Source organism: Oncorhynchus mykiss, chromosome 15 (assembly GCF_057628025.1).
Source record: "Oncorhynchus mykiss isolate SJ-2025 chromosome 15, ASM5762802v1, whole genome shotgun sequence".
In the NCBI taxonomy this organism is placed as follows: domain Eukaryota; kingdom Metazoa; phylum Chordata; class Actinopteri; order Salmoniformes; family Salmonidae; genus Oncorhynchus; species Oncorhynchus mykiss.
In genome coordinates, this window is record NC_143036.1 from 1,352,898 (window position 1) to 1,494,628 (window position 141,731).

At 47.8% G+C, this 141,731-nt stretch overlaps 2 protein-coding genes across 4 annotated transcripts; both read left to right on the forward strand.

Annotated features, from left to right (window-relative positions):
* The first annotated feature begins 1,814 nt into the window (after positions 1-1,814).
* map3k22 (mitogen-activated protein kinase kinase kinase 22) lies at positions 1,815-108,644 on the forward strand. 2 transcript variants are annotated; one of them, XM_036945633.2, is made up of 18 exons: positions 1,815-1,994; positions 2,101-2,216; positions 24,720-24,847; positions 25,656-25,774; positions 42,438-42,475; positions 43,703-43,802; positions 46,460-46,564; positions 51,937-52,051; positions 52,220-52,353; positions 60,163-60,236; positions 67,536-67,600; positions 70,349-70,420; positions 78,937-79,104; positions 94,725-94,873; positions 94,975-95,106; positions 100,045-100,174; positions 106,590-106,767; positions 106,975-108,644. In XM_036945633.2, exons 3-18 carry the CDS (start codon positions 24,829-24,831, stop codon positions 107,201-107,203), a joined length of 1,827 nt encoding a protein of 608 aa, XP_036801528.1. In that variant the 5' UTR covers positions 1,815-1,994; positions 2,101-2,216; positions 24,720-24,828; the 3' UTR covers positions 107,204-108,644. The 2 variants fall into 2 exon arrangements, with proteins under 2 accessions (XP_036801528.1, XP_036801529.1); XM_036945634.2 differs by having other exon boundaries at positions 94,975-95,088.
* Positions 108,645-121,510: 12,866 nt separating this feature from the next.
* On the forward strand, positions 121,511-134,472 carry myd88 (MYD88 innate immune signal transduction adaptor). 2 transcript variants are annotated; one of them, NM_001124421.1, is given in 9 exon segments: positions 122,727-123,110; positions 123,112-123,128; positions 123,130-123,139; positions 123,141-123,220; positions 123,529-123,651; positions 128,987-129,167; positions 130,852-130,943; positions 133,432-133,720; positions 134,138-134,444. In NM_001124421.1, coding segments are annotated over 8 exon segments (849 nt in total). In that variant the 5' UTR covers positions 122,727-122,919; the 3' UTR covers positions 133,587-133,720; positions 134,138-134,444.
* The last annotated feature ends 7,259 nt before the right edge of the window (positions 134,473-141,731 follow it).

The window sequence follows — 141,731 nt, forward strand, 5'->3', positions numbered from 1 at the left end:
AGGTCTACTACACCTGTTGTATTCAGCATTTCACTGTGAGGTCTACTACACCTGTTGTATTCAACATTTCACTGTGAGGTCTACTACACCTGTTGTATTCAGCATTTCACTGTGAGGTCTACTACACCTGGTGTATTCAGCATTTCACTGTGAGGTCTACTACACCTGTTGTATTCAGCATTTCACTGTGAGGTCTACTACACCTGTTGTATTCAGCATTTCACTGTGAGGTCTACTACACCTGTTGTATTCAGCATTTCACTGTGAGGTCTACTACACCTGTTGTTTTCATAATTTCACTGTGAGGTCTGCTACACCTGTTGTATTCATCATTTCACTGTGAGGTCTACTACACCTGTAGTATTCAGCATTTCACTGTAAGGTCTACTACACCTGTTGTATTCAGCATTTCACTGTAAGGTCTACTACACCTGTTGTATTCAGCATTTCACTGTAAGGTCTACTACACCTGTTGTATTCAGCATTTCACTGTGAGGTCTACTACACCTGTTGTATTCAGCATTTCACTGTAAGGTCTACCTACACCTGTTGTATTCAGCATTTCACTGTGAGGTCTACTACACCTGTTGTAGTCAGCATTTCACTGTAAGGTCTACCTACACCTGTTGTAGTCAGCATTTCACTGTAAGGTCTACTAGACCTGTTGTATTCAGCATTTCACTGTGAGGTCTACTACACCTGTTGTAGTCAGCATTTCACTGTAAGGTCTACCTACACCTGTTGTAGTCAGCATTTCACTGTAAGGTCTACCTACACCTGTTGTATTCAGCATTTCACTGTGAGGTCTACTACACCTGTTGTAGTCAGCATTTCACTGTAAGGTCTACTACACCTGTTGTATTCAGCATTTCACTGTGAGGTCTACTACACCTGTTGTATTCAGCATTTCACTGTGAGGTCTACTACACCTGTTGTATTCAGCATTTCACTGTGAGGTCTACTACACCTGTTGTTTTCATAATTTCACTGTGAGGTCTGCTACACCTGTTGTATTCATCATTTCACTGTGAGGTCTACTACACCTGTAGTATTCAGCATTTCACTGTAAGGTCTACTACACCTGTTGTATTCAGCATTTCACTGTAAGGTCTACTACACCTGTTGTATTCAGCATTTCACTGTAAGGTCTACTACACCTGTTGTATTCAGCATTTCACTGTGAGGTCTACTACACCTGTTGTATTCAGCATTTCACTGTAAGGTCTACTACACCTGTTGTATTCAGCATTTCACTGTAAGGTCTACTACACCTGTTGTATTCAGCATTTCACTGTAAGGTCTACTACACCTGTTGTATTCAGCATTTCACTGTAAGGTCTACCTACACCTGTTGTATTCCGCTCATGTGACAAATATAATTAGATTTGATCAGTCCCAAATGTAAATGGGCCAATAATTTATAGCATTTCAAATTAATAATAGAAAGTGATCAAATGACTTGTTAGTCTAAACTTAAACTTGAATTAAAATGTTTGTCTGTCTTTACTCTGTCTGGGGCCCCATGCCATGCATTCAATGGAGGGCAGCAGATACCACAGTTTGTGGATTTTGTCCTCAAAGGGGATCCATCCACGTCGTCATTACCCATTCATGTTCTTGCGGACATCAGGGGTGTATTCATTACGGAAAGCGTTTAACGAATCAGCAAGTCGGAATTTTCCTAATGTCCTAGTTCCAACTAGCATGTGAAAGCGGCACGACTTGCTGCTCTGTGTTGTGAGAAAGGGAAGAGAACACAAGAGTTCTGTTTTTACCCCATCCAGTAGGTGGCGGCAATACACCGTTTCGGATGTAGTCCGCCAAATAAAAGCTTTAAAAAAGTAGAAGAAGAAGAGAAGACAAGCGGGGAGATATAGAAACTTTCTTCTCAAAGAGAGCTGATCTTTTGAAGCTTTCGATGGACGTTCAGAGGTCACCAGTGGATTATTTATTTACCTGGGAGAGAGCACATTATATTTAAACGTTTTACCAGGGTGAATAGAAGCTTTTTGTTTTGCAGTTTTATTCGCTAACTGTACATGAACTGAGCGCAGCTTCCGGATGTAACTGTTTAGGGTTTGGGTCTTCTTCTCTCTGCAGATTTTCGCCATTCTTCCTGTCTGTCCATGGTGGTTTGTAACAGCAATGGTTTATTCGATACGATCGATAATCCTCATGAAGTGTTTTCAGAAGAATGAAGACACCCGGGTAACAAGGTGAGCATTCATGCTGAATAAAAACTGTAGCCTTTGGCAGTCTGCAATATCCATCTTTCATGTCGCCTATTTGTTTAGTAAGTCTGGATGGAAATCAACCCTCCTACTTTTTAGGGTCAGATTGCCCTCACCTCTTCTCCCTCACCTCACCTCTCCTCCACAAGCCACGGACCAGTTGACTGTTGCCATTGGCTGTGGTTCTGTTCAATTTTGTTGTCATTGGCTGCTGTGTTCCCCAACCAACACCTGCCCTGTGGGGTTATATATATTTATATATATATATTTATTTATTTTAAATGTTCCAACTCTTCTCTTCTGTCTAACCCTTTTCCTACTGACTCCTCACTGAGAACTGTCTAACCCTTTTCCTACTGACTCCTCACTGAGAACTGTCTAACCCTTTTCCTACTGACTCCTCACTGAGAACTGTCTAACCCTTTTCCTACTGACTCCTCACTGAGAACTGTCTAACCCTTTTCCTACTGACTCCTCTCCTCACTGAGAACTGTCTAACCCTTTTCCTACTGACTCCTCTCCTCACTGAGAACAGTCTAACCCTTTTCCTACTGTCTCCTCTCCTCACTGAGAACTGTCTAACCCTTTTCCTACTGACTCCTCACTGAGAACTGTCTAACCCTTTTCCTACTGACTCCTCTCCTCACTGAGAACTGTCTAACCCTTTTCCTACTGACTCCTCTCCTCACTGAGAACTGTCTAACCCTTTTCCTACTGACTCCTCTCCTCACTGAGAACTGTCTAACCCTTTTCCTACTGACTCCTCTCCTCACTGAGAACTGTCTAACCCTTTTCCTACTGACTCCTCACTGAGAACTGTCTAACCCTTTTCCTACTGACTCCTCTCTGAGAACTGTCTAACCCTTTTCCTACTGACTCCTCACTGAGAACTGTCTAACCCTTTTCCTACTGACTCCTCTCCTCACTGAGAACTGTCTAACCCTTTTCCTACTGACTCCTCTCCTCACTGAGAACTGTCTAACCCTTTTCCTACTGACTCCTCTCCTCACTGAGAACTGTCTAACCCTTTTCCTACTGACTCCTCTCCTCACTGAGAACTGTCTAACCCTTTTCCTACTGACTCCTCTCCTCACTGAGAACTGTCTAACCCTTTTCCTACTGACTCCTCTCCTCACTGAGAACTGTCTAACCCTTTTCCTACTGTCTCCTCTCCTCACTGAGAACTGTCTAACCCTTTTCCTACTGTCTCCTCACTGAGAACTGTCTAACCCTTTTCCTACTGTCTCCTCACTGAGAACAGTCTAACCCTTTTCCTACTGTCTCCTCTCCTCACTGAGAACTGTCTAACCCTCTTCCTACTGACTCCTCTCCTCACTGAGAACTGTCTAACCCTTTTCCTACTGACTCCTCTCCTCACTGAGAACTGTCTAACCCTTTTCCTACTGACTCCTCACAGAACTGTCTAACCCTTTTCCTACTGACTCCTCACTGAGAACTGTCTAACCCTTTTCCTACTGTCTCCTCTCCTCACTGAGAACTGTCTAACCCTTTTCCTACTGACTCCTCTCCTCACTGAGAACTGTCTAACCCTTTTCCTACTGACTCCTCTCCTCACTGAGAACTGTCTAACCCTTTTCCTACTGACTCCTCTCCTTACTGAGAACTGTCTAACCCTTTTCCTACTGACTCCTCTCCTTACTGAGAACTGTCTAACCCTTTTCCTACTGACTCCTCTCCTCACTGAGAACTGTCTAACCCTTTTCCTACTGACTCCTCACTGAGAACTGTCTAACCCTTTTCCTACTGACTCCTCTCCTCACTGAGAACTGTCTAACCCTTTTCCTACTGACTCCTCTCCTCACTGAGAACTGTCTAACCCTTTTCCTACTGACTCCTCTCCTCACTGAGAACTGTCTAACCCTTTTCCTACTGACTCCTCTCCTTACTGAGAACTGTCTAACCCTCTTCCTACTGTCTCCTCTCCTTACTGAGAACTGTCTAACCCTTTTCCTACTGTCTCCTCTCCTCACTGAGAACTGTCTAACCCTTTTCCTACTGACTCCTCTCCTCACTGAGAACTGTCTAACCCTTTTCCTACTGTCTCCTCTCCTCACTGAGAACTGTCTAACCCTTTTCCTACTGACTCCTCACTGAGAACTGTCTAACCCTTTTCCTACTGACTCCTCACTGAGAACTGTCTAACCCTTTTCCTACTGACTCCTCTCCTCACTGAGAACTGTCTAACCCTTTTCCTACTGTCTCCTCTCCTCACTGAGAACTGTCTAACCCTTTTCCTACTGACTCCTCTCCTTACTGAGAACTGTCTAACCCTTTTCCTACTGACTCCTCTCCTCACTGAGAACTGTCTAACCCTTTTCCTACTGACTCCTCTCCTCACTGAGAACTGTCTAACCCTTTTCCTACTGACTCCTCTCCTCACTGAGAACTGTCTAACCCTTTTCCTACTGACTCCTCTCCTCACTGAGAACTGTCTAACCCTTTTCCTACTGACTCCTCTCCTCACTGAGAACTGTCTAACCCTTTTCCTACTGTCTCCTCTCCTCACTGAGAACTGTCTAACCCTTTTCCTACTGACTCCTCTCCTCACTGAGAACTGTCTAACCCTCTTCCTACTGACTCCTCTCCTCACTGAGAACTGTCTAACCCTTTTCCTACTGACTCCTCTCCTCACTGAGAACTGTCTAACCCTTTTCCTACTGACTCCTCTCCTCACTGAGAACTGTCTAACCCTTTTCCTACTGACTCCTCTCCTCACTGAGAACTGTCTAACCCTTTTCCTACTGACTCCTCTCCTCACTGAGAACTGTCTAACCCTTTTCCTACTGTCTCCTCTCCTCACTGAGAACTGTCTAACCCTTTTCCTACTGACTCCTCACTGAGAACTGTCTAACCCTTTTCCTACTGACTCCTCTCCTCACTGAGAACTGTCTAACCCTTTTCCTACTGACTCCTCTCCTCACTGAGAACTGTCTAACCCTTTTCCTACTGACTCCTCTCCTCACTGAGAACTGTCTAACCCTTTTCCTACTGACTCCTCTCCTCACTGAGAACTGTCTAACCCTTTTCCTACTGACTCCTCTCCTCACTGAGAACTGTCTAACCCTTTTCCTACTGACTCCTCACTGAGAACTGTCTAACCCTTTTCCTACTGTCTCCTCTCCTCACTGAGAACAGTCTAACCCTTTTCCTACTGACTCCTCTCCTTACTGAGAACTGTCTAACCCTTTTCCTACTGACTCCTCTCCTCACTGAGAACTGTCTAACCCTTTTCCTACTGTGTCTCTGTATGGACTGTGAGCCTGGCCTATAGATGATTATACAGGACCAGTCCAAAGTTTGGACACATCTACTCATTCAAGGGTTTTTCTTTATTTTTACTATTTTCTACATTGTAGAATAATAGTGAAGACATCATAACTATGACATAACACATATGGAATCATGTATTTAATTTTGGATTGGAGATGCTTAATGTGAGTCTGGAAGGAGAGTTTACAGTCTAACCAGATACCTAGGTATTTGTTGTTGGCCACATATAAGTCAGAACCGTCCAGAGTATTGATGTTAGTCGGGCGGGAGGGTGCGGACAGCGATCTGTTGAAGACTGACTTGTCTAGTTAAATAAAAAACAAGAGCCAGAGTAGTGATGCTGGTTAACTGTCCAGGATGGAGAGTTGAACTGTCAAACCGCCTCAGTCAAGTGACATGTCAACCAAAACAGTTCATTTAGCTGATAACAGTGGTAGGTCTGCAATTACACACTAGGACAGAGATGTAAACAGAGGTTTCTAGTGCTGTTTTGATGGATGAGGACAGTCCCCTACCCTCTGACCTCTACAGAGTCTCCGAGCAGGCCACACCTCGACCAAGTCCAGCTTTATACTGTTAATGAAAGATTCTGAGGTGGGGTTTCTCCAGACTCCCTGGTCTCAGTGAGGTGGGGTTCTCCAGACTCCCTGGTCTCAGTGAGGTGGGGTTCTCCAGACTCCCTGGTCTCAGTGAGGAGGGCAGACTAGCATTATGAGGTGGGGTTCTCCAGACTCCCTGGTCTCAGTGAGGTGGGGTTCTCCAGACTCCCTGGTCTCAGTGAGGTGGGGTTCTCCAGACTCCCTGGTCTCAGTGAGGTGGGGTTCTCCAGACTCCCTGGTCTCAGTGAGGTGGGGTTCTCCAGACTCCCTGGTCTCAGTGAGGTGGGGTTCTCCAGACTCCCTGGTCTCGGTGAGGTGGGGTTCTCCAGACTCCCTGGTCTCGGTGAGGTGGGCAGACTAGCATTCTGAGGTGGGGTTCTCCAGACTCCCTGGTCTCGGTGGGGTTCTCCAGACTCCCTGGTCTCGGTGGGGTGGGGTTCTCCACACTCCCTGGTCTCGGTGGGGTTCTCCACACTCCCTGGTCTCGGTGGGGTTCTCCACACTCCCTGGTCTCGGTGGGGTTCTCCACACTCCCTGGTCTCGGTGGGGTTCTCCACACTCCCTGGTCTCGGTGGGGTTCTCCACACTCCCTGGTCTCGGTGGGGTTCTCCACACTCCCTGGTCTCGGTGAGGTGGGCAGACTAGCATTCTGAGGTGGGGTTCTCCAGACTCCCTGGTCTCGGTGAGGTGGGGTTCTCCACACTCCCTGGTCTCGGTGGGGTTCTCCACACTCCCTGGTCTCGGTGAGGTGGGGTTCTCCACACTCCCTGGTCTCGGTGGGGTTCTCCACACTCCCTGGTCTCGGTGGGGTTCTCCACACTCCCTGGTCTCGGTGGGGTTCTCCACACTCCCTGGTCTCGGTGGGGTTCTCCACACTCCCTGGTCTCGGTGGGGTTCTCCACACTCCCTGGTCTCGGTGGGGTTCTCCACACTCCCTGGTCTCGGTGGGGTTCTCCACACTCCCTGGTCTCGGTGGGGTTCTCCACACTCCCTGGTCTCGGTGGGGTTCTCCACACTCCCTGGTCTCGGTGGGGTTCTCCACACTCCCTGGTCTCGGTGGGGTTCTCCACACTCCCTGGTCTCGGTGGGGTTCTCCACACTCCCTGGTCTCGGTGGGGTGGGGTTCTCCACACTCCCTGGTCTCGGTGGGGTGGGGTTTCTCCAGACTCCCTGGTCTCGGTGAGGTGGGGTTCTCCAGACTCCCTGGTCTCAGTGAGGAGGTGTTCTCCAGACTCCCTGGTCTCAGTGAGGAGGTGTTCTCCACACTCCCTCGTCTCAGTGAGATGGTGTTCTCCAGACTCCCTGGTCTCAATGAGGAGGGGTTCTCCAGACTCCCTGGTCTCAGTAAGGTGGGGTTCTCCAGACTCCCTCGTCTCAGTGAGGAGGGCAGACTAGCTCTAGGCTAGTTAATAGTTAGGACCTTGTCATCTTTTCTTGTTTAAATGAATGGCTGGATGTGACTCCGTTGTCCCTTCCCTCATGTATACTGAACAAAAATATAAACGCAACATGTGAAGTGTTCGTCCCATGTTTCATGAGCTGAAATAAAAGATCCCAGAAATGTTTCAAATGCTCAAAAAGCTTATTTGTCTAACATTTCGTGAACAAATTTGTTTACATCCTCTGTTAGTGAGCATTTTTCCTTTACCAAAATAATCCATCCGCCTGACAGGTGTGGTATATCAAGAAGCTGGTTAAAGAGCATGCTCTTTACACAGGTTCACCTTGTGTTGGGGACTATAAAAGGCCATTCTCAAATGTGCAGTTTTGTCACAGATGTCTTAAGTTTTGATGAAGTGTGCAATTGGCATGCTGACTGCAGGAATGTCCACCAGAGCTGTTGCCAGATAATTGAATGCTCATTTCTCTACCATTAGCCGGCTCCAATGTCGTTTTAGAGAATTTGGCAGAACGTCCATCTGGCTTCACAACCACAGACCATGTGTATGGCGTTGTGTGGGCGTGTGGTTTGCTGATGTCAACGTTGTGAACAGAGTACCCCATATGGTATGGTCAGGCATAAGCTACAGACAACACAATCGCATTTTATCGATGACAATTTGAATGCTCAGGGATACCATGACGAGATCTTGAGGTCCATTGGCACAACAATCTTTCGCTGCCATCACCTAATTTTTAAGCATAATAATCCAAGGCCCCATGTCACAAGGATCTGGGCACAATTCCTAGAAGCTGAAAATGTCCCAGTTCTGGCCTGCATACTCAGACAGGTCACCCATTGAGCATGTTTGGGATGCTCTGGATTGACGTGTACGTCAGCGTGTTCCAGTTCCCTCCAATATCCAGCAACTTCTCACAACCATTGAAGAGGAGTGGGACATCAGGCCACAATCAACAGCCTGATCAACTCTATGAGAAGGAGATGTGTCACGCTGCACGAGGCAAATGGTGATCACACCAGATACTGACTGGTTTTCTGATCACACCAGATACTGACTGGTTTTCTGATCACACCAGATACTGACTGGTTTTCACGAGGCAAATGGTGATCACACCAGATACTGACTGGTTTTCACGAGGCAAATGGTGGTCACACCAGATACTGACTGGTTTTCTGATCACACCAGATACTGACTGGTTTTCACGAGGCAAATGGTGATCACACCAGATACTGACTGGTTTTCACGAGGCAAATGGTGGTCACACCAGATACTGACTGGTTTTCACGAGGTAAATGGTGGTCACATCAGATACTGACTGGTTTTCACGAGGTAAATGGTGATCACACCAGATACTGACTGGTTTTCACGAGGCAAATGGTGGTCACACCAGATACTGACTGGTTTTCACGAGGTAAATGGTGATCACACCAGATACTGACTGGTTTTCACGAGGTAAATGGTGATCACACCAGATACTGACTGGTTTTCACGAGGCAAATGGTGGTCACACCAGATACTGACTGGTTTTCACGAGGTAAATGGTGATCACACCAGATACTGACTGGTTTTCACGAGGTAAATGGTGATCACACCAGATACTGACTGGTTTTCACGAGGTAAATGGTGGTCACACCAGATACTGACTGGTTTTCACGAGGCAAATGGTGATCACACCAGATACTGACTGGTTTTCTGATCACACCAGATACTGACTGGTTTTCACGAGGTAAATGGTGGTCACACCAGATACTGACTGGTTTTCTGATCACACCAGATACTGACTGGTTTTCTGATCCATGCCAATGCCATTTTTTAAAGGTGCATACCTGTATCGCCAGTCATGTAAAATCCATAGATTAGGGCCTAATCAATGCATTTAAATGAACAGATTTTCTTAAGAACTGTAACTCAGTGACATCTTAAATGTTGCATTGCTATTTTTTTCAGTATATTTCCAGGGTCTTTGAATAGATTTAGTCTTTCTAGAGACGCTGACACTTAACTTTCTAGGGGGAGAACAGCAGTGTTTTCTTTAGCCTTGCTATGAACTCTCGCCACAATCTCCCCGTGGCTTCTGCGTGAGTAACCATCTGATTCAGAGGAAGAGAAAGAGAGCGTTCTCCTCTGAGGAGTTAGGATAGTCATGAGCTGGAGTGTTTAGGCTTCTGTCTCCGTGGTAACAGTGTTTAGTTCTACTGCGTGTCCCCGGTACTGTAGCCTCTCCTCTGGTGACATCACCGGAGTCTGCTCGTCCCTAGTGACCAGACACCACCCCCACGGTAATTGCATTGCGCTGAGACACCAAACCAAAAGGCATTGATTTAAAAGTTTAACAAACTATACAACTCCATGCACAAGGACGACTTTTAACAATTTAAACATTTTACTAAAATACATTTTACTGGAATGCATTTACTTGAAGAACTGTGCAAATTCAAAGTTTGATAACAGAATTTCAGTCTATGTTTTCTAAAAACCCAGTTTAAATATTTGCTGCAAATTAAGATTAATTTAAAGATGTCTGAACTACAGTAAGAGAAGTGGATTTACACCCGTTAACGGAATTATGGTAACGGAATGTCATCATGGGTCCCTGATCTGTAGTTCACAGCAACACATAATGATGGATATGAATGTCATCGTGGGTCCCTGATCTGTAGTTCACAGCAACACATAATGATGGATATGAATGTCATCGTGGGTCCCTGATCTGTAGTTCACAGCAACACATAATGATGGATATGAATGTCATCATGGGTCCCTGATCTGTAGTTCACAGCAACACATAATGATGGATATGAATGTCATCATGGGTCCCTGATCTGTAGTTCACAGCAACACATAATGATGGATATGAATGTCATCGTGGGTCCCTGATCTGTAGTTCACAGCAACACATAATGATGGATATGAATGTCCTCATGGGTCCCTGATCTGTAGTTCACAGCAACACATAATGATGGATATGAGTGTCATCGTGGGTCCCTGATCTGTAGTTCACAGCAACACATAATGATGGATATGAATGTCATCGTGGGTCCCTGATCTGTAGTTCACAGCAACACATAATGATGGATATGAATGTCATCGTGGGTCCCTGATCTGTAGTTCACAGCAACACATAATGATGGATATGAATGTCATCATGGGTCCCTGATCTGTAGTTCACAGCAACACATAATGATGGATATGAATGTCATCATGGGTCCCTGATCTGTAGTTCACAGCAACACATAATGATGGATATGAATGTCATCATGGGTCCCTGATCTGTAGTTCACAGCAACACATAATGATGGATATGAGTGTCATCGTGGGTCCCTGATCTGTAGTTCACAGCAACACATAATGATGGATATGAATGTCATCATGGGTCCCTGATCTGTAGTTCACAGCAACACATAATGATGGATATGAATGTCATCGTGGGTCCCTGATCTGTAGTTCACAGCAACACATAATGATGGATATGAATGTCCTCATGGGTCCCTGATCTGTAGTTCACAGCAACACATAATGATGGATATGAATGTCATCGTGGGTCCCTGATCTGTAGTTCACAGCAACACATAATGATGGATATGAATGTCATCATGGGTCCCTGATCTGTAGTTCACAGCAACACATAATGATGGATATGAATGTCATCGTGGGTCCCTGATCTGTAGTTCACAGCAACACATAATGATGGATATGAATGTCATCATGGGTCCCTGATCTGTAGTTCACAGCAACACATAATGATGGATATGAGTGTCATCGTGGGTCCCTGATCTGTAGTTCACAGCAACACATAATGATGGATATGAATGTCATCGTGGGTCCCTGATCTGTAGTTCACAGCAACACATAATGATGGATATGAATGTCATCATGGGTCCCTGATCTGTAGTTCACAGCAACACATAATGATGGATATGAATGTCATCATGGGTCCCTGATCTGTAGTTCACAGCAACACATAATGATGGATATGAATGTCATCATGGGTCCCTGATCTGTAGTTCACAGCAACACATAATGATGGATATGAATGTCATCGTGGGTCCCTGATCTGTAGTTCACAGCAACACATAATGATGGATATGAATGTCATCATGGGTCCCTGATCTGTAGTTCACAGCAACACATAATGATGGATATGAATGTCATCGTGGGTCCCTGATCTGTAGTTCACAGCAACACATAATGATGGATATGAATGTCATCGTGGGTCCCTGATCTGTAGTTCACAGCAACACATAATGATGGATATGAATGTCATCGTGGGTCCCTGATCTGTAGTTCACAGCAACACATAATGATGGATATGAATGTCATCATGGGTCCCTGATCTGTAGTTCACAGCAACACATAATGATGGATATGAATGTCATCGTGGGTCCCTGATCTGTAGTTCACAGCAACACATAATGATGGATATGAATGTCATCGTGGGTCCCTGATCTGTAGTTCACAGCAACACATAATGATGGATATGAATGTCATCGTGGGTCCCTGATCTGTAGTTCACAGCAACACATAATGATGGATATGAATGTCATCATGGGTCCCTGATCTGTAGTTCACAGCAACACATAATGATGGATATGAATGTCCTCATGGGTCCCTGATCTGTAGTTCACAGCAACACATAATGATGGATATGAATGTCATCATGGGTCCCTGATCTGTAGTTCACAGCAACACATAATGATGGATATGAATGTCATCGTGGGTCCCTGATCTGTAGTTCACAGCAACACATAATGATGGATATGAATGTCCTCATGGGTCCCTGATCTGTAGTTCACAGCAACACATAATGATGGATATGAATGTCATCATGGGTCCCTGATCTGTAGTTCACAGCAACACATAATGATGGATATGAATGTCATCGTGGGTCCCTGATCTGTAGTTCACAGCAACACATAATGATGGATATGAATGTCCTCATGGGTCCCTGATCTGTAGTTCACAGCAACACATAATGATGGATATGAATGTCATCGTGGGTCCCTGATCTGTAGTTCACAGCAACACATAATGATGGATATGAATGTCATCGTGGGTCCCTGATCTGTAGTTCACAGCAACACATAATGATGGATATGAATGTCATCGTGGGTCCCTGATCTGTAGTTCACAGCAACACATAATGATGGATATGAGTGTCATCGTGGGTCCCTGATCTGTAGTTCACAGCAACACATAATGATGGATATGAATGTCATCGTGGGTCCCTGATCTGTAGTTCACAGCAACACATAATGATGGATATGAATGTCATTCTCCTCGTGGTGATGCTTCCTAAATAGGTACAAAGGTAGAAAAATACAATATCCTCCTTTTGCATATTTCGGTGTTATTCTACACACGGGCTTGTTTTAATGAGCTCCGCCCCTAAACATGACCACATTTGTTAGGTCCGGACCAGACCAAATCTGATCCAATCATAGATGTCTAAGTTATACAAGTTTGGACATCAAAGTTCAGCACAGCAGAGTTCAGCACAGCATAGTTCAGCACAGCACAGCATAGTTCAGCACAGCACAGCATAGTTCAGCACAGCACAGCATAGTTCAGCACAGCACAGCAGAGTTCAGCACAGCACAGCACAGCAGAGTTCAGCACAGCACAGCACAGCAGAGTTCAGCACAGCACAGCACAGCAGAGTTCAGCACAGCACAGCACAGCAGAGTTCAGCACAGCACAGCAGAGTTCAGCACAGCAGAGTTCAGTCACTGTTGCCAACTATGTTTCAAGGAAAGCAGCTGGTAGCTCCATTTGTCTCTAGATGACAGCATGACGTAATAGTGGTGTCACAGCGTTCATTTGCGCTTGAAAACCCCAAACATCATTTCTGATTTTGCATTCCCTCAGTCCAAAGCCAAACCTAATAGAATGTTGGAGGGAAAAGGAACAGATTTTAAATAATTAAACGCTACAGAAAACAACAGGAAGGTAGATAACGTTCTTTAGAAAAGGCTGTTTTACTTTTTAAAAAAGGTTTGTCTTTTGGAGAGCTGTGGAGTCATTTAACCACAAGGAACCCATTGTTCTATAAATGAATTTCACTGCAGCAGCAGAGACTAGAGCCACAGACTATCCGTTATGTTGGCCAGATACTCCATTGGCCGCTCTAACGATGAAAATAAAAAGCTTGTAAGGCAGTCAGGAGTAGGCAAGATCAGGTGGGAGTAGGCAAGATCAGGTGGGAGTAGGCAAGATCAGGTGGGAGTAGGCAAGATCAGGTGGGAGTAGGCAAGATCAGGTGGGAGTAGGCAAGATCAGGTGGGAGTAGGCAAGATCAGGTGGGAGGAGGCAAGATCAGGTGGGAGGAGGCAAGATCAGGTGGGAGGAGGCAAGATCAGGTGGGAGGAGGCACCTGGTGGGAGGGGGGGGGGGGGTGTTTTCATGGCACACGTGTTGAGCCCCTTGATAAAAGTGGAGCAACCTGGCCTCCCGAGTAGTGCAGCGGTCTAAGGCACTGCATCTCAGCGCTTGAGGCGTCACTACAGACCCACGGTCGATCTCAGGCTGTGTCACAACCGGTGGTGACCGGAGGTCCGATAGGGCGGTACCACAATTGGCCCAGCGTCGTCTGGGTTTGGAGAGGGTTTTGCCGTAGGGGGGGGTTTCCTTGGCTCATCGCGCTCTAGCGACTCCTTGTGGCGGGTCGTGCGCCTGCAGGTTGAACCCCGGTTGTCAGTTGAACAGTGTTTCCTCCGACACATTGGTGCGGCTGGCTTCCGGGTTAAGCTGGCGGGTGTTAAGAAGCGCGGTTAGGAGGGACATGTTTAGGAGGACGCATCACTCGACCTTCGCCTCTCCCGAGCCCGTTGGGGAGTAGCAGCGATGAGACCGTATAAGCCGCTGCAGTAGGGTCAATTCAAGAAGTGATTCGAATTTAAACTTCAGAAATGGACTTTTCAGTTTATTGAAAAGTCATTGAAAAAAATGGCGCTTTTTTTCAAATATTTATTTTTTGAATTTCTGTTAACCTTCCTGAAATGACTCTAGGATGAAGATAACTTGTCCTAAGATGGGTGTTTTTCCATGAGGAAGCTTTCAAAAATAAACCGAATCATGAGACTGTGCCGTTCCTAACTAGCATCTCTTGTCACCTGGAATTTACCCAAGTCCTGCTCTGCATAGCTTAATATGGGAGGAATAACACAATGAATGTGTTTGTGATAACATGTCACCAACATCCTAGTGTAATGGAAAGAACAGCTCTAATCTATAGATGGCCTGGTAGCTTCATCTCAGGGGGAGATGTTTCTACTCAGCCAGAGAGATGGTAGACAGCAGGGTTCTATCAGGGGGGAAAGATGTTTCTACTCAGCCAGAGAGATGGTAGACAGCAGGGTTCTATCAGGGGGGAAAGATGTTTCTACTCAGCCAGAGAGATGGTAGACAGCAGGGTTCTATCAGGGGAGAAAGATGTTTCTACTCAGCCAGAGAGATGGTAGACAGCAGGGTTCTATCAGGGGGGAAAGATGTTTCTACTCAGCCAGAGAGATGGTAGACAGCAGGGTTCTATCAGGGGGGAAAGATGTTTCTACTCAGCCAGAGAGACGGTAGACAGCAGGGTTCTATCAGGGGAGAAAGATGTTTCTACTCAGCCAGAGAGATGGTAGACAGCAGGGTTCTATCAGGGGGGAAAGATGTTTCTACTCAGCCAGAGAGATGGTAGACAGCAGGGTTCTATCGGGGGGAAAGATGTTTCTACTCAGCCAGAGATGGTAGACAGCAGGGTTCTATCGGGGGGAAAGATGTTTCTACTCAGCCAGAGAGATGGTAGACAGCAGGGTTCTATCAGGGGGGAAAGATGTTTCTACTCAGCCAGAGATGGTAGACAGCAGGGTTCTATCGGGGGGAAAGATGTTTCTACTCAGCCAGAGAGATGGTAGACAGCAGGGTTCTATCAGGGGGGAAAGATGTTTCTACTCAGCCAGAGATGGTAGACAGCAGGGTTCTATCGGGGGGAAAGATGTTTCTACTCAGCCAGAGAGATGGTAGACAGCAGGGTTCTATCAGGGGGGAAAGATGTTTCTACTCAGCCAGAGAGATGGTAGACAGCAGGGTTCTATCAGGGTTCTCAGATCAATCTTCTACTGTATCTGACTGGAGAACGTCGGTGTGATTATTGTGAATGTGTCTGTTACTATGATGATCTGCTAGCCTACTAGGTTCCTTTGTTAGTCTGTCTGCGTCTTGACAGATGGGTTTTACTCCAGTCTGAGTTTTATGTTTTCGTATGAACGCTGCGAGATGAACTATTGTGCCGTACAACTGAATTGGTCATCTAATATTTATACTTGTAATATAGTATTAAACACTGCGTACAAAACATTAGGAACATCATCACATGTTCAGTCTGGATTCACCTGGTCAGTCTATGTAATGGAAAGAGCAGGTGTTCCTAATGTTTTGGACACTTAGTTTAGTATTTAGATTTCAATCTCTAATAAACTATTTAGATTTCAATCTCTAATAAACTATTTAGTCTCCAGTCTGTAATACACTAGTTGGTCACCGGTTTGTAATACACTAGTTGGTCACCGGTCTGTAATACACTAGTTGGTCGCCAGTCTCTAATACGGTAGTGGGTCGCCAGTCTGTAATACACTGGTAGTGGGTCTCCAGTCTGTAATACACTGGTAGTGGGTCTCCAGTCTGTAATACACTGGTAGTGGGTCTCCAGTCTGTAATACACTAGTTGGTCACCGGTCTGTAATACACTGGTAGTGGGTCGCCAGTCTGTAATACACTGGTAGTGGGTCTCCAGTCTGTAATACACTGGTAGTGGGTCTCCAGTCTGTAATACACTGGTAGTGGGTCTCCAGTCTGTAATACACTGGTAGTGGGTCGCCAGTCTGTAATACACTGGTAGTGGGTCGCCAGTCTGTAATACACTGGTAGTGGGTCTCCAGTCTGTAATACACTGGTAGTGGGTCGCCAGTCTGTAATACACTGGTAGTGGGTCTCCAGTCTGTAATACACTGGTAGTGGGTCTCCAGTCTGTAATACACTGGTAGTGGGTCTCCAGTCTCTAATACGGTAGTGGGTCGCCAGTCTGTAATACACTAGTTGGTCACCGGTCTGTAATACACTAGTTGGTCACCGGTCTGTAATACGGTAGTGGGTCGCCAGTCTGTAATACACTGGTAGTGGGTCTCCAGTCTCTAATACGGTAGTGGGTCGCCAGTCTGTAATACACTAGTTGGTCACCGGTCTGTAATACACTAGTTGGTCACCGGTCTGTAATACGGTAGTGGGTCGCCGGTCTCTAATACGGTAGTGGGTCTCCAGTCTGTAATATACTGGTAGTGGGTCTCCAGTCTGTAATACGGTAGTGGGTCGCCAGTCTCTAATACGGTAGTGGGTCTCCAGTCTGTAATATACTGGTAGTGGGTCTCCAGTCTGTAATATACTGGTAGTGGGTCTCCAGTCTGTAATACACTGGTAGTGGGTCTCCAGTCTGTAATATACTGGTAGTGGGTCTCCAGTCTGTAATACACTGGTAGTGGGTCTCCAGTCTGTAATACACTGGTAGTGGGTCTCCAGTCTGTAATACACTGGTAGTGGGTCTCCAGTCTGTAATACACTGGTAGTGGGTCTCCAGTCTGTAATACACTGGTAGTGGGTCTCCAGTCTGTAATACACTGGTAGTGGGTCTCCAGTCTGTAATACACTGGTAGTGGGTCTCCAGTCTGTAATACACTGGTAGTGGGTCTCCAGTCTGTAATACACTGGTAGTGGGTCTCCAGTCTGTAATACACTGGTAGTGGGTCTCCAGTCTGTAATACACTGGTAGTGGGTCTCCAGTCTGTAATACACTGGTAGTGGGTCTCCAGTCTGTAATACACTGGTAGTGGGTCTCCAGTCTGTAATACACTGGTAGTGGGTCGCCAGTCTGTAATACACTGGTAGTGGGTCGCCAGTCTGTAATACACTGGTAGTGGGTCGCCAGTCTGTAATACACTGGTAGTGGGTCGCCAGTCTGTAATACACTGGTAGTGGGTCTCCAGTCTGTAATACACTGGTAGTGGGTCTCCAGTCTGTAATACACTGGTAGTGGGTCTCCAGTCTGTAATACACTGGTAGTGGGTCTCCAGTCTGTAATACACTGGTAGTGGGTCTCCAGTCTGTAATACACTGGTAGTGGGTCTCCAGTCTGTAATACACTGGTAGTGGGTCTCCAGTCTGTAATACACTGGTAGTGGGTCGCCAGTCTGTAATACACTGGTAGTGGGTCTCCAGTCTGTAATACACTGGTAGTGGGTCTCCAGTCTGTAATACACTGGTAGTGGGTCTCCAGTCTGTAATACACTGGTAGTGGGTCTCCAGTCTGTAATACACTGGTAGTGGGTCTCCAGTTTTTTCAATTATGTCATCTGTATGTAATCTTCATCGCAAAACTCTCTGGCACTCCCAACAGAGGCCTGGTTTTATTGGTTAGCGTCAACTCTCTCTCTGTCTCTCTCTCTGTCTCTCTCTCTGTCTCTCTCTCTGTCTCTCTCTCTCTGTCTCTCTCTGGTCTGTTTGTTGACGTGTGTTTTGTGTGTTGCAGGCTGCCTTATTGGAGAATGGAAACAGAGTGTTCTGGAATTGTGACAAACATGTTAACTTTTATAATCAGAATAGATTTGTCTTGGCTCTGGGGGAGAGGAGGGTAGAGAGGGGAGGATATATGTTTTCTTGGTTCTGGAGGAGGGGAGGGAGGGTAGAGATGTTTTCTTGGTTCTGGAGGAGGGGAGGGAGGGTAGAGATGTTTTCTTGGTTCTGGAGGAGGGGAGGGAGGGTAGAGATGTTTTCTTGGTTCTGGAGGAGGGGAGGGAGGGTAGAGATGTTTTCTTGGTTCTGGAGGAGGGCAGGGAGGGCAGAGATGTTTTCTTGGTTCTGGAGGAGGGGAGGGAGGGTAGAGATGTTTTCTTGGTTCTGGAGGAGGGGAAGGAGGGGAGAGGTGTGTTGTCTTGGCTCTGGGGGAGGAGAGGATAGATTTTCTTGGTTCTGGAGGAGGGGAGGGTAGAGATGTTGTCTTGGTTCTGGAGGAGAGGAGAGAGGGGAGGAGAGATGTGTTGTCTTGGCTCTGGGGCAGGGAGAGGATAGATGTTGTCTTGGTTCTGAAGGAGAGGAGAGTAGATGTTTTCTTGGTTCTGAAGGAGAGTAGAGAGGGAAGGAGAGATGTTTTCTTGGTTCTGGAGGAGGGCAGGGAGGGTAGAGATGTTTTCTTGGTTCTGGAGGAGGGCAGGGAGGGGAGAGGTGTGTTGTCTTGGCTCTGGAGGAGGGGAGAGATGTGTGTTGTCTTGGCTCTGGGGGAGGGAGAGGAGAGATGTTGTCTTGGCTCTGGGGGAGGGAGAGGAGAGATGTTGTCTTGGCTCTGGTGTAGGAGAGATGTTTTCTTGGTTCCTGAGGAGGGGAGGAGAGATGTTTTCTTGTGGCTCCTTCTGAGAATAATTATGTAAACATGATGTCATGGTGTTCAGAGCTGGTGGGGGATGCAGTTAAAGAGAGAACTAACTTGTTCTTTCTATGTCGCTCTCTCAATCTATCTCATCTCTCTCTGCCTTTTTGTCTTGCTTTCTCTCTCTCTCTCTCTCTCTCTCTCTCTCTCTCTCTCTCTCTCTCTGCCTCTCTCTCTCTCTCTCTGCCTCTCTCTCTCTCTCTCTGCCTCTCTCTCTCTGCCTCTCTCTCTCTGCCTCTCTCTCTCTCTCTGCCTCTCTCTCTCTCTCTGCCTCTCTCTCTCTCTCTGCCTCTCTCTCTCTCTCTCTCTCTCTCTCTCTCTCTCTGTGTGTGTCTGCCTCTCTCTTTGTCTCTGCCTCTCTCTCTCTCTGTGCCTCTCTCTCTCTCTGTGCCTCTCTCTCTGCCTCTCTCTCTCTGTGTGTGTGTGTCTGCCTCTCTGTCTGCCTCTCCACTGTTCTGCTCTGATGAGAGGAGTGGGGAAATACCCTGAGAGACAGATAAAGAAATGTTTATTTAATGAGTGATGTAAGAGAGCTGAAAGAACGTGTGTGTGTGTTGGTCACCGTGCGCATGCGTGCGCCCATGCATTTGTGTATGTGAGGGACGTGTGTGTGAAACCTTTTTATTCCCCCTCGATCAATCCCATGTGAATCTATTCACTTTTTACTTTGTCAGTCCTGTTAGAGGCTCTCATGTCCCGTAACAAAACCACTTTCTTCAAATGACAACTCATTCCAAGTGGTGATGTCATCCCTGGCTGTCGGAGTGCAGCGCGGAAGGAAGCGGCATACGTCAGTGTGTGAGGTAGTGGTGGTCGTGAGTAGCCAGAGTTCTAACCACACCCCTTACTAATGATTCCATTACGTTCTCCAGCTCTCCTTCCAGGAAGTGAAGCCCACGCTGATACAGATTAGCGTCACATCTGGGCGATTCCACGCCAGCTGGAGATGGAAATATTTTCGGTATCTCAGATTGTTCTGGCAGTTCTCTCACAAACTTAATTGGGAGTAAAGGATGTTTGAAATGCCTTTTACACTTGTATCACAAACCATTTAAATCCTGATGAAAGTGGCCATTTTAGACCCTTCTAGACCTACATATGCTTCCTGTCAGACCCTATAATCTGTTAACTATATATATGTATAATACAGATTACACCAGTGTCATTATACCTCATGATCTGTTAACTATATACAGTGGGGCAAAAAAGTATTTAGTCAGCCACCAATTGTGCAAGTTCTCCCACTTAAAAAGATGAGAGAGACCTGTAAAAAAAATCCAGAAAATCACATTGTAGGATTTTTAATGAATTTATTTGCAAATTATGGTGGAAAATAAGTATTTGGTCAATATAGTATAGTATGGACTGTACTATATATATATGGACTGTACTATATATCTGTACTACATTGCTCAAAAAAAATAAAGGGAACACTAAAATAACACATCCTAGATCTGAATGAATGAAATATTCTTATTAAATATTTTTTCTTTACATAGTTGAATGTGCTGACAACAAAATCACACAAAAATGATCCATGGAAATCAAATTTATCAACCCATAGAGGTCTGGATTTGGAGTCGCACTCAAAATTAAAGTGGAACACCACACTACAGGCTGATCCAACTTTGATGTAATGTCCTTAAAACAAGTCAAAATGAGGCTCAGTAGTGTGTGTGGCCTCCACGTGCCTGTATGACCTCCCTACAACGCCTGGGCATGCTCCTGATAAGGTGGCGGATGATCTCCTGAGGGATCTCCTCCCAGACCTGGACTAAAGCATCCGCCAACTCCTGGACAGTCTGTGGTGCAACATGGCGTTGGTGGATGGAGCGAGACATGATGTACCAGATGTGCTCAATTGGATTCAGGTCTGGGGAACGGGCGGGCCAGTCCATAGCATCAATTCCTTCCTCTTGCAGGAACTGCTGACACACTCCAGCCACATGAGATCTAGCATTGTCTTGCATTAGGAGGAACCCAGGGCCAACCGCACCAGCATATGGTCTCACAAGGGGTCTGAGGATCTCATCTCGGTACATAATGGCAGTCAGGCTACATCTGGCGAGCACATGGAGGGCTGTGCGGCCCCCCCAAAGAAATACCACCCCACACCATGACTGACCCACCGCCAAACCGGTCATGCTGGAGGATGTTGCAGGCAGCAGAACGTTCTCCACGGCGTCTCCAGACTCTGTCACGTCTGTCACATGTGCTCAGTGTGAACCTGCTTTCATCTGTGAAGAGCACAGGGCGCCAGTGGCGAATTTGCCAATCTTGGTGTTCTCTGGCAAATGCCAAATGTCCTGCACGGTGTTGGGCTGTAAGCACAACCCCCACCTGTGGACGTCGGGCCCTCATTCCACCCTCATGGAGTCTGTTTCTGACCGTTTGAGCAGACACATTCACATTTGTGGCCTGCTGGAGGTCATTTTGCAGGGCTCTGGCAGTGCTCCTCCTGCTCCTTGCACAAAGGCGGAGGTAGCGGTCCTGCTGCTGGGTTGTTGCCCTCCTACGGCCTCCTCCACGTCTCCTGATGTACTGGCCTGTCTCCTGGTAGTGCCTCCATGCTCTGGACACTACATGTTGTAGACTCCGTCTCATGCTTCCTCTAGAATGAAAGCACCGCCAGCATTCAAAAGTGACCAAAACATCAGCCAGGAAGCATAGGAACTGAGAAGTGGTCTGTGGTCTCCACCTGCAGAACCACTCCTTTATTGGGGGTGTCTTGCTAATTGCCTATAATTTCCACCTGTTGTCTATTCCATTTGCACAACAGCATGTGAAATGTATTGTCAATCAGTGTTGCTTCCTAAGTGGACAGTTTGATTTCACAGAAGTGTGATTGACTTGGAGCTACATTGTGTTGTTTAAGTGTTCCCTTTAGGGGGGGGGGGGGGCATGTCTGGTAAGGAGGAGGAGGGGGGTCATGTCTGGTAAGGAGGAAGGGGGGTTCAATGTCTGGTAAGGGGGGGGGAAATTTCTGGTGAGGAGGGGGGGGGTCGATGTCTGGTAAGGAGCAGGAGGGGGGGCATGTCTGGTAAGGAGGAGGAGGGGGGAGGGCATGTCTGGTAAGGAGGGGGGGGGGCATGTCTGGTAAGGAGGGGGGGGCATGTCTGGTAATGAGGAGGATGGGGGTCATGTCTGGTAAGGAGGGGGGGGCATGTCTGGTAAGGGGGGGGGGGGGCATGTCTGGTAAGGAGGTGGGGGGAGGCATGTCTGGTAAGGAGGGAGGGGGCATGTCTGGTAATGAGGAGGAGGGGGGGGTCATGTCTGGTCCAGAGGAGGGGGAGTCATGTCTGGTAATGAGGAGGAGGGGGGTCATCTCTGGTAAGGAGGAGGGGCATGTCTGGTAAGGAGGAGGGGGGGGGGGGGGGTCATGTCTGGTCCAGAGGAGGGGGAGTCATGTCTGGTAATGAGCAGGAGGGGGGGCATGTCTGGTAAGGAGGAGGAGGGGGGAGGGCATGTCTGGTAAGGTGTTTGGCATGTCTGGTAAGGAGGGAGGGAGGGGGGGGGTCATGTCTGGTAAGGAGGGGGGGGGGGCATGTCTGGTAAGGAGGGGGGGCATGTCTGGTAATGAGGAGGATGGGGGTCATGTCTGGTAAGGAGGGGGGTGGGCATGTCTGGTAAGGGGGGGGGGGGGGGGCATGTCTGGTAAGGAGGAGAGGCATGTCTGGTAAGGAGGAGGGGGGAGGCATGTCTGGTAATGAGGAGGAGGGGGGGGTCATGTCTGGTCCAGAGGAGGGGGAGTCATGTCTGGTAATGAGGAGGAGGGGGGTCATCTCTGGTAAGGAGGAGGGGCATGTCTGGTAAGGAGGAGGGGGGGGGGGGGGTCATGTCTGGTCCAGAGGAGGGGGAGTCATGTCTGGTAATGAGGAGGAGCATGTCTGGTAATGAGGAGGAGGGGGGTCATCTCTGGTAAGGAGGAGGGGCATGTCTGGTAAGGAGGAGGGGCATGTCTGGTAAGGAGGAGGGGCATGTCTGGTAAGGAGGAGGGGCATGTCTGGTAAGGAGGAGGGGCATGTCTGGTAAAGGAGGAGGGGCATGTCTGGTAAAGGAGGAGGGGCATGTCTGGTAAGGAGGAGGGGGGAGGCATGTCTGGTAAGGAGGAGGGGGGGCATGTCTGGTAAGGAGGAGGGGCATGTCTGGTAATGAGGAGGAGGGGGGTCATGTCTGGTAAGGAGGAGGGGGGGGGTCATGTCTGGTAAGGAGGAGGGGCATGTCTGGTAAGGAGGAGGAGCATGTCTGGTAAGGAGGAGGAGCATGTCTGGTAAGGAGGAGGAGCATGTCTGGTAAGGAGGAGGGGCATGTCTGGTAAGGAGGAGGGGCATGTCTGGTAAGGAGGAGGGGCATGTCTGGTAAGGAGGAGGGGCATGTCTGGTAAGGAGGAGGGGCATGTCTGGTAAGGAGGAGGGGCATGTCTGGTAAAGGAGGAGGGGCATGTCTGGTAAAGGAGGAGGGGCATGTCTGGTAAGGAGGAGGGGGGAGGCATGTCTGGTAAGGAGGAGGGGGGGCATGTCTGGTAAGGAGGAGGGGCATGTCTGGTAATGAGGAGGAGGGGGGTCATGTCTGGTAAGGAGGAGGGGGGGGGTCATGTCTGGTAAGGAGGAGGGGCATGTCTGGTAAGGAGGAGGAGCATGTCTGGTAAGGAGGAGGAGCATGTCTGGTAAGGAGGAGGAGCATGTCTGGTAAGGAGGAGGGGCATGTCTGGTAAGGAGGAGGGGCATGTCTGGTAAGGAGGGAGGAGAGGGGGGCATGTCTGGTAAGGAGGGAGGAGAGGGGGGCATGTCTGGTAAGGAGGGAGGAGAGGGGGGCATGTCTGGTAAGGAGGGAGGAGAGGGGGGCATGTCTGGTAAGGAGGGAGGAGAGGGGGGCATGTCTGGTAAGGAGGGAGGAGAGGGGGGCATGTCTGGTAAGGAGGGAGGAGAGGGGGGCATGTCTGGTAAGGAGGGAGGAGAGGGGGGCATGTCTGGTAAGGAGGGAGGAGAGGGGGGCATGTCTGGTAAGGAGGGAGGAGAGGGGGGCATGTCTGGTAAGGAGGAGGGGAGGGGGGGGGGGTCATGTCTGGTAAGGAGGAGGGGAGGGGGGGGGGGGGTCATGTCTGGTAAGGAGGAGGGGAGGGGGGGGGGGGGGGTCATGTCTGGTAAGGAGGAGGGGAGGGGGGGGGGGGTCATGTCTGGTAAGGAGGAGGGGAGGGGGGGGGGGTCATGTCTGGTAAGGAGGAGGGGAGGGGGGGGGGGGTCATGTCTGGTAAGGAGGAGGGGGGGGGGGGGGGGGTCATGTCTGGTCCAGAGGAGGAGGGGGGGGGGGGGGGGGGGGTCATGTCTAGTAAGGAGGAGGGGGGGGGGTCATGTCAACGCCCCCACATCACCTCGACGATTTCGGGATGAAATCGCCACACCCCTGGCAGAGGGTTCCCTCGCGACAGTAAATCCGCATCTCGGTTCAGTCTGCCTGGCAGGTGTACCTCTGTGAGACCTCTGATCGCTGCTCCGTAGCAAGTGAAGTTGACAGGAGTGTATTCCTCCTTGGTGGTCGATGTCTGCCACCGTAGACGTATTGTCCAGCTCGACCACGACGTGTTATCCCTGTAGGGATGGAAGTGCCTGACGACTAGTAACACAGTGTAGGGCTGAAGAACATCGATAGAGGACATGAGATGAGCATCCTATTGATAAAGACCCTTGTATTGTAATGTGGTCCATGTACTTTACACCTGTGGGTTTGTCCTTTCTCTCAGGGTGAAGACTTTACCCGACCGGAGGAGTTGAGCTCGGAGCCGACCGGAGGAGTTGAGCTCGGAGCCGACCGGAGGAGTTGAGCACGAAATTCAACAAGATCACTTCCTGATGATGACAGTAAACATGGGTGAGTAGCATGACAACAACATGTCCTACAGCACACACACACTCAGCCTGTTTCCCATGTTATCCCATGCAGCAGCACACGCACTCAACACAAACACGTCCGTGCTTCATGGTTGGGATGGTGTTCTTCAGCTTGCAAGCCTCCCCCTTTTTCCTCTAAACATAATGATGGTCATTATGGCCAAACGGTTTCATCAGACCAGAGGACATTTCTCCAAAAAGTACAGTCTTTGTCCCCATGTGCAGTTGCAAACCGTAGTCTGGCTTTTTTTATGGCGGTTTTGGAGCAGTGGCTTCTTCCTTGCTGAGCGGCCTTTCAGGTTATGTCGATATAGGACTCGTTTTACTGTGGAAATAGATACTTTTGTACCTGAGTTTGAAGGTAGGCCTTGAAATACATCCACAGGTGCACCTCCAATTGACTCAAATGATGTCAATTAGCCTATCAGAAGCTTCTAAAGCCATGACATCATTTTCTGGAATTTTCCAAGCTGTTTAAAGGCACAGTCAACTTAGTGTATGTAAACTTCTGACCCACTGGAATTGTGATACAGTGAATTATAAGTGAAATAGTCTGTCTGTAAACAATTGTTGTAAAAATTACTTGTGTCATGCACAAAGTAGATGTCCTAACCGACTTGCCAAAACCATAGTACGTTAACAAGACAAAGTGTATGTAAACTTCTGACTTCAACTGTATGTATGTATGTAGGACATCTCTATAACATGTCTGTCTGTCTATTTGTTCCCTAAGTGACTCTGTAGTAGAGCGTTGTTTGTAACGTTTCTGTCTCTCTGTGTTCCTCTAGATGACGAGGAGGCGCTGAACTCCATCATGAAGGACCTGGCAGCTCTGGGTCGCTGCTACGCGCAGCAACACGACAGCAGTAGCCACAAACCCAAGCCCAGGACCTTGCTGTACAAACAGGTACATATCTTACGCCCCTACCTTAGGCCCTACCCTATACCCTACCTTAGGCCCTACCCTAGACCCTGCCTTAGGCCCTACCCTAGACCCTGCCTTAGGCCCTACCCTAGACCCTGCCTTAGGCCCTACCCTAGACCCTGCCTTAGGCCCTACCCTAGACCCTGCCTTAGGCCCTACCCTAGACCCTGCCTTAGGCCCTACCCTAGACCCTGCCCCTACCTTAGGCCCCACCCTAGACCCTGCCCCTACCTTAGGCCCTACCCTAGACCCTGCCTTAGGCCCTACCCTAGACCCTGCATTAGGCCCTACCCTAGACCCTGCCCCTACCTTAGGCCCTACCCTAGACTCTGCCTTAGGCCCTACCCTAGACTCTGCCTTAGGCCCTACCCTAGACCCTGCCTTAGGCCCTACCCTAGACCCTGCCTTAGGCCCTACCCTAGACCCTGCCTTAGGCCCTACCCTAGACCCTGCCTTAGGCCCTACCCTAGACCCTGCCTTAGGCCCTACCCTAGACCCTGCCTTAGGCCCTACCCTAGACCCTGCCTTAGGCCCTACCCTAGACCCTGCCTTAGGCCCTACCCTAGACCCTGCCTTAGGCCCTACCCTAGACCCTGCCTTAGGCCCTACCCTAGACCCTGCCTTAGGCCCTACCCTAGACCCTGCCTTAGGCCCTACCCTAGACCCTGCCTTAGGCCCTACCCTAGACCCTGCCTTAGGCCCTACCCTAGACCCTGCCTTAGGCCCTACCCTAGACCCTGCCTTAGGCCCTACCCTAGACCCTGCCTTAGGCCCTACCCTAGACCCTGCCTTAAGGCCCTACCCTAGACTCTGCCTTATGCCCTACCCTAGACCCTGCCTTAGGCCCTACCCTAGACCCTGCCTTAGGCCCTACCCTAGACCCTGCCCCTACCTTAGGCCCCACCCTAGACCCTGCCCCTACCTTAGGCCCTACCCTAGACCCTGCCTTAGGCCCTACCCTAGACCCTGCATTAGGCCCTACCCTAGACCCTGCCCCTACCTTAGGCCCTACCCTAGACTCTGCCTTAGGCCCTACCCTAGACCCTGCCTTAGGCCCTACCCTAGACCCTGCCTTAGGCCCTACCCTAGACCCTGCCTTAGGCCCTACCCTAGACCCTGCCTTAGGCCCTACCCTAGACCCTGCCTTAGGCCCTAACCTAGACCCTGCCTTAGGCCCTACCCTAGACCCTGCCTTAGGCCCTACCCTAGACCCTGCCTTAGGCCCTACCCTAGACCCTGCCTTAGGCCCTACCCTAGACCCTGCCTTAGGCCCTACCCTAGACCCTGCCTTAGGCCCTACCCTAGAACCTGCCTTAGGCCCTACCCTAGACCCTGCCTTAGGCCCTACCCTAGACCCTGCCTTAGGCCCTACCCTAGACCCTGCCTTAGGCCCTACCCTAGACCCTGCCTTAGGCCCTACCCTAGACCCTGCCTTAGGCCCTACCCTAGACCCTGCCTTAGGCCCTACCCTAGACCCTGCCTTAGGCCCTACCCTAGACCCTGCCTTAGGCCCTACCCTAGACCCTGCCTTAGGCCCTACCCTAGACCCTGCCTTAAGGCCCTACCCTAGACTCTGCCTTATGCCCTACCCTAGACCCTGCCTTAGGCCCTACCCTAGACCCTGCCTTAGGCCCTACCCTAGACCCTGCCCCTACCTTAGGCCCCACCCTAGACCCTGCCCCTACCTTAGGCCCTACCCTAGACCCTGCCTTAGGCCCTACCCTAGACCCTGCATTAGGCCCTACCCTAGACCCTGCCCCTACCTTAGGCCCTACCCTAGACTCTGCCTTAGGCCCTACCCTAGACCCTGCCTTAGGCCCTACCCTAGACCCTGCCTTAGGCCCTACCCTAGACCCTGCCTTAGGCCCTACCCTAGACCCTATCTTAGGCCCTACCCTAGCCCCTATCTTAGGCCCTACCCTAGCCCCTATCTTAGGCCCTACCCTAGACCCTGCCTTAGGCCCTACCCTAGACCCTGCCCCTACCTTAGGCCCTACCCTAGACCCTGCCTTAGGCCCTACCCTAGACTCTGCCTTAGGCCCTACCCTAGACCCTGCCTTAGGCCCTAACCTAGACCCTGCCTTAGGCCCTACCCTAGACCCTGCCTTAGGCCCTACCCTAGACCCTGTCTTAGGCCCTACCCTAGACCCTGTCTTAGGCCCTACCCTAGACCCTGTCTTAGGCCCTACCCTAGACCCTGCCTTAGGCCCTACCCTAGACCCTGCCTTAGGCCCTACCCTAGACCCTGCCTTAGGCCCTACCCTTCCCCTGCCCCTACCTTAGGCCCTACCCTATACCCTGCCTTAGGCCCTACCCTAGACCCTGCCTTAGTCCCTACCCTAGACCCTGCCCCTCCCTTAGGCCCTACCCTAGACCCTGCCCCTCCCTTAGGCCCTATCCTAGATCCTGTCCCTACCCTAGACCCTCCCTTAGGCCCCACCCTGGACCCTGCCCCTCCCTTAGGCCCTACCCTAGACCCTGCCCCTACCTTAGGCCCTACCCTAAACCCTGCCTTAGGCCCCTACCCTAGACCCTGCCCCTACCTTAGGCCCTACCCTAGACCCTGCCCCTACCTTAGGTCCTACCCTAGACCCTGCCTTAGGCCCTACCCTAGACCCTGCCTTAGGCCCTACCCTTCCCCTGCCCCTACCTTAGGCCCCACACTATCCCTTACCTTAGGCCCTACCCTAGACCCTGCCTTAGGCCCTACCCTAGACCCTGTCCCTGCCTTAGGCCCTACCCTAGACCCTGCCTTAGGCACTAGCCTAGACCCTGCCTTAGGCCCTAGCCTAGACCCTGCCTTAGGCCCTAGCCTAGACCCTGCCTTAGGCCCTAGCCTAGACCCTGCCCCTACCTTAAGCCCTACCCTAGACCCTGGCTTAGGCCCTACCCTAGACCCTGCCACTACCTTAGGCCCTACCCTAGACCCTGCCTTAGGCCCTACCCTAGACCCTGCCCCTACCTTAAGCCCTACCCTAGACCCTGCCTTAGTCCCTACCCAAAACCCTGCCTTAGGCCCTACCCTAGACTCTGCCTTAGGCCCTACCCTAGACCCTGCCTTAGGCCCTAGCCTAGACCCTGCCTTAGGCCCTAGCCTAGACCCTGCCCCTACCTTAGGCCCTACCCTAGACCCTGCCTTAGTCCCTACCCTAGACCCTGCCTTAGTCCCTACCCTAGACCCTGCCTTAAGGCCCTACCCTAGACCCTGCCTTAGGCCCTACCCTAGCCCCTATCTTAGGCCCTAACCTAGACCCTGCCCCTGCCTTAGGCCCTACCCTAGACCCTGCCTTAGGCCCTACCCTAGACCCTGCCTTAGGCCCTACCCTAGACCCTGCCCCTACCTTAGGCCCCACCCTAGACCCTGCCTTAGGCCCTACCCTAGACCCTGCCTTAGGCCCTACCCTAAACCCTGCCTTAGGCCCCTACCCTAGACCCTGCCCCTACCTTAGGCCCTACCCTAGACCCTGCCCCTACCTTAGGTCCTACCCTAGACCCTGCCTTAGGCCCTACCCTAGACCCTGCCTTAGGCCCTACCCTTCCCCTGCCCCTACCTTAGGCCCCACACTATCCCTTACCTTAGGCCCTACCCTAGACCCTGCCTTAGGCCCTACCCTAGACCCTGTCCCTGCCTTAGGCCCTACCCTAGACCCTGCCTTAGGCACTAGCCTAGACCCTGCCTTAGGCCCTAGCCTAGACCCTGCCTTAGGCCCTAGCCTAGACCCTGCCTTAGGCCCTAGCCTAGACCCTGCCCCTACCTTAAGCCCTACCCTAGACCCTGGCTTAGGCCCTACCCTAGACCCTGCCACTACCTTAGGCCCTACCCTAGACCCTGCCTTAGGCCCTACCCTAGACCCTGCCCCTACCTTAAGCCCTACCCTAGACCCTGCCTTAGTCCCTACCCTAAACCCTGCCTTAGGCCCTACCCTAGACTCTGCCTTAGGCCCTACCCTAGACCCTGCCTTAGGCCCTAGCCTAGACCCTGCCTTAGGCCCTAGCCTAGACCCTGCCCCTACCTTAGGCCCTACCCTAGACCCTGCCTTAGTCCCTACCCTAGACCCTGCCTTAGTCCCTACCCTAGACCCTGCCTTAAGGCCCTACCCTAGACCCTGCCTTAGGCCCTACCCTAGCCCCTATCTTAGGCCCTAACCTAGACCCTGCCCCTGCCTTAGGCCCTACCCTAGACCCTGCCTTAGGCCCTACCCTAGACCCTGCCTTAGGCCCTACCCTAGACCCTGTCCCTGCCTTAGGCCCTACCCTAGACCCTGCCTTAGGCACTAGCCTAGACCCTGCCTTAGGCCCTAGCCTAGACCCTGCCTTAGGCCCTAGCCTAGACCCTGCCTTAGGCCCTAGCCTAGACCCTGCCCCTACCTTAAGCCCTACCCTAGACCCTGGCTTAGGCCCTACCCTAGACCCTGCCACTACCTTAGGCCCTACCCTAGACCCTGCCTTAGGCCCTACCCTAGACCCTGCCCCTACCTTAAGCCCTACCCTAGACCCTGCCTTAGTCCCTACCCTAAACCCTGCCTTAGGCCCTACCCTAGACTCTGCCTTAGGCCCTACCCTAGACCCTGCCTTAGGCCCTAGCCTAGACCCTGCCTTAGGCCCTAGCCTAGACCCTGCCCCTACCTTAGGCCCTACCCTAGACCCTGCCTTAGTCCCTACCCTAGACCCTGCCTTAGTCCCTACCCTAGACCCTGCCTTAAGGCCCTACCCTAGACCCTGCCTTAGGCCCTACCCTAGCCCCTATCTTAGGCCCTAACCTAGACCCTGCCCCTGCCTTAGGCCCTACCCTAGACCCTGCCTTAGGCCCTACCCTAGACCCTGCCTTAGGCCCTACCCTAGACCCTGTCCCTGCCTTAGGCCCTACCCTAGACCCTGCCTTAGGCACTAGCCTAGACCCTGCCTTAGGCCCTAGCCTAGACCCTGCCTTAGGCCCTAGCCTAGACCCTGCCTTAGGCCCTAGCCTAGACCCTGCCCCTACCTTAAGCCCTACCCTAGACCCTGGCTTAGGCCCTACCCTAGACCCTGCCACTACCTTAGGCCCTACCCTAGACCCTGCCTTAGGCCCTACCCTAGACCCTGCCCCTACCTTAAGCCCTACCCTAGACCCTGCCTTAGTCCCTACCCTAAACCCTGCCTTAGGCCCTACCCTAGACTCTGCCTTAGGCCCTACCCTAGACCCTGCCTTAGGCCCTAGCCTAGACCCTGCCTTAGGCCCTAGCCTAGACCCTGCCCCTACCTTAGGCCCTACCCTAGACCCTGCCTTAGTCCCTACCCTAGACCCTGCCTTAGTCCCTACCCTAGACCCTGCCTTAAGGCCCTACCCTAGACCCTGCCTTAGGCCCTACCCTAGCCCCTATCTTAGGCCCTAACCTAGACCCTGCCCCTGCCTTAGGCCCTACCCTAGACCCTGCCTTAGGCCCTACCCTAGACCCTGCCTTAGGCCCTACCCTAGACCCTGCCCCTACCTTAGGCCCCACCCTAGACCCTGCCTTAGGCCCTACCCTAGACCCTGCCTTAGGCCCTACCCTAAACCCTGCCTTAGGCCCCTACCCTAGACCCTGCCCCTACCTTAGGCCCTACCCTAGACCCTGCCCCTACCTTAGGTCCTACCCTAGACCCTGCCTTAGGCCCTACCCTAGACCCTGCCTTAGGCCCTACCCTTCCCCTGCCCCTACCTTAGGCCCCACACTATCCCTTACCTTAGGCCCTACCCTAGACCCTGCCTTAGGCCCTACCCTAGACCCTGTCCCTGCCTTAGGCCCTACCCTAGACCCTGCCTTAGGCACTAGCCTAGACCCTGCCTTAGGCCCTAGCCTAGACCCTGCCTTAGGCCCTAGCCTAGACCCTGCCTTAGGCCCTAGCCTAGACCCTGCCCCTACCTTAAGCCCTACCCTAGACCCTGGCTTAGGCCCTACCCTAGACCCTGCCACTACCTTAGGCCCTACCCTAGACCCTGCCTTAGGCCCTACCCTAGACCCTGCCCCTACCTTAAGCCCTACCCTAGACCCTGCCTTAGTCCCTACCCTAGACCCTGCCTTAGGCCCTACCCTAGACTCTGCCTTAGGCCCTACCCTAGACCCTGCCTTAGGCCCTAGCCTAGACCCTGCCTTAGGCCCTAGCCTAGACCCTGCCCCTACCTTAGGCCCTACCCTAGACCCTGCCTTAGTCCCTACCCTAGACCCTGCCTTAGTCCCTACCCTAGACCCTGCCTTAAGGCCCTACCCTAGACCCTGCCTTAGGCCCTACCCTAGCCCCTATCTTAGGCCCTAACCTAGACCCTGCCCCTGCCTTAGGCCCTACCCTAGACCCTGCCTTAGGCCCTACCCTAGACCCTGCCTTAGGCCCTACCCTAGACCCTGCCCCTACCTTAGGCCCCACCCTAGACCCTGCCTTAGGCCCTACCCTAGACCCTGCCTTAGGCCCTACCCTAGACCCTGCCTTAGACCCTAGCCTAGACCCTGCCTTAGGCCCTACCCTAGACCCTTCCCCTGCCTTAGGCCCTACCCTAGACCCTGCCTTAGGCCCCACCCTAGACCCTGCCCCTACCTTAGGCCCCACCCTAGACCCTGCCTTAGGCCCTAACCTAGACCCTGCCTTAGGCCCTACCCTAGACCCTGCCTTAGACCCTAGACCCTGCCCCTGCCTTAGGCCCTACCCTAGACCCTGCCCCTGCCTTAGGCCCTACCCTAGACCCTGCCTTAGGCCCTACCCTAGACCCTGCCTTAGGCCCTACCCTAGACCCTGCCTTAGGCCCTACCCTAGACCCTGCCTTAGGCCCTACCCTAGACCCTGTCTTAGGCCCTACCCTAGACCCTGCCTTAGGCCCTACCCTTCCCCTGCCCCTAGGCCCCACACTATCCCCTACCTTAGGCCCTACCCTAGACCCTGCCTTAGGCACTACCCTAGACCCTGCCTTAGTCCCTACCCTAGACCCTGCCCCTCCCTTAGGCCCTACCCTAGACCCTGCCCCTACCCTAGACCCTGCCCTAGGCCCCACCCTAGACCCTGCCCCTCCCTTAGGCCCTACCCTAGAACCTGCCCCTACCTTAGGCCCTACCCTAAACCCTGCCTTAGGCCCCTACCCTAGACCCTGCCCCTACCTTAGGCCCTACCCTAGACCCTGCCTTAGGCCCTACCTTAGACCCTGCCCCTACCTTAGGCCCTAACCTAGACCCTAGCCCCTACCTTAGGCCATACCCTCGACCCTGCCTTAGGCCCTACCCTAGACCCTTCCCCTACCTTAGGCCCTACCCTAGACCATGCCCCTACCTTAAGCCCTACCCTAGACCCTGCCTTAGGCCCTACACTAGACCCTGCCTTAGGCCCTACCCTAGACCCTGTCCCTACCCTAGACCCTGCCTTTGGCCCTACCCTAGACCCTGCCTTAGGCCCTACCCTAGACCCTGCCTTAGGCCCCACCCTAGACCCTGCCTTAGGCCCCACCCTAGACCCTGCCTTAGGCCCTACCCTAGACCCTGCCTTAGGCCCTACCCTAGCCCCTATCTTAGGCCCTACCCTAGACCCTGCCTTAGGCCCTACCCTAGACCCTGCCCCTACCTTAGGCCCTACCCTAGACCCTGCCTTAGGCCCTACCCTAGACCCTGCCTTAGGCCCTACCCTAGACCCTGCCTTAGGCCCCACCCTAGACCCTGCCCCTACCTTAGGCCCCACCCTAGACCCTGCCTTAGGCCCCACCCTAGACCCTGCCTTAGGCCCTACCCTAGACCCTGCCTTAGGCCCTACCCTAAATCCTGCCCCTATCTTAGGCCCTACCCTAAATCCTGCCTTAGGCCCTACCCTAGACCCTGCCTTAGGCCCTACCCTAGACCCTGTCTTAGGCACTACCCTAGACCCTGCCTTAGGCCCTACCCTAGACCCTGCCTTAGGCCCTACCCTTCCCCTGCCCCTACCTTAGGCCCCACACTATCCCCTACCTTAGGCCCTACCCTAGACCCTGCCTTAGTCCCTACCCTAGACCCTGCCCCTCCCTTAGGCCCTACCCTAGACCCTGCCCCTCCCTTAGGCCCTATCCTAGACCCTGCCCCTACCCTAGACCCTGCCCCTCCCTTAGGCCCTACCCTAGACCCTGCCCCTACCTTAGGTCCTACCCTAAACCCTGCCTTAGGCCCCTACCCTAGACCCTGCCCCTACCTTAGGCCCTACCCTAGACCCTGCCCCTACCTTAGGTCCTACCCTAGACCCTGCCTTAGGCCCTACCCTAGACCCTGCCTTAGGCCCTACCCTTCCCCTGCCCCTACCTTAGGCCCCACACTATCCCCTACCTTAGGCCCTACCCTAGACCCTGCCCCTAACTTAGGCCATACCCTCGACCCTGCCTTAGGCCCTACCTTAGACCCTGCCCCTACCTTAGGCCCTACCCTAGACCCTAGCCCCTACCTTAGGCCATACCCTCGACCCTGCCTTAGGCCCTACCCTAGACCATGCCCCTACCTTAATCCCTACCCTAGACCCTGCCTTAGGCCCTACACTAGACCCTGGCCCTACCCTAGACCCTGCCTTAGGCCCTACCCTAGACCCTGCCTTAGGCCCTACCCTAGACCCTGCCTTAGGCCCTACCCTAGACCCTGTCCCTGCCTTAGGCCCTACCCTAGACCCTGTCCCTGCCTTAGGCCCTACCCTAGACCCTGCCTTTGGCCCTACCCTAGACCCTGCCTTAGGCCCTAGCCTAGACCCTGCCTTAGGCCCTAGCCTAGACCCTGCCTTAGGCCCTAGCCTAGACCCTGCCTTAGGCCCTAGCCTAGACCCTGCCTTAGGCCCTAGCCTAGACCCTGCCTTAGGCGCTAGCCTAGAACCTGCCCCTACCTTAAGCCCTACCCTAGACCCTGGCTTAGGCCCTACCCTAGACCCTGCCACTACCTTAGGCCCTACCCTAGACCCTGCCTTAGGCCCTACCCCTACCTTAAGCCCTACCCTAGACCCTGCCTTAGTCTCTACCCTAGACCCTGCCTTAGTCCCTACCCTAGACCCTGCCTTAGGCCCTACCCTAGACTCTGCCTTAGGCCCTACCCTATACCCTGCCTTAGGCCCTACCCTAGACCCTGCCTTAGGCCCTACCCTAGACCCTGCCCCTGCCTTAGACCCTACCCTAGACCCTGCCTTAGGCCCTACCCTAGACCCTGCCTTAGGTCCTACCCTAGACCCTGCCTTAGGCCCTACTCTAGACCCTGCCTTAGGCCCCACCCTAGACCCTGCCCCTAACTTAGGCCCCACCCTAGACCCTGCCTTAGGCCCTACCCTAGACCCTGCCTTAGGCCCTACCCTAGACCCTGCCTTAGGCCCTACCCTAGACCCTGCCTTAGACCCTAGCCTAGACCCTGCCTTAGGCCCTACCCTAGACCCTGCCCCTGCCTTAGGCCCTACCCTAGACCCTGTCTTAGGCCCTACCCTAGACCCTGTCTTAGGCCCTACCCTAGACCCTGTCTTAGGCCCTACCCTAGACCCTGCCTTAGGCCCTGCCCTTCCCCTGCCCCTACCTTAGGCCCCACACTATCCCCTACCTTAGGCCCTACCCTAGACCCTGCCTTAGGCCCTACCCTAGACCCTGCCTTAGTCCCTACCCTAGACCCTGCCCCTCCCTTAGGCCCTACCCTAGACCCTGCTCCTCCCTTAGGCCCTATCCTAGACCCTGCCCCTACCCTAGACCCTGCCCTAGGCCCCACCCTAGACCCTGCCCCTCCCTTGGCCCTACCCTAAACCCTGCCCCTACCTTAGGCCCTACCCTAAACCCTGCCTTAGGCCCCTACCCTAGACCCTGCCCCTACCTTAGGCCCTACCCTAGACCCTGCCTTAGGCCCTACCTTAGACCCTGCCCCTACCTTAGGCCCTACCCTAGACCCTAGCCCATACCTTAGGCCATACCCTCGACCCTGCCTTAGGCCCTACCCTAGACCCTTCCCCTACCTTAGGCCCTACCCTAGACCATGCCCCTACCTTAAGCCCTACCCTAGACCCTGCCTTAGGCCCTACACTAGAACCTGGCCCTACCCTAGACCCTGCCTTAGGCCCTACCCTAGACCCTGCCTTTGGCCCTACCCTAGACCCTGCCTTTGGCCCTGCCCTAGACCCTGCCTTTGGCCCTACCCTAGACCCTGCCTTAGGCACTAGCCTAGACCCTGCCTTAGGCACTAGCCTAGACCCTGCCTTAGGCCCTAGCCTAGACCCTGCCTTAGGCCCTAGCCTAGACCCTGCCTTAGGCCCTAGCCTAGACCCTGCCTTAGGCCCTAGCCTAGACCCTGCCTTAGGCCCTAGCCTAGACCCTGCCTTAGGCCCTAGCCTAGACCCTGCCTTAGGCCCTAGCCTAGACCCTGCCTTAGGCCCTAGCCTAGACCCTGCCTTAGGCCCTAGCCTAGACCTTGCCTTAGGCCCTACCCTAGACCCTGCCTTAGGCCCTACCCTAGACCCTGCCCCTACCTTAAGCCCTACCCTAGACCCTGCCTCTACCTTAAGCCCTACCCTAGACCCTGCCTTAGGCCCTACCCTAGACCCTGCCTTAGGCCCTACCCTAGACCCTGCCTTAGGCCCTACCCTAGACCCTGCCTTAGGCCCTACCCTAGACCCTGCCTTAGGCCCTACCCTAGACCCTGCCTTAAGGCCCTACCCTAGACTCTGCCTTATGCCCTACCCTAGACTCTGCCTTAGGCCCTACCCTAGACCCTGCCTTAGGCCCTACCCTAGACCCTGCCCCTACCTTAAGCCCTACCCTAGACCCTGCCTCTACCTTAAGCCCTACCCTAGACCCTGCCTTAGGCCCTACCCTAGACCCTGCCTTAGGCCCTACCCTAGACCCTGCCTTAGGCCCTACCCTAGACCCTGCCTTAGGCCCTACCCTAGACCCTGCCTTAGGCCCTACCCTAGACCCTGCCTTAGGCCCTACCCTAGACCCTGCCTTAAGGCCCTACCCTAGACTCTGCCTTAGGCCCTACCCTAGACCCTGCCTTAAGGCCCTACCCTAGACTCTGCCTTAGGCCCTACCCTAGACTCTGCCTTAGGCCCTACCCTCGACCCTGCCTTAGGCCCTACCCTAGACCCTGCCTTAGGCCCTAACCTAGACCCTTCCTTAGGCCCCACCCTAGACCCTGCCCCTACCTTAGGCCCCACCCTAGACCCTGCCTTAGGCCCTACCCTAGACCCTGCCTTAGGCCCTACCCTAGACCCTGCCTTAGGCCCTACCCTAGACCCTGCCTTAGGCCCTACCCTAGACACTGCCTTAGGCCCTACCCTAGACACTGCCTTAGGCCCTACCCTAGACCCTGCCTTAGGCCCTACCCTAGACCCTGCCTTAGGCCCCACCCTAGACCCTGCCTTAGGCCCTACCCTAGACCCTGCCTTAGGCCCTACCCTTCCCCTGCCCCTACCTTAGGCCCCACACTATCCCCTACCTTAGGCCCTACCCTAGACCCTGCCTTAGGCCATACCCTAGACCCTGCCTTAGTCCCTACCCTAGACCCTGCCCCTCCCTTAGGCCCTACCCTAGACCCTGCCCCTCCCTTAGGCCCTATCCTAGACCCTGCCCCTACCCTAGACCCTGCCTTAGGCCCCACCCTAGACCCTGCCCCTCCCTTAGGCCCTACCCTAGACCCTGCCCCTACCTTAGGCCCTACCCTAAACCCTGCCTTAGGCCCCTACCCTAGACCCTGCCCCTACCTTAGGCCCTACCCTAGACCCTGCCCCTACCTTAGGCCCTACCCTAGACCCTGCCTTAGGCCCTACCCTAGACCCTGCCTTAGGCCCTACCCTTCCCCTGCCCCTACCTTAGGCCCCACACTATCCCCTACCTTAGGCCCTACCCTAGACCCTGCCCCTACCTTAGGCCATACCCTCGACCCTGCCTTAGGCCCTACCTTAGACCCTGCCCCTACCTTAGGCCCTACCCTAGACCCTAGCCCCTACCTTAGGCCATACCCTCGACCCTGCCTTAGGCCCTACCCTAGACCCTTCCCCTACCTTAGGCCCTACCCTAGACCATGCCCCTACCTTAAGCCCTACCCTAGACCCTGCCTTATGCCCTACACTAGACCCTGGCCCTACCCTAGACCCTGCCTTAGGCCCTACCCTAGACCCTGTCCCTGCCTTTGGCCCTACCCTAGACCCTGCCTTTGGCCCTACCCTAGACCCTGCCTTTGGCCCTACCCTAGACCCTGCCTTAGGCACTAGCCTAGACCCTGCCTTAGGCCCTAGCCTAGACCCTGCCTTAGGCCCTAGCCTAGTTCCTGCCTTAGGCCCTAGCCTAGACCCTGCCCCTACCTTAAGCCCTACCCTAGACCCTGGCTTAGGCCCTACCCTAGACCCTGCCACTACCTTAGGCCCTACCCTAGACCCTGCCTTAGGCCCTACCCTAGACCCTGCCCCTACCTTAAGCCCTACCCTAGACCCTGGCTTAGGACCTACCCTAGACCCTGCCACTACCTTAGGCCCTACCCTAGACCCTGCCTTAGGCCCTACCCTAGACCCTGCCCCTACCTTAAGCCCTACCCTAGACCCTGCCTTAGTCCCTACCCTAGACCTTGCCTTAGTCCCTACCCTAGACCCTGCCTTAAGGCCCTACCCTAGACCCTGCCTTAGGCCCTACCCTAGACTCTGCCTTATGCCCTACCCTAGACCCTGCCTTAGGCCCTACGCTAGACCCTGCCTTAGGCCCTACCCTAGACCCTGCCTTAGGCCCTACCCTAGCCCCTATCTTAGGCCCTACCCTAGACCCTGCCCCTGCCTTAGGCCCTACCCTAGACCCTGCCTTAGGCCCTACCCTAGACCCTGCCTTAGGCCCTACCCTAGACCCTGCCTTAGGCCCCACCCTAGACCCTGCCCCTACCTTAGGCCCCACCCTAGACCCTGCCTTAGGCCCTACCCTAGACCCTGCCTTAGGCCCTACCCTAGACCCTGCCTTAGACCCTAGCCTAGACCATGCCTTAGGCCCTACCCTAGACCCTGCCTTAGGCCCTACCCTAGACCCTGCCCCTATCTTAGGCCCTACCCTAGACCCTGCCTTAGGCCCTACCCTAGACCCTGCATTAGGCCCTGTCTTAGGCCCTACCCTAGACCCTGTCTTCGGCCCTACCCTAGACCCTGCCCCTCCCTTAGGCCCTACCCTAGACCCTGCCCCTACCTTAGGCCCTACCCTAAACCCTGCCTTAGGCCCCTACCCTAGACCCTGCCCCTACCTTAGGCCCTACCCTAGACCCTGCCCCTACCGTAAGCCCCACCCTAGACCCTGCCCCTACCTTAGGCCATACGCTAGACCCTGCCTTAGGCCCTACCCTAGGCCCTGCCTTGGGCCCTACCCTAGACCATGCATTAGGCCCTACCCTAGACCCTGCCCCTACCTTAGGGCCTACCCTAGACCCTGCCTTAGTCCCCACCCTAGACCCTGCCCCTACCTTAGGCCCTACCCTAGACCCTGCCTTAGGCCCCACCCTAGACCCTGCCCCTACCTTAGGGCCTACCCTAGACCCTGCCTTAGTCCCCACCCTAGACCCTGCCCCTGCCTTAGGCCCTACCCTAGACCCTGCCTTAGGCCCTACCCTAGACCCTACCTTAGGCCCCACCCTAGACCCTGCCCCTACCTTAGGCCCCACCCTATACCCTGCCTTAGGCCCTACCCTAGACCCTGCCTTAGGCCCCACCCTAGACCCTGCCCCTATCTTAGGCCCTACCCTAGACCCTGCCTTAGGCCCTACCCTAGACCCTGCCTTAGGCCCTACCCTAGACCCTGCCTTAGGCCCTACCCTAGACCCTGCCTTAGGCCCTACCCTAGACCCTGCCTTAGGCCCTACCCTAGACCCTGTCTTAGGCCCTACCCTAGACCCTGCCTTAGGCCCTACCCTAGACCCTGCCTTAGGCCCTACCCTTCCCCTGCCCCTACCTTAGGCCCCACACTATCCTCTACCTTAGGCCCTACCCTAGACCCTGCCTTAGGCCCTACCCTAGACCCTGCCTTAGTCCCTACCCTAGACCCTGCCCCTCCCTTAGGCCCTACCCTAGACCCTGCCCCTCCCTTAGGCCCTATCCTAGACCCTGCCCCTACACTAGACCCTGCCTTAGGCCCCACCCTAGACCCTGCACCTCCCTTAGGCCCTACCCTAGACCCTGCCCCTACCTTAGGCCCTACCCTAAACCCTGCCTTAGGTCCCTACCCTAGACCCTTCCCCTACCTTAGGCCCTACCCTAGACCCTGCCCCTACCTTAGGTCCTACCCTAGACCCTGCCTTAGGCCCTACCCTAGACCCTACCTTAGGCCCCACACTATCCCCTACCTTAGGCCCTACCCTAGACCCTGCCCCTACCTTAGGCCATACCCTCGACCCTGCCTTAGGCCCTACCTTAGACCCTGCCCCTACCTTAGGCCCTACCCTAGACCCTAGCCCCTACCTTAGGCCATACCCTCGACCCTGCCTTAGGGGGTGGTGGTAGTAGTATTAATGGGGGTGGCGGTAGTAGTATTAATGGGGGTGGCGGTAGTAGTATTAATGGGGGTGGCGGTAGTAGTATTAATGGGGGTGGTGGTGGTAGTAGTATTAATGAGGGGTGTAGTAGTAGTATTAATGGGGGTGGTGGTAGTAGTATTAATGAGGGGTGTAGTAGTAGTATTAATGGGGGTGGTGGTAGTAGTATTAATGAGGGTGGTGGTAGTAGTATTAATGAGGGCAGCGGTAGTACTTTAACTAGAGTCGAGGTCCCTCCCTCGTGAAAATCTAATTAGCATAATAAAACAATCTCCATAAAATCTGTCAGTTGAAGCTAGAGGTGTTTTTGTACACTGGATTCTTTCAATCCGCCGATGTGGCGCTTCTGCAACCGCAGTGAGAAGTGACATATCTGGAGCGGGATTTATCAGACCATGAGACATATCTAGAGCGGGATTTATCAGACCATGAAACATATCTGGAGCGGGATTTATCAGACCATGAGACATATCTGGAGCGGGATTTATCAGACCATGAGAAATATCTGGAGCGGGATTTATCAGACTATGAGATATATCTGGAGCGGGATTTATCAGACCATGAGATATATCTGGAGCGGGATTTATCAGACCATGAGACATATCTGGAGCGGGATTTATCAGACCATGAGACATATCTAGAGCGGGATTTATCAGACTATGAGACATATCTGGAGCGGGATTTATCAGACCATGAGACATATCTGGAGCGGGATTTATCAGACCATGAGAAATATCTAGAGCGGGATTTATCAGACTATGAGACATATCTAGAGCGGGATTTATCAGACCATGAGACATATCTAGAGCGGGATTTATCAGACCATGAGACATATCTGGAGCGGGATTTGTCAGACCATGAGACATATCTAGAGCGGGATTTATCAGACCATGAGACATATCTAGAGCGGGATTTATCAGACCATGAGACATATCTAGAGTGGGATTTATCAGACCATGAGACATATCTAGAGCGGGATTTATCAGACCATGAGACATATCTAGAGTGGGATTTATCAGACCATGAGACATATCTAGAGCGGGATTTATCAGACCATGAGACATATCTAGAGCGGGATTTATCAGACCATGAGACAAATCCCGCTCCAGAAATATCAGACTATGAGACATATCTAGAGCGGGATTTATCAGACCATGAGACATATCTAGAGCGGGATTTATCAGACCATGAGACATATCTAGAGTGGGATTTATCAGACCATGAGACATATCTAGAGCGGGATTTATCAGACCATGAGACATATCTAGAGCGGGATTTATCAGACCATGAGACAAATCCCGCTCCAGAAATATCAGACTATGAGACATATCTAGAGCGGGATCCCGAAAATCAAAATTGTCTGGAGCAGCCGATCACTTTGGCCTTCGCCTTAATATGAATGAACCCTCTGTGGAAAGGTGAGCCTCTCACGAACACGGACATATTGATCTCCTTGCAATCCCCCTGTAGCAGTTTAAAAAATGTATGGAAGTATACAGTATATGAAGACTGTTTAGTGCCAAAATACATCAGATGGAAATAACAACTGTTTCCTGGTCTTTCTGATATCTTTCAGATATTGGACAGGCACTTCAGAACAAACTTCCTTTTTAAAGGGTCTTAAAATTCAAGTTCAAATAGGAAAATGATCCTTGGTATGACCTTAAAACAATTCCATATACCCCCCCCCCCCCCCCCCCTCCCTGGCTTAGACTGTTTAGTGCCAAAAATAAGGGGTTAAATATACATCGTTTTTTATATAACAAATGTTTCCTGATATTTCCTATATATCCCCGGCTGAGACTGTTATTGGGTAATAGGCTTTCTTTGTAAAGTAGTAATCAACTGTGAACAACAGAAGGTCAGTAATAATATCATCATAGTTAATAACATCCATTTGGTTCAATAACTCACCTCGGTGTGCCCTTGAGCAAGGCACTAACCCCTCAGTATTTCAGGGCTGCTGGGCAGCTCTGTTCCCAGCCTGGTGGCTGTCCGGTTGGGTATTGTGACAGGGAAAACAATGAACAGTATCCGTGCAAACGGACAAATAAATTAAGTATTATATTACTCCCACTTTATGTCTCTGTCCCGGGATAATCAACACAGACACCATCACATCTCTTTCACTTGATCTTTCCAACCTTTATAATCCTCTCTGTTGCCATTTTTCCTTTCAACAGGATTTAAGAGTCAAGCTGGAGCATGAGAGAGAGAAACGGTGAGTTGCAACTTCCACTGTTTTTCTACTTCTCTTTCCAGGGAGGTGTTGTGTTATATCATGACTGAGTTCTCATGTCCAGGGAGGGGGAGAAGGGGGGTGTTGTGTTATATCATGACTGAGTTCTCATGTCCAGGGAGGGGGAGAAGGGGGGTGTTGTGTTATCTCATGACTGAGTTCTCATGTCCAGGGAGGGGGAGAAGGGGGGGTGTTGTGTTATATCATGACTGAGTTCTCATGTCCAGGGGAAAGTAGAGAAACACGACAGTGTTGTTTCCTACCCCATAGAGCCTCACGACAGTGTTGTTTCCTGCCCCATAGAGCCTCACGACAGCGTCCTGCCCCATAGAGCCTCACGACAGTGTTGTTTCCTGCCCCATAGAGCCTCACGACAGTGTTGTTTCCTGCCCCATAGAGCCTCACGACAGTGTTGTTTCCTGCCCCATAGAGCCTCACGACAGTGTTGTTTCCTGCCCCATAGAGCCTCACGACAGCGTCCTGCCCCATAGAGCCTCACGACAGTGTCCTACTCCATAGAGCCTCACGACAGTGTTGTTTCCTGCCCCATAGAGCCTCACAACAGCGTCCTGCCCCATAGAGCCTCACGACAGCGTCCTGCCCCATAGAGCCTCACGACAGTGTTGTTTCCTGCCCCATAGAGCCTCACGACAGCGTCCTGCCCCATAGAGCCTCATTATTATACAGTAATTGTGGCTGTCCTAATGGTAGGACATTGTTATACAGTAATTGTGGCTGTCCTAATGGTAGGACATTGTTATACAGTAATTGTGGCAGTCCTAATGGTAGGACATTATTATACAGTAATTGTGGCTGTCCTAATGGTAGGACATTGTTATACAGTAATTGTGGCAGTCCTAATGGTAGGACATTGTTATACGGTAATTGTGGCAGTCCTAATGGTAGGACATTGTTATACGGTAATTGTGGCGGAACAAGTGACGTGAAGCAGTAGACAAACAGACACTGCCTCTCACCTGTAGCAGTATGTTACCATCACAACATCAGAGATGACTGACTAAAGAGTGTGGAGTTGGAAACAGAACGTTAACCCTCTGACAGATCCTCTCTGTGCCGGGGTCTCTGTGCCGGGGACTCTGTGCCGGGGACTCTGTGCCGGGGACTCTGTGCCGGGGTCTCTGTGCCGTGGTCTCTGTGCCAGGGTCTCTGTCTGAACCTTCAGGATGACCTCTATCCTCTGTTCCGCAGCATCATCCCGTTCCAGCGACCTCTGAAAATCAAGGAGCTGCTCCAGAAGGTCACAGAGGCCTTTGGACAACAGATGGACCTCTTCTACACAGACAAAGAGGTAGACAAGATAACACAACACAATAACACAACAGAACACCATCACATCACACCACATGACGTAATGGTGTTACACCACAGCATGACATAATGGTGTCACACCACAACATAACATAATGGTGTCACACCACAACATGACATAATGGTGTTACACCAAAGCATGACGTAATGGTGTCACGTCACAACATGACATAATGGTGTCACGTCACACCACAACATAACATAATGGTGTCACACCACAACATGACATAATGGTGTCACATCACACCACATGACGTAATGGTGTTACACCACAGCATGACATAATGGTGTCACGTCACACCACAACATGACATAATGGTGTCACACCACAACATGACATAATGGTGTCACATCACACCACATGACGTAATGGTGTTACACCACAGCATGACATAATGGTGTCACGTCACACCACAACATGACATAATGGTGCCACACCACAACATGACATAAGGGTGTCACGTCACACCACAACATGGCATAATGGTGTCACACCACAACATGACATAATGGTGTCACATCACACCACATGAAGTAATGGTGTCACACCACAGCATGACATAATGGTGTCACACCACAGCATGACATAATGGTGTCACACCACAGCATGACATAATGGTGTCACACCACAGCATGACATAATGGTGTCACCCCACAGCATGACATAATGGTGTCACCCCACAGCATGACATAAGGGTGTCACACCACAGCATGACATAATGGTGTCACGTCACACCACAGCATGACATAATGGTGTCACGTCACACCACAGCATGACATAATGGTGTCACGTCACAGCATGACATAATGGTGTCACGCCACAGCATGACATAATGGTGTCACGCCACAGCATGACATAATGGTGTCACGCCACAACATGACATAATGGTGTTACGTCACAACATGACATAATGGTGTCACAACATGACATAATGGTGTCACACCACAGAATGACATAATGGTGTCACACCACAGCACAGCATGACATAATGGTGTCACACCACAGCATGACTTAATGGTGTCACGCCACAGCATGACATAATGGTGTCACGCCACAACATGACATAATGGTGTTACGTCACAACATGACATAATGGTGTCACAACATGACATAATGGTGTCACAACATGACATAATGGTGTCACACCACAGCATGACATAATGGTGTCATGTCACACCACAGCATGACATAATGGTGTCACACCACAGCATGACATAATGGTGTCACACCACAGCATGACATAATGGTGTCATGTCACAGCACAGCATGACATAATGGTGTCATGTCACAGCACAGCATGACATAATGGTGTCATGTCACACCACAGCATGACATAATGGTGTCACACCACAGCATGACATAATGGTGTCATGTCACAGCACAGCATGACATAATGGTGTCATGTCACAGCACAGCATGACATAATGGTGTCACGTCACACCACAGCATGACATAATGGTGTCATGTCACACCACAGCATGACATAATGGTGTCACGCCACAACATGACATAATGGTGTTACGTCACAACATTACATAATGGTGTCACAACATGACATAATGGTGTCACAACATGACATAATGGTGTCACACCACAGCATGACATAATGGTGTCACACCACAACATGACATAATGGTGTCACACCACAGCATGACATAATGGTGTCACACCACATCATGACATAATGGTGTCATGTCACAGCACAGCATGACATAATGGTGTCACAGCACAGCATGACCATAATGGTGTCATGTCACACCACAGCATGACATAATGGTGTCATGTCACAGCACAGCATGACATAATGGTGTCACACCACAGCATGACATAATGGTGTCACACCACAGCATGACATAATGGTGTCATGTCACAGCACAGCATGACATAATGGTGTCACAGCACAGCATGACCATAATGGTGTCATGTCACACCACAGCATGACATAATGGTGTCACAGCACAGCATGACCATAATGGTGTCATGTCACACCACAGCACAAGATGACAAGATGATGAAAGTATCTTGTCTCAGAATAACTAAGAACTTTGTCTCTGACTTAACTGTTGGTGTCTTGTCTCTGACTTAACTGTTGGTGTCTTGTCTCTGACTTAACTGTTGGTGTCTTGTCTCTGACTTAACTGTTGGTGTCTTGTCTCTGACTTAACTGTTGGTGTCTTGTCTCTGACTTAACTGTTGGTGTCTTGTCTCTGACTTAACTGTTGGTGTCTTGTCTCTGACTTAACTGTTGGTGTCTTGTCTGTGACTTAATAACGGTTGGTGTCTTGTCTCTGACTTAATTACGGTTGGTGTCTTGTCTGTGACTTAATAACGGTTGGTGTCTTGTCTCTGACTTAATAACGGTTGGTGTCTTGTCTCTGACTTAATAACGGTTGGTGTCTTGTCTCTGACTTAACGGTTGGTGTCTTGTCTGTGACTTAATAACGGTTGGTGTCTTGTCTCTGACTTAACGGTTGGTGTCTTGTCTCTGACTTAATAACGGTTGGTGTCTTGTCTCTGACTTAATAACGGTTGGTGTCTTGTCTCTGACTTAATAACGGTTGGTGTCTTGTCTGTGACTTAATAACGGTTGGTGGATCTGGATAAGACTATAATGTTATATAAATGTCTCCCTGCAGCGTCTGGTTCCTCTAAAGAGCCAGGAGGATCTAGACAGAGCGGTGCTCAACGTGGGCTCTAGCAGCCTGCTCAGACTACTGCTGAAAACTCCCAAGAACAACCACGTGAGTCTACACATTCACACACACACACACGCCTTAGAATACATTGTTCAAGCATATAGTTTACATGCAACAAATACGAAGCCTCTACAAACGTTATGTTTCCTCCGACACATTGGTGCGGCTGGCTTCCGGGTTGGATGGCGCTGTGTTAAGAAGCAGTGCGGCTTGGTTGGGTTGTGTATCGGAGGACGCATGACTTTCAACCTTCGTCTCTTTCGAGCCCGTACGGGAGTTGTAGCGATGAGACAAGATAGTAGCTACTAAACAATTGGATACCACGAAATTGGGGAGAAAAAGGGGTAAAATTTAATAAAAATAATAATAAATAACACCCCTCTTCTCTCCACTGTTTTACCTCCATGATTTGTGTGTTATAATTTGGTGTGAGAAATGCTGTAATGCGTATTATTGTGATTACATGGACAGAGCAGTGGTCACCGACCTGAGTCAAGGTCACTCAGTCAAAATGCAAGACGAGATCTACCGCTCAGATTGTTTTTTAACATGACTTAAAAACGTATGCCTTTGCAACATTAACCAATTAAAAAAAGTTCTGTAGCAATGAGGTTTGTGCAGTAAACTATAGGCCCAATACATTATCACTGCATACAGTGCCTTGCGAAAGTATTCGGCCCCCTTGAACTTTGCGACCTTTTGCCACATTTCAGGCTCAAACATAAAGATATAAAACTGTATTTTTTTGTGAAGAATCAACAACAAGTGGGACACAATCATGAAGTGGAACGACATTTATTGGATATTTCAAACTTTTTTAACAAATCAAAAACTGAAAAATTGGGCGTGCAAAATTATTCAGCCCCTTTACTTTCAGTGCAGCAAACTCTCTCCAGAAGTTCAGTGAGGATCTCTGAATGATCCAATGTTGACCTAAATGACTAATGATGATAAATACAATCCACCTGTGTGTAATCAAGTCTCTGTATAAAGGCACCTGCACTGTGATAGTCTCAGAGGTCCGTTAAAAGCGCAGAGAGCATCATGAAGAACTACCACACCAGGTAGGTCCGAGATACTGTTGTGAATAAGTTTAAAGCCGGATTTGGATACAAAAAGATTTCCCAAGCTTTAAACATCCCAAGGAGCACTGTGCAAGCGATAATATTGAAATGGAAGGAGTATCAGACCACTGCAAATCTACCAAGACCTGGCCGTCCCTCTAAACTTTCAGCTCATACAAGGAGAAGACTGATCAGAGATGCAGCCAAGAGGCCCATGATCACTCTGGATGAACTGCAGAGATCTACAGCTGAGGTGGGAGACTCTGTCCATAGGACAACAATCATTCGTATATTGCACAAATCTGGCCTTTATGGAAGAGTGGCAAGAAGAAAGCCATTTCTTAAAGATATCCATAAAAAGTGTTGTTTAAAGTTTGCCACAAGACACCTGGGAGACACACCAAACATGTGGAAGAAGGTGCTCTGGTCAGATGAAACCAAAATTGAACTTTTTGGCAACAATGCAAAACGTTATGTTTGGCGTAAAAGCAACACAGCTGAACACACCATCCCCACTGTCAAACATGGTGGTGGCAGCATCATGGGTTGGGCCTGCTTTTCTTCAGCAGGGACAGGGAAGATGGTTAAAATTGATGGGAAGATGGATGGAGCCAAATACAGGACCATTCTGGAAGAAAACCTGATGGAGTCTGCAAAAGACCTGAGACTGGGACGGAGATTTGTCTTCCAACAAGACAATGATCCAAAACATAAAGCAAAATCTACAATGGAATGGTTCAAAAATAAACATATCCAGGTGTTAGAATGGCCAAGTCAAAGTCCAGACCTGAATCCAATCGAGAATCTGTGGAAAGAACTGAAAACTGCTGTTCACAAATGCTCTCCATCCAACCTCACTGAGCTCGAGCTGTTTTGCAAGGAGGAATGGGAAAAAAATTCAGTCTCTCGATGTGCAAAACTGATAGAGACATACCCCAAGCGACTTACAGCTGTAATCGCAGCAAAAGGTGGCGCTACAAAGTATTAACTTAAGGGGGCTGAATAATTTTGCACGCCCCATTTTTCAGTTTTTGATTTGTTAAAAAAGTTCGAAATATCCAATAAATGTCGTTCCACTTCATGATTGTGTCCCACTTGTTGTTGATTCTTCACAAAAAAATACAGTTTTATATCTTTGTTTGAAGCCTGAAATGTGGCAAAAGGTCGCAAAGTTGAAGGGGGCCGAATACTTTCGGCACTGTATTGGCTTTGCTTGAATTGCCCTGCCAAACATTGTTGTTCATACCATTTAAAAATTGGAGGTGGACTATATGATCACACCGGTAATAGATAAGTTGTTGTATTACTTGTGAGGCACAGCTGAGTGAGCAGACATTTACACAATTTACTTTTTACTGGGCTGCATCTGATGGTCAGTCTCAGCAGAGGGAGAAAGCAGCAGACTGAGGGTCAGTCTCAGCAGAGGGAGAGAGCAGCAGACTGAGGGTCAGTCTCAGCAGAGGGAGAGAGCAGCAGACTGAGGGTCAGTCTCAGCAGAGGGAGAGAGCAGCAGACTGAGGGTCAGTCTCAGCAGAGGGAGAGAGCAGCAGACTGAGGGTCAGTCTCAGCAGAGGGAGAGAGCAGCAGACTGAGGGTCAGTCTCAGCAGAGGGAGAGAGCAGCAGACTGAGGGTCCGTCTCAGCAGAGGGAGAGAGCAGCAGACTGAGGGTCCGTCTCAGCAGAGGGAGAGAGCAGCAGACTGAGGGTCAGTCTCAGCAGAGGGAGAGAGCAGCAGACTGAGGGTCAGTCTCAGCAGAGGGAGAGAGCAGCAGACTGAGGGTCAGTCTCAGCAAACTGCGGGTCAGTCTCAGCAGAGGGAGAGAGCAGCAGACTGAGGGTCAGTCTCAGCGGAGAGAAAGAGCAGCAGACTGAGGGTCTGTCTCAGCAGACTGAGGGTCTGTCTCAGCAGACTGAGGGTCTGTCTCAGCAGACTGAGGGTCTGTCTCAGCAGACTGAGGGTCTGTCTCAGCAGACTGAGGGTCTGTCTCAGCAGACTGAGGGTCTGTCTCAGCAGACTGAGGGTCTGTCTCAGCAGACTGCGGGTCAGTCTCAGCAGACTGCGGGTCAGTCTCAGCGGAGAGAGAGAGCAGCAGACTGACATACAAAGCTCAGATTTCTCACTTCCTGTTTTGATTTCTCCTCAGGTTTTTGCCTGCCAATACGAGTTCTCACAGACATCATTCAAACAGTTTTAGAAACTTCAGAGTGTTTTCTATCCAATACTAATAATAATATGCATATATTAGCAACTGAGACTGAGGAGCAGGCCGTTTACTTTGGGCACCTTATTCATCCAAGCTACTCAATACTGCCCCCCAGCCATGAGAAGTTTTAAACATGAAGTCACTCATAAAAACAGCATCTCTTGGCTGTGTTTAAATGTTGTGAAATCTCACAGTATTAACTAGGCTGTGTTCTTTGACAGTCTCTCTCTAGTCATGGTTTTAAACGTTGTGAAATCTCACAGTATTAACTAGGCTGTGTTCTTTGACAGTCTCTCTCTAGTCATGGTTTTAAACGTTGTGAAATCTCACAGTATTAACTAGGCTGTGTTCTTTGACAGTCTCTCTCTAGTCATGGTTTTAAACGTTGTATTAACTAGGCTGTGTTCTTTGACAGTCTCTCTCTAGTCATGGTTTTAAACGTTGTATTAACTAGGCTGTGTTCTTTGACAGTCTCTCTCTAGTCATGGTTTTAAACGTTGTGAAATCTCACAGTATTAACTAGGCTGTGTTCTTTGACAGTCTCTCTCTAGTCATGGTTTTAAACGTTGTATTAACTAGGCTGTGTTCTTTGACAGTCTCTCTCTAGTCATGGTTTTAAACGTTGTATTAACTAGGCTGTGTTCTTTGACAGTCTCTCTCTAGTCATGGTTTTAAACTTTGTGAAATCTCACAGTATTAACTAGGCTGTGTTCTTTGACAGTCTCTCTCTAGTCATGGTTTTAAACGTTGTATTAACTAGGCTGTGTTCTTTGACAGTCTCTCTCTAGTCATGGTTTTAAACGTTGTGAAATCTCACAGTATTAACTAGGCTGTGTTCTTTGACAGTCTCTCTCTAGTCATGGTTTTAAACGTTGTATTAACTAGGCTGTGTTCTTTGACAGTCTCTCTCTAGTCATGGTTTTAAACGTTGTGAAATCTCACAGTATTAACTAGGCTGTGTTCTTTGACAGTCTCTCTCTAGTCATGGTTTTAAACGTTGTGAAATATCACAGTATTAACTAGGCTGTGTTCTTTGACAGTCTCTCTCTAGTCATGGTTTTAAACGTTGTATTAACTAGGCTGTGTTCTTTGACAGTCTCTCTCTAGTCATGGTTTTAAACGTTGCGAAATCTCACAGTATTAACTAGGCTGTGTTCTTTGACAGTCTCTCTCTAGTCATGGTTTTAAACGTTGTGAAATCTCACAGTATTAACTAGGCTGTGTTCTTTGACAGTCTCTCTCTAGTCATGGTTTTAAACGTTGTATTAACTAGGCTGTGTTCTTTGACAGTCTCTCTCTAGTCATGGTTTTATACGTTGTGAAATCTCACAGTATTAACTAGGCTGTGTTCTTTGACAGTCTCTCTCTAGTCATGGTTTTAAACGTTGTATTAACTAGGCTGTGTTCTTTGACAGTCTCTCTCTCTAGTCATGGTTGTAGATTTCTTTTACACCTGCTACGTTTCTGCAGACACGGTCGTCTCAGCCATCCGATTAGCCTGCGGTAGACCTAATAGTGCCCTTGCTTTGCTGTCCGGTCCGGCCGGGAAGGCAGAGTTTGTAATATAGTGCAGCCCACTACATTCCCACTGTAGAATGAGAATAATCAGCAGATTTCCTTGATTCCAACAGTTCAGTTAACTAGGCCTCGATGTGTTTGCCCATATAGTTAAATAAAGGTCCAATAAATAAATATATATTATGCTGCTTGGCACAACGTGGAAATAATAAAAGTGGAGAAAATACAGAAAATAATTTTAGTGTGGAGTTGATTGAACAGTAGACATGGAGAAAGTCTCATTGAAATCACTTATAATGTTTGTGTTGCCACCCTAAGATCATGAACTACTCAGAAAGCAGATTTACTACTTGTATTATTCATTTATATTAACCCCATCACCACCCCCCCCCCCCCTCTTCAGAGGATAAATATCTTGTTTATTTTTTTTTTTTTTACCTATATATTTTAAACATAAATTGCCATCACATATACCGTCAAATGTGAAAAATATTGTGATATGAAGTTTTGGCCTTATTGCCCAGCCCAACGTTATCTGTTGTGATGTGCACAGAGATGAACTAACTGACAACAGTTACTTCCTTAGCTGTCCTTCTTCACTTCCTCTCCCGTCCACTTCCTGTGTGTCTAGTTCCTACAGGTGGGCAGTAGGGACAAACAGAGCGAGCTTAGGTCGTCCCGTTCTCTAGGGGATCTGAAGGGTTGTATACTCAAGAGCTCAGAGAGGGTCCGAAAACACTCCACAGGTTAGTCAATACACACACACACACACACACACACCTCGCACTACCCTGCTCTGTACACTTTCGGTGCCAAGCAAGGCAGCGTTACACTCAATTTCTGTGACTTCCTGTACTCACATCCACCTCCTATAGGAATGACTTCCTGTGCTGACATCCACCTCCCCCCTCCAGGTTCTCTCCATGCAGGTCGTAGGTCCCCCCCTCCAGGCTCGGTCCCAGAGGAGCAGCAGCAGATTGCCAGGCAGGGCTCCTTCACCTCTATTCACACAGAGGGAGAGTTTATACCTGAGGGCCTGGATCAGAAGGTAAGAGACAATATACTATTCTGTCTCTGTAACTAAGGGACAGTTTATACCTGAGGGTCTGCATCAGAAGGTAAGAGACAATATACTATTCTCTGTAACTAAGGGACAGTTTATACCTGAGGGTCTGGATCAGAAGGTAAGAGACAATATACTATTCTCTGTCACTAAGGGACAGTTTATACCTGAGGGCCTGGATCAGAAGGTAAGAGACAATATACTATTCTCTGTCACTAAGGGACAGTTTATACCTGAGGGTCTGCATCAGAAGGTAAGAGACAATATACTATTCTGTCTCTGTAACTAAGGGACAGTTTATACCTGAGGGTCTGCATCAGAAGGTAAGAGACAACATACTATTCTCTGTCACTAAGGGACAGTTTATACCTGAGGGTCTGCATCAGAAGGTAAGAGACAATATACTATTCTGTCTCTGTAACTAAGGGACAGTTTATACCTGAGGGTCTGCATCAGAAGGTAAGAGACAATATACTATTCTGTCTCTGTAACTAAGGGACAGTTTATACCTGAGGGTCTGCATCAGAAGGTAAGAGACAATATACTATTCTGTCTCTGTCACTAAGGGACAGTTTATACCTGAGGGTCTGCATCAGAAGGTAAGAGACAATATACTATTCTCTGTCACTAAGGGACAGTTTATACCTGAGGGTCTGCATCAGAAGGTAAGAGACAACATACTATTCTCTGTCACTAAGGGAGAGTTTATACCTGAGGGTCTGCATCAGAAGGTAAGAGACAATATACTATTCTGTCTCTGTCACTAAGGGACAGTTTATACCTGAGGGCCTGGATCAGAAGGATCAGAGACAACATACTATTCTGTCTCTGTCACTAAGGGACAGTTTATACCTGAGGGTCTGCATCAGAAGGATCAGAGACAATATACTATTCTGTCTCTGTCACTAAGGGACAGTTTATACCTGAGGGCCTGGATCAGAAGGTAAGAGACAATATACTATTCTGTCTCTGTAACTAAGGGACAGTTTATACCTGAGGGTCTGCATCAGAAGGTAAGAGACAATATACTATTCTGTCTCTGTCACTAAGGGACAGTTTATACCTGAGGGCCTGGATCAGAAGGTAAGAGACAATATACTATTCTGTCTCTGTAACTAAGGGACAGTTTATACCTGAGGGCCTGGATCAGAAGGATCAGAGACAATATACTATTCTGTCTCTGTCACTAAGGGACAGTTTATACCTGAGGGTCTGCATCAGAAGGTAAGAGACAACGTAGTACTCTCTCATTCGTGAGCTGCTCAGTGACGTGAGCCTACCAGACAAGCTAAATGCCTTCTATGCTCACTTTGAGGCAAACAACACTTAACCATGCATGAGAGCACCAGCTGTTCCAGACGACGGTGTGATCACACTCTCCGTTGCCGATATGAGTAGGACTTTTAAACAGTTCAACATTCACAAGGCCTCAGGGCCAGACGGATTACCTGGACTCATACTCAGAGTATACGCTGACCAGCTGGCAATGTCTTCTCTGACATTTTCAACCTCTCCCTGACCCAGTCTGTAATACCAACATGTTTCAAGCAGAGCACCATCCCTGTGCCAAAAGGATGCCAAGGTAACCTGCCTGAATTATAGTTCAGTAGCACTCTGTAGTCATGAAGGGCTTTGAAAGGCTGGTCATGGCTCACATCAACACCATCATCCTAGCCACCCTGGGTCCACAACGCTGATGCTCATCACAAGGGGCCCCCCAGGGGTGCGTTCTTAGTCCCTTCTTGTACTCCCTGTTCACCCATGACTGTGTGGCCATGCACGACTCCAACACCATCATTAAGATTGCCGCCGACACTGGTGATAGGCTTGATCACCGACAGCCTACAGGGAGGAGGTTAGAGACCTGGTGATAGGCCTGATCACCGACAACAATGATACAGCCTATAAGGAGAGGTCAGAGACCTGGTGATAGGCCTGATCACCGACAACAATGATACAGCCTATAAGGAGAGGTCAGAGACCTGGTGATAGGCCTGATCACCGACAACAATGACACAGCCTACAGGGAGGAGGTCAGAGACCTGGTGGTAGGCCTGATCACCGACAACAATGATACAGCCTATAAGGAGAGGTCAGAGACCTGGTGGTAGGCCTGATCACCAACAACAATGACACAGCCTATAAGGAGAGGTCAGAGACCTGGCAGTGTGATGCCAGGAGAACAACCTTTCCCTTCAACATGATCAAGACAAAGGAGATGATTGTGAACTACAGGAAACGGAGGGCCATCCACATCGATGGGTGCTGTAGTGGATGGGTAGGGAGCTTCAAGTTCCTCGGTGTCCACATCATTAAAGATCTATCATTGTCCACTCCCACCAACACAGTTGTGAAGAAGGACAGGACAACGCTGCTGCTACTGTTTATTATCGGTCACATCGGTTATACGTACACATCTACCTCAACGACCTCATACCCCTGCACCTCCACTCAGTACTGGTACCCTGTGTATATAACCTAGTTATCATTACTCAGTACTGGTACCCTGTGTATATAACCTAGTTATCATTACTCAGTACTGGTACCCTGTGTATATAACCTAGTTATCATTACTCAGTACTGGTACTAGTTATCATTACTCATTACTCAGTACTGGTACCCTGTGTATATAACCTAGTTATCATTACTCATTACTCAGTACTGGTACCCTGTGTATATAGTCTAGTTATCATTACTCATTACTCAGTACTGGTACCCTGTGTATATAACCTAGTTATCATTACTCAGTACTGGTACCCTGTGTATATAACCTAGTTATCATTACTCGGTACTGGTACCCTGTGTATATAACCCAGTTATCATTACTCGGTACTGGTACCCTGTGTATATAACCTAGTTATCATTACTCGGTACTGGTACCCTGTGTATATAACCTAGTTATCATTACTCAGTACTGGTACCCTGTGTATATAGTCTAGTTATCATTACTCAGTACTGGTACCCTGTGTATATAACCTAGTTATCATTACTCAGTACTGGTACCCTGTGTATATAACCTAGTTATCATTACTCAGTACTGGTATCCTGTGTATATAACCTAGTTATCATTACTCATTACTGGTACCCTGTGTATATAACCTAGTTATCATTACTCAGTACTGGTACCCTGTGTATTTAACCTTGTTATCATTACTCATTACTCAGTACTGGTACCCTGTGTATATAGTCTAGTTATCATTACTCAGTACTGGTACCCTGTGTATATAACCTAGTTATCATTACTCAGTACTGGTACCCTGTGTATTTAACCTTGTTATCATTACTCATTACTCAGTACTGGTACCCTGTGTATATAGTCTAGTTATCATTACTCAGTACTGGTACCCTGTGTATATAGTCTAGTTATCATTACTCAGTACTGGTACCCTGTGTATATAGTCTAGTTATCATTACTCATTACTCAGTACTGGTACCCTGTGTATATAGTCTAGTTATCATTACTCAGTACTGGTACCCTGTGTATATAGCCTAGTTATCATTACTCAGTACTGGTACCCTGTGTATATAACCTAGTTATCATTACTCAGTACTGGTACCCTGTGTATTTAACCTTGTTATCATTACTCATTACTCAGTACTGGTACCCTGTGTATATAGTCTAGTTATCATTACTCAGTACTGGTACCCTGTGTATATAACCTAGTTATCATTACTCATTACTCAGTACTGGTACCCTGTGTATATGTTATCTTCTCTCTCTGTCCCTGACCTTCTCTCATCCTCAGTCAAATGTGTCTGTTTCCTCGTACATCTCTGTGTCTGTTCCCTCGTACATCTCTGTCTCAGTCAAATGTGTCTGTTTCCTCGTACATCTCTGTGTCTGTTCCCTTGTACATCTCTGTCTCAGTCAAATGTGTCTGTTCCCTCGTACATCTCTGTGTCTGTTCCCTTGTACATCTCTGTCTCAGTCAAATGTGTCTGTTTCCTCGTACATCTCTGTGTCTGTTCCCTTGTACATCTCTGTCTCAGTCAAATGTGTCTGTTTCCTCGTACATCTCTGTGTCTGTTCCCTCGTACATCTCTGTGTCTGTTCCCTTGTACATCTCTGTCTCAGTCAAATGTGTCTGTTCCCTCGTACATCTCTGTGTCTGTTCCCTTGTACATCTCTGTCTCAGTCAAATGTGTCTGTTTCCTCGTACATCTCTGTGTCTGTTCCCTTGTACATCTCTGTCTCAGTCAAATGTGTCTGTTTCCTCGTACATCTCTGTGTCTGTTCCCTCTTACATCTCTGTGTCTGTTCCCTTGTACATCTCTGTCTCAGTCAAATGTGTCTGTTCCCTCGTACATCTCTGTGTCTGTTCCCTCGTACATCTCTGTGTCTGTTCCCTTGTACATCTCTGTCTCAGTCAAATGTGTCTGTTCCCTCGTACATCTCTGTGTCTGTTCCCTTGTACATCTCTGTCTCAGTCAAATGTGTCTGTTCCCTCGTACATCTCTGTGTCTGTTCCCTCGTACATCTCTGTCTCAGTCAAATGTGTCTGTTCCCTCGTACATCTCTGTGTCTGTTCCCTCGTACATCTCTGTGTCTGTTCCCTTGTACATCTCTGTGTCTGTTCCCTCGTACATCTCTGTCTCAGTCAAATGTGTCTGTTTCCTCGTACATCTCTGTCTCAGTCAAATGTGTCTGTTTCCTCGTACATCTCTGTCTCAGTCAAATGTGTCTGTTTCCTCGTACATCTCTGTGTCTGTTCCCTTGTACATCTCTGTCTCAGTCAAATGTGTCTGTTTCCTCGTACATCTCTGTGTCTGTTCCCTCTTACATCTCTGTGTCTGTTCCCTTGTACATCTCTGTCTCAGTCAAATGTGTCTGTTCCCTCGTACATCTCTGTGTCTGTTCCCTCGTACATCTCTGTGTCTGTTCCCTTGTACATCTCTGTCTCAGTCAAATGTGTCTGTTCCCTCGTACATCTCTGTGTCTGTTCCCTTGTACATCTCTGTCTCAGTCAAATGTGTCTGTTCCCTCGTACATCTCTGTGTCTGTTCCCTCGTACATCTCTGTGTCTGTTCCCTTGTACATCTCTGTCTCAGTCAAATGTGTCTGTTCCCTCGTACATCTCTGTCTCAGTCAAATGTCTGTTCCCTCGTACATCTCTGTGTCTGTTCCCTCGTACATCTCTGTCTCAGTCAAATGTGTCTGTTCCCTCGTACATCTCTGTGTCTGTTCCCTCGTACATCTCTGTCTCAGTCAAATGTGTCTGTTCCCTCGTACATCTCTGTCTCAGTCAAATGTGTCTGTTCCCTCGTACATCTCTGTGTCTGTTCCCTCGTACATCTCTGTCTCAGTCAAATGTGTCTGTTCCCTCGTACATCTCTGTGTCTGTTCCCTCTTACATCTCTGTCTCAGTCAAATGTGCCTGTTCCCTCGTACATCTCTGTCTCAGTCAAATGTGTGTCTTCCCTCGTACATCTCTGTCTCAGTCAAATGTGTCTGTTCCCTCGTACATCTCTGTCTCAGTCAAATGTGTCTGTTCCCTCGTACATCTCTGTCTCAGTCAAATGTGTCTGTTCCCTCGTACATCTCTGTGTCTGTTCCCTCTTACATCTCTGTGTCTGTTCCCTTGTACATCTCTGTCTCAGTCAAATGTGTCTGTTTCCTCGTACATCTCTGTGTCTGTTCCCTCTTACATCTCTGTGTCTGTTCCCTTGTACATCTCTGTCTCAGTCAAATGTGTCTGTTCCCTCGTACATCTCTGTGTCTGTTCCCTTGTACATCTCTGTGTCTGTTCCCTTGTACATCTCTGTGTCTGTTCCCTTGTACATCTCTGTGTCTGTTCCCTTGTACATCTCTGTGTCTGTTCCCTCGTACATCTCTGTCTCAGTCAAATGTGTCTGTTTCCTCGTACATCTCTGTGTCTGTTCCCTTGTACATCTCTGTCTCAGTCAAATGTGTCTGTTTCCTCGTACATCTCTGTGTCTGTTCCCTTGTACATCTCTGTCTCAGTCAAATGTGTCTGTTTCCTCGTACATCTCTGTGTCTGTTCCCTTGTACATCTCTGTCTCAGTCAAATGTGTCTGTTCCCTCGTACATCTCTGTGTCTGTTCCCTCGTACATCTCTGTGTCTGTTCCCTTGTACATCTCTGTCTCAGTCAAATGTGTCTGTTTCCTCGTACATCTCTGTGTCTGTTCCCTCTTACATCTCTGTCTCAGTCAAATGTGTCTGTTCCCTCGTACATCTCTGTCTCAGTCAAATGTGTGTCTTCCCTCGTACATCTCTGTCTCAGTCAAATGTGTCTGTTCCCTCGTACATCTCTGTGTCTGTTCCCTTGTACATCTCTGTCTCAGTCAAATGTGTCTGTTTCCTCGTACATCTCTGTGTCTGTTCCCTCTTACATCTCTGTCTCAGTCAAATGTGTCTGTTCCCTCGTACATCTCTGTCTCAGTCAAATGTGTCTGTTCCCTCGTACATCTCTGTGTCTGTTCCCTTGTACATCTCTGTCTCAGTCAAATGTGTCTGTTTCCTCGTACATCTCTGTGTCTGTTCCCTCGTACATCTCTGTCTCAGTCAAATGTGTCTGTTCCCTCGTACATCTCTGTGTCTGTTCCCTTGTACATCTCTGTCTCAGTCAAATGTGTCTGTTTCCTCGTACATCTCTGTGTCTGTTCCCTTGTACATCTCTGTCTCAGTCAAATGTGTCTGTTTCCTCGTACATCTCTGTGTCTGTTCCCTTGTACATCTCTGTCTCAGTCAAATGTGTCTGTTCCCTCGTACATCTCTGTGTCTGTTCCCTTGTACATCTCTGTCTCAGTCAAATGTGTCTGTTCCCTCGTACATCTCTGTCTCAGTCAAATGTGTGTCTTCCCTCGTACATCTCTGTCTCAGTCAAATGTGTCTGTTCCCTCGTACATCTCTGTCTCAGTCAAATGTATCTGTTCCCTCGTACATCTCTGTCTCAGTCAAATGTGTCTGTTTCCTCGTACATCTCTGTGTCTGTTCCCTTGTACATCTCTGTCTCAGTCAAATGTGTCTGTTTCCTCGTACATCTCTGTCTCAGTCAAATGTGTCTGTTCCCTCGTACATCTCTGTCTCAGTCAAATGTGTCTGTTCCCTCGTACATCTCTGTCTCAGTCAAATGTGTCTGTTCCCTCGTACATCTCTGTCTCAGTCAAATGTGTCTGTTCCCTCGTACATCTCTGTCTCAGTCATAGTAAGGCTAACAATGTGATTATTCTGTTCCCTCGTACATCTCTGTCTCAGTCAAATGTGTCTGTTCCCTCGTACATCTCTGTCTCAGTCATAGTAAGGCTAACAATGTGATTATTCTGTTCCCTCGTACATCTCTGTCTCAGTCAAATGTGTCTGTTCCCTCGTACATCTCTGTCTCAGTCATAGTAAGGCTAACAATGTGATTATTCTGTTCCCTCGTACATCTCTGTCTCAGTCATAGTAAGGCTAACAATGTGATTATTCTGTTCCCTCGTACATCTCTGTCTCAGTCATAGTAAGGCTAACAATGTGATTATTCTGTTCCCTCCTACATCTCTGTCTCAGTCAAATGTGTCTGTTCCCTCGTACATCTCTGTCTCAGGCATAGTAAGGCTAACAATGTGATTATTCTGTTCCCTCCTACATCTCTGTCTCAGTCATAGTAAGGCTAACAATGTGATTATTCTGTTCCCTCCTACATCTCTGTCTCAGTCAAATGTGTCGGTTCCCTCGTACATCTCTGTCTCAGGCATAGTAAGGCTAACAATGTGATTATTCTGTTCCCTCGTACATCTCTGTCTCAGTCATAGTAAGGCTAACAATGTGATTATTCTGTTGTGTTCTTCAGTTGCTGGAGCCCTTTGGGAGTGCAGGCAACTCTCTGTCCAGCAGCTGTCAATCAATAGACCAAGCATTGGACAGGTGAGACCCTTACTTCTCTGCGATATGAAACATCTATGTATGTAAATTAGTTATGTTTGTTGTCAATAATGTGGAGTGTGTAGTGATTATACTGTTCAGAAACACATGAGGGGGGAGAGGAGGATGAGGGGGGAGAGGAGGATGAGGGGGGAGAGGAGGATGAGAGGAGGAGGAGGAGCGGGGGTAGGGAGGAGGAGTGGGCGAGGGAGTGGGAGGGAGGGGAGGAGAGAGAGGGGGAGAGGAGGATGAGAGAAGGAGGGGGTAGGGAGGAGGAGTGGGAGAGGGGAGGAGGTGGGAGGGGGGATGAGGAGGAGGGGGGAGGTGGGAGGGAGAGGAGGGGGAGGTGGGAGCGAGGGGGGGGGGGTGGGAGGGAGGGGAGGAGAGAGGGGGATGAGGAGAGAGGGGGGATGAGGAGAGAGGGGGAGGGAGGGGAGGAGAGGGGGGGGATGAGAGGAGGAGGAGCGGGGGTAGGGAGGAGGAGGTGGGAGGGGAGGAGGGGGGGGAGAGGAGGAGGAGGAGGAGGGGGGGGGAGAAGGAGAGGAAGAGCTCTAAAGGGCAGAGTGAGAGAGCAGGACCAGTCTATTAACTAGAGTCTGTTGACTGACTGGTTAGTAGACTGACCTGTTGACTAACTGTTTTGAACTGAAGTTGGTTCTGACCGGAGGGCGACCAGGTGCGGTCGTGTCCAGTCTGTGGGTGATGTTCAGCTGTTGCTTTGGCTTTAGAGGTCACCTTCAAGGTGAGAGACTGCTGACAATATGAATATTGACTTTGACCATTATATAGTGTCCAGACCGCTCGTCCGCGTGCACCATCGTACGCATGTTGATTTTGTCAACCGACACCAGAAGCGATCAGGACATGCAGGTTAAAATATCAAAACGAACTCTGAACCAATTATATTCATTAGGGGCAGGTCGAAAAGCATTAAACATTTGTCAATTTATCCATCTAGTTGCTGTTGCTAGCTAATTTGTCCTGGGATATAAACATTGGGTTGTTATTTTACCTGAAATGCACAAGGTCCTCTACTCCTACAATTAATCAACAGATAAAACAGTAAACAGAGTTCGTTTCTAGTAATCTCTCCTCCTTCAGGCTTCTTCTTCTTCTTCTTCTGACTTTATTTGGCAGTTGGCAACCAACTTTAAGGTGCATTACCACCACCAACTGGACTGGAGTGTGGACCTCAGTTCATCTTTCAATCACCCCCGTGGGTCTATGCTCCTAAAAGTAAATGAGGAGGTGGGAGAGGCAGGACTGGTAGTGTGTCAAGCGTCACAAATAGAACCAAGTTTGGGACACGAGCGGTGTGGTCAGCATGTTACTGAGAGAGAGAGGTGTGGGCAGCATGTTACTGAGAGAGAGAGAGAGAGAGAGGTGTGGTCAGCATGTTACTGAGAGAGAGAGGTGTGGTCAGCATGTTACTGAGAGAGAGAGGTGTGGTCAGCATGTTACTGAGAGAGAGAGGTGTGGTCAGCATGTTACTGAGAGAGAGAGGTGTGGTCAGCATGTTACTGAGAGAGAGAGGTGTGGTCAGCATGTTACTGAGAGAGAGAGAGAGAGAGGTGTGGTCAGCATGTTACTGAGAGAGAGGTGTGGTCAGCATGTTACTGAGAGAGAGAGAGAGAGGTGTGGTCAGCATGTTACTGAGAGAGAGGTGTGGTCAGCATGTTACTGAGAGAGAGAGAGAGGTGTGGTCAGCATGTTACTGAGAGAGAGAGAGGGAAACGGCTCTACCTACACAAGTGTTATCTAGACAGTGGACAGGGGAACAATGACAGGATATGTTGCTGGAACTTTCCCCTCCAGTGGGCGCCGTGCCCTCTCATCCTGGGTCTCCCCTGCCGTCTGCCTCACTACACACTGGTTCAGACACACACACACAGCGTTAGATGCTTGTTTACGGACATATTCAATCAATCCTTATCCCAGTCCGCTGTCCCGACTTGCTTCAAGATGTCCACCATTGTTCCTGTACCCAAGAAAGCTAAGGTAACTGAGCTAAACGACTACCGCCCCGTAGCACTCACTTCCATCATCATGAAGTGCTTTGAGAGACTAGTCAAGGACCATATCACCTCCACCCTACCCGACACCCTAGACCCACTTCAATTTGCTTACCGCCCAAATAGGTCCACAGACGACGCAACCACACTGCACACTGACCTAACCCATCTGGACAAGAGGAATACCTATGTGAGAATGCTGTTCATCGACTACAGCTCAGCATTTAACACCATAGTACCCTTCAAGCTCATCATCAAGCTCGAGACCCTGGGTCTCAACCCCGCCCTGTACAACTGGGTACTGAACCTCCTGACTGGCCTTCCTCAAGTGGTGAAGGTAGGAAACAACATCTCTACTCCGCTGATCCTCAACACTGGGGCCCCACAAGGGTGCGTTCTCAGCCTTCTCCTGTACTCCCTGTTCACTCATGGCTGCATGGCCATGCACGCCTCCAACTCAATCAAGTTTGCGGACGACACTACAGTGGTAGGCCTGATTACCAACAACGAGGAGACGGCCCACAGGGAGGAGGTGAGTGGCATGGCGGAGTGGTGCCTGGAAAATAACCTCTTCCTTGATGTCAACAGAATAAAGGAACTGATCGTGGACTTCAGGAGACAGCAGAGGGAGCATGACCCCATCCACATCAGCAGGGCCGTACTGGACAAGGTGGTAACCTGCACTGGCAGTCTGAAACGGTCCATCCACACAGACATGGTGAAGATGGCACAACAGCGCCTCTTCAACCTCAGGAGGCTTTAAGAAATTCAGCTTGGCCCCTAAGATCCTCACAAACTTCTACAGATAAACCAATGAGAGCATCCTGTCGGGCTGTATCACCGCCTGGTACGGCAATTAAACCGTCCGCAACTGCAGGGCTCTCCAGGGGCTGGTGCTGTCTACAGTATAGCACCTAGTGTCAAGATTAGAGAATATTGGTAAATAAGGTATTTCTGTTTTTTATTTTTAATACATTTGCAAAAATGTTAACCTGTTTTCTCTTTGTTATTATGGGGTATTTTTATTTTTTTATTTTTTATTTAACCTTTATTTAACCAGGCAAGTCAGTTAAGAACCATTTCTTATTTTCAATGACGGCCTAGGAACAGTGGGTTAACTGCCTGTTCAGGGGCAGAACGACAGATTTGTACCTTGTCAGCTCGGAGAACTTGTCAGCTTTAGAACCTTCCGGTTACTAGTCCAACACTCTAACCACTAGGCTACCCTGCCGCCCCAATTGTGATGTCATTATGGGTTATTGTGATGTCATTATAGGGTATTGTGATGTCATTATGGGGTATTGTGATGTCATTATGGGGTATTGTGATGTCATTATGGGGTATTGTTTGTAGATCGATGAGGATTTTATTTTATTTAACCCATTTCAGAATAAGTCCGTAACGTAATAAAATGTGAAAAAGGGGAAGAGGTCTGAATCCTTTCTAAATGCACTGTTCCTTTAAAGTATTCACACCTCTTGATTTATTCCACATTGTGTTACAGCCTGAATTTAAAATTGATTACGTTGTTTTTCTTCTCACCTATCTACACACAATACCCCATAATGACGTTTCTCTCTCTCTCGTTTTTCTTCACTCTCGTTTCTCTCGCTCTCAAGTTTTTCGTTTCTCTAAAAAAAAAATGCAAATTGATTGAAAATAAAATACAGAAATAATCTAGTTTACATAAGTATTTATACCCCTGAATCAATACTTTATAGAATCCCCTTGGGCAGCGATTTGAGCTGTGAGTTTTCTGGGTAAGTCTCTAAGAGTTTTCCACTCTGGGACTGTACAATATTTGCCCCTGGTTCTTTTCTAAATTCTTCATTCTGTCAAGTTGCCTGTGCTTCATGTCTCAGTATCTGGTAGAAAGCAGACTGAACCAGGTTTTCCTCTGCCTGTGCTTAGCTCTATTTTGTTTATTTGTTTTATCTTGAAACTCTCCAGTCATTGCCGATTACAAGCATACCCATAACACACTCCCTCCATACCCATAACACACTCCCTCCATACCCATAACACACTCCCTCCATACCCATAACACACTCCCTCCATACCCATAACACACTCCCAGCATACCCATAACACACTCCCTCCATACCCATAACACACTCCCTCCATACCCATAACACACTCCCTCCATACCCATAACACACTCCCTCCATACCCATAACACACTTCCTCCATACCCATAACACACTTCCTCCATACCCATAACACACTTCCTCCATACCCATAACACACTTCCTCCATACCCATAACACACTTCCTCCATACCCATAACACACTTCCTCCATACCCATAACACACTTCCTCCATACCCATAACACACTTCCTCCATACCCATAACACACTCCCTCCATACCCATAACACACTCCCTCCATACCCATAACACACTCCCAGCATACCCATAACACACTCCCTCCATACCCATAACACACTCCCTCCATACCCATAACACACTCCCTCCATACCCATAACACACTCCCTCCATACCCATAACACACTTCCTCCATACCATAACACACTTCCTCCATACCCATAACACACTTCCTCCATACCCATAACACACTTCCTCCATACCCATAACACACTTCCTCCATACCCATAACACACTTCCTCCATACCCATAACACACTCCCAGCATACCCATAACACACTCCCCCCATACCCATAACACACTCCCCCCATACCCATAACACACTCCCCCCATACCCATAACACACTCCCTCCATACCCATAACACACTCCCTCCATACCATAACACACTCCCTCCATACCCATAACACACTCCCTCCATACCCATAACACACTTCCCCCATACCATAACACACTTCCCCCATACCATAACACACTTCCTCCATACCATAACACACTTCCTCCATACCCATAACACACTTCCTCCATACCCATAACACACTCCCTCCATACCCATAACACACTCCCTCCATACCCATTACACACTCCCAGCATACCCATAACACACTCCCAGCATACCCATAACACACTCCCTCCATACCCATTACACACTCCCAGCATACCCATTACACACTCCCAGCATACCCATAACACACTCCCTCCATACCCATAACACACTCCCTCCATACCCATAACACACTCCCCCCATACCCATAACACACTCCCTCCATACCCATAACACACTCCCTCCATACCCATAACACACTCCCTCCATACCCATAACACACTCCCCCCATACCATAACACACTTCATCCATACCATAACACACTTCCTCCATACCCATAACACACTTCCTCCATACCCATAACACACTTCCTCCATACCCATAACACACTTCCTCCATACCCATAACACACTTCCTCCATACCCATAACACACTTCCTCCATACCCATAACACACTCCCTCCATACCCATAACACAGTCCCTCCATACCCATAACACACTCCCTCCATACCCATAACACACTCCCTCCATACCCATTACACACTCCCAGCATACCCATAACACACTCCCTCCATACCCATAACACACTCCCTCCATACCATAACACACTCCCTCCATACCCATAACACACTCCCAGCATACCCATAACACACTCCCTCCATACCCATTACACACTCCCAGCATACCCATAACACACTCCCTCCATACCCATAACACACTCCCAGCATACCCATAACACTCCCAGCATACCCATAACACACTCCCAGCATACCCATAACACACTCCCAGCATACCCATAACACACTCCCTCCATACCCATAACACACTCCCAGCATACCCATAACACACTCCCTCCATACCCATAACACACTCCCTCCATACCCATAACACACTCCCAGCATACCCATAACACACTCCCAGCATACCCATAAAACACTCCCTCCATACCCATAACACACTCCCTCCATACCCATAACACACTCCCTCCATACCCATAACACACTCCCAGCATACCCATAACACACTTCCTCCATACCCATGACACACTCCCAGCATACCCATAACAAACTCCCAGCATACCCATAACACACTCCCAGCATACCCATAAAACACTCCCTCCATACCCATAACACACTCCCCCCATAGCACACTCCCAGCATACCCATAACACACTCCCAGCATACCCATAACACACTCCCTCCATACCCATAACACACTCCCTCCATACCCATAACACACTCCCTCCATACCCATAACACACTCCCCCCATACCCATAACACACTCCCCCCATAGCACACTCCCCCCATAGCACACTCCCAGCATACCCATAACACACTCCCTCCATACCCATAACACACTTCCTCCATACCCATAACACACTCCCTCCATACCCATAACACACTCCCTCCATACCCATAACACACTCCCTCCATACCCATAACACACTCCCTCCATACCCATAACACACTCCCTCCATACCCATAACACACTCCCTCCATACCCATAACACACTCCCTCCATACCCATGACACACTCCCAGCATACCCATAACACACGTTATGAAACGTTCTGGGAACCTTTTAAAGAGCAGATTACAAGTGTTATGAAACGTTCTGGGAACCTTTTAAAGAGCAGATTACAAGTGTTATGAAACGTTCTGGGAACCTTTTAAAGAGCAGATTACAAGTGTTATGAAACGTTCTGGGAACCTTTTAAAGAGCAGATTACAAGTGTTATGAAACGTTCTGGGAACCTTTTAAAGAGCAGATTACAAGTGTTATGAAACGTTCTGGGAACCTTTTAAAGAGCAGATTACAAGTGTTATGAAACATTCTGGGAACCTTTTAAAGAGCAGATTACAAGTGTTATGAAACGTTCTGGGAACCTTTTAAAGAGCAGATTACAAGTGTTATGAAACGTTCTGGGAACCTTTTAAAGAGCAGATTACAAGTGTTATGAAACGTTCTGGGAACCTTTTAAAGAGCAGATTACAAGTGTTATGAAACGTTCTGGGAACCTTTTAAAGAGCAGATTACAAGTGTTATGAAACGTTCTGGGAACCTTTTAAAGAACAGATTACAAGTGTTATGAAACGTTTTTGCAACATCAAGCGAATGTGTTATACAAACATTCTCTAGTCATCAGCGCAACAGTTTTTTTTGTCATGAGAACATTTGCTGCGACCTAATGAATGTTCTGGGAAATTTCACATAACCAATTTCGTTTCTCTCTCATTTCTCTGTCTCTCATTTCTCTCTCTCTCATTTCTGTCTCTTGTTTCTCTCTCTCTTGTTTCTCTCTCTCTCATTTCTGTCTCTTGTTTCTCTCTCTTGTTTCTCTCTACTCTCTTTTTTTTCTCAGCCCTCCTTTTTCCCAGAACAACCGAGACAACAACTATCTGAGCCTCAACTATGAAGGACACCGAGGTATGGGTTCATTCTGACCTTCCTGCTCAATGTGTAAATGGAGGCTATTGGATTCTGGTCCTTTGTGTTATATGTTGTAATGATGTCTGACACTTTGTTTGCTGCTATTTTGGCCAAGTCTCTCTTGGAAAATAGGTTTTTAATCTCAATGAGACTACTTCCTCCCCTCTACCTCTCCTTGTCTCCCCGTGTCTCCCCATCTACCTCCCCTTGTCTCCCCATCTACCTTCCCCGTGTCTCCCCCTCTACCTTCCCCGTGTCTCCCCATCTACCTCTCCTTGTCTCCCCATCTACCTCTCCTTGTCTCCCCCTCTACCTTCCCCGTGTCTCCCCATCTACCTCACCTTGTCTCCCCATCTACCTCACCTTGTCTCCCCATCTACCTCTCCTTGTCTCCCCCTCTACCTTCCCCGTGTCTCCCCATCTACCTTCCCCGTGTCTCCCCATCTACCTTCCCCGTGTCTCCCCATCTACCTTCCCTGTGTCTCCCCCTCTACCTTCCCCGTGTCTCCCCCTCTACCTTCCCTGTGTCTCCCCATCTACCTCCCCTTGTCTCCCCCTCTACCCTCTCCTTGTCTCCCCCTCTACCCTCTCCTTGTCTCCCACCCTACCCTCTCCTTGTCTCCCCATCTACCTCTCCTTGTCTCCCCATCTACCTCTCCTTGTCTCCCCATCTACCTCCCCTTGTCTCCCCATCTACCTCCCCTTGTCTCCCCATCTACCTCCCCTTGTCTCCCCATCTACCTCCCCTTGTCTCCCCATCTACCTCCCCTTGTCTCCCCATCTACCTCCCCTTGTCTCCCCATCTACCTCCCCTTGTCTCCCCATCTACCTTCCCCGTGTCTCCCCATCTACCTTCCCTGTGTCTCCCCCTCTACCTTCCCCGTGTCTCCCCATCTACCTCCCCTTGTCTCCCCATCTACCTCTCCCGTGTCTCCCCCTCTACCTTCCCCGTGTCTCCCCCTCTACCTTCCCTGTGTCTCCCCATCTACCTCCCCGTGTCTCCCCCTCTACCTCCCCTTGTCTCCCCCTCTACCCTCTCCTTGTCTCCCCCTCTACCCTCTCCTTGTCTCCCCATCTACCTCTCCTTGTCTCCCCATCTACCTCTCCTTGTCTCCCCATCTACCTCCCCTTGTCTCCCCATCTACCTCTCCTTGTCTCCCCATCTACCTCTCCTTGTCTCCCCATCTACCTCTCCTTGTCTCCCCATCTACCTCTCCTTGTCTCCCCATCTACCTCTCCTTGTCTCCCCATCTACCTCTCCTTGTCTCCCCATCTACCTCTCCTTGTCTCCCCATCTACCTCTCCTTGTCTCCCCATCTACATCCCCTTGTCTCCCCATCTACTTCCCCTTGTCTCCCCCTCTACCTCTATTCAGCATTTCACTGTAAGGTCTTCTACACCTGTTGTATTCAGCATTTCACTGTAAGGTCTACTATACCTGTTGTATTCAGCATTTCACTGTAAGGTCTACTACACCTGTTGTATTCAGCATTTCACTGTAAGGTCTACTACACCTGTTGTATTCAGCATTTCACTGTAAGGTCTACTACACCTGTTGTATTCAGCATTTCACTGTAAGGTCTACTACACCTGTTGTATTCAGCATTTCACTGTAAGGTCTACTACACCTGTTGTATTCAGCATTTCACTGTAAGGTCTACTACACCTGTTGTATTCAGCATTTCACTGTGAGGTCTACTACACCTGTTGTATTCAGCATTTCACTGTGAGGTCTACTACACCTGTTGTATTCAGCATTTCACTGTGAGGTCTACTACACCTGTTGTATTCAGCATTTCACTGTAAGGTCTACTACACCTGTTGTATTCAGCATTTCACTGTAAGGTCTACTACACCTGTTGTATTCAGCATTTCACTGTGAGGTCTACTACACCTGTTGTATTCAGCATTTCACTGTAAGGTCTACTACACCTGTTGTATTCAGCATTTCACTGTGAGGTCTACTACACCTGTTGTATTCAGCATTTCACTGTAAGGTCTACTACACCTGTTGTATTCAGCATTTCACTGTGAGGTCTACTACACCTGTTGTATTCAGCATTTCACTGTAAGGTCTACTACACCTGTTGTATTCAGCATTTCACTGTGAGGTCTACTACACCTGTTGTATTCAGCATTTCACTGTGAGGTCTACTACACCTGTTGTATTCAGCATTTCACTGTAAGGTCTACTACACCTGTTGTATTCAGCATTTCACTGTAAGGTCTACTACACCTGTTGTATTCAGCATTTCACTGTAAGGTCTACTACACCTGTTGTATTCAGCATTTCACTGTAAGGTCTACTACACCTGTTGTATTCAGCATTTCACTGTAAGGTCTACTACACCTGTTGTATTCAGCATTTCACTGTAAGGTCTACTACACCTGTTGTATTCAGCATTTCACTGTAAGGTCTACTACACCTGTTGTATTCAGCATTTCACTGTAAGGTCTACTACACCTGTTGTATTCAGCATTTCACTGTGAGGTCTACTACACCTGTTGTATTCAGCATTTCACTGTGAGGTCTACTACACCTGTTGTATTCAGCACATGTGACTAATAAAACTTGATTTGATTTGTCATCTCAGCTCTCCAGGATGTGGGGATGTTAGGCTTCATAACATTATTTCAGCAATACGTTCTCCCTCCTTCCTCCTGCCTTCAACTAATCATTAGTAGGACATGACTGGTTGGCTGACCGGCTGGCTGACTGACTCTCTGTCTCTGCTCCCCCTGCAGGGCGCCACAGTAAAGGAGGAACTTTCCCTCGTCAATTCCACTTGTCCAATGGCAGCAAAGACTACAGCGATGGTAAGAGGGCTTTCTCCTGAACGATGCTGCTCTATCGTTACACAGTAAGAGGGCTTTCTCCTGAACGATGCTGTTCTTTCGTTACACAGTAAGAGGGCTTTCTCCTGAACTATGCTGTTCTTTCGTTACACAGTAATAGGGCTTTCTCCTGAACAATGCTGTTCTTTCGTTACACAGTAAGAGGGCTTTCTCCTGAACGATGCTGTTCTTTCGTTACACAGTAAGAGGGCTTTCTCCTGAACAATGCTGTTCTTTCGTTACACAGTAAGAGGGCTTTCTCCTGAACAATGCTGTTCTTTCGTTACACAGTAAGAGGGCTTTCTCCTGAACGATGCTGTTCTTTTGTTACACAGTAAGAGGGCTTTCTTCTGAACGATGCTGTTCTTTCGTTACACAGTAAGAGGGCTTTCTCCTGAACTATGCTGTTCTTTTGTTACACAGTAAGAGGGCTTTCTCCTGAACGATGCTGCTCTATCGTTACACAGTAAGAGGGCTTTCTCCTGAACTATGCTGTTCCATCACTCCCAGATAGAAGATATGTTTCAGTTCAACCTCTAACACAGGCACAATAATAGTTATGATGACATCTAGTGCTAGTATCCATATAGGCTTACTACTTCAAATAACTCTTAGGACTTTGGATGATTTTTACACTGATAAACAACAGGACACGTCAGCCATACTTTAGGTATACACCACCAGAACAGTACAATTAGTTATACAGCTTTCTGTCTCCCCTCCCCTAGCAACCCTCCCCTGATTGGACTAACAGGCTAATAGTTATACTGCTTTCTGTCTCCCCTCCCCTAGCAACCCTCCCCTGATTGGACTAACAGGCTAATAGTTATACTGCTTCTTGTCTAGCCTTCCCCTGATTGGACTAACAGACTAACAGTTATACTGCTTCCTGTCTCCCCTCCCCTAGCAACCCTCCCCTGATTGGACTAACAGGCTAATAGTTATACTGCTTTCTGTCTCCCCTCCCCTAGCAACCCTCCCCTGATTGGACTAACAGGCTAATAGTTATACTGCTTCTTGTCTAGCCTTCCCCTGATTGGACTAACAGGCTAATAGTTATACTGCTTCCTGTCTCCCCTCCCCTAGCAACCCTCCCCTGATTGGACTAACAGGCTAATAGTTATACTGCTTCCTGTCTCCCCTCCCCTAGCAACCCTCCCCTGATTGGACTAACAGACTAATAGTTATACTACTTTCGGTCTCCCCTCCACTAGCAACCCTCCCCTGATTGGACTAACAGGCTAATAGTTATACTGCTTCTTGTCTAGCCTTCCCCTGATTGGACTAACAGACTAATAGTTATACTGCTTCCTGTCTCCCCTCCACTAGCAACCCTCCCCTGATTGGACTAACAGGCTAATAGTTATACTGCTTTCTGTCTCCCCTCCACTAGCAACCCTCCCCTGATTGGACTAACAGACTAATAGTTATACTGCTTTCTGTCTCCCCTCCCCTAGCAACCCTCCCCTGATTGGACTAACAGGCTAATAGTTATACTGCTTCTTGTCTAGCCTTCCCCTGATTGGACTAACAGACTAATAGTTATACTGCTTTCTGTCTCCCCTCCCCTAGCAACCCTCCCCTGATTGGACTAACAGACTAATAGTTATACTGCTTTCTGTCTCCCCTCCACTAGCAACCCTCCCCTGATTGGACTAACAGGCTAATAGTTATACTGCTTCCTGTCTCCCCTCCCCTAGCAACCCTCCCCTGATTGGACTAACAGGCTAATAGTTATACTGCTTTCTGTCTCCCCTCCCCTAGCAACCCTCCCCTGATTGGACTAACAGACTAACAGTTATACTGCTTCTTGTCTAGCCTTCCCCTGATTGGACTAACAGGCTAATAGTTATACTGCTTTCGGTCTCCCCTCCACTAGCAACCCTCCCCTGATTGGACTAACAGGCTAATAGTTATACTGCTTCTTGTCTAGCCTTCCCCTGATTGGACTAACAGGCTAATAGTTATACTGCTTCTTGTCTAGCCTTTCCCTATATTGGACTAACAGACTAACAGTTATACTGCTTCCTGTCTCCCCTCCCCTAGCAACCCTCCCCTGATTGGACTAACAGGCTAATAGTTATACTGCTTCTTGTTTAGCCTTCCCCTGATTGGACTAACAGACTAATAGTTATACTGCTTTCTGTCTCCCCTCCACTAGCAACCCTCCCCTGATTGGACTAACAGGCTAATAGTTATACTGCTTCCTGTCTCCCCTCCCCTGATTGGACTAACAGTTATACTGCTTATTTTTCAAAATCGTAAAATGTATCAGTTTCACAGCGATACTGTATAATATCCTAGTCAGTTGGGGACAGGTCTTTGATGTCCCAATACCTTGGCCACAGGTCTATGAACTGACATGTAAAAGACACGTCAATCCATCCGTTTTAAATGGAAGCTGTTATATAAGATACTTGCTACAAAAAGAATGCTCAATATATGAGGCATTGAACAGTCAGCATTGTGCAGACTCTGCCGAGAGGAAGCAGAATTTATAGAACGGATTTTCGTTTTTCGTTCTCGTTTACAAATATTATACCCTTCTTGTACATTTTTTCCTGCCTTTTGTTTTGTCTCTATCAGTATATTGGATTTCAGCCATATTATTTGCTGTGTGTCTGTCATTATATTAGATTTCAGCCATATTATTTGCTGTGTGTCTGTCAGTATATTGGATTTCAGCCATATTATTTGCTGTGTGTCTATCAGTATATTGGATTTCAGCCATATTATTTGCTGTGTGTCTGTCAGTATATTAGATTTCAGCCATATTATTTGCAATATTAGATCTGGAGGATGAAATTGAAATTGTAGCCATCTCTGACTTCATTTAAAAAGGAGGATACTTTACACAGGTGATTCTTTGCCAATCCACCAAAAAGGTAAACTTTTAATCTGCCTAAGGGCAAATAGCCTACTCTTAAACATAGGATGGGATTCTCTTAATAGCTTGCTAGAAAACCATTTGGATTTAGATAAAACCTCCATTGTAAGAGTGTGCTTTAATGCCTTAAAACTATTAAATATTAATCTGCCAAACGTATGTTTGTTATCTAAATACAGTGCCTTGCGAAAGTATTCGGCCCCCTTGAACTTTGCGACCTTTTGCCACATTTCAGGCTTCAAACATAAAGACATAAAACTGTATTTTTTTTGTGAAGAATCAACAACAAGTGGGACACAATCATGAAGTGGAACGACATTTATTGGATATTTCAAACTTTTTTTAACAAATCAAGAACTGAAAAATTGGGCGTGCAAAATTATTCAGCCCCTTTACTTTCAGTGCAGCAAACTCTCTCCAGAAGTTCAGTGAGGATCTCTAAATGATCCAATGTTGACCTAAATGACTAATGATGATAAATACAATCCACCTGTGTGTAATCAAGTCTCCGTATAAATGCACCTGCACTGTGATAGTCTCAGAGGTCCACTAAAAGCGCAGAGAGCATCATGAAGAACAAGGAACACACCAGGCAGGTCCGAGATACTGTTGTGAAGAAGTTTAAAGCCGGATTTGGATACAAAAAGATTTCCCAAGCTTTAAACATCCCAAGGAGCACTGTGCAAGTGATAATATTGAAATGGAAGGAGTATCAGACCACTGCAAATCTACCAAGACCTGGCCATCCCTCTAAACTTTCAGCTCATACAAGGAGAAGACTGATCAGAGATGCAGCCAAGAGGCCCATGATCACTCTGGATGAACTGCAGAGATCTACAGCTGTGGTGGGAGACTCTGTCCATAGGACAACAATCAGTCGTATATTGCACAAATCTGGCCTTTATGGAAGAGTGGCAAGAAGAAAGCCATTTCTTAAAGATATCCATAAAAAGTGTTGTTTAAAGTTTGCCACAAGCCACCTGGGAGACACACCAAACATGTGGAAGAAGGTGCTCTGGTCAGATGAAACCAAAATTGAACTTTTTGGCAATAATGCAAAACGTCATGTTTGGCGTAAAAGCAACACAGCTGAACACACCATCCCCACTGTCAAACATGGTGGTGGCAGCATCATGGTTTGGGCCTGCTTTTCTTCAGCAGGGACAGGGAAGATGGTTAAAATTGATGGGAAGATGGATGGAGCCAAATACAGGACCATTCTGGAAGAAAACCTGATGGAGTCTGCAAAAGACCTGAAACTGGGACAGAGATTTGTCTTCCAACAAGACAATGATCCAAAACATAAAGCAAAATCTACAATGGAATGGTTCAAAAATAAACATATCCAGGTGTTAGAATGGCCAAGTCAAAGTCCAGACCTGAATCCAATCGAGAATCTGTGGAAAGAACTGAAAACTGCTGTTCACAAATGCTCTCCATCCAACCTCACTGAGCTCGAGCTGTTTTGCAAGGAGGAATGGGAAAAAATGTCAGTCTCTCGATGTGCAAAACTGATAGAGACATACCCCAAGCGACTTACAGCTGTAATCGCAGCAAAAGGTGGCGCTACAAAGTATTAACTTAAGGGGGCTGAATAATTTTGCACGCCCAATTTTTCAGTTTTTGATTTGTTAAAAAAGTTAGAAATATCCAATAAATGTCGTTCCACTTCATGATTGTGTCCCACTTGTTGTTGATTCTTCACAAAAAAATACAGTTTTATATCTTTATGTTTGAAGCCTGAAATGTGGCAAAAGGTCGCAAAGTTCAAGGGGGCCGAATACTTTCGCAAGGCACTGTATGCTTGGAACCTTTTCTGGTTTGCCATTCCAAATAAAGTGCCATTTTTTTCTTGCATGATTTTAAAAAGGATTCTCCTGGAGTTGGTAGAGCCATGAATAAATATGTAACCTGAGAGAACTAGAGAATTAATCAGGGTAGAGCCATGAATAAATATGTAACCTGAGAGAACTAGAGAATTAATCAGGGTAGAGCCATGAATAAATATGTAACCTGAGAGAACTAGAGAATTAATCAGGGTAGAGCCATGAATAAATATGTAACCTGAGAGAACTAGAGAATTAATCAGGGTAGAGCCATGAATAAATATGTAGCCTGAGAGAACTAGAGAATTAATCAGGGTAGAGCTATGAATAAATATGTAACCTGAGAGAACTCGAGAATTAATCAGGGTAGAGCCATGAATAAATATGTAACCTGAGAGAACTAGAGAATTAATCAGGGTAGAGCCATGAATAAATATGTAACCTGAGAGAACTAGAGAATTAATCAGGGTAGAGCCATGAATAAATATGTAACCTGAGAGAACTAGAGAATTAATCAGGGTAGAGCCATGAATAAATATGTAACCTGAGAGAACTAGAGAATTAATCAGGGTAGAGCCATGAATAAATATGTAACCTACGAATTAATCAGGGTAGAGCCACGAATTAATCAGGGTAGAGCCATGAATAAATATGTAACCTGAGAGAACTAGAGAATTAATCAGGGTAGAGCCATGAATAAATATGTAGCCTGAGAGAACTAGAGAATTAATCAGGGTAGAGCCATGAATAAATATGTAACCTGAGAGAACTAGAGAATTAATCAGGGTAGAGCCATGAATAAATATGTAACCTACGAATTAATCAGGGTAGAGCCACGAATTAATCAGGGTAGAGCCATGAATAAATATGTAACCTGAGAGAACTAGAGAATTAATCAGGGTAGAGCCATGAATAAATATGTAACCTGAGAGAACTCGAGAATTTATCAGGGTAGATCCATGAATAAATATGTAACCTGAGAGAACTCGAGAATTAATCAGGGTAGAGCCATGAATAAATATGTAACCTGAGAGAACTAGAGAATTAATCAGGGTAGAGCCATGAATAAATATGTAAGCTGAGTGAACTAGAGAATTAATCAGGGTAGAGCCATGAATAAATATGTAACCTGAGATATAACTAGAGAATTGATCAGGGTAGAGCTATGAATAAATATGTAACCTGAGATATAACTAGAGAATTGATCAGGGTAGAGCTATGAATAAATATGTAACCTGCGAATTAATCAGGGTAGAGCCACGAATAAATATGTAACCTGTGAATTAATCAGTTTAGAGCCATGAATAAATATGTGACCTGTGAATTAATCAGGGTAGAGCCATGAATAAATATGTGACCTGTGAATTAATCAGGGTAGAGCCATGAATAAATATGTGACCTGTGAATTAATCAGGGTAATATTCCCAGAAATGTGTTTACCTGTTCACGGTTAAAAAATGATATCTATTTTGCTGAGTTTTCTATCAACGTTTTCCGGCATGATGTACACCAGGCACATCGACTTCACCATCCGCCCATTTAATCGGGAAACCAATTTAAAGTTTATCTTTTAGAGACCCAAACCATACTGGCTTGTCCGTAGTTGGGTTTTAGTCCAGAGAAACTATCCAAGTCTCCTCCGCTTTGTGTCTGGGGAGATATACATGTATATTATTAATGTTAGCTCTCCGTGTACATTTAAGTGCCAGCTGTGCTGCCCTGTTCTGAGGCAATTGTAATTTCCCGACATCCACCTGACAACACGACAAAACTATGGCCTGTAGGACCTGCCTTGTTGATAGTGTTGTTAAGAAGGCAGAGCAGCGCTTTATTATGGACAGACTTCTCCACATCTTAGCTACTGTTGCGTCAATATGTTTACAATCCAGGGTTACTCCAAGCAGTTTAGTCACCTCAACTTGCTCAATTTCTACATTATTTATTCCAAGATTTAGTTGAGGTTTAGGGTTTAGTGAATGAATTGTCCCAAATTCAATACTTTTAGTTTTAGAAATATTTAGGGCTAACTTATTCCTTGCCACCCGTTCTGAAACTGACAGCAGCTCTTTGTTAAGTGTTGCAGTCATTTCACTCACTGTAGTAGCTGACGTGTATAGTGTTGAGTCATCCGCATACATAAACACAATGGCTTTAGTTAAGGCCAGTGGCATGTCATTAGTAAAGATTGAAAAAGGTAGTGGGCCTAGACAGCTGCCTTGGGGAATTCCTGATTCTACGTGGATTATGCTTCTATTAAATAACACCCTCTGTGTTCTGTTAAACATGTAACTCTTTATCCACAATATAGCTATATAAAGCCAGAACACACACACTACCGTTCAAACGTTTGGGGTCACTTAGAAATTCCTTGTTTTTGAAAGCAAAGAACTTTCTTCTGAAACTCGACAGTCTATTCTTGTTCTGAGAAATGAAGGCTATTGATGGTTGGAATGATGGTTGCTGATAATGGGCCTCTGTACGCCTAAGTAAATATTCCATTTAAAAAAATCTGACGTTTCCAGCTATCACTAGTCGGGGCGGCAGGGTAGCCTAGTGGTTAGAGCGTTGGACTAGTAACCGGAAGGTTGCGAGTTCAAACCCCCGAGCTGACAAGGTACAAATCTGTCGTTCTGCCCCCTGAACAGGCCGTCATTGAAAATAATAATTTGTTCTTAACTGACTTGCCTGGTTAAATAAAGGTAAAATAAAAAATAAAATAAAACATTTACAACATGAACAATATCTACACTGTATTTCTGATCAATTTGATGTATTTTAATGCACAAAAAAATGTGTTGTGACCCCAAACTGTTGAACAGTAATATTTTTCCAGCAGCAGACTAGGATCAATAATGTCTAACAGCCCCCACAATCATTTTATCATCAATTTCTCTCAGCCAATCATCCTTCATTTGTGTAAGTAGTCTGCTTGTTGAATGTCCTTCCCTATAAGTGTGCTGACACTCTGTTGTCAATTTGTTTACAGTAAAATAGCATTGTATCTGGTCAAACATAATTTTCCCAAAAAGTTTAAGGGTTGGTAACAGGCTGATTGGTCAGGTATTTGAGCCAGTACAAGGGGCTTTACTATTCTTAGGTAGCATAATGACTTTAGCTTTACTCCAGGCCTGAGGGCACACACTCTCTAGTTGGTTTAGATTGAAGATGTGGTAAGTTTGTTTCATAGTATAGTTTCTTCCTCGTTTTATTACGTTTAGTCACATGATTTCTCAATTTGCAGTACATTGGCCAATTGAGTCTTTGAATGAAGAGATTGAGATAAAACTGTCCAGTCTGAGTGTTTGTTGCAGCTCGTTCCAGTCGCGAACTGAAAAGAGGAGCGACCCAGGGATGTGTGTGCTTTGGGGACCTTTAACAGAATGTGACTGTCAGAATAGGTGTTGTACGTGGAGGATGAGGGCTGCAGTAGATATCTCAGATAGGCCTTACTTCCCCTAACAGGCTGACTACACTGCTAGCTTTGTGGGCATTGCAAAATACATTTAGAAATCTATATTATTAAATTATTGCGCGCACCAACGAGCGTCTGTGTTGCTAAAGGCTAAAATAGAAGTCAGTTCTATTTGTGACGCAGATCGCACTGCAAGCCTCTCCCATCTCCCATCTCCTAATTAAGCCGCCTCCAAGGTTTTTAAGCCTCCAAATATCCATCAGTTCCAACATGTCCAAAATATGCGTAATCTCTTTCATCATCAGAGGGAGATAGTTGGTAGTGTGCTTGCTTTTACATCCATTGACGTACTTAGAACTGTGTGTTTGTCCAGGTCGGAGGACGTTCCCTCGGAGCTTCATGCCTCAGGAGAACCTGTTTCAGCTGGTTCCATCCAGTCAGACCCGGAGTTACAACGGAGACAGCACTCTACAGTACAGCGACCTCCGTACGCTGGGCCGAGTCCCAGAGAAGAGCTGCCCCCGCAGGGAAGTACCCAGATGTGAGTTACACCCCAATATAGACCCCTGGTTACATTCAGACATACCAGGTCCTCTAACCACCTCCTGGTGACATTCAGACATACCAGGTCCTCTAACCACCTCCTGGTTACATTCAGACATACCAGGTCCTCTAACTACCTCCTGGTTACATTCAGACATACCAGGTCCTCTAACCACCTCCTGGTGACATTCAGACATACCAGGTCCTCTAACCACCTCCTGGTTACATTCAGACATACCAGGTCCTCTAACCACCTGGTTACATTCAGACATACCAGGTCCTCTAACCACCTCCTGGTTACATTCAGACATACCAGACATACCAGGTCCTCTAACCACCTCCTGGTTACATTCAGACATACCAGACATACCAGGTCCTCTAACCACCTGGTTACATTCAGACATACCAGGTCCTCTAACCTCCTGGTTACATTCAGACATACCAGGTCCTCTAACCTCCTGGTTACATTCAGACATACCAGGCCTTCTAACCACCTGGTTACATTCAGACATACCAGGTCCTCTAACCACCTCCTGGTTACATTCAGACATACCAGGTCCTCTAACCACCTCCTGGTTACATTCAGACATACCAGGTCCTCTAACCACCTCCTGGTTACATTCAAACATATCAGGTCCTCTAACTACCTCCTGGTTACATTCAGACATACCAGGCCCTCTAACCACCTCCTGGTTACATTCAGACATACCAGGCCCTCTAACCACCTCCTGGTTACATTCAGACATACCAGGTCCTCTAACCACCTCCTGGTTACATTCAGACATACCAGGTCCTCTAACCACCTCCTGGTTACATTCAGACATACCAGGTCCTCTAACTACCTCCTGGTTACATTCAGACATACCAGGTCCTCTAATCACCTCCTGGTTACATTCAGACATACCAGGTCCTCTAACCACCTCCTGGTTACATTCAGACATACCTTGTCCTCTAACCACCTCCTGGTGACATTCAGACATACCAGGTCCTCTAACCACCTGGTTACATTCAGACATACCAGACATACCAGGTCCTCTAACCACCTCCTGGTTACATTCAGACATACCAGGTCCTCTAACCACCTGGTTACATTCAGACATACCTTGTCCTCTAACCACCTCCTGGTGACATTCAGATATACCAGGTCTTCTAACCACCTGGTTACATTCAGACATACCAGGTCCTCTAACCACCTCCTGGTTACATTCAGACATACCAGGTCCTCTAACCACCTCCTGGTGACATTCAGACATACCAGGTCCTCTAACCACCTCCTGGTTACATTCAGACATACCAGGTCCTCTAACCACCTCCTGGTGACATTCAGACATACCAGGTCCTCTAACCACCTCCTGGTGACATTCAGACATACCAGGTCCTCTAACCACCTCCTGGTTACATTCAGACATACCAGGTCCTCTAACCACCTCCTGGTTACATTCAGACATACCAGGTCCTCTAACCACCTCCTGGTTACATTCAGACATACCAGGTCTTCTAACCACCTGGTTACATTCAGACATACCAGGTCCTCTAACCACCTCCTGGTGACATTCAGACATACCAGGTCCTCTAACCACCTCCTGGTTACATACCAGACATACCAGGTCCTCTAACCACCTCCTGGTTACATTCAGACATACCAGGTCCTCTAACCACCTCCTGGTTACATTCAGACATACCAGACATACCAGGTTATCTAACCACCTCCTGGTGACATTCAAACATATCAGGTCCTCTAACCACCTCCTGGTTACATTCAGACATACCAGGTCCTCTAACCACCTTCTGGTTACATTCAGACATACCAGGTCTTCTAACCACCTGGTGACATTCAGACATACCAAACATACCAGGTCCTCTAACCACCTCCTGGTTACATTCAGACATACCTTGTCCTCTAACCACCTCCTGGTGACATTCAGACATACCAGGTCCTCTAACCACCTCCTGGTTACATTCAGACATACCAGGTCCTCTAACCACCTCCTGGTGACATTCAGACATACCAGGTCCTCTAACCACCTCCTGGTTACATTCAGACATACCAGGTCCTCTAACCACCTCCTGGTTACATTCAGACATACCAGGTCCTCTAACCACCTCCTGGTTACATTCAGACATACCAGACATACCAGGTCCTCTAACCACCACCTGGTTACATTCAGACATACCAGGTCTTCTAACCACCTGGTTACATTCAGACATACCAGGCCCTCTAACCACCTCCTGGTTACATTCAGACATACCAGGTCCTCTAACCACCTCCTGGTTACATTCAGACATACCAGGTCCTCTAACCACGTCCTGGTGACATTCAGACATACCAGGTCCTCTAACCACCTCCTGGTTACATTCAGACATACCAGGTCTTCTAACCACCTGGTTACATTCAGACATACCAGGTCCTCTAACCACCTCCTGGTTACATACCAGACATACCAGGTCCTCTAACCACCTCCTGGTTACATTCAGACATACCAGGTCCTCTAACCACCTCCTGGTTACATTCAGACATACCAGACATACCAGGTCCTCTAACCACCTCCTGGTGACATTCAAACATATCAGGTCCTCTAACCACCTGGTTACATTCAGACATACCAGACATACCAGGTCCTCTAACCACCTGGTTACATTCAGACATACCAGACATACCAGGTCCTCTAACCACCTCCTGGTTACATTCAGACATACCAGGTCCTCTAACCACCTCCTGGTGACATTCAGACATACCAGGTCCTCTAACCACCTTCTGGTTACATTCAGACATACCAGGTCTTCTAACCACCTGGTGACATTCAGACATACCAAACATACCAGGTTCTCTAACCACCTGGTTACATTCAGACATACCAGGTCCTCTAACCACCTCCTGGTTACATTCAGACATACCAGACATACCAGGCCCTCTAACCACCTCCTGGTTACATTCAGACATACCAGGTCCTCTAACCACCTCCTGGTTACATTCAGACATACCAGGTCCTCTAACCACCTGGTTACATTCAGACATACCAGGTCTTCTAACTACCTCCTGGTTACATTCAGACATACCAGGTCCTCTAACCACCTCCTGGTTACATTCAGACATACCAGGTCCTCTAACCACCTCCTGGTTACATTCAGACATACCAGGTCCTCTTACCACCTCCTGGTGACATTCAGACATACCAGGTCCTCTAACCACCTCCTGGTTACATTCAGACATACCAGGTCCTCTAACCACCTCCTGGTGACATTCAGACATACCAGGTCCTCTAACCACCTCCTGGTGACATTCAGACATACCAGGTCCTCTAACCACCTCCTGGTTACATTCAGACATACCAGGTCCTCTAACCACCTCCTGGTTACATTCAGACATACCAGACATACCAGGTCCTCTAACCACCACCTGGTTACATTCAGACATACCAGGTCTTCTAACCACCTGGTTACATTCAGACATACCAGGCCCTCTAACCACCTCCTGGTTACATTCAGACATACCAGGTCCTCTAACCACCTCCTGGTTACATTCAGACATACCAGGTCCTCTAACCACGTCCTGGTGACATTCAGACATACCAGGTCCTCTAACCACCTCCTGGTTACATTCAGACATACCAGGTCTTCTAACCACCTGGTTACATTCAGACATACCAGGTCCTCTAACCACCTCCTGGTTACATACCAGACATACCAGGTCCTCTAACCACCTCCTGGTTACATTCAGACATACCAGGTCCTCTAACCACCTCCTGGTTACATTCAGACATACCAGACATACCAGGTCCTCTAACCACCTTCTGGTTACATTCAGACATACCAGGTCTTCTAACCACCTGGTGACATTCAGACATACCAAACATACCAGGTCCTCTAACCACCTGGTTACATTCAGACATACCAGGTCCTCTAACCACCTCCTGGTTACATTCAGACATACCAGACATACCAGGCCCTCTAACCACCTCCTGGTTACATTCAGACATACCAGGTCCTCTAACCACCTCCTGGTTACATTCAGACATACCAGGTCCTCTAACCACCTGGTTACATTCAGACATACCAGGTCCTCTAACTACCTCCTGGTTACATTCAGACATACCAGGTCCTCTAACCACCTCCTGGTTACATTCAGACATACCAGGTCCTCTAACTACCTCCTGGTTACATTCAGACATACCAGGTCTTCTAACCACCTGGTTACATTCAGACATACCAAACATATCAGGTCCTCTAACCACCTCCTGGTTACATTCAGACATACCAGGTCCTCTAACCACCTCCTGGTGACATTCAGACATACCAGGTCTTCTAACCACCTGGTTACATTCAGACATACCAGACATACCAGGTCCTCTAACCACCTCCTGGTTACATTCAGACATACCAGGTTCTCTAACCACCTCCTGGTTACATTCAGACATACCAGGTCTTCTAACCACCTGGTTACATTCAGACATACCAAACATATCAGGTCCTCTAACCACCTCCTGGTTACATTCAGACATACCAGGTCCTCTAACCACCTGGTTACATTCAGACATACCAGACATACCAGGTCCTCTAACCACCTCCTGGTTACATTCAGACATACCATGTCCTCTAACCACCTCCTGGTTACATTCAGACATACCAGGTCCTCTAACCACCTCCTGGTGACATTCAGACATACCAGGTCCTCTAACCACCTCCTGGTGACATTCAGACATACCAGGTTCTCTAACCACCTCCTGCTTACATTCAGACATACCAGGTCCTCTAACCACCTCCTGGTGACATTCAGACCTGGTAACCACCTCCTGGTGACATTCAGACATACCAGGTCCTCTAACCACCTCCTGGTTACATTCAGACATACCAGGTCCTCTAACCACCTCCTGGTGACATTCAGACATACCAGGTCCTCTAACCACCTCCTGGTGACATTCAGACATACCAGGCCCTCTAACCACCTCCTGGTTACATTCAGACATACCAGGTCCTCTAACCACCTCCTGGTTACATTCAGACATACCAGGTCCTCTAACCACCACCTGGTGACATTCAGACATACCAGGTCCTCTAACCACCTCCTGGTTACATTCAGACATACCAGGTCTTCTAACCACCTGGTTACATTCAGACATACCAGGTCCTCTAACCACCACCTGGTTACATTCAGACATACCAGGTCCTCTAACCACCTCCTGGTTACATTCAGACATACCAGGTCCTCTAACTACCTCCTGCTTACATTCAGACATACCAGGTCCTCTAACCACCTCCTGGTTACATTCAGACATACCAGACATACCAGGTCCTCTAACCACCTCCTGGTTACATTCAGACATACCAGGTCCTCTAACCACCTCCTGGTGACATTCAGACATACCAGGTCTTCTAACCACCTGGTTACATTCAGACATACCAGACATACCAGGTCCTCTAACCACCTCCTGGTTACATTCAGACATACCAGGTCCTCTAACCACCTCCTGGTTACATTCAGACATACCAGGTCTTCTAACCACCTGGTTACATTCAGACATACCAGACATACCAGGTCCTCTAACCACCTCCTGGTTACATTCAGACATACCATGTCCTCTAACCACCTCCTGGTGACATTCAGACATACCAGGTCCTCTTACCACCTCCTGGTGACATTCAGACATACCAGGTTCTCTAACCACCTCCTGCTTACATTCAGACATACCAGGTCCTCTAACCACCTCCTGGTGACATTCAGACCTGGTAACCACCTCCTGGTGACATTCAGACATACCAGGTCCTCTAACCACCTCCTGGTTACATTCAGACATACCAGGTCCTCTAACCACCTCCTGGTGACATTCAGACATACCAGGTCCTCTAACCACCTCCTGGTGACATTCAGACATACCAGGCCCTCTAACCACCTCCTGGTTACATTCAGACATACCAGGTCCTCTAACCACCTCCTGGTTACATTCAGACATACCAGGTCCTCTAACCACCTCCTGGTTACATTCAGACATACCAGGTCTTCTAACCACCTGGTTACATTCAGACATACCAGGTCCTCTAACCACCACCTGGTTACATTCAGACATACCAGGTCCTCTAACCACCTCCTGGTTACATTCAGACATACCAGGTCCTCTAACTACCTCCTGCTTACATTCAGACATACCAGGTCCTCTAACCACCTCCTGGTTACATTCAGACATACCAGACATACCAGGTCCTCTAACCACCTCCTGGTTACATTCAGACATACCAGGTCCTCTAACCACCTCCTGGTGACATTCAGACATACCAGGTCTTCTAACCACCTGGTTACATTCAGACATACCAGACATACCAGGTCCTCTAACCACCTCCTGGTTACATTCAGACATACCAGGTCCTCTAACCACCTGGTTACATTCAGACATACCAGACATACCAGGTCCTCTAACCACCTCCTGGTTACATTCAGACATACCATGTCCTCTAACCACCTCCTGGTTACATTCAGACATACCAGGTCCTCTAACCACCTCCTGGTGACATTCAGACATACCAGGTCCTCTAACCACCTCCTGGTGACATTCAGACATACCAGGTTCTCTAACCACCTCCTGCTTACATTCAGACATACCAGGTCCTCTAACCACCTCCTGGTGACATTCAGACCTGGTAACCACCTCCTGATGACATTCAGACATACCAGGTCCTCTAACCACCTCCTGGTTACATTCAGACATACCAGGTCCTCTAACCACCTCCTGGTGACATTCAGACATACCAGGTCCTCTAACCACCTCCTGGTGACATTCAGACATACCAGGCCCTCTAACCACCTCCTGGTTACATTCAGACATACCAGGTCCTCTAACCACCTCCTGGTTACATTCAGACATACCAGGTCCTCTAACCACCACCTGGTGACATTCAGACATACCAGGTCCTCTAACCACCTCCTGGTTACATTCAGACATACCAGGTCTTCTAACCACCTGGTTACATTCAGACATACCAGGTCCTCTAACCACCACCTGGTTACATTCAGACATACCAGGTCCTCTAACCACCTCCTGGTTACATTCAGACATACCAGGTCCTCTAACTACCTCCTGCTTACATTCAGACATACCAGGTCCTCTAACCACCTCCTGGTTACATTCAGACATACCAGGTCCTCTAACCACCTCCTGGTTACATTCAGACATACCAGGTCCTCTAACCACCTCCTGGTTACATTCAGACATACCAGGTCTTCTAACCACCTGGTTACATTCAGACATACCAAACATATCAGGTCCTCTAACCACCTCCTGGTTACATTCAGACATACCAGGTCCTCTAACCACCTGGTTACATTCAGACATACCAGACATACCAGGTCCTCTAACCACCTCCTGGTTACATTCAGACATGTCCTCTAACCACCTCCTGGTTACATTCAGACATTCCAGGTCCTCTAACCACCTCCTGGTGACATTCAGACATACCAGGTCCTCTAACCACCTCCTGGTGACATTCAGACATACCAGGTTCTCTTACCACCTCCTGGTTACATTCAGACATACCAGGTCCTCTAACCACCTCCTGGTGACATTCAGACCTGGTAACCACCTCCTGGTGACATTCAGACATACCAGGTCCTCTAACCACCTCCTGGTTACATTCAGACATACCAGGTCCTCTAACCACCTCCTGGTGACATTCAGACATACCAGGTCTTCTAACCACCTGGTGACATTCAGACATACCAGGTCCTCTAACTACCTCCTGGTTACATTCAGACATACCAGGTCTTCTAACCACCTCCTGGTTACATTCAGACATACCAGACATACCAGGTCCTCTAACTACCTCCTGGTTATATTCAGACATACCAGGTCCTCTAACCACCTCCTGGTTACATTCAGACATACCAGGTCCTCTAACCACCTCCTGGTTACATTCAGACATACCAGGTCTTCTAACCACCTGGTTACATTCAGACATACCAGGTCCTCTAACCACCACCTGGTTACATTCAGACATACCAGGTCCTCTAACCACCTCCTGGTTACATTCAGACATACCAGGTCCTCTAACTACCTCCTGCTTACATTCAGACATACCAGGTCCTCTAACCACCTCCTGGTTACATTCAGACATACCAGGTCCTCTAACCACCTCCTGGTTACATTCAGACATACCAGGTCCTCTAACCACCTCCTGGTTACATTCAGACATACCAGGTCTTCTAACCACCTGGTTACATTCAGACATACCAAGCATATCAGGTCCTCTAACCACCTCCTGGTTACATTCAGACATACCAGGTCCTCTAACCACCTGGTTACATTCAGACATACCAGACATACCAGGTCCTCTAACCACCTCCTGGTTACATTCAGACATACCATGTCCTCTAACCACCTCCTGGTTACATTCAGACATACCAGGTCCTCTAACCACCTCCTGGTGACATTCAGACATACCAGGTCCTCTAACCACCTCCTGGTTACATTCAGACATACCAGGTTCTCTAACCACCTCCTGCTTACATTCAGACATACCATGTCCTCTAACCACCTCCTGGTTACATTCAGACATACCAGGTCTTCTAACCACCTGGTTACATTCAGACATACCAGGTCCTCTAACCACCACCTGGTTACATTCAGACATACCAGGTCCTCTAACCACCTCCTGGTTACATTCAGACATACCAGGTCCTCTAACTACCTCCTGCTTACATTCAGACATACCAGGTCCTCTAACCACCTCCTGGTTACATTCAGACATACCAGACATACCAGGTCCTCTAACCACCTCCTGGTTACATTCAGACATACCAGGTCCTCTAACCACCTCCTGGTGACATTCAGACATACCAGGTCTTCTAACCACCTGGTTACATTCAGACATACCAGACATACCAGGTCCTCTAACCACCTCCTGGTTACATTCAGACATACCAGGTCCTCTAACCACCTGGTTACATTCAGACATACCAGACATACCAGGTCCTCTAACCACCTCCTGGTTACATTCAGACATACCATGTCCTCTAACCACCTCCTGGTTACATTCAGACATACCAGGTCCTCTAACCACCTCCTGGTGACATTCAGACATACCAGGTCCTCTAACCACCTCCTGGTGACATTCAGACATACCAGGTTCTCTAACCACCTCCTGCTTACATTCAGACATACCAGGTCCTCTAACCACCTCCTGGTGACATTCAGACCTGGTAACCACCTCCTGGTGACATTCAGACATACCAGGTCCTCTAACCACCTCCTGGTTACATTCAGACATACCAGGTCCTCTAACCACCTCCTGGTGACATTCAGACATACCAGGTCCTCTAACCACCTCCTGGTGACATTCAGACATACCAGGCCCTCTAACCACCTCCTGGTTACATTCAGACATACCAGGTCCTCTAACCACCTCCTGGTTACATTCAGACATACCAGGTCCTCTAACCACCACCTGGTGACATTCAGACATACCAGGTCCTCTAACCACCTCCTGGTTACATTCAGACATACCAGGTCTTCTAACCACCTGGTTACATTCAGACATACCAGGTCCTCTAACCACCACCTGGTTACATTCAGACATACCAGGTCCTCTAACCACCTCCTGGTTACATTCAGACATACCAGGTCCTCTAACCACCTCCTGGTTACATTCAGACATACCAGGTCCTCTAACCACCTCCTGGTTACATTCAGACATACCAGGTCTTCTAACCACCTGGTTACATTCAGACATACCAAACATATCAGGTCCTCTAACCACCTCCTGGTTACATTCAGACATACCAGGTCCTCTAACCACCTGGTTACATTCAGACATACCAGACATACCAGGTCCTCTAACCACCTCCTGGTTACATTCAGACATGTCCTCTAACCACCTCCTGGTTACATTCAGACATTCCAGGTCCTCTAACCACCTCCTGGTGACATTCAGACATACCAGGTCCTCTAACCACCTCCTGGTGACATTCAGACATACCAGGTTCTCTAACCACCTCCTGGTTACATTCAGACATACCAGGTCCTCTAACCACCTCCTGGTGACATTCAGACCTGGTAACCACCTCCTGGTGACATTCAGACATACCAGGTCCTCTAACCACCTCCTGGTTACATTCAGACATACCAGGTCCTCTAACCACCTCCTGGTGACATTCAGACATACCAGGTCTTCTAACCACCTGGTGACATTCAGACATACCAGGTCCTCTAACTACCTCCTGGTTACATTCAGACATACCAGGTCTTCTAACCACCTCCTGGTTACATTCAGACATACCAGACATACCAGGTCCTCTAACTACCTCCTGGTTATATTCAGACATACCAGGTCCTCTAACCACCTCCTGGTTACATTCAGACATACCAGGTCCTCTAACCACCTCCTGGTTACATTCAGACATACCAGGTCTTCTAACCACCTGGTTACATTCAGACATACCAGGTCCTCTAACCACCACCTGGTTACATTCAGACATACCAGGTCCTCTAACCACCTCCTGGTTACATTCAGACATACCAGGTCCTCTAACTACCTCCTGCTTACATTCAGACATACCAGGTCCTCTAACCACCTCCTGGTTACATTCAGACATGCCAGGTCCTCTAACCACCTCCTGGTTACATTCAGACATACCAGGTCCTCTAACCACCTCCTGGTTACATTCAGACATACCAGGTCTTCTAACCACCTGGTTACATTCAGACATACCAAACATATCAGGTCCTCTAACCACCTCCTGGTTACATTCAGACATACCAGGTCCTCTAACCACCTGGTTACATTCAGACATACCAGACATACCAGGTCCTCTAACCACCTCCTGGTTACATTCAGACATGTCCTCTAACCACCTCCTGGTTACATTTTGACATTCCAGGTCCTCTAACCACCTCCTGGTGACATTCAGACATACCAGGTCCTCTAACCACCTCCTGGTGACATTCAGACATACCAGGTTCTCTAACCACCTCCTGGTTACATTCAGACATACCAGGTCCTCTAACCACCTCCTGGTGACATTCAGACATACCAGGTCCTCTAACCACCTCCTGGTTACATTCAGACATACCAGGTCCTCTAACCACCTCCTGGTGACATTCAGACATACCAGGTCTTCTAACCACCTGGTGACATTCAGACATACCAGGTCCTCTAACTACCTCCTGGTTACATTCAGACATACCAGGTCTTCTAACCACCTCCTGGTTACATTCAGACATACCAGACATACCAGGTCCTCTAACTACCTCCTGGTTATATTCAGACATACCAGGTCCTCTAACCACCTCCTGGTTACATTCAGACATACCAGGTCCTCTAACCACCTCCTGGTGACATTCAGACATACCAGGTCCTCTAACCACCTCCTGGTGACATTCAGACATACCAGGCCCTCTAACCACCTCCTGGTTACATTCAGACATACCAGGTCCTCTAACCACCTCCTGGTTACATTCAGACATACCAGGTCCTCTAACCACCTCCTGGTTACATTCAGACATACCAGGTCCTCTAACCACCTCCTGGTTACATTCAGACATACCAGGTCTTCTAACCACCTGGTTACATTCAGACATACCAGGTCCTCTAACCACCTCCTGGTTACATTCAGACATACCAGACATACCAGGTCCTTTAACCACCTCCTGGTTACATTCAGACAGACCAGGTCCTCTAACCACCTCCTGGTTACATTCAGACATACCAGGTCCTCTAACCACCTGGTTACATTCAGACATACCAGGTCCTCTAACCACCTCCTGGTTACATTCAGACATACCAGACATACCAGGTCCTCTAACCACCTCCTGGTTACATTCAGACAGACCAGGTCCTCTAACCACCTCCTGGTTACATTCAGACATACCAGGTCCTCTAACCACCTGGTTACATTCAGACATACCAGGTCCTCTAACCACCTCCTGGTTACAGTAAATACAATAACACCATTAGACCATATGGCTCTGTAGAAAATAGTCTGTTACAAACTCTGTATGGACACTAAACATGACATATACATGTTATATGCCGTATGTTATATATGAATAAAAACATGTATAAATGACTAAAGTTTCACTAGATTGCCATATATTTTCTGTTAATTACCAAAATGACTGAAGATTACAGTAACTCTGGTAAATCAGCAACCCCAGGATGAGACCAGGCTGGCTCAGCTGTTTGTCTGTGGTCTGTTTAGCAGTCGCTGAGTTATTTCCCACGCATACACACACACACACGTTCGCAAGCACACACTCACATTCTCACGATCTAACTCTTCATCAACAACAAAGAAGAGTGAACTCATCTTCCTGTAATTTCCTATGATAGAGATGGCTGTTGGTTCTCTGAGATGGCTGTTGGTTCTCTGAGATGGCTGTTGGTTCTCTGAGATGGCTGTTGGTTCTCTGACAGATTACTTAGACTAATTTATATTACAGTACAGTATGTTGAGGATGCTGAGGTGAACTCTGTTGACGCCCTCTAGACTCTGTCTCTTACGATAAATCTCTGAGCAACATGAAACTATAAACTGAATGTGGTTTGACTTCCTGTTTTTTGGTATTCCCTTCTTAATAGTTGAATAGTCTGGTCTGGTAGTGATTAACCAGGATGCTGTAGTAGGGTTAGATGCAGTCTGTTCACAGGGAAGGTAACAAGGAGTCAGGATACATCCCTAATGGCACCCCTGGGGCTCTGGTCAAAGTAGTGCACTGTGGGGAATATGGTGCCGTTTGATTTGGGAGATATTCTCAGAGTCCGAACATCTCTGGGGTTTGTCTAATACAGTCAGTCTGGGTTCAGTTATAGTGTCCTGGGTTACTGACACACAGTCAGTCTGGTTTCAGTTATAGTGTACTGGGTTACTGACACAGTCAGTCTGGGTTCAGTTATAGTGTACTGGGTTACTGACACAGTCAGTCTGGGTTCAGTTATAGTGTACTGGGTTACTGACACAGTCAGTCTGGGTTCAGTTATAGTGTACTGGGTTACTGACACACAGTCAGTCTGGGTTCAGTTATAGTGTCCTGGGTTACTGACACACAGTCAGTCTGGGTTCAGTTATAGTGTACTGGGTTACTGACACAGTCAGTCTGGGTTCAGTTATAGTGTACTGGGTTACTGACACACAGTCAGTCTGGGTTCAGTTATAGTGTACTGGGTTACTGACACACAGTCAGGTCTGGGTTCAGTTATAGTGTACTGGGTTACTGACACAGTCAGTCTGGGTTCAGTTATAGTGTACTGGGTTACTGACACAGTCAGTCTGGGTTCAGTTATAGTGTACTGGGTTACTGACACACAGTCAGTCTGGGTTCAGTTATAGTGTACTGGGTTACTGACACACAGTCAGTCTGGGTTCAGTTATAGTGTACTGGGTTACTGACACACAGTCAGTCTGGGTTCAGTTATAGTGTACTGGGTTACTGACACAGTCAGTCTGGGTTCAGTTATAGTGTACTGGGTTACTGACACACAGTCAGGTCTGGGTTCAGTTATAGTGTACTGGGTTACTGACACACAGTCAGTCTGGGTTCAGTTATAGTGTCCTGGGTTACTGACACACAGTCAGTCTGGGTTCAGTTATAGTGTCCTGGGTTACTGACACACAGTCAGTCTGGGTTCAGTTATAGTGTACTGGGTTACTGACACACAGTCAGTCTGGGTTCAGTTATAGTGTACTGGGTTACTGACACAGTCAGTCTGGGTTCAGTTATAGTGTACTGGGTTACTGACACACAGTCAGGTCTGGGTTCAGTTATAGTGTCCTGGGTTACTGACACAGTCAGTCTGGGTTCAGTTATAGTGTCCTGGGTTACTGACACACAGTCAGTCTGGGTTCAGTTATAGTGTACTGGGTCACTGACACCTTCGCCAGTTGGACGGTGTTTCCTCACACATTGGTGTGGCTGAATTCCGGGTTAAGTGGGCATTGTGTCAAGAAGCAGTGCGGCTCGGCAGGGTTGTGTTTCGGAGGACTCACAGCTCTCGACCTTCGCCTCTCCCGAGCTGGGACGGGAGTTGCTGTGATAGGACAAGACTATAACCAATATGGATATCACAAACATGGGGATTAAAAGGGGTAAAATGACAAGCTCTCATTGCAAGGCTGCCATAATGTTTCTTTACATGACTTTTGACTAGGGAATATACTCAATACACATGAGGACATCTAGTGGTGACGTTATGAACTGCACGGTACCGCATTTCACTGCAAAGGTGGTGAACTTGTGAACAGTGCAGTTTCAGATACACTTTGAGACGGCTGAATGAATTCAACTCTTTAGAGTGTTCTTCAGCACAAACACGTCTGCATTCTTATTCATAAATCAAATCAAATCTGATTGCTCTCGTTGCACATGTTTAGCAGATGTTATTGTGGGTGTAGTGAAATGCTTGTGTTCCTAACGAATGGCACAGCGGTCTAACGCACTGCATCTCAGTACTAGAGGTGTCACTACAGACCCTGGTTCGATCCCGGACTGTATCACAACCGGCCGTGATCGGGAGTCCCATAAGGCGGCACACAATTGGCCGGGGAGGGTTTGGCCGGGTCAGGGGAGGGTTTGGCCAGGGGTTGTCCGGGTTAGGGGAGGGTTTGGCCGGGGTTGTCCGGGTTAGGGGAGGGTTTGGCCGGGGTTGTCCGGGTTAGGGGAGGGTTTGTCCGGGTTAGGGGAGGGTTTGGCCGGGGTTGTCCGGGTTAGGGGAGGGTTTGGCCGGGGTTGTCCGGGTCAGGGGAGGGTTTGGCCGGGGTTGTCCGGGTCAGGGGAGGGTTTGGCCGGGGTTGTCCGGGTTAGGGAAGGGTTTGGCCGGGGTTGTCCGGGTTAGGGGAGGGTTTGGCCGGGGTTGTCCGGGTCAGGGGAGGGTTTGGCCGGGGTTGTCCGGGTCAGGGGAGGGTTTGGCCGGGGTTGTCCGGGTCAGGGGAGGGTTTGGCCGGGGTTGTCCGGGTCAGGGGAGGGTTTGGCCGGGGTTGTCCGGGTCAGGGGAGGGTTTGGCCGGGGTTGTCCGGGTCAGGGGAGGGTTTGGCCGGGGTTGTCCGGGTTAGGGAAGGGTTTGGCTGGGGTTGTCCGGGTTAGGGGAGGGTTTGGCCGGGGTTGTAAAATAACAATTTGTTCATAGACTTGCCTGGTTAAAGGTACAACAAATAATTTTATCTATATACAATATACACACATCTAAAAGTAAAATTATGGAATTAAGACATTTAGACGAGCAATGTGGAGACGTGTTGGAGGCGTGGTGTGTTCTCCTAGTTTATGACGTGTGGTGGGTTCTCCTAGTTTATGACGTGTGGTGGGTTCTCCTAGTTTATGACGTGTGGTGGGTTCTCCTAGTTTATGACGTGGGGTGGGTTCTCCTAGTTTATGACGTGGGGTGGGTTCTCCTAGTTTATGACGTGTGGTGGGTTCTCCTAGTTTATGACGTGTGGTGGGTTCTCCTAGTTTATGACGTGTGGTGGGTTCTCCTAGTTTATGACGTGTGGTGGGTTCTCCTAGTTTATGACGTGTGGTGGGTTCTCCTAGTTTATGACGTGTGGTGGGTTCTCCTAGTTTATGACGTGTGGTGGGTTCTCCTAGTTTATGACGTGGGGTGGGTTCTCCTAGTTTATGACGTGTGGTGTGTTCTGTCTCATAGCTCCGCAGGCGCCGGTGAACTGGCGTCAGGGGAAGCTGCTGGGTCGTGGGGCGTTTGGGGAGGTATACCTCTGTTACGACGCCGACACCGGACGGGAGCTGGCCGCCAAACAGGTGCCCTTTGACCCAGACTGTCAGGAAACCAGCAAGGTGAGTGGGAGGGATCAGATTTACCTGTCCGAACACAGAGCTACCTGAGAACACAGATTTACCTCTCTCCCCCCCTCTCCCTGTTTTTCTCCCCCGTGTAGGAGGTGAATGCTCTGGAGTGTGAGGTCCAGCTGTTGAAGAACCTGCATCATGAGCGGATCGTTCAGTACTACGGGTCTTCCAGGGACCTGGAGAAGAGGAAACTCACCATCTTTGTTGAGTTCATGCCTGGGGTGCGTAGGGGGCAGCTGGGGGCGTAGGGGGCAGCTGGGGTGCGTAGGGGGCAGCTGGGGTGCGTAGGGGGCAGCTGGGGTGCGTAGGGGGCAGCTGGGGCGCGTAGGGGGCAGCTGGGGCGCGTAGGGGGCAGCTGGGGCGCGTAGGGGGCAGCTGGGGCGCGTAGGGGGCAGCTGGGGGGCAGCTGGGGTCTGTGGGGAAGCAGCTGGGGCGCGTGAGGGGGCAGCTGGGGTGGGTGGGGGACAGGGATGGTGTCTGTTAGCCTGATGACCAGCAGACTTTATAACAGACTGGTTTACCATCTGAACATTGACTACAATAGAAGTAGACGAGTTTCCTTCAGACAGAACATTTTATCTGCCAAACCCAAATCAACCCACGGCACACCGCAGTGTCACCAGCTCTCATATCCAGTCATTCCTGTCAGCAGAACACCATGGTTTATGAGGTCATGTTCTCTGGAAACCAGGGAACTAAACGAGTAGCAGTCACCTTCCCTCCTCTTTACCCCAGTCCATTCTACCCCCTCCTCTTTACCCCAGCCCATTCTACCCCCTCCTCTTTACCCCAGCCCATTCTACCCCCTCCTCTTTACCCCAGCCCATTCTACCCCCTCGTCTTAACCCCAGCCCATTCTACCCCCTCGTCTTTACCCCAGCCCATTCTACCCCCTCCTCTTTACCCCAGTCCATTCTACCCCCTCCTCTTTACCCCAGTCCATTCTACCCCCTCCTCTTTACCCCAGTCCATTCTACCCCCTCCTCTTTACCCCAGTCCATTCTACCCCCTCCTCTTTACCCCAGTCTATTCTACCCCCTCCTCTTTACCCCAGTCCATTCTACCCCCTCCTCTTTACCCCAGTCCATTCTACCCCCTCCTCTTTACCCCAGTCCCAGTCCTTCCTACCCCAGTCCTTTCTACCCCTCCCCATACTGTCCCAGTCCTCTCTGCCCCCTCCCCATACTGTCCCAGTCCTCTCTGCCCTAGTGGCCCCTGTTATTAATATCCCAGCTGTAACTGAGGCGGTGTCGAGGTTAAGTGTCTTAGTCACACATTGTCTGGTCGTGGGACATGTTTATACTTCTCTGAGGTTAGCTGGCAGAGAGGAAGACGGGTGTTGGTCAGTGGCCTGGGGCCAAGTCAGTGTGTCAGGTCTGGCTACGTTGCTGGATCTTATCAGCCTCTGAAAGGAGTGGAGGGATGGAGGGGTGGAGGGGGACTGGCACCAGTCAGGGAGTAATTGATCTGTTTTACCAAAAGTGTGAAGGGGAAAGGGAGAACGGAGCAAAGGGGGAGAACGGAGCAGAATGGAGCAGAGGGGGCAGAACGGAGCAGAACGGGGCAGGAGGGGGCAGAACGGAACAGGAGGGGGCAGAACGGAACAGGAGGGGGCAGAACGGAACGGGGCAGAACGGAACGGGGCAGAACGGAACAGGAGGGGGCAGAACGGAACAGGAGGGGGCAGAACGGAACAGGAGGGGGCAGAACGGAACAGGAGGGGGCAGAACGGAACAGGAGGGGGCAGAACGGAACAGGAGGGGGCAGAACGGAACAGGAGGGGGCAGAACGGAACAGGAGGGGGCAGAACGGAACAGGAGGGGGCAGAACGGAACAGGAGGGGGCAGAACGGAGCAGGAGGGGGCAGACAGAACGGAGCAGGAGGGGGCAGACAGAACGGAGCAGGAGGGGGCAGACAGAACGGAGCAGGAGGGGGCAGAACGGAGCAGGAGGGGGCAGAACGGAGCAGGAGGGGGCAGAACGGAGCAGGAGGGGGCAGAACGGAGCAGGAGGGGGCAGAACGGGGCGGAGGGGGCAGAACGGAGCAGAGGGGGAGAACGGGGCAGAACGGAGCAGAGGGGGAGAACGGGGCAGAGGGGGAGAACGGGGCAGAGGGGGAGAACGGGGCAGAACGGAGCAGAGGGGGGAGAACGGGGCAGAACGGAGCAGAGGGGGGAGAACGGGGCAGAACGGAGCAGAGGGGGAGAATGGGGCAGAACGGAGCAGAGGGGGCAGAACGGAGCAGAGGGGGAGAACGGGGCAGAACGGAGCAGAGGGGGAGAATGGGGCAGAACGGGGCAGAGGGGGAGAACGGGGCAGAGGGGGAGAACGGGGCAGAGGGGGAGAACGGGGCAGAGGGGGAGAACGGGGCAGAGGGGGAGAACGGGGCAGAGGGGGAGAACGGGGCAGAGGGGGAGAACGGGGCAGAACGGAGCAGAGGGGGGAGAACGGGGCAGAACGGAGCAGAGGGGGGAGAACGGGGCAGAACGGAGCAGAGGGGGAGAACGGGGCAGAACGGAGCAGAGGGGGCAGAACGGAGCAGAGGGGGAGAACGGGGCAGAACGGAGCAGAGGGGGCAGAACGGAGCAGAGGGGGAGAACGGGGCAGAACGGAGCAGAGGGGGAGAATGGGGCAGAACGGAGCAGAGGGGGAGAACGGGGCAGAGGGGGAGAACGGGGCAGAGGGGGAGAACGGGGCAGAGGGGGAGAACGGGGCAGAGGGGGAGAACGGGGCAGAGGGGGAGAACGGGGCAGAGGGGGGCAGAGGGGGAGAACGGGGCAGAGGGGGAGAACGGGGCAGAGGGGGAGAACGGGGCAGAGGGGGAGAACGGGGCAGAGGGGGAGAACGGGGCAGAGGGGGAGAACGGGGCAGAGGGGGAGAACGGGGCAGAGGGGGAGAACGGGGCAGAACGGAGCAGAGGGGGGAGAACGGGGCAGAACGGAGCAGAGGGGGAGAATGGGGCAGAACGGAGCAGAGGGGGAGAACGGGGCAGAACGGAGCAGAAGGGGGAGAATGGGGCAGAACGGAGCAGAGGGGGGAGAGAGGGAAGGGGCCTGCTCCTAGGTTTCCCTGGTGAGGGTCTGTCTGTTGTGCGTCACAGGTGTGACTGAGCAGATCTCGTTTCCCCTCAGAAGACTGAAAACAGGAAGAGAAGGGAATGCTGCCAGGCGACGGTGTTAAGGAATGCAAGCCCTCTGAGGGCATTCTGTTTTGAAACAATAAACTGCTCAAAATGGGCCCTGATGTCCAAACAGTGCACAGACAAAATGGCTGACCCTGTAAAACAACACCTATCATACTACTGACCCTGTAAAACAACACCTATCATACTACTATGACTGGCCCTGTACAACAACACCTATCATACTACTGACCCTGTAAAACAACACCTATCATACTACTATGACTGACCCTGTAAAACAACACCTATCATACTACTATGACTGACCCTGTAAAACAACACCTATCATACTACTATGACTGACCCTGTAAAACAACACCTATCATACTACTATGACTGACCCTGTAAAACAACACCTATCATACTACTATGGCTGACCCTGTAAAACAACACCTATCATACTACTATGACTGACCCTGTAAAACAACACCTATCATACTACTATGACTGACCCTGTAAAACAACACCTATCATACTACTATGACTGACCCTGTAAACAACACCTATCATACTACTATGGCTGACCCTGTAAAACAACGCCTATCATACTACTATGACTGACCCTGTAAAACAACACCTATCATATTACTATGACTGACCCTGTAAAACAACACCTATCATACTACTATGACTGACCCTGTAAAACAACACCTATCATACTACTATGACTGACCCTGTAAAACAACACCTATCATACTACTATGACTGACCCTGTACAACACCTATCATATTAATATGACTGACCCTGTAAAACAACACCTATCATACTACTATGACTGACCCTGTACAACACCTATCATATTACTATGACTGACCCTGTAAAACAACACCTATCATACTACTATGACTGACCCTGTACAACAACACCTATCATACTACTATGACTGACCCTGTAAAACAACACCTATCATACTACTATGACTGACCCTGTAAAACAACACCTATCATACTACTATGACTGACCCTGTAAAACAACACCTATCATACTACTATGACTGACCCTGTAAACAACACCTATCATACTACTATGGCTGACCCTGTAAAACAACGCCTATCATACTACTATGACTGACCCTGTAAAACAACACCTATCATATTACTATGACTGACCCTGTAAAACAACACCTATCATACTACTATGACTGACCCTGTAAAACAACACCTATCATACTACTATGACTGACCCTGTAAAACAACACCTATCATACTACTATGACTGACCCTGTACAACACCTATCATATTAATATGACTGACCCTGTAAAACAACACCTATCATACTACTATGACTGACCCTGTACAACACCTATCATATTACTATGACTGACCCTGTAAAACAACACCTATCATACTACTATGACTGACCCTGTACAACAACACCTATCATACTACTATGACTGACCCTGTAAAACAACACCTATCATACTACTATGATTGACCCTGTAAAACAACACCTATCATACTACTATGACTGACCCTGTAAAACAACACCTATCATACTACTATGGCTGACCCTGCAGAACAACACCTATCATACTACTAGGGTAATATGTTGTTGTACAGGGTCAGCCGTAGTAGTAGTAGTAGTAGTACACCTATCTGGTGTTTGTGATAATAAAACATGTTTAAGTTAACTGGTCACCTGTCTGGTCCCCCCTCGGTCGGTTTGGTCCCCCCGTCGATCGGTTTGGTCCCCCCGTCGGTCGGTCCGTCTGATCTTTCTGTCGGTCTGGTCTCTCTGTCGGTCTGGTCTCTCTGTCGGTCTGGTCTCTCTGTCGGTCTGATCTCTCTGTCGGTCTGATCTCTCTGTCGGTCTGATCTCTCTGTCGGTCTGGCCTCTCTGTCGGTCTGGTCTCTCTGTCAATCGGTCGGTCTGGTGTCTTTCTCGTCTCTCGGTGTGTCTGTGGTCATCTGTCTGTCTATTCGGTATCTCTGTCCCGTCTCTCCGTCTGGTCTGACCAGTTTCTCTGTCTATTTCAGGGTTCCATTAAGGACCAGTTGAAGGCATATGGGGCGCTGACAGAGAAGGTGACGCGGCGCTACACCAGACAGATCCTCCAGGGAGTCTTCTACCTTCACAGCAACATGATCGTACACAGAGATATCAAAGGTCTGGTCATATTGAAACACAGCAACATGATCGTAAACAGAGATATCAACGGTCTGGTCAGGACTTACAGGATGGTGTGTGTGTATCTGTCAAATCATATCCCATTTTATTGCTAAACAACCAGTGTACAGTGAGTGAAATGCTTCCTGAAGGTCTGTCCGGTCTGAGACAACAACATAGGAGAATATACTGAACAAAATCAATGACACGCCAATGGGCCTAAGGATCTCTGTGCAAAGTGGAGCTTTGGCGGCCTCAAAAGCATAGTTACAGTCCTGGGACCGCTTAAATGGTACCTTGGGACTAAGCAGAGTTGAAAGGGGAGCTACTACCGTCGAGAAATTCTTACAGAATGTACCTTACCATCCCCAGGAATTTGCGCAACTGGCGGCGAGTTGTGGGAGCAGGAAAAGCAACAATTGCTTCCACTTTACCAGTTACAGGGCGCACTGGACCTCGTCCCAACGGTACTGGTATCCATGCAGTACTTGTGTAGCATCGCCTTCAGCGTCTGATGCCAGCGTTCGAGAGCCCCTTGACTCTCTGGATGATACGGGCTGGAGACCTGATGGGAAATACACAATGTCTTTAACACATTTGAGAACAGTTTTGACAAAGTTGAATCCCTGATCAGTTTGGATTACTTTGGGGAGTCCAAACGTAGAGAAGAACTTCACTAGTGCCTTCACCACAATCTTAGCCGTTATAGTACGGAGAGGGATAGCCTCTGGGTATTGAGTGGCACTGCACATCATTGTTAGTAAGAACTGGTTACCTGACCTGGTGTCTCATAAGATTTGTATGGGCTTTAGATCAGCTTGTTCTCCAGTTAAGGAAATACAACCGGTAGAGATAAACGGAGCATAGATAGGATCTGGTTTCCCAAATGAATCAATAACTCGGTTGAATCAACTCGGTCCAACAGACGAGCCAAAGACTTGACTAAACCCAAACTTTTCATTTTGGGGATGGTGGCCTCACCTTCAGCCTAGTGGTCCCATCTGAACGACCCAAAGCAGAAGATAAAAGGTCAGGGCAATATAAAGGGGGTACGAGCAACCCCTTCCTCCGCCCTGTCCTCCGACTTGGCATCGGGAGGTCTACCCGTCTCCTCTCCTGAAACTTCCCCCTCATCATCTTTCAATAAGATCATTCGTTCTCTCACTAAACCCTCCCTGACTAGCACCAAAAGCTCAGCCATTAGGGCTTTCTCAGGGATGAAAAGGTCTACTTTACGCAACCCCACCAACCGATCAACAGAGGGCGCTTCAATGAAGATGGAGATGGCTGAGGCAGCCATCTTGTACACTGCAGTCTACTAAACACGCACATAAACTAAACAAGTCATCCAAACTCACAACCCACCATCACACCTCAATCACCAATCACAGAGAGCTCAGAGCACCAGGGTCCGATGGGCTTAATGATCCCGGATGAGCCCCCATTATGTTACGCCTCTTGGAGGGAACGCAACACCCTGCTACACTCAACTCCCCGTGGAGGTAAAGAGGTATGGGACTGTAGGTGGAGGTAAAGAGGTATGTGACTGTAGGTAGAGGTATAGAGGTATGGGACTGTAGGTGGAGGTATGGGACTGTAGGTGGAGGTAAAGAGGTATGTGACTGTAGGTGGAGGTATGTGACTGTAGGTGGAGGTAAAGAGGTATGGGACTGTAGGTGGAGGTAAAGAGGTATGGGACTGTAGGTGGAGGTAGAGGTATGGGACTGTAGGTGGAGGTAAGTGACTGCAGGTGGAGGTAAAGAGGTATGTGACTGTAGGTGGAGGTAAAGAGGTATGGGACTGTAGGTGGAGGTAAAGAGGTATGGGACTGTAGGTGGAGGTAAAGAGGTATGGGACTGTAGGTGGAGGTAAAGAGGTATGTGACTGTAGGTGGAGGTATGTGACTGTAGGTGGTATGGGACTGGAGGTGCAGGTAAAGAGGTATGTGACTGTAGGTGGTATGGGACTGGAGGTGCAGGTAGAGAGGTATGGGACTGTAGGTGGAGGTAAAGAGGTAAGTGACTGTAGGTGGAGGTAAAGAGGTGTGTGACTAGGTGGAGGTAAAGAGGTATGGGACTGTAGGTGGAGGTAAGTGACTGTAGGTGCAGGTAAAGAGGTATGGGACTGGAGGTGCAGGTAAAGAGGTATGGGACTGTAGGTGGAGGTAAAGAGGTATGGGACTAGGTGGAGGTAAAGAGGTAAGTGACTGTAGGTGGAGGTAAAGAGGTATGGGACTGTAGGTGGAGGTAAAGAGGTATGGGACTAGGTGGCGGTAAAGAGGTAAGTGACTGTAGGTGAAGGTAAAGAGGTATGGGACTGTAGGGGGAGGTAAAGAGGTATGGGACTGGAGGGGGAGGTAAATTGGTATGGGACTGTAGGTGGAGGTAAGTGACTAGGTGGAGGTAAAGAGGTTTGTGACTAGGTGGAGGTAAAGAGGTATGGGACTGTAGGTGGAGGTAAGTGACTGTAGGTGGAGGTAAAGAGGTTTGTGACTAGGTGGAGGTAAAGAGGTGTGTGACTAGGCGGAGGTAAAGAGGTATGGGGCTGTAGGTGGAGGTAAAGAGGTATGTGACTGTAGGTGGAGGTAAAGAGGTATGGGACTGTAGGTGGAGGTAAAGAGGTATGGGACTGTAGGTGGAGGTAAAGAGGTATGTGACTGTAGGTAGAGGTAAAAAGGTATGTGACTAGGTGAAGGTAAAGAGGTATGGGACTGTAGGGGGAGGTAAAGAGGTATGGGACTGTAGGTGGCGGTATGGGGCTGTAGGTGGAGGTAAAGAGGTATGGGACTGTAGGTGGAGGTAAAGAGGTATGTAACTGGAGGGGGAGGTAAAGAGGTAAGTGACTGTAGGTGGCGGTATGGGGCTGTAGGTGGAGGTAAAGAGGTATGGGACTGTAGGTGGAGGTAAAGAGGTATGTAACTGGAGGGGGAGGTAAAGAGGTAAGTGACTGTAGGTGGAGGTAAAGAGGTATGTGACTAGGTGAAGGTAAAGAGGTATGGGACTGGAGGGGGAGGTAAATTGGTATGGGATTGGAGGTGGAGGTAGAGGTATGGGACTGGAGGTGCGAGTAAGGATGACTGCCAGGCACGACTCCAACACCATCATTAAGTTTGCTGATGACACAACAGCTGTAGGCCTGATCACCGACAACGATGAGACAGCCTATAGGAAGGAGGTCCGAGACCTGGCCATGTGGTGCCAGGACAACAACCTCTCCCTCAACGTGATCAAGACTAAGGAGATGATTGTGGACTACAGGAAAAGGAGGACCGAACACTGCCCCATTCTCATTGACGGGGCTGTAGTGTAGGGGTTCGAGAGTGAATGTCCACATCACCAACAAACTAACATGGTCCAAACACACCAAGACAGTTGTGAAGAGGGCACGACTACACCTTTTCCCCCTCAGGAGACTGAAAAGATTTGGCATGGGCCCTCAGATCCTCAAAAAGTTATACAGCTGCACCATCGAGAGCACTGGTTGCATCACTGCCTGGTATGGCAACTGCTCGTCATCTAACCGTAAGGCACTACAGAAGGTAGTGTGTACAGCCCAGTACATCACTGGGGCCAAGCTTCCTGCCATCTAGGACCTCTATACCAGGTGGTGTCAGAGGAAGGCCCTAAAAATGGTCAAAGACTCCAGTCACCCAAGTCATAGACTGTTATTTTTGCTAACGCACGGCAAGCGGTACCTGAGCACCAAGTCTAGGACCAAAAGGCTCCTCAACAGCTTTTACCCCTAAACCATAAGACTGCTGAACAACTAATCAAATGACCACTGTACTATTTACATTGACCCCCCCCCTCCTCCATTTGTTTTGTACACTGCTGCTACTCTCTGTTTATTAACTATGCATAGTCACTACCTACCTACATGTCCAAATTACCTCGACTAACCTGAACCACCGCACACTGACTCGGTACCAGTAACCCCTGTATATAGTCTCGTTATTGTTATTTTATTGGGTTACTCTTCATTTTTTACTTTAGTTTATTTGGTAAATATTTTATCTTTATTGAACTGCATTGTTGGTTGTAAGTAAGCATTTCACGGTAAGGTCTACATCTATTGTATTCGGCGCATGTGACCAAGTTTGATTTGTTTTGAGAGATGAGCAAAAGAGAGGCCTCAGGAAGGACCTCTAAGCCGTGATACGTCCCTTTGTCTCTGTCTGTGTGTCTGTCTGTACCAGTGTCAATGGCAGATCACTTTTTTTAGCTACTTTCTCTAATTTGTGTGGAAATATTATGGTCCATGTGTGACGAGACTAGTGGTAGTATTATAGTAGTATTATATTATATAGTGGTAGTATTATATAGTAGTATTATAGTAGTATTATATAGTAGTATTATATAGTAGTATTATATAGTTGTATTATATAGTTGTATTATATAGTTATATTATATAGTGGTATTATGGTAGTATTATATAGTGGTATTATAGTAGTATTATAGTAGTATTATATAATAGCAGTAGCATATTATATAGTGGTAGTATTATAGTAGTATTATATAGTAGTATTAGTAGTATTATAGTAGTATTATATAGTAGCAGTAGTATATTATGTAGTGGTAGTATTATAGTAGTATTATATTATATAGTGGTAGTATTATAGTAGTATTATGTAGTGTTATAGTAGTATTATATTATGGTGTGATGGTGTGATAGTAGTATAGCAGTATTATATAGTAGTAGTGTTATATGGTGGTTGTATTATAGTAGTATTATATAGTAGTGGTATTATATCATATATATACTATATAGTATTATAGTAGTATTATATAGTATTATATAGTAGTAGTATTGTATTATATAGTGGTAGTATTATAGTAGTATTATATAGTAGTAGTATTGTATTATATAGTGGTAGTATTATAGTGGTATATTATATCGCGGTAGTATTATAGTAGTATTATATAGTAGCAGTAGTATATTATGTAGTGGTGGTATTATAGTATTAATATATTATATAGTGGTAGTATTATAGTAGTATTATATAGTAGTAGTATTACATTATATAGTGGTTGTATTATAGTAGTATTATATAGTAGCAGTAGTATATTATGTAGTGGTGGTATTATAGTAGTAATATATTATATAGTGGTGGTATTATAATAGTATTATATAGTAGTAGTATTACATTATATAGTGGTAGTATTATATAGGGGTAGTATTATAGTACTATTATATTATATAGCGGTAGTATTATATTATATCTTTGTAGTAGTATTATATAGTAGTAGTATTATATTATATAGTGGTAGTATTATAGTATTATATAGTAGTGGTATTATATAGTGGTAGTATTATATAGTGGTAGCATTATAGTGGTATTATATAGTAGTAGTATTATATTATTTAGTGGTTGTATTATAGGGGTAGTATTATAGTACTATTATATAGTAGTATTATATCATATAGTGGTAGTATTATAGTATAATTATATTATATAGTGCTAGTATTATAGTACTATTATGTAGTAGTAGTAGTAGTATTATAGTATATAGTGCTAGTATTATAGCAGCAGTATATTATGTGGTGGTAGTATTATAGTAGTAGTATATTATATAGTGGGAGTATTATGGTAGTATTATATAGTGGGAGTATCATAGTAGTATTATATTATATAGTGCTAGTATTATAGTATCATTATATTATATAGTGGTATTATAGTAGTAGCATTATATTATATAGTGCTAGTATTATAGAGTGGTAGTATTATTTTGTATTATGAAGTAGTAGTATTATATAGTGCTAGTATTATAGTATAATTATATTATATAGTGGTAGTATTATATTGTATGGTGGTAGTATTATATAGTAGTAGTATTACATGATATAGTGGTAGTATTATAATAGTGTTATAATATATAGTGGTAGTATTATAGTATATAGTGGTAGTATTATAGTATATAGCGGTAGTATTATAGTAGTATTATATAGTGGTAGTATTATAGTAATATTATATAGTAGTAGTATTATAATAGTGTTATAATATATAGTAGTAGTATTATTATATAGTGGTAGTATTATAGTAGTATTATATAGTAGTAGTATTACATTATATAGTGGTAGTATTATAATAGTGTTGTAATATATAGTGGTAGTATTATAATAGTTATACTATATAGTGGTAGTATTATAATAGTGTTAATATATAGTGGTAGTATTATAGTAGTATTATATAGTAGTAGTATTACATTATTTAGTGGTAGTATTATAGTGTCATTATATAGTGGTAGTATTATATTATATAGTGGTAGTATTATAGTAGTATAATATAGTAGTAGTATTACATTATATAGTGGTAGTATTACATTATATAGTGGTAGTATTATAATAGTGTTATAATATATAGTGGTTGTATTATATAGTGGTAGTATTTTTCTTCATACTCTCTGTTGTCCTCTAGGTGCCAACATCCTGAGAGACTCCACTGGCAACATAAAGCTGGGGGACTTTGGGGCCAGTAAACGCATCCAGACCATCTGCATGTCAGGAACTGGCATCAAATCCGTCACCGGCACACCTTACTGGATGAGCCCAGAAGTCATCAACGGAGAAGGATACGGACGCAAAGCTGATGTCTGGTAAAAAGCATAGACTCATAATGCAGTCCGTTTTTTAGTGCCATTCACACTTTTACAAGAACATTTTGCGATATCAAATTGTGAAACAAATTCCTGATTTTCTTGCCTTGTTTAAGAATATACACTAAAGGTGATTTGTTTCTCATGTTTGTCTCCTGATGTACTAGATGAAGTGGTTCTGTCTCCATAAAGTGTTTTGTCTGTCAGGTCTGTGGCGTGCACAGTGGTGGAGATGCTTACCCAGAAGCCTCCCTGGGCGGAATACGAGGCCATGGCAGCTATCTTTAAGATAGCCACGCAGCCCACCAAGCCCTTCCTCCCTGAGGGTGTTTCCGAGGCCGCCCGGGACTTTGTGCGCCAGGTGTTCATAGAGGAGAAGTGGCGTCCCACGGCCGAGAACCTCCTCTCACACCCCTTCGTCCAAGGGGGGTTCTGACCCTGACCTCTAACACCCCCAGGGCCACCCTGCCTCCCAGGCCTCTCCACAGCTCCAGTCCTCCAGGCTTCCAGGGCCCAGCACCACTCCACTCCAGGGCCCAGCACCATGATGCCAGACCTGATCATAACCTGAGCCCCAGTCTCTCTCCTTCACCAGCTAACTGACCCCAGACCTGATCATAACCTGAGCCCCAGTCTCTCTCCTTCACCAGCTAACTGACCCCAGACCTGATCATAACCCGAGCCCCAGTCTCTCTCCTTCACCAGCTAACTGACCCCAGACCTGATCATAACCTGAGCCCTAATCTCTCCTATATTTTGTCTGTCTTGTGATCAGTGGTCACCTTCTATATTCTGTTAGGTTAAGAGCAAACTCTGAAAATACATCCCACCTGTCAGGACTGTAAGTTAGTCATCTAGTGTCCCTGTTGTCTTTGAGTAATATTCTGCTTCAAAGGGGATTGTGAACAATGTTTGTAATACATCCTAGATGAACACTTGCAGTTACCTTAACAGTTGATGTCTATACTTTGACCTGAGATATGTACATTTAGTTTTGTCTGAATTGCCAAACGCCTTACAATGAATGACGAGTTGTAAAATAGCATTCGTGTACATTTACAGAATGACCCTGTTTCTACAACATTAGCACTCTTTCTAATTCGGAAAGAGACTGTTGCACATTTTATAGCATGTATTCAGTAGGTGCCCCATTGCAGGATAATCAACAGGAAAAAATAGATGCTGTAAATATATTTGACATTTTTATAATTTCATAATGAGAGAAATGTTTCTTTTTATTCCACTGTTTGGAGAAAAATACCAAACATTTGTATTGTTGTGAATGGTTACTCGCCGTGTATAAGCAAGCAATTCTCCTACGCTGACCAGCCTGTTTAAATCCACGTTTGTGCCATGTTTCGTTCTATCCCAGTGTATTGTTCACCAGCACAGAACTGTCCGAAGAGAGTTCAGTAATGCTCCTTGTTCTTCCCAGAGTTGGAAACAAAAATAACTCCCCCATCTAGAACATGGATTTCTTAGCCAGTGAATCAGTCCTCAGCCTGAAATCCAGAACATGTTTTGTGATAACTTTCAACTCCATGTACAGTTGAAGTCTGAAGTTTACATACACCTTAGCCAAAGACATTTAAACTCAGTTTTTCACAATTCCTGCCATTTAATCCTGGTAAAGATTCCCTGTTTTAGGACAGTTAGGATCAACAATTTATTTTAAGAATGGGAAATGTCAGAATAATAGAATGATTTATTTCAGCTTTTATTCCTTTATTCACATTCCCAGTGGGTCAGAAGTTTACATACAGTCAGTATTTGGTAACATTGCCTTTAAATTGTTTCACTTGGGTCCAATGTTTCGGGTAGCCTTCCACAAGCTTCCCACAATAAATTGGGTGCATTCTGGCCCATTCCTCCTGACAGAGATGGTGTGACTGAGTCAAGTTTGTAGGTTCTGCCCACTAATTCTCTATAGGATTGAGGTCAGGGCTTTGTGAAGGCCACTCCAATACCTTGACTTTGTTGTCCTTAAGCCATTTTGACACAGCTTTGGAAGTATGCATGGGGTCATTGTCCATTTGGAAACCCATTTACAACCAAGCTTTAACTTCCTGATTGATGTCTTGAGATGTTGCTTCAATATATCCACATAATTTTCCAGCCTCATGATGCTGTCTATTTTGTGAAGTGCACCAGTCCCTCCTGCATCAAAGCACCCCCACAACATGATGCTGCCACCCCCATGCTTCATGGTTTGTATGGTTTTCTTCAGCTTGCAAACCTCCCCCTTTTTCCTCCTAACATAAGGTCATTATGGCCAAACAGTTCTCTTTTTGTTTCATCAGACCAGAGGACATTTCTCCAAAAAGTACAGTCTTTGTCCACAAACTGTAGTCTGGCTTTTTTATGTCAGTTTTGGAGCAGTGGCTTCTTCCTTGCTGAGCGGCCTTTCAGGTTATGTCGATATAGGACTCGTTTTACTGTGGATATAGATACTTTTGTACCTGTTTCCTCCAGCATCTTCACAAGGTCCTTTGCTGTTGTTCTGGGATTGATTTGGACCTTTTGCACCAAAGTACGTTCATCTCTAGGAGACAGAATGCATCTCCTTCCTGAGCGATATGACGGTCCCATGGTGTTTATACTTCGTACTGTTGTTTGTACAGATGAACGTGGTACCTTCAGACGTTTGGAAATTGCTCCCAAGGATGAACCAGACTTGCAAAGCAAAAAGGCACTGAGTTTGAAGGTAGGCCTTGAAATGCATCCACAGGTGCACCTCCAATTGACTCAAATGATGTCAATCAGCCTATCAGAAGCTTCTAAAGCCATGACATCATTTTCTGGAATTTTCCAAGCTGTTTAAAGGCACAGTCAACTTAGTGTATATAAACTTCTGACCCACTGGAATTGTGATACAGTGAATTATAAGTGAAATAGTCTGTCTGTAAACAATTGCACAAAGTAGATGTCCTAACTATAGTTTTTATCAAGAAATTTGTGGAGTGGTTGAAAAACGAGTTTTAATGACTCCAACCTAAGTGGATGTAAACTACTTTTAATGACTCCAACCTAAGTGGATGTAAACTAGTTTTAATGACTCCAACCTAAGTGGATGTAAACTTCCGTCTCCAACTGTACTCTGTTGTTTGGAATGACAATGCGTGGAAAGTAAGTGTAACCCGAGTGGATGTGTGATACTTACTCTTCAGCCTGAATTGTCCCCACTTGCACCAGCGATTAGCTAGCTTTTCACATGGCGCCGACTGGTAAGATGCTTCAGGAGTGCAGTTGGTCACGCGTACCCCTCTGCTGTAGATGGAAGTCTCCCTGTACCGAGGACCTACCCCTCTGCTGTAGATGGAAGTCTCCCTGTACCGAGGACCTACCCCTCTGCTGTAGATGGAAGTCTCCCTGTACCGAGGACCTCTACCCCTCTGCTGTAGATGGAAGTCTCCCTGTACCGAGGACCTAATCCTCTGCTGTAGATGGAAGTCTCCCTGTACCGAGGACCTCTACCCCTCTGCTGTAGATGGAAGTCTCCCTGTACCGAGGACCTAATCCTCTGCTGTAGATGGAAGTCTCCCTGTACCGAGGACCTCTACCCCTCTGCTGTAGATGGAAGTCTCCCTGTACCGAGGACCTAATCCTCTGCTGTAGATGGAAGTCTCCCTGTACCGAGGACCTCTACCCCTCTGCTGTAGATGGAAGTCTCCCTGTACCGAGGACCTACCCCTCTGCTGTAGATGGAAGTCTCCCTGTACCGAGGACCTAATCCTCTGCTGTAGATGGAAGTCTCCCTGTACCGAGGACCTCTACCCCTCTGCTGTAGATGGAAGTCTCCCTGTACTGAGGACCTCTACCCCTCTGCTGTAGATGGAAGTCTCCCTGTACCGAGGACATACCCCTCTGCTGTAGATGGAAGTCTCCCTGTACCGAGGACCTAATCCTCTGCTGTAGATGGAAGTCTCCCTGTACCGAGGACCTACCCCTCTGCTGTAGATGGAAGTCTCCCTGTACCGAGGACCTCTACCCCTCTGCTGTAGATGGAAGTCTCCCTGTACCGAGGACCTCTACCCCTCTGCTGTAGATGGAAGTCTCCCTGTACTGAGGACCTACCCCTCTGCTGTAGATGGAAGTCTCCCTGTACCGAGGACCTAATCCTCTGCTGTAGATGGAAGTCTCCCTGTACCGAGGACCTCTACCCCTCTGCTGTAGATGGAAGTCTCCCTGTACCGAGGACATCTACCCCTCTGCTGTAGATGGAAGTCTCCCTGTACCGAGGACATCTACCCCTCTGCTGTAGATGGAAGTCTCCCTGTACCGAGGACCTACCCCTCTGCTGTAGATGGAAGTCTCCCTGTACCGAGGACATCTACCCCTCTGCTGTAGATGGAAGTCTCCCTGTACCGAGGACCTACCCCTCTGCTGTAGATGGAAGTCTCCCTGTACCGAGGACCTACCCCTCTGCCGTAGATGGAAGTCTCCCTGTACCGAGGACCTAATCCTCTGCTGTAGATGGAAGTCTCCCTGTACCGAGGACATCTACCCCTCTGCTGTAGATGGAAGTCTCCCTGTACCGAGGACCTCTACCCCTCTGCTGTAGATGGAAGTCTCCCTGTACCGAGGACCTACCCCTCTGCTGTAGATGGAAGTCTCCCTGTACCGAGGACCTACCCCTCTGCTGTAGATGGAAGTCTCCCTATACCGAGGACCTACCCCTCTGCTGTAGATGGAAGTCTCCCTGTACCGAGGACCTCTACCCCTCTGCTGTAGATGGAAGTCTCCCTGTACCGAGGACCTCTACCCCTCTGCTGTAGATGGAAGTCTCCCTGTACCGAGGACCTCTACCCCTCTGCTGTAGATGGAAGTCTCCCTGTACTGAGGACCTACCCCTCTGCTGTAGATGGAAGTCTCCCTGTACCGAGGACCTACCCCTCTGCTGTAGATGGAAGTCTACCTGTACCGAGGACCTCTACCCCTCTGCTGTAGATGGAAGTCTCCCTGTACCGAGGACCTACCCCTCTGCTGTAGATGGAAGTCTCCCTGTACCGAGGACCTAATCCTCTGCTGTAGATGGAAGTCTCCCTGTACCGAGGACCTCTACCCCTCTGCTGTAGATGGAAGTCTCCCTGTACCGAGGACCTCTACCCCTCTGCTGTAGATGGAAGTCTCCCTGTACCGAGGACCTCTACCCCTCTGCTGTAGATGGAAGTCTCCCTGTACCGAGGACCTCTACCCCTCTGCTGTAGATGGAAGTCTCCCTGTACCGAGGACCTCTACCCCTCTGCTGTAGATGGAAGTCTCCCTGTACCGAGGACCTACCCCTCTGCTGTAGATGGAAGTCTCCCTGTACTGAGGACCTACCCCTCTGCTGTAGATGGAAGTCTCCCTGTACCGAGGACCTAATCCTCTGCTGTAGATGGAAGTCTCCCTGTACCGAGGACCTACCCCTCTGCTGTAGATGGAAGTCTCCCTGTACTGAGGACCTCTACCCCTCTGCTGTAGATGGAAGTCTCCCTGTACCGAGGACCTAATCCTCTGCTGTAGATGGAAGTCTCCCTGTACTGAGGACCTCTACCCCTCTGCTGTAGATGGAAGTCTCCCTGTACCGAGGACCTCTACCCCTCTGCTGTAGATGGAAGTCTCCCTGTACCGAGGACCTACCCCTCTGCTGTAGATGGAAGTCTCCCTGTACCGAGGACCTCTACCCCTCTGCTGTAGATGGAAGTCTCCCTGTACCGAGGACCTACCCCTCTGCTGTAGATGGAAGTCTCCCTGTACCGAGGACCTACCCCTCTGCTGTAGATGGAAGTCTCCCTGTACCGAGGACCTCTACCCCTCTGCTGTAGATGGAAGTCTCCCTGTACCGAGGACCTCTACCCCTCTGCTGTAGATGGAAGTCTCCCTGTACCGAGGACCTCTACCCCTCTGCTGTAGATGGAAGTCTCCCTGTACCGAGGACCTACCCCTCTGCTGTAGATGGAAGTCTCCCTGTACCGAGGACCTACCCCTCTGCTGTAGATGGAAGTCTCCCTGTACTGAGGACCTCTACCCCTCTGCTGTAGATGGAAGTCTACCTGTACCGAGGACCTCTACCCCTCTGCTGTAGATGGAAGTCTCCCTGTACTGAGGACCTACCCCTCTGCTGTAGATGGAAGTCTCCCTGTACCGAGGACCTCTACCCCTCTGCTGTAGATGGAAGTCTCCCTGTACCGAGGACCTACCCCTCTGCTGTAGATGGAAGTCTCCCTGTACCGAGGACCTACCCCTCTGCTGTAGATGGAAGTCTCCCTGTACCGAGGACATACCCCTTTGCACTCCCACTCGCCAAGTGCCCTTTTGGGTGGTGGCATAATCATTATTTTTATATACAGTTGTTGTTCTGAACCCACTTGCCCTCAAGTTGGTGTACTTTTTTCATTTTGAGCACCTTCCCCCTGGAAGGTCTGGACACGGCCCTGCTGTAGGTTGTCCTCAGATGTTGACTGGCAGCTTGGTGCAAACTGTAGGCTACTGTGCTAGACTTGCTACCGCATGGGACCTAATGGGAATGTGATGTAAAGACTGTTCAGACCAGCTATTAAAACATTCAGATTGAGCAGCAACATCCCACAGGTCCAGGCGTTGCATCATATCAAACCAAACATTATTCAATACTGTCACCATATTGCCTTGAATTGCATGATTCAGTCGTCAGCATGATTCACTAGACTGCGTCGGGTGGTTCACTCACTAGACTGCGGCGGGTGCTTCCCTCCCTAGACTGCGGTGGGTGGTTCCCTCCCTAGACTGCTATATCAGGCAGCATCACCATGTAGCTGTAGGACTATCCTCCCTCTCCTTATAACAGTGTTACTAAGTTATGAGCAAACTGATGGATCAACAGTATTCACCATGCCACTGCCTTGTCTCACACTGCTCTTAGTTCAGGAAACAATCACTTTACCTGACTGTGGAACACATTTAATGAACGACCTGACTGTGGAACACATTTAATGAACGACCTGACTGTGGAACACATTTAATGAACGACCTGACTGTGGAACACATTTAATGAACGACCTGACTGTGGAACACATTTAATGAACGACCTGACTGTGGAACACATTTAATGAACGACCTGACTGTGGAACACATTTAATGAACGACCTGACTGTGGAACACATTTAATGAACGACCTGATGGTGGAACACATTTAAATAGGTGGGGAATGTGCATTCTAATGTAATGTAGGGTTAGTGTAGGGTTAGTGTAGGCCTGTGCTGCCCAATGCCAGAGTCTAGATGCTGTGTTGTAGAGAGACAGATGGCACAATGCCAGAGTCTAGATGCTGTGTTGTAGAGAGACAGACGGCACAATGCCAGAGTCTAGATGCTGTGTTGTACACAGAGCACATTATTGGCTTTGCTGGCGTTCTCCTGTAATAAAGAAATTATTGTACTGTAAATACATATTTTATTGCACTTTTATATGAAATGACATTTCATTATACCTGTTAGATTCCCATGCTATAGAGATTGTCTGATCCAGACAGTGGCTCATGACAAGGAGCAGTATGTATGGACTGTACTATATACACTGCTCAAAAAATAAAGGGAACACTAAAATAACACATCCTAGATCTGAATGAATTAAATATTCTTATTAAATACTTTTTTCTTTACATAGTTGAATGTGCTGACAACAAAATCACACACAATTTATCAATAGAAATCAAATTTATCAATCCATGGAAGTCTGGATTTGGAGTCACACTCAAAATGAAAGTGGAAAACCACAATACAGGCTGATCCAACTTTGATGTAATGTCCTTAAAACAAGTCAAAATGAGGCTCAGTAGTGTGTGTGGCCTCCACGTGCCGTGATGACCTCCCTACAACGCCTGGGCATGCTCCTGATGAGGTGGCGGATGGTCTCCTGAGGGATCTCCTCCCAGACCTGGACTAAAGCATCCGCCAACTCCTGGACAGTCTGTGGTGCAACAGACAGACATCAACAGATGTTGATTGGGGAAGGGAAGGGCGGGGGGGCTGTGAGGGGGAAGGGAGTATAGGTGTGTGGGGATATTGAAAGATATATAAAGTGACCTAGGTTACTAGCTTGATCCGAGCTTGATTATAACTAGCAATATAATGTTTGTTGGTGGATGGAGCGAGACATGATGTACCAGATGTGCTCAATTGGATTCAGGTCTGGGGAACGGGCGGGCCAGTCCATAGCATCAATGCCTTCCTCTTGCAGGAACTGCTGACACATTCCAGCCACATGAGATCTAGCATTGTCTTGCATTAGGAGGAACCCAGGGCCAACCGCACCAGCATATGGTCTCACAAGGGGTCTGAGGATCTCATCTCGGTACCTAATGGCAGTCAGGCTACCTCTGGCGAGCACATGGAGAGCTGTGCGGCCCCCCAAAGAAATGCCACCCCACACCATGACTGACCCACGCCAAACCGGTCATGCTGGAGGATGTTGCAGGCAGCAGAACGTTCTCCACGGCGTCTCCAGACTCTGTCATGTCTGTCACGTGCTCACAAATGAAAGCAGGTTCACACTGAAGAGCACAGGGCGCCAGTGGCGAATTTGCCAATCTTGGTGTTCTCTGGCAAATGCCAAACGTCCTGCACGGTGTTGGGCTGTAAGCACAACCCCCACCTGTGGACGTCGAGCCCTCATACCACCCTCATGGAGTCTGTTTCTGACTGTTTGATCAGACACATGCACATTTGTGGCCTGCTGGAGGTCACTTTGCAGGGCTCTGGCAGTGCTCCTCCTGCTCCTTGCACAAAGGCGGAGGTAGCGGCCCTGCTGCTGGGTTGTTGCCCTCCTATGGCCTCCTCCACGTCTCCTGATGTACTGGCCTGTCTCCTGGTAGCGCCTCCATACTCTGGACACTACGCTGACAGACACAGCAAACCTTCTTGCCACATCTCGCATTGATGTGCCATCCTGGATGAGCTGCACTACCTGAGCCACTTGTGTGGGTTATAGACTCCGTCTCATGCTACCACTAGAGTGAAAGCACCGCCAGCATTCAAAAGTGACCAAAACATCAGCCAGGAAGCATAGGAACTGAGAAGTGGTCTGTGGTCACCACCTGCAGAACCACTCCTTTATTGGGGGTGTCTTGCTAATTGCCTATAATTTCCACCTGTTGTCTATTCCATTTGCACAACAGCATGTGAAATTTATTGTCAATCAGTGTTGCTTCCTAAGTGGACAGTTTGATTTCACAGAAGTGTGATTAACTTGGAGTTACATTGTGTTGTTTAAGTGTTCCCTTTATTTTTTTGAGCAGTGTATATATATGGACTGTACTATATGTCTGTACTGTATATGTGGACTGTACTGTATGTCTGCAGTGAGAGGCTTTTGATTGGGGCTTCTTTAGAATGAATTCCCTTGATGAAGAAGCCTGTAATTAAACGTGTCCTGTTATTGATCTTTTGTACATTTTACATATAAGTTAATAAGTCAAATGTCTAAAACCAAGATGTCTGTCTGACTTTTTTGCTTATTTTTTTTACACATTTACCGTTTTGCTTTGTCACTTGACTCCATTCTACATTTTTATAAAATAATTGGTGTTTTTCACTAACCTCTAATAGCCTTTGTTTCTTGACTACGGTGGTGTTGTCGTTTCTTTACTATCATTAAATGAAGACTTATTTTTCATCAAAGATTCTCTGTAATTAGTATTATGTGATTAAACTGATTAATCATGTAACTGTAATTAACTAGGAAGTCGGGGCACCAAGGAAAATATTCAGATTACAAAGTTATACATTTCCTAAAATAACCTTTCAGATATTTTATATCTGATCAATTAGTCTTCGAATTAATTAATTATTTACTTTACCTCACGTTAGTCTCATTCCAAACGTTGTAAATTGTTGGTTATCTGCACGAACCCAGTCTTCACTATGAGTCATCCATACATCAATTGTCTTAAATCATTTATTTACTAACTAAGTAATTCACAGAAATGCATAAACAAACAGTAGATAGTTACAAGGAAATGATAACGGAGTTTCCCTGGTGGGATAAACCGGCATCGCGGCTTGGTGTACAAAAGGGAAGTGGGGGTCGACTGAGATAAGACAATGCTAATTGTGTTGAAATAATAATCCTTTGCACATGAAAGCTCACTCATTCAGGAACAATTGCAATCAATATATATTTACGCTCAGTGTGTCGTCGGGGTCTCTGTTGAAAAGTTTGTTTCTTTTGGAGAGTGTCCGTCCTCTCTGCCGTGGTTAGAATGGGTAGTTCAGAGTGACATTCATTCATGTTGTTATGGATAGATGTCGGCGGTTGTCGGTTTTTGCGTTCAGTGATACCGAATTCCTAGCTGCAGACTAGTAATTAATATCAAAGACTTGTTCTTATTCTGTCGGTATCGATAGTCTAAGAGTTGAACCACGTGGTATGGTAAAAAGATTCAGCCATCTACTTAAACCTTGGCCCTCTCGTTATCGAGGTAAGCTGGTCTGCAACCTTTGTCCTCTCGTGATTGAGAGAAACATGGTCTGTTGAGAACTTCTCAAAGTTGGGGTTTTATTTGGGAGTTGCAGAAAAGGGCCTGTCCCAGGATGCCCGACCATAACTGAAATCATCCTGAAGTCCTCTGATTTAGTTAAACTCAAAAGGTAATTGGAGTTTCCTTCATTAAATAGTCCAAAATTACATTACACAATTTTACAAACAGTATCATCCTCACTCATTCATCTTATACAGCAATTAGATGTAAACCTCATATCGTTATAATGGGAAACATGACGTTATAATGGGAAAGATGACGTTATGATGGGAAAGATGACGTTATGATGGGAAAGATGACGTTATGATGGGAAAGATAACGTTATGACGGGAAAGATAACGTTATGACGGGAAAGATAACGTTATGATGGGAAAGATAACGTTAGGGCGGGAAAGATAACGTTATGACGGGAAAGATAACGTTATAATGGGATAGATAACGTTATAATGGGATAGATAACGTCCGGAAATGGCGCAGCCCTGGCCTTAGTTATCTTTGTTTTCTTTATTATTTTGGTTAGGCCAGGGTGTGACATGGGTGATGTATGGTTTTTGTCTCATCTAGGGTGTTTGTACTGTCTAGGGGTTTTTGTAGATTTATGGGGTTGTGTTCATTCTAGGTGTTTATGTAAGTCTATGGTTGCCTGGATTGGTTCTCAATCAGAGGCAGGTATTTATCGTTGTCTCTGATTGGGAACCATATTTAGGTAGCCATATTCTGTGGGTACTTTGGTGGGTGATTGTTTCCTTTGTCAGTGTTTGTGCCACACGGGACTGTTTCGTTGCCAGTTCACTTTATTATTTTTGTATTTCTTATTAAAAACCATGGACACCTACCACGCTGCATATTGGTCCGATCCTTGTTAAACCTCTTCAGAGGTAGAGGAGGAAATCTGGCGTGACAAAAATATAGATTTCTACATTTATTTTGCAATGCTCGCACACGCGACGCGTGTGGTGTGGTCATCCTGTTAGAGAGTTTAGTTGATACTAGAAGGGGGAACTGGAAACACTAAGGCCTTGTCTGAGGGTCAACTTCCCAAAATGCATTGCCTTTTAGAGAACTGGTTATTTATTGGCATGTTTTTTGTTTCTACATGTTCATTTTGGTTTTGAGAAGGTACTGATGAATGTGTTGACCATATACTGCTGAATGTGTTGACCATGTACTGCTGAATGTGTTGACCATGTACTGATGAATGTTATGACCATGTACTGCTGAATGTGTTGACCATGTACTGCTGAATGTGTTGACCATGTACTGCTGAATGTGTTGACCATGTACTGCTGAATGTGTTGACCATGTACTGCTGAATGTGTTGACCATGTACTGCTGAACGTGTTGACCATATCCTGATGAATGTGTTGACCATGTACTGCTGAATGTGTTGACCATGTACTGCTGAATGTGTTGACCATGTACTGCTGAATGTGTTGACCATGTACTGCTGAATGTGTTGACCATGTACTGCTGAATGTGTTGACCATGTACTGCTGAATGTGTTGACCATGTACTGCTGAATGTGTTGGCCATGTACTGCTGAATGTGTTGACCATGTACTGCTGAATGTGTTGACCATGTACTGCTGAATGTGTTGACCATGTACTGCTGAATGTGTCAGGAATATCTGACATGATGACTCCTTGCTGTCCCCAGTCCACCTGACTGTGCTGCTGCTCCAGTTTCAACTGTTCTGCCTTATTATTATTCGACCATGCTGGTCATTTATGAACATTTGAACATCTTGACCATGTTCTGTTATAATCTCCACCCGGCACAGCCAGAAGAGGACTGGCCACCCCACATAGCCTGGTTCCTCTCTAGGTTTCTTCCTTGGTTTTGGCCTTTCTAGGGAGTTTTTCCTATCCACCGTGCTTCTAAACCTGCATTGCTTGCTGTTTGGGGTTTTAGGCTGGGTTTCTGTACAGCACTTTGAGATATCAGCTGATGTACGAAGGGCTATATAAATAAATTTGATTTGATTTGACCATATACTGCTGAATGTGTTGACCATATACTGCTGAATGTGTTGACCATATACCGCTGAATGTGTTGACCATATACCGATGAACGTGTTGACCATATACCGCTGAATGTGTTGACCATGTACCGCTGAATGTGTTGACCATGTACCGATGGATGTGTTGACCATGTACCGATGAATGTGTTGACCATGTACCGATGGATGTGTTGACCATGTACCGATGAATGTGTTGACCATATACCGATGAATGTGTTGACCATATACTGATGAATGTGTTGACCATATATCGCTGAATGTGTTGACCATATACTGATGAATGTGTTGACCATATATCGCTGAATGTGTTGACCATATACTGATGAATGTGTTTACCATATATCGCTGAATGTGTTGACCATATACTGATGAATGTGTTGACCATATACCGCTGAATGTGTTGACCATATATCGCTGAATGTGTTGACCATATATCGCTGAATGTGTTGACCATATACTGATGAATGTGTCTACCACATACCGATGAATGTGTTGACCATATATCGCTGAATGTGTTGACCATATACTGATGAATGTGTTGACTATATATCGCTGAATGTGTTGACCATATACTGATGAATGTGTTGACCATATATCGCTGAATGTGTTGACCATATATCGCTGAATGTGTTGACCATATACTGCTGAATGTGTTGACCATGTACTGCTGAATGTGTTGACCATGTACTGCTGAATGTGTTGACCATGTACTGTTTGTGTTGACCATGTACTGCTGAATGTGTTGACCATGTACTGCTGAATGTGTTGACCATGTACTGTTTGTGTTGACCATGTACTGCTGAATGTGTTGACCATGTACTGCTGAATGTGTTGACCATATACTGCTGAATGTGTTGACCACGTACTGATGAATGTGTTGACCACGTACTGTTTGTGTTGACCATGTACTGATGAATGTGTTGACCATATCCTGATGAATGTGTTGACCATGTACTGCTGAATGTATCATGTGGTAATATAGACATGTCTGAATGATCAGCCTTCACGCCAAGATACTCACAAGACTATTTTGTAGTTGGTGTTTTGTCATGTCTGATACGTCAAGAAGAACTGCAAAACCAATCGAGGTAGTAGCTGTATTTGGTGTTTTCACTCTCTACAAAAGCAGCCATATCATTATCATGGTTCATAAGTAACATGTTCTAAGGTGTCTTGATGTTTCCTATCAGGGAGGAAGGAAGTGAAGGATAACAGCTGGCCCACTGCCAGCTCTGTATTTCAGGGCTGTTTATCAGAATAGGGAAGCGAAACCTTTCTACTGAAATACAGTTTAAACACCCCATGCTCAGACTAAATGCAACAGGGAACACAGAGGATTTTCCCACTGCTGCCACCAATGTAGCGACTGAGGGGATTATCCCACTGCTGCCACCAATGAAGCGACTGAGGGGATTATCCCACTGCTGCCACCAATGTAGCGACTGAGGGGATTATCCCACTGCTGCCACCAATGTAGCGACTGAGGGGATTATCCCACTGCTGCCACCAATATAGCGACTGAGAGGATTATCCCACTGCTGCCACCAATGTAGCGACTGAGGGGATTATCCCACTGCTGCCACCAATGTAGCGACTGAGGGGATTATCCCACTGCTGCCACCAATATAGCGACTGAGAGGATTATCCCACTGCTGCCACCAATATAGCGACTGAGAGGATTATCCCACTGCTGCCACCAATGTAGCGACTGAGAGGATTATCCCACTGCTGCCACCAATGTAGCGACTGAGGGGATTATCCCACTGCTGCCACCAATGTAGCGACTGAGGGGATTATCCCACTGCTGCCACCAATGTAGCGACTGAGGGGATTATCCCACTGCTGCCACCAATGTAGCGACTGAGGGGATTATCCCACTGCTGCCACCAATGTAGCGACTGAGGGGATTATCCCACTGCTGCCACCAATGTAGCGACTGAGGGGATTTTATTTATTTATTAATTTCACCTTTATTTAACCAGGTAGGTTAGTTGAGAACACCTTTATTTAACCAGGTAGGTTAGTTGAGAACACCTTTATTTAACCAGGTAGGCTAGTTGAGAACAAGTTCTCATTTGCAACTGCGACCTGGCCAAGATAAAGCGTAGCAATTCGACACATACAACAACACAGAGTTACACATGGAATAAACAAAACATACAGTCAGTAATACAGTAGAACAAAAGAAAACAAAAAGTCTATATACAGTGAGTGCAAATGAGGTAAGTTAAGGAAATAAATAGGCCATGGTGGCGAAGTAATTACAATATAGCAATTAAACACTGGAATGGTAGATCGGCAGAAGATGAATGTGAAGGTAGAGATACTGGGGTGCAAAGGAGCAAAATAAATACCAGTATGGGGATGAGGTAGGTGGATAGATGGGCTGTTTACAGATGGGCTATGTACAGGTGCAGGGTTCTGTGAGCTGCTCTGACAGCTGATGCTTAAAGTTAGTGAGGGAGATATGAGTCTCCAGCTTCAGTGATTTTTGCAGTTCGTTCCAGTCATGGGCAGCAGAGAACTGGAAGGAAAGACGACGAAAGGAGGAATTGGCTTTGGGGGTGACCAGTGAGATATACCTGCTGGAGCGTGTGCTACGAGTGGGTGCTGCTATGGTGACCACTGAGCTGAGATAAGGCAGAGCTTTACCTAGCAAAGACTTGTAGATAACCTGTAGCCAGTGGGCTTGGCGACGAGTATGAAGCGAGCGCCAACCAACGAGAGCGTACAGGTCGCAATGGTGGGTAGTGTATGGGGCTTTGGTGACAAAACGGATGGCACTGTGCTAGACTGCATCCAGTTTGTTGAGTAAAGTATTGGAGGATATTTTATAGATGATTATCCCACTGCTGCCACCAATGTAGCGACTGAGGGGATTATCCCACTGCTGCCACCAATGTAGCGACTGAGGGGATTTTCCCACTGCTGCCACCAATGTAGCAACTGAGGGGATTATCCCACTGCTGCCACCAATGTAGCGACTGAGGGAATTATCCCACTGCTGCCACCAATGTAGCGACTGAGGGAAGGGGGAATAGCTGTAACAGGGCCTGTGGTGCGAGCACATTACCTGTGCTGAAATGTCATTTATATATATCACCAGCCCCCATTAATTATATTGTATAATTTGTATATAACTATATCATACACAACAATATTTCCATAATTCAGGGAAAACATATTTTTTTCTAATCTGGGTAAATAAACCATGTCTCTTCCGTGTGTGACGCAAGCAGGTCTTGATAAAGCGTTTCCTCATTCTCTGTCAATGGGAAGTTCGTTTTGCGTGGCCCGGTACCCCAGGAACAGATTTAGTTCATTTTAGAACATTCCATTGGTCCATAAGGGAAATCTCCACTCATCCGGGGCACCGGGCCAGCCAGTCCCTCCCCTAGTCCATCCCCCTGGTCAGGCCTCTACAGAAGCCTCAGTCATTTCTAGTACATGCAATCAATAACTTGCACAACCACCGAAGCCCTCAGAAACGGAACAATTCTTCTAGTTTGGACACATCTGTTTCTTTCGGATTAAATGACAAATCAAATGTCTTAATTTGACTCGTATAAGGAGCGGTTTCGGTTTGTATAAATTTACGCCTTCAGAAGAACCAGAAACGACAACTTCCTTGAATATGTCAGCTAGTTTAGACCTGTGGAATATTCCACTGAGAGCGCTGAATATCAACGTGAGAAAAAGATTGGGACTGTTTTTAAACCCGAGAAACACTGTGGCATCAGACTGGATGTCTGTCGCAGAAAACATGGGTTTCTCTTATTTAGAGATCAAGAATTACGAGGATTGCCAGGACCCAACACGGAAGATTCTAGAGGACTGGCAAGCACGTTGTCCCGGAGCCAAAGTTGGAAAGTTAGTTTCAATTCTGGATAACGTGGACAGAAAGGACGTTGTGGAGGATCTCCGAGTTCTCATTGGTAAACCAACTGCTTTTTATTTCTAAATAATATGACATGTAATCATCTATAAAGGATGACTGAAACCTGTATGTGTGTGTGTGTTCTGAAATGTGTTACAGCCATGTTATGCATTAATTACAAAATAACCTTTAGTTGAACTGTCATGAATTATGATGACGTAATATTGAAATAATTGCTGAGTAACTTGACGTGTGTGTGTGTGTGTGTGTGTGTGTGTGTGTGTGTGTGTGTGTGTGTGTGTGTGTGTGTGTGCGCGTGTGTGTGTATTTCTGGGTATGTCTGGGTGTGTCTCTGTGTGTGTACAGAGGAGGACTGTAAGAGGTACATAGAGAGACAGAATGAGCCCCCAGTCCAGGTTCCTGAGGTGGACAGCTGTGTTCCCAGAACCCCGGAGAGACAAGGCATCACCCTGGAGGATGACCCAGAAGGTAATAATATAAATACGTCTGTAGGACATTACTATCCAATCATAAACACTAGTGTTACACACTAGTGGTCTGTAGTACATTACTATCCAATCATAAACACTAGTGTTACACACTATTGGTCTGTAGTACATTACTATCCAATCATAAACACTAGTGTTACACACTATTGGTCTGTAGGACATTACTATCCAATCATAAACACTAGTGTTACACACTATTGGTACATTACTATCCAATCATAAACACTAGTGTTACACACTATTGGTCTGTAGTACATTACTATCCAATCATAAACACTAGTGTTACACACTATTGGTCTGTAGGACATTACTATCCAATCATAAACACTAGTGTTACACACTATTGGTCTGTAGGACATTACTATCCAATCATAAACACTAGTGGTCTGTAGTACATTACTATCCAATCATAAACACTAGTGTTACACACTATTGGTCTGTAGGACATTACTATCCAATCATAAACATTAGTGTTACACACTATTGGTCTGTAGTACATTACTATCCAATCATAAACACTAGTGTTACACACTATTGGTCTGTAGTACATTACTATCCAATCATAAACACTAGTGTTACACACTATTGGTCTGTAGGACATTACTATCCAATCATAAACACTAGTGTTACACACTAGTGGTCTGTAGTACATTACTATCCAATCATAAACACTAGTGTTACACACTAGTGGTCTGTAGGACATTACTATCCAATCATAAACACTAGTGTTACACACTATTGGTCTGTAGGACATTACTATCCAATCATAAACACTAGTGTTACACACTATTGGTCTGTAGGACATTACTATCCAATCATAAACACTAGTGGTCTGTAGTACATTACTATCCAATCATAAACACTAGTGGTCTGTAGTACATTACTATCCAATCATAAACACTAGTGTTACACACTATTGGTCTGTAGTACATTACTATCCAATCATAAACACTAGTTTTACACACTATTGGTCTGTAGTACATTACTATCCAATCATAAACACTAGTGGTCTGTAGTACATTACTATCCAATCATAAACACTAGTGTTACACACTATTGGTCTGTAGTACATTACTATCCAATCATAAACACTAGTGTTACACACTAGTGGTCTGTAGTACATTACTATCCAATCATAAACACTAGTGTTACACACTAGTGGTCTGTAGTACATTACTATCCAATCATAAACACTAGTGTTACACACTATTGGTCTGTAGTACATTACTATCCAATCATAAACACTAGTGTTACACACTATTGGTCTGTAGTACATTACTATCCAATCATAAACATTAGTGTTACACACTATTGGTCTGTAGGACATTACTATCCAATCATAAACACTAGTGTTACACACTAGTGGTCTGTAGGACATTACTATCCAATCATAAACACTAGTGTTACACACTATTGGTCTGTAGGACATTACTATCCAATCATAAACACTAGTGTTACACACTATTGGTCTGTAGGACATTACTATCCAATCATAAACACTAGTGGTCTGTAGTACATTACTATCCAATCATAAACACTAGTGGTCTGTAGTACATTACTATCCAATCATAAACACTAGTGTTACACACTATTGGTCTGTAGTACATTACTATCCAATCATAAACACTAGTGTTACACACTATTGGTCTGTAGTACATTACTATCCAATCATAAACACTAGTGTTACACACTATTGGTCTGTAGTACATTACTATCCAATCATAAACACTAGTGGTCTGTAGTACATTACTATCCAATCATAAACACTAGTGTTACACACTAGTGGTCTGTAGGACATTACTATCCAATCATAAACACTAGTGTTACACACTAGTGGTCTGTAGTACATTACTATCCAATCATAAACACTAGTGGTCTGTAGGACATTACTATCCAATCATAAACACTAGTGTTACACACTATTGGTCTGTAGGACATTACTATCCAATCATAAACACTAGTGTTACACACTATTGGTCTGTAGTACATTACTATCCAATCATAAACACTAGTGTTACACACTATTGGTCTGTAGGACATTACTATCCAATCATAAACACTAGTGTTACACACTATTGGTCTGTAGTTGAGATTACTTTATTTGTCAAATAAGGTCCAATCAAAATTCGACTTCCACTTTATGCCAACCCCGTCTGAATGACAGGTATACTGTACAGAGGTTGGAGACACACTGGGCACCCGTGGAGCGGTAGTTGTGTGGAGATTTAGTGCCTTGCTCAATGGCACGATGGCAGGCAATGGCATTTAGCATTTGATACCATCAATCCTATGGTTGCTAGCTCACTGCCCGACAGATTCTTCCTGTCAGACCCAGGATTTGAACTGGCAATCCTCTGGTTGCTGGCCTTCCTCTTTTACCTCTAGGCTACCTGCCGCTCCACACAACTAAATGATAAAAACACTAGTATCACATTCACTGGTCAGTAGCATGGTGACTATATCAACTCTGCTTATCACAACATTACGAAGTAGATAGACTATAGTCATATGGAATATTCTTCCCTGAACATGCAAACAGCCTTCTGTATACAATGGTGGCAGCTTGTCTCTGGCCATCATGCACCAATGTTAATATTTATGACAGTTTTTTACCTATTGAGTCACCTCTCTCCTCTGTCTCCTGATGTTGAGTCCTCTCTCTCCTCTGTCTCCTGATGTTGAGTCCTCTCTCTCCTCTGTCTCCTGATGTTCTCTCCACTGTCTCCTGATGTTCTCTCCTCTGTCTCCTGATGTTCTCTCCTCTGTCTCCTGATGTTCTCTCCACTGTCTCCTGATGTTGAGTCCTCTCTCTCCTCTGTCTCCTGATGTTGTTCTCTCCTCTGTCTCTTGATGTTCTCTCCACTGTCTCCTGATGTTCTCTCCTCTGTCTCCTGATGTTCTCTCCACTGTCTCCTGATGTTCTCTCCTCTGTCTCCTGATGTTGAGTCCTCTCTCCTCTGTATCCTGATGTTGAGTCCTCTCCTCCTCTGTCTCCTGATGTTGAGTCATCTCTCCTCTGTCTCCTGATGTTGAGTCCTCTCCTCCTCTGTCTCCTGATGTTCTCTCCACTCTCTCCTGATGTTGAGTCCTCTCTCTCCTCTGTCTCCTGATGTTGAGTCCTCTCTCTCTCCTGATGTTGAGTCATCTCTCCTCTGTCTCCTGATGTTGAGTCCTCTCCTCCTCTGTCTCCTGATGTTGAGTCCTCTCTCTTCTGTCTCCTGATGTTGAGTCCTCTCCTCCTCTGTCTCCTGATGTTGAGTCATCTCCTCCTCTGTCTCCTGATGTTGAGTCCTCTCCTCCTCTGTCTCCTGATGTTGAGTCCTCTCCTCCTCTGTCTCCTGATGTTGAGTCCTCTCTCCTCTGTCTCCTGATGTTGAGTCATCTCTCCACTCTCTCCTGATGTTGAGTCCTCTCTCCCCTCTGTCTCCTGATGTTGAGTCCTCTCTCTCCTCTGTCTCCTGATGTTGAGTCCTCTCTCTTTTTTGTCTCCTGATGTTGAGTCCCCTCTCCCCTCTGTCTCCTGATGTTGAGTCCTCTCCTCCTCTGTCTCCTGATGTTGAGTCGTCTCTCCTCTGTCTCCTGATGTTGAGTCCTCTCCTCCTCTGTCTCCTGATGTTGAGTCCTCTCTCCTCTGTCTCCTGATGTTGAGTCATCTCTCCACTCTCTCCTGATGTTGAGTCCTCTCTCCCCTCTGTCTCCTGATGTTGAGTCCTCTCTCTCCTGTCTCCTGATGTTGAGTCCTCTCTCTCCTTTGTCTCCTGATGTTGAGTCCCCTCTCCCCTCTGTCTCCTGATGTTGAGTCCCCTCTCCCCTCTGTCTCCTGATGTTGAGTCCTCTCTCCTGTCTCCTGATGTTGAGTCCTCTCTCTCCTCTGTCTCCTGGTGTTGAGTCCTCTCTCTCCTCTGTCTCTTGATGTTGAGTCCTCTCTCCTCTGTCTCCTGATGTTCTCTCCTCTCTCTCCTCTCTCTTCTCTCTCTTCTCTCTCCTCTCTCTCTTCTCTCTCCTCTCTCTCTCCTCTCCTCTCTCTCCTCTGTCTCCTGGTGTTGAGTCCTCTCTCTCCACTCTCTACTGATGTTGAGTCCTCTCTCTCCTCTGTCTTCTGATGTTGAGTCCGCTCTCCCCTCTGTCTCCCGAGGTTGAGTCCTCTCTCCTCTGTCTCCTGATGTTGAGTCCTCTCCCCTCTGTCTCCTGATGTTGAGTCCTCTCTCCTCTGTCTCCTGATGTTGAGTCCTCTCTCCTCTGTCTCCTGATGTTCTCTCCTCTCTCTCCTCTCTCTTCTCTCTCTTCTCTCTCCTCTCTCTCCTCTCTCTCTCCTCTCCTCTCTCTCCTCTGTCTCCTGGTGTTGAGTCCTCTCTCTCCACTCTCTACTGATGTTGAGTCCTCTCTCTCCTCTGTCTCCTGATGTTGAGTCCTCTCTCTCCTCTGTCTCCTGATGTTGAGTCCTCTATCTCCTCTGTCTCCTGGTGTTGAGTCCTCTCTCTCCACTCTCTCCTGGTGTTGAGTCCTCTGTCTCCTGATGTTGAGTCCTCTCTCTCCTCTGTCTCCTGATGTTGAGTCCTTTCTCTCCTCTGTCTCCTGATGTTGAGTCCTCTCTCTCCTCTGTCTCCTGGTGTTGAGTCCTCTCTCTCCACTCTCTCCTGGTGTTGAGTCCTCTCTCTCCTCTGTCTCCTGATGTTGAGTCCTCTCTCTCCTGTCTCCTGATGTTGAGTCCTCTCTCTCCTCTGTCTCCTGATGTTGAGTCCTCTCTCTCCTCTGTCTCCTGATGTTGAGTCCTCTCTCTCCTCTGTCTCCTGATGTTGAGTCCTCTCTCTCCACTCTCTCCTGGTGTTGAGTCCTCTCTCTCCTCTGTCTCCTGATGTTGAGTCCTCTCTCTCCTGTCTCCTGATGTTGAGTCCTCTCTCTCCTCTGTCTCCTGATGTTGAGTCCTCTGTCTCCTGATGTTGAGTCCTCTCTCTCCTCTGTCTCCTGATGTTGAGTCCTCTCTCTCCTCTGTCTCCTGATGTTGAGTCCTCTCTCTCCTCTGTCTCCTGATGTTGAGTCCTCTCTCTCCTCTGTCTCCTGATGTTGAGTCCTCTCCCCTCTGTCTCCTGAGGTTGAGTCCTCTCTCCTCTGTCTCCTAATGTTCTCTCCTCTCTCCCTCTCCTCTCTCTCCTCTCTCCTCTCTCTCTCCTCTCCTCTCTCCTCTCCTCTCTCTCCTCTCTCTCTTCTCTCTCCTCTCCCTCCTCTCTCCTCTCTCTTCTCTCTCCTCTCCTCTCTCTCCTCTCTCTCCTCTCTTCTCTCTCCTCTCTCTCCTCTCTTCTCTCTCCTCTCTCCAGGGGGTATACCAGAGCTGTTTGATGCCTTCATCTGCTACTGTCAGAGTGACTTTGACTTTGTCCATGAGATGATCCAGCAGTTGGAGCAGACGGACCACAAGTTGAAGCTGTGTGTGTTTGACCGGGATGTCCTGCCTGGATCATGTGTCTGGACCATCACCAGCGAACTCATCGAGAAGAGGCAGGTTCAGGCCTCCTTTAGGCAACGCCACAGTGGCGTCTTGGAGATCCACGGCCACTTATTGGCTGTGTTCTGTTTCTGTTTAATGGCTGATCCTCGTGTTTTCAGAATTGTATTAGCTCAAGAGACGGGTTTTGCTATGCAAGAGCATGTTACAGCTAAGAGAGTGGTGGTTATGGCTGGATAATACTGTATGTTGTTGATCTGTAGGTGGTTATAGCTGAATAATACTGTATGTTGTTGATCTGTAGGTGGTTATAGCTGGATAATACTGTATGTTGTTGATCTGTAGGTGGTTATAGCTGGATAATACTGTATGTTGTTGATCTGTAGGTGGTTATAGCTGGATAATACTGTATGTTGTTGATCTGTAGGTGGTTATGGCTGGATAATACTGTATGTTGTTGATCTGTAGGTGGTTATGGCTGGATAATACTGTATGTTGTTGATCTGTAGGTGGTTATAGCTGGATAATACTGTATGTTGTTGATCTGTAGGTGGTTATAGCTGGATAATACTGTATGTTGTTGATCTGTAGGTGGTTATGGCTGGATAATACTGTCTGTTGTTGATCTGTAGGTGGTTATGGCTGGATAATACTGTATGTTGTTGATCTGTAGGTGGTTATAGCTGGATAATACTGTATGTTGTTGATCTGTAGGTGGTTATAGCTGGATAATACTGTATGTTGTTGATCTGTAGGTGGTTATGGCTGGATAATACTGTATGTTGTTGATCTGTATGTGGTTATGGCTGGATAATACTGTATGTTGTTGATCTGTATGTGGTTATAGCTGGATAATACTGTATGTTGTTGATCTGTAGGTGGTTATAGCTGGATAATACTGTATGTTGTTGATCTGTAGGTGGTTATGGCTGGATAATACTGTCTGTTGTTGATCTGTAGGTGGTTATAGCTGGATAATACTGTATGTTGTTGATCTGTAGGTGGTTATGGCTGGATAATACTGTATGTTGTTGATCTGTAGGTGGTTATAGCTGGATAATACTGTATGTTGTTGATCTGTAGGTGGTTATAGCTGGATAATACTGTATGTTGTTGATCTGTAGGTGGTTATGGCTGGATAATACTGTATGTTGTTGATCTGTAGGTGGTTATGGCTGGATAATACTGTGTTGTTGATCTGTAGGTGGTTATAGCTGGATAATACTGTATGTTGTTGATCTGTAGGTGGTTATAGCTGGATAATACTGTATGTTGTTGATCTGTAGGTGGTTATGGCTGGATAATACTGTATGTTGTTGATCTGTATGTGGTTATGGCTGGATAATACTGTACATTGTTGATCTGTAGGTGGTTATGGCTGGATAATACTGTATGTTGTTGATCTGTAGGTGGTTATGGCTGGATAATACTGTATGTTGTTGATCTGTATGTGGTTATAGCTGGATAATACTGTATGTTGTTGATCTGTAGGTGGTTATGGCTGGATAATACTGTATGTTGTTGATCTGTAGGTGGTTATGGCTGGATAATACTGTATGTTGTTGATCTGTAGGTGGTTATAGCTGGATAATACTGTATGTTGTTGATCTGTAGGTGGTTATAGCTGGATAATACTGTATGTTGTTGATCTGTAGGTGGTTATAGCTGGATAATACTGTATGTTGTTGATCTGTAGGTGGTTATGGCTGGATAATACTGTATGTTGTTGATCTGTAGGTGTAAAAGGATGGTCGTGGTGATATCTGATGAGTACCTGGACAGTGATGCCTGTGACTTCCAGACAAAGTTTGCCCTCAGTCTCTGTCCTGGTAAGTCTATCACTCAGTAACATTTTTTTAACCTTTATTTAACTAGGCAAGTCAGTTAAGAACAAATTCTTATTTTCAATGACGGCCCAGGAACAGTGGGTTAACTGCCTTGTTCAGGGGCAGAATGACGGCCCAGGAACAGTGGGTTAACTGCCTTGTTCAGGGGCAGAATGACGGCCCAGGAACAGTGGGTTAACTGCCTTGTTCAGGGGCAGAATGAAGGCCCAGGAACAGTGGGTTAACTGCCTTGTTCAGGGGCAGAATGAAGGCCCAGGAACAGTGGGTTAACTGCCTTGTTCAGGGGCAGAATGAAGGCCCAGGAACAGTGGGTTAACTGCCTGTTCAGGGGCAGAATGACAGCCTGGGAACAGTGGGTTAACTGCCTTGTTCAGGGGCAGAATGAAGGCCCAGGAACAGTGGGTTAACTGCCTTGTTCAGGGGCAGAATGAAGGCCCAGGAACAGTGGGTTAACTGCCTTGTTCAGGGGCAGAATGACGGCCCAGGAACAGTGGGTTAACTGACTGTTCAGGGGCAGAATGAAGGCCTGGGTACAGTGGGTTAACTGCCTTGTTCAGGGGCAGAATGAAGGCCCAGGAACAGTGGGTTAACTGCCTTGTTCAGGGGCAGAATGAAGGCCCAGGAACAGTGGGTTAACTGCCTTGTTCAGGGGCAGAATGAAGGCCTGGGAACAGTGGGTTAACTGCCTTGTTCAGGGGCAGAATGACGGCCCAGGAACAGTGGGTTAACTGCCTTGTTCAGGGGCAGAATGACGACCCAGGAACAGTGGGTTAACTGCCTTGTTCAGGGGCAGAATGAAGGCCCAGGAACAGTGGGTTAACTGCCTTGTTCAGGGGCAGAATGAAGGCCCAGGAACAGTGGGTCAACTGCCTTGTTCAGGGGCAGAATGACGGCCCAGGAACAGTGGGTTAACTGCCTGTTCAGGGGCAGAATGACGGCCCAGGAACAGTGGGTTAACTGCCTTGTTCAGGGGCAGAATGAAGGCCTGGGAACAGTGGGTTAACTGCCTTGTTCAGGGGCAGAATGAAGGCCTGGGAACAGTGGGTTAACTGCCTTGTTCAGGGGCAGAATGACGGCCCAGGAACAGTGGGTTAACTGCCTTGTTCAGGGGCAGAATGACGACCCAGGAACAGTGGGTTAACTGCCTTGTTCAGGGGCAGAATGACAACCCATGAACAGTGGGTTAACTGCCTTGTTCAGGGGCAGAATGACGACCCAGGAACAGTGGGTTAACTGCCTTGTTCAGGGGCAGAATGACAACCCATGAACAGTGGGTTAACTGCCTTGTTCAGGGGCAGAATGACGACCCAGGAACAGTGGGTTAACTGCCTGTTCAGGGGCAGAATGACGACCCAGGAACAGTGGGTTAACTGCCTTGTTCAGGGGCAGAACGACAGCCTGGGAACAGTGGGTTAACTGCCTTGTTCAGGGGCAGAACTTCACTTTGTCGTCTCTGTGATTTGAACTACCTTTTGGTTACTAGTCCAACACTCTGACTACTAGGCTACGCTGCCACCCCAACATGTTGTTGCTCTGTAGGTATTTTAAGATCTGGTGGTAGATCATGTCTGCGTCTGTGACCTCTTTCCATTTCCTGTTTTTCTCCATATTAATGTCATGGTAGGTTGTTGTCATATTAATGTCATGGTAGGTTGTAGTGTCATATTAATGTCATGGTAGGTTGTTGTGTCATATTAATGTCATGGTAGGTTGTTGTAGTGTCATATTAATGTCATGGTAGGTTGTAGTGTCATATTAATGTCATGGTAGGTTGTAGTGTCATATTAATGTCATGGTAGGTTGTTGTCATATTAATGTCATGGTAGTGTTACGGTGAGTGAATGAGGACCCAAAAGCGAACTAACTTAAACAGAGCTTCTTTAATAACCAAACTGTGGTAGGCTCAGATAGACCGGCAGATTCCGACAGGACAGGACAAGGTTACAGCAAACATGACGATAGTCTGGCTCAGGCATGAAACACAACAAACAAGAATCCGACAAGGACAGGAGCAGAAACAGAGAGAGATATAGGGACCTAATCAGAGGGAAAAAGGGAACAGGTGGGAAAAGGGGTGACGAGGTGGTTAGGAGGAGACAAGGCACAGCTGGGGGAAAGAGGGGGAGAAAAGGTAACCTAACAACGACCAGCAGAGGGAGACAGGGTGAAGGGAAAGGACAGAGACAAGACACAACATGACAGTACATGACAGGTAGGTTGTAGTGTCATATTAATGTCATGGTAGGTTGTAGTGTCATATTAATGTCATGGTAGGTTGTAGTGTCATATTAATGTCATGGTAGGTTGTAGTGTCATATTAATGTCATGGTAGGTTGTAGTGTCATATTAATGTCATGGTAGGTTGTAGTGTCATATTAATGTCATGGTAGGTTGTAGTGTCATATTAATGTCATGGTAGGTTGTAGTGTCATATTAACTGCATCTATCTCCTCTCTGAAACCTCTCCCAGGTGCCCGGAGCAAGCGACTGATCCCTGTGAAGTATAAGTCTATGAAAAAACCTTTCCCCAGTATCCTGAGGTTCCTGACGGTGTGTGACTACACACGACCCTGTACACAGTCCTGGTTCTGGGTCCGGCTGGCCAAGGCCCTCTCCCTGCCCTGAATGGATCATACAGACTTACAGCAACCAATCAGCACAGGGGGCCTGCCCCTCTCCAGCGGGAACAGAAAGAGTACATGTCAGCTCGGTGGTACTGTTACTTTACTGGGGACCGTTGATCGCCACAGTCTGGTTGACATTTTATATTGATTCATATTTTATATTGATTCATATTTTATATTGATTCATATTTTATTCATATTTTATATTGATTCATATTTTATAATGATTCATATTTTATATTGATTCATATTTTATATTGATTCATATTTTATATTGATTCATATTTTATATTGATTAATATGTTATATTGATTCATATGTTATATTGATTCATATTTTATATTGATTCATATGTTATATTGATTCATATTTTATATTGATTCATATTTTATATTGATTCATATTTTATAATGATTCATATTTTATATTGATTCATATTTTATATTGATTCATATGTTATATTGATTCATATGTTATATTGATTAATATTTTATATTGATTCATATTTTATATTGATTCATATTTTATAATGATTCATATTTTATATTGATTCATATTTTATATTGATTCATATTTTATATTGATTCATATTTTATATTGATTCATTTCTTAGTTAGAACAGTTTGTGAATTGTACAGTTTGTGTATTGTAGCAGTTTTCTGAACCCACAGATGGAGTTCCCGGGGTGCTCTCCTCCTTTTGTCCTCATCACTGAGAGCCTGATGGCTCCTTCACTCATTACTGATATATTGATTTGGGTTTAATATGAGATTTCATTCCATCGAAAACGTTTTATATGTTTTCAATATATTTTATTCTGAGCCCCATCGCTCATATGGACCAAATATCAACCTGAATGAATAAATGCTGGGGTTTTTTTTATATTACATTTGTTCACCTGTTAAGAATATTGTATAGATCAGATGTCTGCATGGTTGGCAACACATTTTACAATTATTTAGCTGTTTGTTTATCTGATGGGCCGGCTCTTTAGTTTCCACATCCTCCTTCCTCCTGTCATGGCGGCCATGTTGTCTCCTCAGATGAGAGATATCAGCATGTGACTTCCTCCTGTCATTGTGGCCATGTTGTCTCCTCAGATGAGAGATATCAGCATGTGACTTCCTCCTGTCATGGCGGCCATGTTGTCTCCTCAGATGAGAGATATCAGCATGTGACTTCCTCCTGTCATGGCGGCCAATGTTGTCTCCTCAGATGAGAGATATCAGCATGTGACTTCCTCCTGTCATGGTGGCCATGTCTCCTCAGATGAGAGATATCAGCATGTGACTTCCTCCTGTCATGGCGGCCATGTTGTCTCCTCAGATGAGAGATATCAGCATGTGACTTCCTCCTGTCATGGCGGCCATGTTGTCTCCTCAGATGAGAGATATCAGCCTGTGACTTCCTCCTGTCATGGCGGCCATATTGTCTCCTCAGATGAGAGATATCAGCATGTGACTTCCTCCTGTCATGGCGGCCATATTGTCTCCTCAGATGAGAGATATCAGCCTGTGACTTCCTCCTGTCATGGCGGCCATGTTGTCTCCTCAGATGAGAGATATCAATCAGCATGTGACTTCCTCCTGTCATGGCGGCCATATTGTCTCCTCAGATGAGAGATATCAGCCTGTGACTTCCTCCTGTCATGGCGGCCATATTGTCTCCTCAGATGAGAGATATCAGCCTGTGACTTCCTCCTCTCATGGCGGCCATATTGTCTCCTCAGATGAGAGATATCAGCATGTCTTCCTCCTGTCTTGACACCCTGTTTCAGTACAGAGCGGAGAGACTGACACCTGGCACATTCACCACACTTTATAAAGCTGTATAAATCCACCAATACCAAAATCTACCAAAACTGTAAAAAAAATGTAAAGAAATGGGAGAAGGACAGGAAGTGATAAGGGACTTTGTCAGTGATGTAACTGTCCATTTCCTAATGGACTCATAGTGGGTTACTCATGCGCCCTTCTCTGGTAACTACTGGATGTATATTTTGTGTTTCTTCATTTCATCTGCACTGTTTTTCTATTAAAAAACATCTTTATTAAGCTTCCTAATGTCTACCAGCGTACTTACTTCTATATGGCATGACAGTTACTTTCAGTAGTGCCTGGTCCGGCAGTACCACAGGAGGGCCTGGTCCGGCAGTACCACAGGGGGGCCTGGTCCAGCAGTACCACAGGAGGGCCTGGTCCGGCAGTACCACAGGAGGGCCTGGTCCGGCAGTACCACAGGAGGGCCTGGTCCGGCAGTACCACAGTAGGGCCTGATCCAGCAGTACCACAGGAGGGCCTGATCCAGCAGTACCACAGGAGGGCCTGGTCCGGCAGTACCACAGTAGGGCCTGGTCCGGCAGTACCACAGGAGGGCCTGGTCCGGCAGTACCACAGGAGGGCCTGGTCCGGCAGTACCACAGGAGGGCCTGGTCCGGCAGTACCACAGGAGGGCCTGGTCCGGCAGTACCACAGGAGGGCCTGGTCCGGCAGTACCACAGGAGGGCCTGGTCCGGCAGTACCACAGTAGGGCCTGGTCCGGCAGTACCACAGGAGGGCCTGATCCGGCAGTACCACAGTAGGGTCTGATCCGGCAGTACCACAGTAGGGCCTGATCCGGCAGTACCACAGGAGGGCCTGATCCAGCAGTACCACAGTAGGGCCTGGTCCAGCAGTACCACAGTAGGGCCTGGTCCAGCAGTACCACAGTAGGGCCTGGTCCAGCAGTACCACAGGAGGGCCTGATCCAGCAGTACCACAGTAGGGCCTGATCCAGCAGTACCACAGTAGGGCCTGATCCAGCAGTACCACAGTAGGGCCTGGTCCAGCAGTACCACAGTAGGGCCTGGTCCGGCAGTACCACATTAGTGCCTGATATAGCAGTAGCACAGTAGGGCCTATTCCAGCAGTACCACAGGAGGGCCTGGTCCGGCAGTACCACAGTAGGGCCTGGTCCGGCAGTACCATAGGAGGGCCTGATCCAGCAGTACCACAGCAGGGCCTGGTCCAGCAGTACCACAGTAGGGCCTGGTCCAGCAGTACCACAGTAGGGCTTGGTCCAGCAGTACCAGAGTAGGGCCTGGTCCAGCAGTACCACAGTAGGGCCTGATCCAGCAGTACCACAGGAGGGCCTGATCCAGCAGTACCACAGGAGGGCCTGGTCCGGCAGTACCACAGGAGGGCCTGGTCCGGCAGTACCACAGGAGGGCCTGGTCCGGCAGTACCACAGGAGGGCCTGGTCCGGCAGTACCACAGGAGGGCCTGGTCCGGCAGTACCACAGGAGGGCCTGGTCCGGCAGTACCACAGTAGGGCCTGGTCCGGCAGTACCACAGGAGGGCCTGATCCGGCAGTACCACAGTAGGGTCTGATCCGGCAGTACCACAGTAGGGCCTGATCCGGCAGTACCACAGGAGGGCCTGATCCAGCAGTACCACAGGAGGGCCTGGTCCGGCAGTACCACAGGGGGGCCTGGTCCAGCAGTACCACAGGAGGGCCTGGTCCGGCAGTACCACAGGAGGGCCTGGTCCGGCAGTACCACAGGAGGGCCTGGTCCGGCAGTACCACAGGAGGGCCTGGTCCAGCAGTACCACAGGAGGGCCTGGTCCGGCAGTACCACAGTAGGGCCTGATCCAGCAGTACCACAGGAGGGCCTGATCCGGCAGTACCACAGGAGGGCCTGGTCCGGCAGTACCACAGGAGGGCCTGGTCCGGCAGTACCACAGGAGGGCCTGGTCCGGCAGTACCACAGGAGGGCCTGGTCCGGCAGTACCACAGGAGGGCCTGGTCCGGCAGTACCACAGTAGGGCCTGGTCCGGCAGTACCACAGGAGGGCCTGATCCGGCAGTACCACAGTAGGGTCTGATCCGGCAGTACCACAGTAGGGCCTGATCCGGCAGTACCACAGGAGGGCCTGATCCAGCAGTACCACAGTAGGGCCTGGTCCAGCAGTACCACAGTAGGGCCTGGTCCAGCAGTACCACAGTAGGGCCTGGTCCAGCAGTACCACAGGAGGGCCTGATCCAGCAGTACCACAGTAGGGCCTGATCCAGCAGTACCACAGTAGGGCCTGATCCAGCAGTACCACAGTAGGGCCTGGTCCAGCAGTACCACAGTAGGGCCTGGTCCGGCAGTACCACATTAGTGCCTGATATAGCAGTAGCACAGTAGGGCCTATTCCAGCAGTACCACAGGAGGGCCTGGTCCGGCAGTACCACAGTAGGGCCTGGTCCGGCAGTACCACAGGAGGGCCTGATCCAGCAGTACCACAGCAGGGCCTGGTCCAGCAGTACCACAGTAGGGCCTGGTCCAGCAGTACCACAGTAGGGCTTGGTCCAGCAGTACCAGAGTAGGGCCTGGTCCAGCAGTACCACAGTAGGGCCTGATCCAGCAGTACCACAGGAGGGCCTGATCCAGCAGTACCACAGGAGGGCCTGGTCCGGCAGTACCACAGGAGGGCCTGGTCCGGCAGTACCACAGGAGGGCCTGGTCCGGCAGTACCACAGGAGGGCCTGGTCCGGCAGTACCACAGGAGGGCCTGGTCCGGCAGTACCACAGGAGGGCCTGGTCCGGCAGTACCACAGTAGGGCCTGGTCCGGCAGTACCACAGGAGGGCCTGATCCGGCAGTACCACAGTAGGGTCTGATCCGGCAGTACCACAGTAGGGCCTGATCCGGCAGTACCACAGGAGGGCCTGATCCAGCAGTACCACAGTAGGGCCTGGTCCAGCAGTACCACAGTAGGGCCTGGTCCAGCAGTACCACAGTAGGGCCTGGTCCAGCAGTACCACAGGAGGGCCTGATCCAGCAGTACCACAGTAGGGCCTGATCCAGCAGTACCACAGTAGGGCCTGATCCAGCAGTACCACAGTAGGGCCTGGTCCAGCAGTACCACAGTAGGGCCTGGTCCGGCAGTACCACATTAGTGCCTGATATAGCAGTAGCACAGTAGGGCCTATTCCAGCAGTACCACAGGAGGGCCTGGTCCGGCAGTACCACAGTAGGGCCTGGTCCGGCAGTACCACAGGAGGGCCTGATCCAGCAGTACCACAGCAGGGCCTGGTCCAGCAGTACCACAGTAGGGCCTGGTCCAGCAGTACCACAGTAGGGCTTGGTCCAGCAGTACCAGAGTAGGGCCTGGTCCAGCAGTACCACAGGAGGGCCTGATCCAGCAGTACCACAGTAGGGCCTGATCCAGCAGTACCACAGTAGGGCCTGATCCAGCAGTACCACAGTAGGGCCTGGTCCGGCAGTACCACATTAGGGCCTGATCCAGCAGTACCACAGGAGGGCCTGGTCCGGCAGTACCACAGTAGGGCCTGGTCCGGCAGTACCACAGTAGGGCCTGGTCCAGCAGTACCACAGTAGGGTTGAGGAGTACACCACCTCAGACATCGGCTTCATCAATAAGTGTATCGACGACGTCATGCCCACAGTGATTGTACGTACATATCCCAACCAGAAGCCATGGATTACAGGCAAAAACCGCATTGAGCTAAAGGCTAGAGCTGCCGCTTTCAAGGAGCAGGAGACTAATTCGGACGCTTATAAGAAATACCGCTACGCCCTCAGATGAACCATCAAACAAGCAATGTGCCTTGAACTCTAAATAAATCACTGACAGTGTCACCAGCAAAGAACCCCCACACCATCACACCTCCTCCTCCATCCTTCACGGTGGGAACAACACAGGCGGATATCATCCGTTCACCTACTCTGCGTCTCAAAAAGACACAGCAGTTGGAAACAAACATCTCAAATTTCAACTGGTCTAATGTCCATCGTTCATGTTTCTTGGCCCAAGCAAGTCTCTTCTTATTATTGGTGTCCGTTAGTAGTGGTTTCTTTGCAGCAATTCGACAATGAGGGCCTGATTCACGCAGTTTCCTCTGAACAGTGTCTGTTACTTGAACTCTGTGAAGCATTTATTTGGGCTGGTAACTCTAATGAACTTATCCTCTGCAGCAGAGGTAACTCTTAGTCTTCCTTTCCTGTGGCGGTCCTCATGAGAGTCAGTTTCATCATAGCGCTTGATGGTTTTTGCGACCGCACTTGAAGAAACTTTCAAAGTTCTTGAAAATTTCCACATTGACTGAGCTTCATGTCTTAATGTAACGATGGACTGTTGTTTCACTTTGCTTATTTGAGCTGTTCTTGCCATAATATGGACTTGGTCTTTTACCAAATAGGGATATATTCTGTATACCACTCCTACCTTGTCACAACAAAACTGATTGGCTCAAACGCATTAAGAAGGAAATAAATTCCACAAATGAACTTTTAACAAGTTGAAGTCGGAAATTTACATACACTTAGGTTGGAGTAATTAAAACTCATTTTTCAACCACTCCACAAATGTATTGTTAACAAACTATAGTTTTGGCAAGTCGGTTAGGACATCTACTTTGTGCATGACACAAGTCATTTTTCCAACAATTGTTTACAGACAGATTATTTCACTGTATCACAATTCCAGTGGGTCAGAAGTTTACATACACTAAGTTGACTTAAACAGCTTGGAAAATTCCTGAAAATGATGTCATGGCTTTAGAAGCTTCTGATAGGCTATTGACATCATTTGAGTCAATTGGAGGTGTATCTGTGGATGTATTTCAAGGCCTACCTTCAAACTCTGTGCCTCTTTGCTTGACATCGTGGGAAAATCAAAAGAAATCATCCAAAACCTCAGAAAGAACATTGTAGACCTCCGCAAGTCTGGTTCATCCTTGGGAGCAATTTCAAAACGCCTGAAGGTACCACATTCATCTGTACAAACAATAGTACGCAAGTATAAACACCATGGGACCAGGCAGCCATCATACCGCTCAGGAAGGATACGGGTTCTGTCTCTTAGAAATGAACGTACTTTGGTGCGAAAAATGCAAATCAATCCCAGAACAACTGCAAAGGACCTTGTGAAGATGCTGGAGGAAACCGGTACAAAAGTATCTATATCCACAGTAAAACGAGTCCTATATCGACATAACCTGAAAGGCCGCTCAGCAAGGAAGAAGCCACTGCTCCAAAACTGCCATAAAAATACAGACTACGGTTTGCAACTGCACATGGGGACAAAGATCGTACTTTTTGGAGAAATGTCCTCTGGTCTGATGAAACAAAAATAGAACTGTTTGGCCATAATGACCATCGTTATGTTTGGAGGGAAAAAGGGGAGGCTTGCAAGTCGAAGAACACCATCCCAACCGTGAAGCACGGGGGTGGCAGCATCATGTTGTGGGGGTGCTTTGCTGCAGGAGGGACTGGTGCACTTCACAAAACAGATGGCATCATGAGACAGGAAAACTATGCGGATATATTGAAGCAACATCTCAAGACATCAATCAGGAAGTTAAAGCTTGGTCGCAAATGGGTCTTCCAAATGGACAATGACCCCAAGCATACTTCCAAAGCTGTGGCAAAATGGCTTAAGGACAACAAAGTCAAGGTATTGGAGTGGCCATCACAAAGCCCCGACCTCAATCTTATAGAAAATGTGTGGGCAGTCCTGAAAAAGCATTTGCGAGCAAGGAGGCCTACAAACCTGACTCAGTCACACCAGCTCTGTCAGTAGGAATGGGCCAATATTCACCCAACTTATTTTGGGAAGCTTGTGGAAGGCTACCCGCAACGTTTGACCCAAGTTAAACAATTTAAAGGCAATGCTACCAAATACTAAATGACTGTATGTAAACTTCTGACTCACTGGGAATGTGATGAAAGAAATAAAAGCTGAAATAAATAATTCTCTCTACTATTATTCTGACATTTCACATTCTTAAAATAAAGTGGTGATCCTAACTGACCTCCCCTAAAACAGGGAATCTTTACCAGGATTAAATGTCAGGAATTGTGAAAAACTGAGTTTAAATGTGTTTGGCTAAGGTGTGTGTAAACTTCAGACTTTAACTGTATATTTAGGTTGCCCAAGTTTCATACAGTTTTTCACCACACAGAGGAGAGGGATTGAATTACACTTTGAAAATATGATGTACTTCCGACTTCAACCGTATTTGAATGTGTTTAATAATGTTTGGTTACTACATGATTCCATGTTCAATACTATTGGTCCATTATCATGTCAATCAAGGCTTGAATAGAAATGTTGTTCACACCCTGGATTTTGATGCCGACACAGTCACTACAGTCCCATT

What these genes read in the sequence shown, in the direction of transcription:
- map3k22 (XM_036945633.2), top strand. An exon ending in AAACTCCCAAGAACAACCAC is followed by an intron (nt 46,565 to 51,936) that starts GTGAGTCTACAC and finishes CTGTGTGTCTAG; the next exon opens with TTCCTACAGGTGGGCAGTAG. An exon ending in GGACGCAAAGCTGATGTCTG is followed by an intron (nt 106,768 to 106,974) that starts GTAAAAAGCATA and finishes TTTGTCTGTCAG; the next exon opens with GTCTGTGGCGTGCACAGTGG.
- myd88 (XM_036943663.2), top strand. Translation starts at nt 122,920, where the DNA reads ATGTCAGCTAGTTTAGACCTGTGGAATATTCCACTGAGAGCGCTGAAT. An exon ending in AGCGAACTCATCGAGAAGAG is followed by an intron (nt 129,168 to 130,851) that starts GCAGGTTCAGGC and finishes GTTGATCTGTAG; the next exon opens with GTGTAAAAGGATGGTCGTGG. An exon ending in TGCCCTCAGTCTCTGTCCTG is followed by an intron (nt 130,944 to 133,431) that starts GTAAGTCTATCA and finishes AACCTCTCCCAG; the next exon opens with GTGCCCGGAGCAAGCGACTG.